The sequence below is a fragment of the Malus domestica genome, chromosome 05 (genome assembly GCF_042453785.1).
Source record: "Malus domestica chromosome 05, GDT2T_hap1".
In the NCBI taxonomy this organism is placed as follows: Eukaryota; Viridiplantae; Streptophyta; class Magnoliopsida; order Rosales; family Rosaceae; genus Malus; species Malus domestica.
Genome location: NC_091665.1, coordinates 27,120,355 through 27,221,310, shown reverse-complemented (window position 1 = coordinate 27,221,310; position 100,956 = coordinate 27,120,355). Strand labels below are relative to the sequence as shown.

The 100,956-nt window shown below is 38.9% G+C and overlaps 5 protein-coding genes, 4 long non-coding RNA genes and 1 other non-coding gene across 16 annotated transcripts; 3 read left to right on the top strand and 7 right to left on the bottom strand.

Moving 5' to 3' along the window:
• Nucleotides 1–856: 856 nt before the first annotated feature.
• LOC139195721 (uncharacterized) lies at nucleotides 857–3,417 on the bottom strand. Its single transcript, XM_070821052.1, has 8 exons — nucleotides 3,306–3,417; nucleotides 3,098–3,222; nucleotides 2,947–3,028; nucleotides 2,731–2,863; nucleotides 2,398–2,555; nucleotides 1,418–1,867; nucleotides 1,075–1,227; nucleotides 857–984 (listed from the first exon to the last, which is right to left on the bottom strand). Exons 4-8 carry the CDS (start codon nucleotides 2,812–2,814, stop codon nucleotides 954–956), a joined length of 876 nt encoding a protein of 291 aa, XP_070677153.1. The 5' UTR covers nucleotides 2,815–2,863; nucleotides 2,947–3,028; nucleotides 3,098–3,222; nucleotides 3,306–3,417; the 3' UTR covers nucleotides 857–953.
• A 258-nt stretch (nucleotides 3,418–3,675) lies between these two features.
• On the bottom strand, nucleotides 3,676–7,239 carry LOC139196179 (uncharacterized). Its single transcript, XM_070821847.1, has 4 exons — nucleotides 7,032–7,239; nucleotides 5,804–5,856; nucleotides 4,500–4,647; nucleotides 3,676–3,785 (listed from the first exon to the last, which is right to left on the bottom strand). Exons 1-3 carry the CDS (start codon nucleotides 7,237–7,239, stop codon nucleotides 4,543–4,545), a joined length of 366 nt encoding a protein of 121 aa, XP_070677948.1. The 3' UTR covers nucleotides 3,676–3,785; nucleotides 4,500–4,542.
• A 1,333-nt stretch (nucleotides 7,240–8,572) lies between these two features.
• On the bottom strand, nucleotides 8,573–11,328 carry LOC139195938 (uncharacterized). Its single transcript, XR_011581019.1, has 4 exons — nucleotides 10,995–11,328; nucleotides 9,705–10,023; nucleotides 9,369–9,440; nucleotides 8,573–8,929 (listed from the first exon to the last, which is right to left on the bottom strand). It is a non-coding gene; the product is annotated as an uncharacterized lncRNA (long non-coding RNA).
• A 1,785-nt stretch (nucleotides 11,329–13,113) lies between these two features.
• On the bottom strand, nucleotides 13,114–14,410 carry LOC139195937 (uncharacterized). The gene is made up of 4 exons (XR_011581018.1): nucleotides 14,229–14,410; nucleotides 14,030–14,132; nucleotides 13,734–13,820; nucleotides 13,114–13,192 (listed from the first exon to the last, which is right to left on the bottom strand). It is a non-coding gene; the product is annotated as an uncharacterized lncRNA (long non-coding RNA).
• Nucleotides 14,411–14,756: 346 nt separating this feature from the next.
• On the bottom strand, nucleotides 14,757–35,916 carry LOC139195725 (uncharacterized). Of its 2 annotated transcripts, XR_011580574.1 has the most exons (7): nucleotides 35,783–35,916; nucleotides 33,071–33,132; nucleotides 31,518–31,567; nucleotides 28,606–28,699; nucleotides 25,930–25,975; nucleotides 21,481–21,538; nucleotides 14,757–14,832 (listed from the first exon to the last, which is right to left on the bottom strand). It is a non-coding gene; the product is annotated as an uncharacterized lncRNA (long non-coding RNA). The 2 variants fall into 2 exon arrangements; XR_011580573.1 differs by lacking the exons at nucleotides 14,757–14,832; nucleotides 21,481–21,538 and adding an exon at nucleotides 24,298–24,761.
• Nucleotides 16,575–16,692, top strand: LOC139196646 (5S ribosomal RNA). Its single transcript, XR_011581744.1, has one exon. It is a non-coding gene; the product is annotated as a 5S ribosomal RNA (ribosomal RNA).
• A 24,457-nt stretch (nucleotides 35,917–60,373) lies between the features above and the next one.
• LOC139195727 (uncharacterized) lies at nucleotides 60,374–72,150 on the top strand. 2 transcript variants are annotated; one of them, XR_011580578.1, is made up of 3 exons: nucleotides 60,374–60,506; nucleotides 71,499–71,544; nucleotides 72,034–72,150. It is a non-coding gene; the product is annotated as an uncharacterized lncRNA (long non-coding RNA). The 2 variants fall into 2 exon arrangements; XR_011580577.1 differs by lacking the exon at nucleotides 72,034–72,150 and having other exon boundaries at nucleotides 71,499–71,725.
• A 16,478-nt stretch (nucleotides 72,151–88,628) lies between these two features.
• LOC114819823 (replication protein A 70 kDa DNA-binding subunit B-like) lies at nucleotides 88,629–91,863 on the top strand. The gene is made up of 10 exons (XM_070821050.1): nucleotides 88,629–88,708; nucleotides 89,090–89,363; nucleotides 89,467–89,566; nucleotides 89,664–89,788; nucleotides 89,861–89,942; nucleotides 90,028–90,160; nucleotides 90,516–90,673; nucleotides 90,796–91,248; nucleotides 91,357–91,509; nucleotides 91,587–91,863. The coding sequence occupies exons 2-10, from the start codon at nucleotides 89,111–89,113 to the stop codon at nucleotides 91,615–91,617; spliced, it is 1,488 nt and encodes a 495-aa protein (XP_070677151.1). The 5' UTR covers nucleotides 88,629–88,708; nucleotides 89,090–89,110; the 3' UTR covers nucleotides 91,618–91,863.
• Nucleotides 91,864–94,375: 2,512 nt separating this feature from the next.
• On the bottom strand, nucleotides 94,376–97,406 carry LOC103420728 (histone deacetylase 19-like). Of its 5 annotated transcripts, none has more exons than XM_070821059.1 (6): nucleotides 97,091–97,372; nucleotides 96,011–96,212; nucleotides 95,738–95,807; nucleotides 95,599–95,656; nucleotides 94,736–94,813; nucleotides 94,376–94,641 (listed from the first exon to the last, which is right to left on the bottom strand). In XM_070821059.1, the coding sequence occupies exons 2-6, from the start codon at nucleotides 96,117–96,119 to the stop codon at nucleotides 94,555–94,557; spliced, it is 402 nt and encodes a 133-aa protein (XP_070677160.1). In that variant the 5' UTR covers nucleotides 96,120–96,212; nucleotides 97,091–97,372; the 3' UTR covers nucleotides 94,376–94,554. The 5 variants fall into 5 exon arrangements, with proteins under 5 accessions (XP_070677160.1, XP_070677162.1, XP_070677161.1 ...); XM_070821061.1 differs by having other exon boundaries at nucleotides 94,736–94,807; XM_070821060.1 differs by having other exon boundaries at nucleotides 97,103–97,222.
• A 1,860-nt stretch (nucleotides 97,407–99,266) lies between these two features.
• On the bottom strand, nucleotides 99,267–100,706 carry LOC139196178 (histone deacetylase 19-like). Its single transcript, XM_070821846.1, has 4 exons — nucleotides 100,688–100,706; nucleotides 100,429–100,617; nucleotides 99,962–100,119; nucleotides 99,267–99,302 (listed from the first exon to the last, which is right to left on the bottom strand). The coding sequence occupies exons 1-4, from the start codon at nucleotides 100,704–100,706 to the stop codon at nucleotides 99,267–99,269; spliced, it is 402 nt and encodes a 133-aa protein (XP_070677947.1).
• Between the last annotated feature and the right edge of the window lie 250 nt (nucleotides 100,707–100,956).

Genomic DNA, 100,956 nt, shown 5'->3' with positions numbered 1-100,956 from the left:
AAAGCAGTGAAAAGGAATCACTGCAGAAGCAGGAAATGGAGGGATGCCCCTTCTGAGATCAGCGAATGGTAGCAAATGGGTTTTTCCACCGCTTTCCTCGCCTTTTCACCGCTTTCCTTTCAGCGATGACCAACACGTGTACACGCGGGGCAGAAAAAAAATGGCAATTGCAAGCAAAACGAAAGGCGGAGAATGAAACGGCAGAGAAGGCCAGCGATGAAGAACACGTGGCCAGCGAGGGCAAAATCGCCATTTTGCTGTGCAAAAGAGTAGAAAAAAAAGGGGAAAGACCAATTTAAGGGGCATTTTCGTCCACACCGTCCATGAACAGTGAACGCTGGTTTGGGTTTTAGTATAGGAATAACTAGTAAAAATGCCCGCGCGTTGCTGCGGGAGTTGAATGCACGAATCTTAAGTACACGGATTAGACACATGCAACTTGAAAAAAAAAATTAACAAAATCACGAACAAATAAAAAGGATAGATGAGTGAAAGGTGAAAAAGTAGGTTGTTTTTGTTTTGGTAGCTTATCTTTCAAGCATATATGTTCAAAGCAACAAAGATGTAGTGTGCTTGTTTCCATAAGTTAGAGAAGGAAGATGCAGTCCACATATTTTGCCTCTACAATTTTGGTGAGAAAATACATGCTCTGCAATCTAGGCACTTGTTTAAGTAGTTACAAAAAAGAAACTCAAATGTTCAAAGGAATAAAGATGCAGCATGCCTATTTCCATTAGTTACAAAAGGAAGATGCAGTCCACACATATTTTGCCCCTATAGTTAAGGTGACAAAATACATACCCTGCAGCCTAGGCACCTGTTTAAGCAGTTACAAAAAACCCAAAAAAATGTTATGTTGTTGTTTCCATAACTAAGTTTTCAGCTGCACATGTTTTAAAGGCAAAAAACTGTGGAGCAACTTTGTAGCAATTCATAAAGAAGACTGTAGTCATTCATTTTTTCAGTGGGCGAACATCTTCAGTACTATAAGAAAAAACATGAATCATAGTTTAGTAAACATTGATATAACAGATGTTATGCAGGTGTGCATGTGAAAAATAAATTGTAATTTACCTATCCTTGGTTTTTTTGGCTTGATACTTTGTTTTGAGTGCAACTATCGGTTCTTTATCGGCAGGCTCAATCTTAGGGACAACCAGTTTGTGGAATTCTCTGGCAATTCTAGCAGAATTGGTTGTCTCTGTTTGCCCGGTGCGAGTTTTTTTGCTGTGAATGAAGGTACAATTTATAAGGTCAGAGAGAATTGTGATAAGTATGCAAAAAAATGTTAAATACTGGAGCAAAAAGATTGGCTAACGGTTTTTTATCAACAGCATAACACATATGTACACCCAAAATAAGCAAGCATATTTATGAAGATTTATACATAAGATGATAACTGAGAGGAAAACTTAACCTGTCTGGTTTGTCTGCTTGATCAATGAACAATGCCCTCTTTGAAGTTTTGGGAGATGCAACCGATTGGGGATAGCGATCTGATTGCAGGGAAGGCATCACTGGGGCGGGAGTTGCTTCACTTATAATTTGTTTTCCTGTAGTGGCAGGAGGCGTTTGCGGGTCAATTGAGGCAGTCGCTGGGTTTAAGGGCAGCTGATCTTGAAGCAATCCATAAATGATAAAGTCCGTCTTCTGAAAATCACTGTTTTGGTTGCCAAAAGATAGCAAAAATCTTTTTGTCTCTCCCACCAATTTTTTTAGAGGCGGTGGCACTATAAAGGGATCGTCATATCCATCTTCTATTACCATAGTGTGGCAAGAAACATGAAGTATCTTTTCAGCATGCCTTCCTAACATGAGGAAGTTGTGTTGATTTGTGCTATCTTCCACTATAATATTGATTTTAAACCTAAGGAAGAGTTAAATATTTTCATGTTAGACAGTTATCACTACCATTCTTGAAGTAAAATAGCACAGGAACCATACGTTTGCGTATTAGAAAAGTAGCCACAATGAGCACATCATTGCAGTTAAGATGCAACTTTCTCATTCATTTATCAACAATCTAATACCTTTCTGACTAATTACCCTATCTAACCAATTAGTTATGATCCAAATACAAAGACGTTTTGTTTACGAAAACAACTTTGAACGAAAGTCCATGAGCTTCCAAAACTTTGGTCAACAAAAGACACTTCCATTCATATGTATATTAGAGGCAAAAAAAGCCAGCTTTTTAACACATGGATACCAATCTCTTTATTAAGTGCAAAGACATATGTAAAGGAAGCTTTGTCATGCATTAAATCTTCTTGTTGTGAAAAAGATGATAACCATAAACACATCATCAATCGTAAATTTTATAATTGCAAGAAATTTAAAAATGACTAAGCAGCTTAATACAACAGTTATATGTAAAAGAGGTGTAAAAAAGATTACCATGGTTCAGGTAACCTGTTTAATAAACCATGTTCATTGCACTGAAATGATCCGGAAGTTTTTTTGACAGCTTTATGGCAGAATGGGCACGACTTGTACCACCAACCTCTAGTCAAATCAAATCCAACAACAGTCGCTTTGCATGCAAAACTTGCATTCTGTTATGGAATCACACAATTTTAAATAATGAAATACATTTACTCATCGTCTTGTAAACATGAAATATAAATGAATAAAGTAGAAAGCAAGAGATAGCCAAGTAAGAAAGAAGTGCTAAAATTTATTATTAAAAAGATGTGATTTTTCTTAATAAGTAGGTGATGAGAGACTAACTTTGTGTAAAGCAGGATCAAGTAGAAGGAGCTCATCAATTGTTTTGGACTCAAAATTACGACCAACAGCACGGTCTGCATACATTACAGCTGAGGTGCGCAAGATTTGAACAGGTGATCTCAGATCCTTAAACCTGTGTCATGTATGTTTAGGTTGAAAAAGACAAATTGAAGAAATATAAACAAGAAAGTTATTAAAGGAAGGTTGTCAATTTACTTTTGTTTGTATTGGGTGAGCTGCGGAATCTCTGGATTGAAAATACAAACAGTTGATCCAGTGCTTCCAAGAACAGGGTTTCCTATATATAAAACATAAGAATGAACAATTGAAGGTTTAAGCAACTAAATAAAGGATGTTGAGGTACAACCTTGGTATTCTTTGACTTTGAGGCTTGTTACAGCAACGAAGATAGGTGGTGGAAGAGATTTTATTCCACTATCCTCAAAAGTTGTTGCAGCTTCTCCCCATAAGGTGATCCTAATCGTTTCGCCCCTGTAAGTTAAAAAAATGTTATGTTTTATGTCATGTAAAGGAAGTTTTATGTGCGTAATTTGAACTTAACACATAGGAATGACCTGATATCTTGCAAGTTAAGATTCTTCTTCTTCGCAATTCTTGACTTTTGGACAGTCACGTCTTCAATCGGCTGCACAGCTGTTAAATAACCAAACACATCTGCGAACAATATTTAGCGGTGAAAATTATTGCACACCAAAGGCAATGAATAAATTATAATGATGATTTTAGATGTTAGTGCAACACGCAAAACCAAATTTGTTACCTGTAAGCTCAACATCGTTGTTGATTCTCTTATGAAGTTGATCAAGGTCAATCAAATTGAACCATTGCTTTGGGATCTCCTGGTTTGTTTTGTCAATTGGAACGAATGTGGTTCTCCTATTTAATTCAAGCGCTGCAGGATGAGGGACAACTTTGCTCGATGTCCTGTTGTGAACAACACGAACTTTAGTGATCTCGTATGCATCGCCGAGTCTCAGAAGGTCCAAAAAAAATTGAATGTCTCGAGCATTCACAGTTGCATGAACTGCATCCCCCTGTTAGAAGGAGAAAATTAAAATAATATAGATTATTAAATGTGCGGGAGAACATTTAACACATGCGGTTTAAGAAGCTAAAAAACAGTGAAGATAGCATAATTCTTGCCACAGAGGCAGCATTTAAGATAAAATACACCATAACAGTAAAGATTACTTTATGAATCGAAATGATAGCAATTGAAGCAAACTTATAAATAAAGTTTGAATTATATTTTTGTGGGTAAAAAAAAAGAAACAAAACAAATTAAGAAAAAGAAGAATTGATGGACTCTACTTAGTTTTGTTTACATATGTAAAAAAAAAATTTTGAGCAGAATTAAATATAATCTCTATAGTGAAATGCAAAGAGAGCAAAAGTGTCAACAACAGAGTCTAAAATTTGTTTTTCTAAGAACAAAATTTATTGTATCACATGGCATTATATGGAGAAGATGGAATTTTGATTTCTTTTGGATTTGCATGAATGCAGTGGCCCGGTTTAAAAATTGATATCAAGGCCCATGATTGAATCCAATAGAACAATTAACCACACAAACATTAATCATGTGGAAGTGATGTATAATTCGGCAACAAATTGCATAGAGCAATTAGTTCCCAAACTTTAGAGAATGTTTGACCACAAAATTTGTTGTACCAAGAACACAACATGCACACTTAGATACATAAAAACGTAAGCATCTTACGATAACGAAAAAGATGAAAAATTCTCACCTGTTTATCAACAAACACATAATCAAGACTCTGTGGCTGAGGATCATCTTCGATGGTTTTTGTGATCCACATCCTGCAAACCCTGATTTGGAGCTTGTTTGCTGGCTGGTATGGTCTTAGAGAATGAAGCGACATTATCTCCATGAATCTAAATAGAAAAAAATTGAGAAGCAATTAAATTGAAAACTTAATAAGCTGATTTATCAAAGTAACGGCGGAGTTATGTTTAGAAAAATAAACAAAATGACAAAATAAAAATGCAAATTTATATCTTCATGTAAATGTTTTAGAACATCTTTATGACCTATGTTTTTTGTATAACCGTAAGGCATGTCGGAATCATGAGTAATATATGGGGAAGATAATTTTTTTCAACTTTTCTTTAGTTAATCCGTCCCTTTTTTTTTAATTATAAATGGTTTTCAGTTTTAAATATTTTCTTACATATGCTTCAGTCCTTGAAAGGTGGCTTCTTGCTTGTTTAATACTAAAAAACAAAATTATACAAAACACATTGAATCTAAACCTTGACTGTGTCTTTAATGGACATCTAACTACCAAATTGAGCTAAGAGGATGCAAAAAATGGCGATCTTATTCTTACCCATGAAAGTTCTCCCACTACTTTTCTTACCTATCAATTCAGTTATGTTCACAACTCTAAGTTCAGTTGGTACAATACCCCTGCTCCTCCGGTTATAAAAATAACCTTATAAACAATATTAAGCAACACTATTTAAGAATCTAAAAACAGCCCAAACTAACTACACAGACAGGACATACACTCAAACATGGAGACATGCAACACAAAATCTGTAATTAGATACCAATCAGAAAATGGCAAAACAAAATTCCTAATCTAACTATCCCTGTACTAACAGCCCATCCAAGCAAATACAATTGTAATGGGGTTTAGAACAAATATACCAATCATCGAATTCGAATGGTGTTTGGAACAAATACAACAACCATTCAATTGGAACGGGTTTGGTACAAATAAATGCTCAATTATCTCAAGCTTTCATAAATAGAAACATACAGACATATGCACAAAATAGAAAGAAGCCAAGTTCCATTCTAAGCTCAAACGACCAAATGGATGCTTAGTTATCTCAACCTTGACATAAACGGTCAGATACATGTATGCAAACTAAATAGAAAGAAACTTAGTTCCAACATAAGCTCAAACGACAAAAATTGAATTATATATTTAAATTCCAAACATGAAAGCTTCACAAATATAAATAAAAAAAGGTAGATAGCTTATTAGGCTTTGAATAAAAGCGATGGCGTATAATTGTATACCTCAAAACGGTATAGAACCAACTTCTTCCTCCAACGATCCAAATTTATGAAATCTGCAAACAAAGTAAATCCGTTAGCAACTCAGATACTTTCAAATTTAAAGACCAAATGTAATGAAATTTTAGCCAAATGACCAAAAAGACACACCAAAAAAAAAAAAAAAAATTTACAAATATTTTGAATCCAATAGAACTAATTTGGTTCAACGAAGAATACCAAAGGTTAAGGCCTAAGTGAAATGTTGAGTAAACTTCAAGAGGCCTCAGCCAACGCTATAATGAACTGGAAATTGATAGGAAGATTAACTTTTATTATGTTTCTTTCCTCATGTAAAGGAAACAGGATCACTAAGTCAAGCTCTTTATCTTCTTCCACTACTCTTAACGTCTTCATATAAGTAGGAGAATAGTAGCAAATGGATATGAGTTAACATGGTAAGCATGTCAACAACTTTCATTCATGTTAGTATAAGTCTTACAGAGTTATAATAATTCAGTCATGAGGTTCGAATCATTAGCATTTCAATTATAAGGAATCATAATATCAATTTTAAGATAGTATTAACTGTTTAGAAAATTAGAAGCAGCTGATGGCATAGCATAGCGGCTTCAAGTATGATAAAGTTGGACATAATCTCGGCAAAGAAATATTGCTTAGTAGAAATAAATAGAGTAGATAATTTCTCTGTGCTGAATTCCCAAGTGCTATTAAACCCTCAATGATCAGAAGAGAGCAAATGGTGAAAAAGAAACTGAATAACAAAAAACAATGATGCATTTGAACACATAGAGAAGAAACTTGTTCCAAAATCATACTACCTAGCAACATAGGAGCAAAACAATAAATAATACAGGCTTCTAACACCCTTATCACACAAATACAGAAGCAACAAAACATGGAGAAACAACCTAGCAACAGAGGGATATTCAAAGGATGTAGAGCAGAAAAGGAACCTCAATTTGACTTGCTGAGAAGGAAACAGCAGCAAAGCATGAAGAAAACAGAAATGAGAACAGTACAACACCCTAAGTTTAAAAGACACAAACCTGACTCTAACAATGTACGAAACAGTTCACTGAACAGACCTATGTTCCTAACACCTAAGTTCTAACTAAGCAGGCTATAAACATCCATTGCAATTTTATTGAAACAAAAAAAATGTCAATCACAGTTTTAACAAAGTAAATGGGAACAAACAACAAACAATGATTTCTCAACAGTGTTTTACCTGTTGAATCAGAGTAGAAAACTGAAAACCCTCTCCTCTCCCATACTTTCCTCAGACCTCCTCTGCTCACCAACCGCGTGGGGTAACCCGTTAAGCCCAAAAAACGCATAGCATGCTCTCTGCCCCCTTTTTGGCGCTGAGATCCCCACTCCTCCCTCTCCCTCTCTCTCTCGCTCTGTCTCTCTCTCTCTCTTTCAATCGTAGGCATGGTCTCCCATCCCCGAAAAGCACACTAAATGACAGGAAACCTAAACCCACCCCAATCCGTCTCAAATAAACAGGACAAAATTGCCCTTCTAACCCAAACCCAATATGTTGAGCCGAAATAGGAGTAGAGGAGGAGCCGGTTTTCGAAGAAGTCAATCTTCAATGTTAAGGAGGTCAACATCAGATATGCTATTGTTCTTCTTCTGATTTTTGTGGGTGACATTGCTTTCTCTAGTATTGTTTGTTTTATTTGTATTTTTTTAGTTATATTTAATTTATATTCATATTGGGAGGTATTTTTAAGGTTTAATAGAATAGATGAGTGGATAAGGTTTCTCAACTTTTAAATTGTTTTGTTATCAACGTGCAGCACCCGTGCTCACAAAGTCCTAAACTAATCTTATTAAATTAAGTAGTTGGCAGACCACTTACAAAATAATGGACTCAAGGAATAAAAAAAGAAACTGGTCCATTTCCCATCGTCCTAACCCGTCTCCCCCTAATTGTAGGAGAATTAAAATTTATTTGCTTGTGCTTTGCTGACAGCAGATTTGCTGTCCCCAAAAGTATGTCTCAATTGTGTCTCCTTGTTAATATGTTTGACACATATCTTTTAACTTAACTTAAAAGTTAATTTTGTTAATTTTATTTATTTAACATTTGAATTTAAAGGACATGTGTCAATATAATAGCAATGAGACACAAATGAGGCACATTTTTTGGGACAGCAAATCTGAAGCCGTGCTTTGCTTGCACTTACTGAGATAGTGTAAAGGAAGCCCTTCAAAAATTGAACACAACGGGAAAAATTTATTTGTTGCAGTTTAATACCATCAGATTCCAACAAAATCATATTATTTCAACGACTCTCAATTTTAACACCGTCATGTGGATTTGGCGAACTAATTTTGTACAAAAATAATATTTTGAGGATTCATAAGAATGAAAGATTGAAAGAAGAGTGCAGTGTTGAAATAAAAGCAACTGCAAAGGAAATTAACAGTTTGCATCATTGAATTGAACTAAAAACATAGTAATGCCATTAAATCTCTCCTCTTAGAATTACATCATTGTATATATGGTTTGCTGTAAATAGTAGAATTCAACTAAATACTTTCAATAAGAACAATTGAAGGCATCTAAATGGTAATGTTGTTAATTACCAGTCAATTTCTATTAACTAAAAACAGTATGCAGATCAACATTAAATAAAAAGCAATTTTTTTGGAAGCTAATGTTTCAAGCATAAATGTTCAAAGCAACAAAGATGCAGTATGCTTGTTTCCATAAGCTATAGAAGAAAGTTGCAGTCCACACATATTTTGCACTTGCAGTTACAATGACAAAATACATGCCCTGCAGTTTAGGCACCTGTTTAAGTAGTTACAAAAACAGAAACCCAAATGTTCAAAGGACTAAAGATGCAGGATGCCTGTTTCTGTTAGTTACAAAAGGAAGATGTAGTTATTACATATTTTCCCCTATAGTTAAGGTGACAAAATACACACCCTACAACCTAGGTACCTGTTTAGGCAGTTAGAAAAAACTCAAAAAAAGGTTCTGTTGTTGTTTCAACAACTAAGTTTTCAGCTGTACATGTTTTAAAGGCAAAATAGAGCAGAGCAACTTTGTGGCAATTTATAACGGAGACTCTAGCCATTCATTTTTTCGGTGGGCGAACATCTTTAGCCCTATAATAAAAAACATGAATCATAGTTTAGTAAACATTTGTATAACAGATGTCACAAACCATAAAATACATATAAAAAATCACAGAAATTAGAGAACCCTAAAAAAATTGAGGTCTAATTTACTTTTTCACAGAGAAGAAAATCTAAATAAGGATGTCCCCTTGATTAAGCTCTGAACAAAAAAAGGTGTATGATTATTTATCTTCAAATGCCAAAGAACCAAGTTTTTACTCCAACGATCCAAAATTCTGAAACATAGTAAATCCATTATCAATTCTCAAACATGCTAAATTCAGAGAGAAGGTAAATAACCGTAATCCAATAATCTAAGAACGTGTCAATTTAACAACCATAGTCCAGTAATCTGAAAGAACCACTATCCCTCCCCAACCCCAACACACACATCATTTTAACATCACAACAAAGCAAAAATACTTACCCTTGAAGGCTCCGAGCCTCACAAAAATGTATGAAGTTCACACATACATTTTTAGGTCTCGATGCACCTATCCTGGAAAGCAACGAAAATGGAAATGCATTAATACAAATGGCAATATCGATTTATGAGATTTTAGTGTTCTGTTTACCCTTGCAACTGAAATCCAAAAATTCTATATAAAAGAGCAAGAAGATTAAGCAGAAAAAAAATCATATTTTCAACAATCAAAACCTAATACCCATTTAATCATACACGAACGAAAAATCTAAACACAGTGACAAATTAACGAACTAAAAACCTACAAAAAAACCAAAAAAAAAAAAAAAGGAAACTGACCTTAAAACAAAGAACAATACACCCTTGATGGTGCGCACCTAAAGAACGAAAGACAGAGATCATAAAGAGAGAAAGAGAGAGAGAGAGAGAGAGAGAGAGAGAAGAGAAAGATGATATGTCTCCATATGGTATTCTGGAGCCAAAACAAAAGCTGCAGACGAAAATAACCTGGAAGGAATCAATTTAAGATAAACATTTAACAACAGAAATCAAGAAATCAATTTAAGATTACTAACCTAGGTAGGTCAGCTGCTGTCAAGTTAAAGAGACCCAAGAAGCTCATTTGAATGAAAGGATTTTGCTTGCTGCACACATAGACCTGTAAATTTGAGCAAACCCAACGTCAATCAGACCATAGGCCAAAAATTACAACAAACAAAAAACTGAGCACAAATTCAAAAATCAGAAGTTAGAGAGAAATTTGTGACCCTAATTTATGAAACTGCTGAGATCTAAGATGTAGAGAGAGGGGAACATATCCCAAACGATCCCATATTTTGGAACCGCTTTAAACCAACCTATCATGAAATTATAGTCACTTGAGAAATCTTCAAATCAGAACGGAACAGGCAGCAAGGGGAAGAATTTGCAAATCCCTGAAATCCCACCCTTTTTCGCTCTGTTTCTCTCTCTCTATGTCTCTTTCTATCTCTATCTCACAGGCAGCATGGCCTCATGTCTGCCCTACAATCCCCTCACCATCAATCCCAATGTTTGGCAGACCTCCCTCTCCCTTTTTGTCCTTGACATTCCACACCCTCATCCCCTTCTCTGTTTGTAACTAATCCAGCACCATTCCACAAACCCAGCCCAAGCCTTACCCCCACTCCGGCCCCTTCACTTTTTTGAAACCAAGTCTCAAACCCTAGAACTTTGTCTGCTTGCAAGCCGCATGCCTTCCTCTCACCAAATCCATCTCTCTCTCTCTCCCTCCCTCTTTGAACATAGTTTGAGTTACTTTTACTGTATTTAACCCCTTATCTTAAAATCAGATAATAAACATTTTTCATCATCGTCACAATCATTTTGGGGAACAAATTTTAAGAAATATAAGAATCACCCTATTTAGTTCACTTCTTCATAAGGGATAATCTTATATAAAAGAACTCGAAACATATTCAAGGTAGAGCAAGCTAAGGATTTAGAAGATAAAGACCCTTTTTTTTTGCAATATCTAATTTAAGCATTAGTCTATGCTGTATGAATACAGTTTATAACATTACCAAACAAAGGAGTTGAAGTGGAGAATGAAACACATACAGACCAATTAACAGAATAAGAATCATTTACCCTTCCCTACACCATGTAAGGTGCTTATGGGTTGCGAAAGAGCGGAAAATGTGATTCAATGCCAAACAAATACACTATACTCCCAACCATCCAAATCATGAAACCATCATCACCAAATTCTTGAATGTGATCTATGCAACTTCCCAAGCTTTCTGCTCAACACAAAGAAACTACAAAATGTATTGGCATATGAAGTGGGATCCCAAAATATAGTTTGAGAACTATATTTGGAATCCTGAGATCATGCACCAACAGAGTCACATATTACCGAATGCTTTAATCGAAACACAAAATAACCACCAAACATCAAAATTCCAAAAACCTAAAACACAAAGCAAACAATTACAGTAAAATTAATATTCAGCAAAATCAAATGAACAAACAATGTATACAAATTCCTTTTCCTATTTCTTGCACATTCTAAATTTGTTGGAACCATATAAAATATATATTTTTTTTTTACAAAATTTATTAAGCATTTAATTAGCATAAGAACATTCACAATTATAGTGGTTCTCTATGGTGCAATTATAAATTACAGTGGAAATGTAAACTTGCAATTCAAGTCTATGCACCTGGTTGGATTTAAAATGTTTACATATTAATCGTCAGCAATCTAACCATTAACTTTAAAAAACTTTCCTCAAAATCCAATCTTGGGCATGCATTAAATCCAATCTAAAACTTTAATTTGTTTATTTGTGCCAAATGTTAATGGGGAAGCAAGATGATGACTTTATTGTTCAAAACCAAAAAAAAAAAATAAGAGAGAGAAAACAAAATAACAAATCTAATGGTTGTAGTGAAAACGCTGGGAATGTAAATAAACATGCAGGGAAAAAAATTGAAGATCCAAAGTAGGTGCATTGGGAAACACTTACTCCAATTAGACACAAAAAGTGATGGTGATGAGAAGAGAGAGAAAAGGCAGTCGCTTTGACTTTTCTGGTTTTTAAAGGAAGCAGCTTTCTTCGATTACCAAAAAAAGGAAGCTTCTTTTCGCGTGGCTGTGATTTCCTGAGTGTATGTGACTGGGTATATGGTACTTCCAATTTTTGTGTCAGTTATGGTAACCGAGCGAGCTGGACATGGTGGCGTGGGACTGAATTCGAAAAGGTGAGAAAAATTAAAAACACAAAAAGGTGTTCATTTTGTCACATTCTGATTACTAAAAATTCAATAAAGTACATTCATTAGTATGGTACCTTAACTATTTAATTCCATCCCATTAAACTAAAAAAAACAATTACAAAAAATAAGGGAAAACTATTTGGAAACCTTGTGTAGAGAGACCTGAGAGAAAGTGACTACTACTCTCATTTCACTCTCTACTTGATCTCTAAAGTTCATTTACCATGTAATTGATGTTAAATTTCAAATTTTGTGGTAGCAATTAGCAAAGCTAATGGAAGAATCAAAATGAAACAAAAAGCATCATGAAAGAAATCAAGATGAAGAATGAAATTTTGGCAACTCACCATTTTCTTCTTTTATATAAAAGATACATCCTATTTGTAGTGAAAACAGGTCCGAGCAACCCCAGTTATCCTGAAGAAGTATTTTGTCTTACTTTAAAAACATAATTTGTGAAATTATCTCTATTAGCTGAGAACAACAACAAATCTTCATGCATAGCTTGTAGAGAAAGACACCGGGTTTACAAAAGAACATGTAAGCATAAAATAAACGAAGCAGGGAAAACAAAAAATACAATTGAATACACTGTCAAAAGAAGATGAATAAATGAAATTTACAAAACAAAGAAATGATGAGAACTAAAGTACCCATTTCATAATCTAATTGCTTTTTTGATTGGTTGCCATTTTTAGTTCTTCAATTTAGAGAGAAACCATAATTCAGCACATGAATAAAGTGAAAACATAGAGATACATGGGATAAGTTCACAGCCAGCTATTCATGTGTAATGCATTCACTTCTGAACCCCAAACACAACGAAACAAAAATTCGCACTCATGAACTATTGCTCCCCTATGTAATAAGAATTAAAAGCATCTCAAAAAAAAATGGCAAACTATAAGAGCACTACAAAAGTAAAATTGCAAGAAATCTAATACTTGGAGGGCAAGTACTAATTACACGAAAATGAACGATTGAACTACCTTGCGTGGAATTGTGGCTTGGTTTTTTCCCATGCTTATAGGAAGCTTTGCACTGAGCTCTTATAGCCCAAATTTTCTCTGAAGGGAAAAAACACAATTTTGAAATAAGATTTTCATATTATACCTTAAAGAGAAGAATTAGAAAATGAATAAGAGAACAATGAGTAGTTTTCATCATATATTATTAGAGTATGTGGTGTTCTGGTCCAATGGTCTTACAGCCATATTTACTTTATAACTCTTTCTTTTAGTTTAAAAAACATCTTGGATCTCAAATTAATATGAATACGGATTCATAATTTATAACTAAAGATTTTACTGCTCCTGATAAGATGAACAAAACACCATTTATTCTATGCATTGCATTACAATCACAATGGAACATATCATTAGACATCCCCACACAAAAAGTTTTTATTGCTACTTTCATATTTGATTATCCTTTTCCTGAAGGATGAGGGAGCTATTTTTTTTTTTATTCCAATAAAGTTATAGGGTTGCAAGGATATTATCAATTTAATTGATTGTATTTGTTTGGTGGAACTTTTACATCTATATTTCAAGTTTTCAATTTTAGCATTGGGAGAGTCATTCATAAAATGTTCGACAGTGAGATTACCTCCATGGATTATGGTCATAATGGACAGCTCATTTTCTGCGGTGATGGGACTATATTTTTCAGTCATTCACCATTCAAGAAGAGGATCTGCCATATGAGGATCACTGTCGTCCAATTAATATAAAAAATTGAGACAAAAACGATAAATTTACATAACAGGCTTTCATTTTCTCAACCAAGCAAAAGAAAATACCTATCTGTTAAACACTCGAATCAAAGAAATCAAAACCCATCCAGAACGAAAGAAATCAAAATCACACACAGATATGAAAGACAACTCAAATTTGAAGTCTTACTTTCCGGGTAGCTTGGCGGCTGACATGAGTCTTCTTAATAGTTTTATCCATCCATGGATCCATTTGGTATGCCCGTCACTTCTGGGTCGTACAATTTTAATATCTGCAAAAAGAATTTCAAGAATCACTTTTTAGAATTGAAAAGCCAAAAGTGCTACAAACTCCAAATTACTGAGAACCAAAGTGGAGTAACACTTACAGGTTGCGAGAGGAGATGACGACGTTGTCGGATTTCAGGGCGAACAGGATTATGGAAATTGCATCTCAGATCGGGCTTTCAAATTTCAAAGGAGCTCCGCTCATGGTGGACCCAATCAACTCTCTTTCTGTCCCCCTAATCGTGCACCTGCCCTCACCTCTCTCTGCACCCAATCCCCTCCCCTATCTCTCCTAAATGATGCCCCCACAACATCCCATTAGTGAAGAACCAAATCCAAAAGTAAATTGCACTTACCTATTATGCTAGGATTTAAATAAAAGTCTCCAAATAGAAAGACAAAGAATATAATACAACAGATAGCTCACCAAAAAGTTGCAGCCCTTTCACAATGGTGATACATTTTCACTTATTACACTTGGCTTTTTCAATTGTAATTTCTTGCCTTTCCTGCAGAAAAAAACACAACAGAACAGATTTCAATAACCACTCATACCTATTCCTGGAACTAAAAGTTTCAATTATTTATCTATATATAAATATTCATTATGATCACATATTGATCACCGACCTGCAAACTCTGATTTGGAGCTTGTTTGCTGGCTAGTATGGTCTTAGAAAATGAAGCGGCATCATCTCCATCAATCTAAATACAAAAAAAAAAATTGAAAACTTAATAAGCTAATTTATCAAAGTAACGGCGGAGTCATGTTTAGAAAAATAAATGAAAGGACAAAATAACAATGCAAACTTATACCTTGATGCAAATGTTTCAAAACATCTTTATAAACTATGTTTTTTGTATAACCGTAGGGCATGTCGGAATCATTAGTAATAACAATTTTTAGACCTTTTTTTGCGGTGACTCTAGACACCGCAACATATAGTTGCCCATGAGAAAAAACAGGCTGCGATAGATACAAACCGACAATTTTCAAGGATTGTCCTTGGCTTTTGTTGATTGTCATCGCATAACAAATTTTGAGAGGGAATTGTCGCCTTCGCAAGATAAAGGGAAATTTGTGCTGGGATGATTCAGTAATTATCCTGGGGATAAAAACTCTTTCACCGATGTTGCTTCCTGTAATGATTTTTGCTTGTATAATTCTGTCGTTTAATTGGATCACAACCAACCGTGTTCCGTTACACAACCCAACACTTTGGTTTAAATTCCTGATCAACATCACTGGGGTGCCAACTTTCAAAACCAACTTGTGATGCGGCAAACCAGGCAAATCAAGTTGGTTTAGAAATTCTGTTGGATAAAGCACATCTAAATTTTCTAAATTTTCTGTTGAAGAAGACACTGAATCAAAACTGAGATAGGTACGACTTTCACCGGGCACCATACCCAACAGAAAATCATTTATTCCAGCAACTGTATCATTACGTGGTGCCACAATAGCTCTCTCTTTCAAATATGACACATCTTGAAAATTTGTCATGAAATCAGTATACACAGCTGAAACCATGGCTTTGATGGGATCTTCATCAAAACGAATAAGGAATTGTTCGGGTATTTGAACCCAATAGCTTTCTTCATCAGTTGAAGATAAAGACCCGACAACAGTACCATTGCCAATGTCTAATATCCACCTTGCAAAATCAGCGAGTTCTTGTTTTTCCCTTTCGTCCAAACCTGTCTTCGAAAGTCTCATATTTTGCTTTAAAAAGAATACAGTTAAATAGGGCCAAAGATATGAACTTGTCAATGAAGCTTCAACAATGTCAGCGACGCTTCCATTTGGAACAACAGGAAGAATTTGCCTAAAATCACCTCCAAAAAGAATCGGCTTACCCCCAAATGGCAAATGGTCAAAACCTGGTTTTGACCCTTTAAGAACATCACGAAGAGATCTATCAAGAGTTTCAAAACATCGTTTATGATTCATGGGGGCTTCGTCCCAAAGAATAAGAACAGCTTCAATGATTAGTTTTGCAAGATGAGTCCCTTTTTTTATTTCACAAACCGAACAATCTGTGACGTTGATAGGAATTTTAAATCTAGAGTGAGTCGTTCTTCCACCAGGAAGCAAGAGGGAAGCAATTCCAGATGAAGCCACTGCCAAAACAATCTGATTTTGGGATCTTATTTTAGCAATAATGGTTGTCCACAAAAAAGTTTTGCCTGTGCCACCATGACCATGCACAAAAAATAGGCCAAATCTATTGTTCTGAATGGTTTCCATGACATTGTCATAAACATATTGTTGCTCCCTATTTAACTGGCTGATTAAGAGCGAGTGCTCATGCTTCATCTTGTCGACATCGTAATCTAACTCTTTTCTCAAACTCCTATTTGCAAGTCTATCCATCATCAAATTGTTTGGTTGCGGTAGGTGATGCTTCGACAAAGAACTATTTGCAGCAACAAACAGTTTTTCTAACTCGTACATCATACCAACTCACATGCACCGGATCCCATCAGAACTCCGAAGTTAAGCGAGTTTGGGCGAGAGTAGTACTAGGATGGGTGACCTCCTGGGAAGTCCTCGTGTTGCATCCCCCCCACAATACCACCCCTGGATGGAGGAAGAGTACTTCCAGAGAAGATGCCACATCTACCTATGAGACAGATAAGGCAAGTCAAGACGACACCACACTCCGATACTTAGAAGTTTCGTGATTACGAGATCATTCTCCCACAATATTTCCTAATGTCATTTGTACTAAATCATTCACTTGTACTCACTAAATGAGAGCTTGAACCTATGTACTTGTGTAAACCCTTCACAATTAATGAGAACTCTTCTATTCCGTGGACGTAGCCAATCTGGGTGAACCACGTACATCTTGTGTTTGCTTTCCTATCTCTATCCATTTATATACTTATCCACACTAATGACCGGAGCAATCTAGCGAAGATCACAAAAAGCGACCGTTTTCGCTACCTAGGATCTATCTTGCAAGAGAACGGAGAATTAGATGGAGATCTCAACCATAGAATACGAGCTGGATGGATGAAGTGTAAGAGTGCATCCGGCATGTTGTGTGACCGTCGTAGGCCACTGAAGCTCAAGGGAAAATTTTATAGGACGGCAATAAGGCCAGCGATGTTGTATGGCACAGAATGTTGGGCGTGAAACATCAACACGTACACAAAATGGGTGTAGCGAAGATGAGGATGCTTCGTGGGATGTGTGGGCACACGAGAAAGGATTAGATTGGGAATGAGGATATCCGAGGTAAAGTAGGAGTAGCCGAAATTGTAGGAAAGATGAGAGAAAATCGGCTCCGGTGATTTGGACATGTGCAAAGAAGGCCGACTGACGCTCCGGTTCGAAGATGTGACTACGGGATAGAGGTTCAGGGCCGAAGGGGTAGAGGAAGACCTAGGAAAACTTTGGAAGAGACTCTAAGAAAAGACTTAGAGTACTTGGATCTAACGGAGGACATGACACAAAACCGAGCGCAATGGCGTTCTAGGATTCATATAGCCGACCCCACTTAGTGGGAAAAGGCTTTGTTGTTGTTGTTGTTGTTGTTGTACAAAAGTAAATTTCTAACTTCATCTTGGTATTTAGAGACATCTTGCAAGCCAAAAGCATTCATCATGTTTTTCATAATGTCATCACACATCGTCTTCCAATGTGTTTCAAACAAAGCTGATGGATCAGCAACACCACAAAAGAGAACCAACGTGACAAACAATTGCCTAAGTTGAGAGGATGATGCAGTGAGAACGGCTTCTAACATAGCGTTATTCCATTCCCTATCATCACCTAATAAACCAAGAGAGGTGCATGCAGCTTGAAATGTGGGTTGAAGAACGCCATTCACGGTCCTCAGATGTTCAAATCCAAAGCTGCCTTTTTGGTAATTTAGCAACAATCTCAAGTAATATAATTCACCGGCAGCAGGGTGAACATATGCAACCCTACCTAAAGATCTACCTTTTTTTCTACGGGACCACTGTTTCTCATCATTTTTCCATACATACTTCGTAGGAAATTCAACGTAAGATAACTCACGTGCATCAGGGTCTTGAAGATTGGTTTGAAACCATTGTGTTAACATTGTGCTTTCAAGATTAGGGTGGTTAACAACATGGTTGAGATCATCGGTGTCTCTGAAAACAACATTTTGGTCAGATGGAAGGTGCACAGACAACCTCTCAACCGATGGTTCTCTAAAATGAATGTGAAACTGTAACAATCTCCAAACTGCTTCGTAAGGGCATAAGTATCTACAATTTAGATAAGCCACAATCTCATCAAACTCCTCATCCTCAAAAACAGCTCTAGCCCGATCAACACCTTTAGTTATGTACTTAAAAAGATATTTAATGAGCATTGATTGACAACATGATTCAACATTTATATGTGCTTGATACTTCAATAATAGCTCACGGTTGTAAGGGACAACAAATGCATTATCAAGCTTGATTCCATTTTTTTGAACAAATAGATTTTCTATATCTCGACGTTTATACTTAACGAAACCGTCGTCAGAAAAAATGGTTTCACTTGTGAAAGATTTAGGAAATTTTTTTGAACACTTGTTTTCTTTCATGCAAGGCGAAAATTTATTCGCAGCACCACATGGACCATGCATCATGTACTGTGAAACTGCATCATACCCAGCCTTGTCACATCTTTGATCAGGAATCTCAGCCGAAATTATAGAATCAACATCATAAGGAGAATGACACTTATAATGTTTTTTGACCCAAAGTAAGATATGACAATGAGGAAGACCTCTTTTTTGGAACTCCACTGTGTAAAGCACTGTTAATCAAAATAGAATGCAGATACATCAAAATTATAGACTCTTTAGATTTGCAGCGAAAAGATAAAAAGAAATAAAGGCAAAAATTTGGGCAAGAATAATATACTGACCAGATTCGACCTCGCCAAAAGGTTTTCCTGATTTGAGGTAATTAATCATATGGTCAAGTTTTGCCTTAAAAATTCTAGAAATTAGATCTGGTCTGTCTTCAGCTTTACAACCAGGTTTATCACGTAGATCTTCAATAATTTTAGGCCATTTAGCATTACAGGTGAAAGTGATAAATAAATCAGGATTTCCAAATTGGCGACATATAGCCATGGCATCCTGATAATTATTTATCATATATCTAACACTGCCTGTAAACGAAGTTGGCAGAATAACCCTCTTGCCAATAGTAGAACGAGCTGCATTCCCTGCTTTAAGTGCTTCATGAATTCCTTTAAGACCTTCTATTCTCAAAGAATCTTGATTTGCTCTAATGAAATCTAACCTGTCTTCTTCAAGTGTCGCATATGCATCAACCAAGTATTGTTGAAACAATCTCCCGCCTTTTAACAGGGTGTCAGTATGGCCTGGTCTATCCTGAATTTGATAACCAAAAAATGCTCTCATGGATACCCCGCTACCATCCTTTGGTTTTTTCCCCCTAAAATTGGGATTCCAAGGGAGACCTTTCCTATAACCATCTTCACTGTAAGGGAAAAGAAAAGGATATTGAAGTGCCATGTACTTAGGATGTAACTTTGTGATTCTCTGTAGGCCATCAGTTTTATGCTCCACAACAATATCTCTTTCGGTGTGAAATTGGCCGATGTCCCCAACTATCAACCCACCTATCCCGTCACTTGCCGGTAAATTGTACTGCACATCACGGTTGGTCTGTGCACCATACAAACGCAGCCTTAAATTACTTGTGGACCCTTCATTAATCCTATCCCTGGCAAGCCTAAAAAGCTTCACAACTTCATTACACTCATCCAGCATTTTGATAAGGCCACCAACAATCTGTTGATCAAGTTTTTCAGACGGTTCTGATCCGTTGAAACAATTGATACGATTATTGACTTCATTTTGAGTGTCATAAATGTATAGCTGTGCAAATTTAGGATCACCGCCTTCTGGAGGCAACAGAGAACCCATCAAATGATGTACCTGACCGTTAATCTTAAAAACATATGGACCCCGACCCTTGTTGATAGACGAATCAACTTTGGCTCCCATTGAAGTTAATGCCATTATTGAATTATATGATCTAATATTTGTTTTAAACTTCAAAAAGGCTTGAGAATTCATGGGGTTTAATAAATGTTCCAAATAAGCAGGAGTGGGTTTAGCGCGTGCAAAGTGTACTTTGTGGCTCATGCAACACGCAGTAAATTGTGGGGTTGAAACAGACGAAGTATGCTTAGCATGCTTCTTTGTCTGCTCTGCAGGCCAAAACAAAGCATTGCAGTATTGACATTCGCAATCTCTTAATCCAAAATCAACATATTCATGATTAATTCCTATAGAAAACAAAGATTAATAGAAGCTGATCAATGAAGAAATGTTAAATTTTCAAAGCAGCAAGAGAATGCAAAGAAAGCCACATTGGAAGATTGCATACTCTTTCTTTTTTTCTGATAGATAGTGCAGAATGAACACTTTGAGTATCTTGCCCAATGATGAGCAAATTCGTAACAGAATGAACACTTTGAGTATCTCTGGCTAATAGATAGTGCAGAGTAGCATGATCAGCAAGACAAACAGGTATAGAAATCAGATGAGAACTCGTCCCAGCTTCCAAAAGTGAGGCAGAAACATCATTGGTAGGAATATTTTGCTCAAAAATTGATGCAACTGTGTGGGAAGGGTTGCTTCCATTGTTTAAAAATAGCAAAGAGCTTGAAGCATTGTTGTATTCATCGTTATAAATGGTGGGAACATCTTGCAACACCAAACTATTCAGATCAACGACTGCAACAGATGCAGGCAAATCGGCATGCTGAGTTCCAGTGGCATTGCTAGCTACCCCTATTCTTCCAGACATAAATCTACATAGACGGGAAAAACCACACGGCAGTGGTTTATTCTCTAATTAAAGCAATGTCACGATGAAGTAACTATGTTAACCACATGAAATGAGGTGCGAATCACAACCCATTAAAGCATGAGGTTTTCAAAACCCTGACCATGTTGTTCTGCAGCTGTTTCTTTAGAGAAAGATGTTTCATAGTGCAAAATGAAAAAGGATGAGGTGCAAATCACAACCCATTAAAGCATGAGGTGCGAATCATAACAGTAACAACATAACCCTAGTCTTTTTACAAAAAAAACAAAGAATAGAGAAAGTTGATATGCAGCTGTTTCTTTAGAGAAAGATGTTTCATAGTGCAATATGAAAAAGGAACAAATAAAACGAATTCCAACAGCAAAAAAAGTGCGCTAAAGGTAAATAGCAAAAGATGAAATAACAACGTTATCATGATGCAAAAAAGACATGCATCGACAATCAAGTGTGCAAACCGAGAAAAGAGTGGATTAAAAAAAAGGCAATGGTTCTTTAAAGGTCCAAAAATCTAACCGTTGTAGAAGCGGAAGTACAGCTGCTGCAAATGGTAATGAAGAACAATGTAGGACCCCTATGATCAAAACAAAACCAAGAGAAGGAGGAAGACAATATATAAACACATGTATAATTGGAGGGAAATAAAAAAGCGAACAAACATTAAACAAAAAAAGGCAAGTCACAACTCTACACCATTAGTTCTGCAGGACATGCATGCGTAAATTTGAAAGAAAGAAACAAATTATTTAGGCTGGATTCACTATAGACCAGTAAACGGTGCGAGATCATAAGTACACAGTTAACAATGTAACCCGTTTATTTAAAACAACAAATCATTTTTACCAATCAAAAATGGAGTTGGGCTTTGCGCACATAATCAACAACAAACATAGAAAGTAGTTCTAATCCATTATGTAGGACATGCACCAAAGGTTTTTTGAGTAGAAAAAAAGATGTATTGCCTGAAACAGAGATGACCAGGGTGAAACATTCAAATTTTTTTCCTTCGTTAACAAATGAAATGCACCGAGATAAACGAATCATGTAGAATCAAACCCGATCAAGCAATAAGAAAGCATACAACACAAAAAATTAACAACAATCCAAAACAGTTTTGGTTCATCCAACAAAAGGCTTAAGAGTATTAAACATATCATTGCAACAATTAGAAAGTCGGAAATTGAAAGTTTGCATTTGCTATGCCTGATCCCGTAGATGTTGGAAAAAATGTTCACTAAATATATTCAGGAAAAGATAGAAACCAATGATGCAATTCCATCGCTTGGGATAGCATACATCAGGCTGGAGTCTAAGCCTGAAACTAATACTTATACATCGCACATCATCTATAAGATTGTCAAGTTCCATTTCAATTTTCATCATTATAAAAATAAATATTTATCATGCTTATTATATTATTCATTTCTTAACTAAAAAAAGATTAATTTTCCAAAATAACAAAAATACAAAGGAATCATGTAAAGTTATATGCTTAGCAACAATAATGCCATTAAGGAGGTGTTGCACCAAAAATATTTTAAACACACAAAAATTTCACGGAACGATTATATACTCCCACGACGAATGAGTTAGAGTGAGATCAGGCAAAACATCATCGTTGTATATATGTGTTAGAAATTCTTTAAATTTTTAGCTTGCCATTTTTTTTTTCATCAAAGGTAGATATGTCCCATAAGCTCAATCATAGGTAGACAAAATCTAATTAGTTACACGATGCAGTTTTTATATACTTATACGAAGACAAATGGACCGAGCATGTGTAAACAAATTGTTACTGAAAGAATTAAGTAAACCTAACCAACAACCACTATGTAAACTGTATAAGTGACATATGACTTTGTTTCGGTTTAATAGAAGCACCAGAGTAGGTTTTTATATGCAATATGAGAAAGAATTCATTACAGCACAAAAACTCTTGGATTAAAGAAAAGCCAAAAAAAGTCAGAGGCACACAATCGATGGTCTTCATCATCGTGGGGTAAAACTCTAGCTAAAGAACTTGGCGCATCTACTTGGGAGATACTAAAGGCAGCAGAAGATACAGCTCCAGAATGGTGAATAAATGCTGTCAGAGAAGATGCTACATCTACCTAGGGAAAAGCAAAGAATCTATGACATTTGCCCAAGGGGCAAATAAGGGAAGTGAAGATCATACGCTATCTTAGGGGAAAACTCCAGCTAAAGAAACATCCACATCCACATCCACTTGTGGGAGAGATAAGACAGCAGAAGATATTGCTCCTGCTTGGCGGAAATACAGACAAAACATGGAGAGAATTTTCTCAGTTTATAACTAAAGAGACGTAACACCACATGAGGACTCTAACAACACTTGAAAGTGCATCCCAAGTGCGAACGCTGTTAGCCATCTCTATCTGACCGGCAATTCTTGCGAGGCACAATGTTGCTGCTGCAATCATGCCTCACTTTTTCTCTGCTACTCTACTTAGCTTCCTAACCTCTGTTTGCCGGCATTGTGTTCACAGCACAGAAACAGTGAGGAGACAATCGTTACGGTTTTCCAAAGGCATGGATACAACCATGAAACCATTAGCATTAATTTCACCACCTACCCAAACTTCACCCATTCTTGAACCCACCCTCTGCAAACTGCACTCAACCCTTTTATTTTAAATTTTTGGATTTCTTGCATGATATCCATGTCTTCGATATTCTAATAGTAATATACCAATAAAAAATAACAATGTAAAACCCATACGCACCTCTTCTTCCCCGATCAAAAAATCAACCTAAAAACCACATTAACCACCACAATTTTTTAGAATTCAGTTATGGTCGAAAACAAATAACTTGCACAACATAATCATCCATACAAATAGAATTTTTAGGGAGTGAGGAACCAACCAAAATTTTCAGAGTTAAAAAAGAGAAGAGAATCTTACAAAAACCGACCAAAGGTGCAATTCAAAAACAAATTTGCTAAATTTTAGCAATCTTGCACATACATTGGCTTTGTTCAGCATTAGACCAAATAAGCAAAGAAATGATTCATTCATGAGAACAGGAAACGCATAAAACTGTAAGCAGAGAAACATAATCCCAGGACGATGAGGTTATTGGTAGCAAAAAAATATTCTTAAATGAGACAAAGTTGTATCAAAAATGTGCAAAATAGAGTATTAACAACACTTCATATTTAAGATGATAAAAGGGTCACGAAAATACATTAAATTGGGAGACAAAAGTGTACCAAAAAGTTGAAAAAAAAAGAGTAACAACAACACTTTATGCTTACAATGGTTAAGGGGTTAATTGTTTACATTATTGCCCTTATCGCCAAACAAAAAAAGTTTACACTACCCTTATCTTATCCATGACCCATATCGTCTCTAGACATTTAAAACCCAGAAGGTTGTTGCAGCAGAGGCAAGCAAGAACAACAAAACTCCAACCTCTTTGCAACAACCAAACTTGAACATCCCACGAAAAAACCCCAAAAATCGTTGCAAAACATTATCATCCAATGGAACTTTTTCTTTCGGCGGATTACCATGATTTGCAGGTCGATACATAGTATGGACCACCAACTTGTTTCGGTTCGGACCTTTACCATAAACACGCAAACCCATCCTTGTTTTTTCTATTTTTACTGCTCTCTTTGTACCAGGTCCAGGGGAGTATCAAAATATCTCACGAATGTCCCTCGATTTTTTTCATCACTTCGTGCCTTAACCAGTTCCCTTAAGTTTTTGACCAAAACTCCTCCTAGAATCTGTTGTTCTCTTCGATCAATCTCATTCATCATTTTATTTACCCTGAATCAGAAATTAAATACAGCGTTAATATTGATGTTTTTTTTTAAAATACATTTTAGTTTCTAGGTTTAAGAATAACACTGTCATAAATCTTTAAAACTCAAATTAATAAAGTAAATGCATAAGAGCTTGCAAAAGTTAGAAAATTATTAAAGAAAACACAATCAAAAAACATTTTGACAGTGTTGTAAATCAAATTTTGAAGTCAAAGCCGATAAAGAAACTACGTAACCTAATTATTCATGAGTTAATGCATCTTGCGACTTGAATGTAAATACCCACGAATTTTTCTGAACATCTAACATGTATTCATGAGTTGTTAAAAGGCAACTCATTTTCTAAGACATGGGTTTTTTTTATTAAAAAAAAAATCTGATTTGTTGAGAAAGTGCAGTTATGAACAGCATATGTTAAAGTAATTCGGGAATGATGAAATAGTTAACTATCGAAAAAACGCAATTAAAACACCAACCAACCAATAACAGAATCACAGAGATAAAATGTCTAGCAACGTTTGATAAAAAAAGCTACAATGCTGGCCTAAACCAGAATAAGAGAGTTAGCAAGGCACCTTCAACCCTAACAGAATCACACAAACAAAATTAAAAGAAAAAAAAAAAAAAACCAACCGTCCAACCATTGGACAATAAGATTCCAAACCAACCACATAAACAGAACAAAAACAACATGGAGACATGAACACAAAACTTGGAATTAGATCCCAATCACAAAATGCCAAAACAAAATTCGTAATCTAACTATCCCTATACCTACAGCCCATCCAAGCAAATACAATTGTAATGGGGTTTAGAACAAATAAACCAATCATCCAATCTGAATGTCGTTTGGAACTAATACACCCACTACTCAGTTTTCTCAAGCTTTACATAAATAGACAAATACAGATACGTTCACAAAATAGAAAGAAGCCCAATTCCATTCTAAGCTCAAACCACCAAATAAATGCTTAGTTACTCAACCTTCGCATAAATGGATAGATAACAGATACGCACATAAAAAAGAAAGAAACTCAGTTCCAATATAAGCTAAAATGAACAAAAATTAATCATATATTTAAAATCCAAGCATGAAAGCTTCACAAATATAAATAAAAAAAGGTAGATAACTAATTAGGCTTTGAAAAAAATGATGGCACATAATTATATACCTCAAAACATCAAGAAACCAACTTCTTCCTCCAGCGGTCCAAATTTCTGAAATATGCAAAAAGTAAATCCATTAGCAACCCTAAGACTTTCAAATTTAAAGACAAAAGCTAATGAAATTTTAGCTAAATGACCAAAGACACTAAAAAAACAAAACAAAAAAAATTTAGGAATATTTTGAATCCGAAAATTGTCAATCCCATAAAAAAGTTGCATCTTTTTCACTGTATTTTTCTAGACTTTAATCACAGAGAATCAACGAAAGCGAGGGAAATTATGTTGATGTTTTATGTAATGGCCAAATAGTGAATAAGGTTCCTCAGATTTTGTCAAGTTCTTCAAATTAGCACATATCCAAATTCGAATTGAATAAACCACACGTCCAAATCAATTCAATAAACCACTCATTAAAACTTCTAGAAACTCAAGTTATCGCTACTTGGTTAAGAAGACAGATATATATCAACATGAAACCAAAAAAAAGGCAAGAATTTGCCAAAATTTGTAAATCAAACACAGATGTATCAACTTATTGTCCTCTGTTAGTCCGTTATCACCTCACATGTCACACTTTTTGAGATTGGATCAATTTGATCACAACCAAACCACCAGTATTAAATTTAACTAACTGACGATCAAATGATTTAAACATTGTGTATTACAAATTCAAATCAATGGTGGTAATAAATAAGATAATTTCAGCTACCATTTGCGATTAAAAACGAACAATGCTTACTCCCAAGGAATATCTAACAATTTGGGTCTACTTTTGAATTTCGTCCTCATTAAACTGCTTACTTACCTGGTTTTAGATGTCTTTACTTATGAATCTATTTTTTTTAGAATGAAGTTAGAAAATGTTCTAGCACCAGAGACTATTAGAAGTTGGAAAGATATGTCGATGCAGTCGTTTGAGAACAGTTTGGGAAACTTTGGGTAGAAAATACGCTCGCAAGGAAAACCGACAATGGGTGAGTATCACTCTCAAAGCTGGTTTATGTTTAAATTAGTGAATTATCATAATCTTTACTGGTCGGTTTTCACTTTTGGCCTACTTTAGTGTGTAAATGCTAAATGTATCACTCATTTTGCTTGATCCTGGGCAACACTTACACCCTTACTCCATTGTCACCTTTCTGATTTTTGAAGAACGAAGACTTAACTTTGTTCTAAACTTTTCCTAAATCAACGTAATTATGTCTTAAAGATTTAGACCTGATGACATAGCAGTGTTTGTGGCAATTCTATTTCTCTTTCGTCTTAATTACAGAAGCAGTACAATTTTTGGGGAAAAGAAGTTTTCATGATGATGAAAGAAATACACTCACCATCTTTTAGATTCGGGGATTGTACATTTTAAATTGAATTGAATAAAGTTGAATATATTATCTGAAAGACTCAATTTTTAGAAGTTCTAATCATGTCCTATTTATTCTTAGTGTCGTTGTGAAAATCTTCTAATGCATAGTTTAAGGAGGTGCAGGAATCCATTTTGTTCTGCTGGAACACTCAGGTAACAGTGTAATAACAGGCGAGATTGGACGTGCAAAGAAAAAGACCAATAGGATCATCTGCTACGGGACTTGAATGCACGAATCTTAACCACATGAATTAAACACATGCAACATGAAAAAAAATTCAACACAATCATGAACGAAAAAAAAAAATATATGAGTGAACGGTGTCGGTAAGATAAGTAGTTCCGCTTTTACATATATTCAACCAAGCTGATTACAAAAGATATAACTGGAAAAACATGCTATGTTTCCCTAACAAACAGGAGCAACATGAATTTAACATTTAAATTGGCCTTAAAGTTAAGATGGCAAAATATATGTTCTGCGGACTAGCCTAGATCCCACCCAAAACCCCCCAAAAAAATGTTAAACTTCTTCATCCAACGGAACTTGTTCTTTTGGCGAATTACTACGATTTTCAGGTGAATGGATAGTGTGAACCACCAATTTGTTTCGGTTTGCACCTTTACCATAAACACGCAAACCCATCCTTGTTTTTTCTATTTTCACTGCTTTCTTTGTACTGGGTCCTGGGGCAGTTTCTCTATATATCTGTTTTGTTCCTCGAATCTTTTCATTGTTTCGAGCCTCAATCAGTTTCTTTAAATTTTTAACCAAAACTCCTCCTAAAATTTGTTGTTCGCTTCGATCAATCTCTTTCACCATTTTATCTACCCTGAATCACAAATTAAATATAGCGTTAATATTTATAATTTTTAGAAAAATATGTTTAGCTTGTAGGTCTTTAGAATAACACAGTTAAAAATTTCAAAATTTTAAATATGGAAGTTGTGATTTTTTTTTTTGGAAATATGTCTAGTTTGTTGAGAGATTGCAGTTGTTAACATTACTTATTAAAGCACTTCAGGGAGGATGAGATATTGACTACCAGAAAAACCTAACGCAAACATCGACCAACCAAAGTAATTGCAGTTGTTAACAAAATTGCATAGACAAAATTTAAACCAAAAAAAAGAAAGAACTATCGGACCTCTGGACAATCAGAGGTCTCAAAGATAACCACGAATGAGAAACAAAGCACAGAACAAACATATAATATAAGCCGAAAAAAAAAACCAAACAGTCATTTTAAAAATTACAAAATCACATTGTTTGAAATGGAAAGCATGGGGAAACAACGTATTCGAGTTCAGGACATACCAAAGGCTTGATTGAAATGTAATGGCTCAGAACCCCTTCATTAAAGGCAGCAGCAAGAGTAGATTATGATTCCACGATGCGAGCCCGATCTAAACTACAAAAAAGCAATGAGACTGTGATTAAGAATTCGAAGTGCAAACAAACAGATACAATAAGAGTAACTTAAATCGTTATGGTATAACGGACTCGATATGTGAAAGTGCACCAAATAAAGTGTGAGTCTCAAAACATTAAACATAAAAACTATAACACCCCCATCTCTCTGCAAATCTTACAAACAAAATCCTAATCTTGAAACCGTTTCTCCCGGACACCCCATACCATAGAAAATGCACCCTATGCCCCAAACATAATGCTTAGTGGCCAGATAGCAATCTGTGCAGGTTGATCAAGATGTCACTAATTAGTTTTTGCCAACAGATGGTTAACCATTTTGCCATTTTTTTTTTGCAGAAAGTGGAGCATATTTAACTTTAAAAGACGATCTCTATTTTGTCTAGACAGATTGCATCACCAATGCTTTACCACACATTCACAAAAATGAGCAGTGCTGATTGACAAATGGACAAACCTGAATGGTACTAACCGAAGCACAACAATCCTCCAAAGGAAAACAAACAATGAAATGACTTCGAGAAAAATATGTATCATTTATTCAATGAAACACTCTAAGTTGGAAAAGAGTAAAATTAAATTGAAAAACAATAATCTAACAGAGAAAAGAAAACGAAGAACTGAAATCATTGACAATTCCAAGCAATATAGCAGCTATTATCAAGATCCAAAACAAATTCTGGAAAGTATGGGGACCAACGACTATTAGAAGTTGGAAATACATGCCAATGCAGCTGTTTGAGAACACAGTTTGGGAAACTTTGGATAGGAAATATGCTCGAAAGAAAAACCAACAATGGGTGAGTATGACTCTCAAAGCTAGTTCACGTTTAAATTACTGAATCACCATAATCGTTGTTGGTTGGTTTACTCTCATGGTCTACTTTTTATTCAAGTTCTTGTAAAGAAAATTGGTCTTTTAACATGCTCTTTTCTAAATTTTAAAAAGGATCATAATTCTGTAAATAAATTCAATTCCCAAATTGAAATTGCAGTATAAGCAAACCATAGTTGATCACATGGTTTTTTTATCATAGCCATAATTAGACTAATGTAATTTATACTTAGAGACAAATGTGTTTTTTCAGATCGTATTTTCTGTCAAAAGTTATAGAAATATGAAAACGATCATCAAAAATTTCAAAACTGGCATTAACCAAAATTAAAAGGAAATAAACATCATGAGTGCTTGCAAGATGAGAGAAGGGAAACAAAAAAGGAAATGGTGCATTTGAACAAAATGATGATAATATAAAATCTTAGGTTTGAAAATGTCTGGATAATCAGAGGATCACAAAGAGAAGAAAAAAAGAGAAACAAAGCCAAAAGCAAATGAATAACATAAGTCGATCAAACTTAACATCAAATAAAAAGTTCATAAAGTCGCATTGTCTGAAATGGAAAGCACCGGAAAAGAAAATTACATTTGTTAAAACAGTGGACTTATAAAGCAGGTTTATTTTTGCTTCAGGTTAATAGAGCGGTAACTGCAGAACTCGAAGTTAACATGCACTGTGAGGCTTGTGCAAAGCAACTCAAGAAAAAGATATTCAAATTAAACCCTTTTACCAATGCAGAATGTGAAACACTTCTGCAGATTTGTTTTGGTTTTGGTGTAGTACAGCACTGCAAGTTCAAGTTTGTTTTAAAAAACTGCTGAGAATTTTTTCCATGATATTTTATATTTCCCCTTCGTTGTTTGTAGTAATGCTTAATTTTGTCATAACTCCACCCTGAACCTAAAACGCAATGTGGTTCCATGAGACAAAGCATGTAATAGCATCAGAAACTTACCAGTTAACCATATAATAATCTAATGCGATCCTAAGATGATGTAGTCATGGATAAAGCATGTAATAGTATCAGAAACTTACCAGTTGCTTCTAAGTTTTGGTCTCCCATTGTATAGGAAGATAAATTTGGCTGCTTTCTTTTCTAAGCATGGTATTTTATAAGTGTCATTTGATTGAGGGAGATGCATATGATTTTATTTAAATCTAATCAATGGAGATGCTTCCTATAAATTTGCTTTCTACATGGCTTTAATCACCTGAAGCCGATAAAAATGTTTAATAGAGATAAAAGCATGTATTTATTGTGCTATAAATAGCCTGTAGTTTGTCATTTGGGAGAGTTTTTTTTTTTTGGAAAATGTTTGATAAAGAAAATAACCTTACAAACAATATTAAGCAGCACTATTTAAGAATCTAAAAACAATCCAAACTAACTACACAGACAGGACAGACAGCAAAACATGGAGAATTGCAACACAAAACCTGTAATTAGATCTCAATCACAAAATGGCAAAACAAAATCCCTAATCTAACTATCCCTATACTAATAGCCCAGCCAAGCAAATACAATTCTAATGGGGTTTAGAACAAATAAACCAATCATCCAATTTGAATGGCGTTTGGAACAAATACACCAACCATTCAATTGGAACGGGGTTTGTTACAAATACATGCTAAGTTGTCTCAAGCTTTGCATAAATAGAGAGATACAGACACGTGCACAAAATAAAAAGAAGCCTAGTTCCATTCTAAGGTAAAATGACCAAATGGATGATTAGTTATCTCAACCCTAACATAAATGGACAAATATTGATACGCACACTAAATAGAAAAAAACTCAGTTCCAATATAAGTTCAAACAACAAAATTGTTCATCACATTGCATCATATAATCAAACATCCCTCCATACTTAAAAGCTTGCAGTGCCAATTATTTCATTTGACTGAAAATTACATGGGTGAATAAGAGCTACGGTTTAGAAGTAAAAAGTTGAAATTGTTTACCTTGAGTACAGAGAGCTTCCTACAACCAATTGTCAAGACTTGTGTTTGATCTACATACATGTCAAGAAAAAAATTAAAAATTTATCAGACAAATACATAAGGAAGCAAGAATTGCAAAAACAATCCATCAACAAAGGAGCAAAACAATAAGTAAAAAAGCCTTCAAACACCCTTCTCACGCAAATACAGAAGCAATAAAGCATGGAGAAACAATCTACCAATAAAGGGATATTCAAAGGATGTAAAGCAGAACATATCATTGTAGATGCCCCAATTACTGAAGGGATTCAATTATTTTCTGAATTCACAGAACATATCATTTTTGCTTATTTTCATTTATTTATTTTTGCTATGCAGGTAATTTGGTTCTACCCACTGTACGTATTCAGCATAATCCTGAGCATCATCTGGTACTCACAAAATTACCCCTTTATGCTTCATTGTTTTACCTGTACATTATTTACTTGATTCGGTTTTAACTACCATAGGTTAGGTACACATCTTTATCTTGCAATGCAGGATGTTAAAAGTTCTGGACGTCACTCTGATCCTTTAGTTGTTGTATCACGATTGGAGTGACAATAGTTTTTAATATACAGTAATTTTTTTAAAGTTCTGCATGTTTTGATGTGTCTACTTTCCGATGCCTTATTCCTTTTCCATCTCTACCACGTGATTATCCAAATCTACAATTTTATTTTAACTGAACGTACAATGACATTGTTAAGTACGGATTTTCTACAATAGGGAGGGAGATCTGCGCCAACCACATTGGATCCGGCCAGACAAAATGTACTCGTGCTCCATAAACTACAGAATCAACATGTCCCAAAGCATGCCATGGTCTATTGAAAAATGTACAACCGTTGTCAGTCAACTATGGAGTCACAAATTAACACTGCTAGAGAGGACTATTAGAATTCCATATATATATATATATATATAAGAACCCAAACTAAAGTTAACATGAATCTTAAAACCCAACATGTTGGGGATAATTTAATACGGTGGAATCATTAAAGCTAGTAGTTAGTCTTCATTCAAGTCTTGATTTTTCACTTTCCAGTAAATTTCTTACTTGGCAATGCAAGACGCATTTGGTTCAAGGGCAGCAGATAGACTTACATGATGCGAGATGTTGTAAGCTAAATAACAGTGAAGGGAAAATGTGTTCTTTTCTTGGATAAGACTCTTAGACCAGAAAAGCTCAACCTAAGTGGTTTCATTCTTCCCACCTGCAAACACTCTGCTCAAATTTCACAGAAATCAGGTACCCCTAATTTTATTCTTTCACGTTTTCATCTTCTATTTAATCACTTGTTTTCACATGAAGATTTCATTTGATTCTTTGATAAGAAACTAAAACTCCACTGAATGAGTTCTAGTTTTACTCGAAGGGCTAGAATTACATGCACACGCATACACAAAAATGAAACAAAAATATAAGGGTCATAAGATAGAGACCTGAACTATGTACAGTATAACCAAATTTAAAAGTTCTTGCAGCAATTTACCAAAAGGAAAAAGAAAATCCAAATTATCATATCACATACGTATTACACGAAGCGCGTCCAACAATTACACCATGAGCTCCTGCCCTTCTTGCTGCATTGACCTAAAATTAAAGGGGGAAACAATATGAAATAAAGGTCAATGGGAATCAATATAAAGGTTTTGCATTAGCTAAATCATATTAGAAACAGTAGCAAAGCATGAAGAAACACAGAAATGAGCACAGTGCAACCTCAATTTGACTTGTTGAGAAGAAAACAGCAGCAAAGCAAGAATAAACACAGAAATTAGCACATCAACTACATCTCTTTTCAAACCTAAAGGAAAACAATTCAATAAGTCCAAAGCTATGAGCATTCCTCTGACTCCTGTTTGTGGTGAGCTTAACACACACTGATGAATCAGTAACATCTTCCTTCAGCACCTATATCTGCCTTCACTGCCAAACCTATTCAATTTGATCTATTCTATGACAAACATCCTCTATAAATTGCATGATTGGATCATAAGAGCAGAAGCTATTACTCATTCACATTTACATGTTAACCCGTCTTAACCACTAAGATTACATATATTCAAACATATAATTGCATATCCAACACAAATTTAGGAATACAATCAAAGAACGTGAACACCAAACTTTGTACGTGGTTTGACTACTTGCCTGCACCTATGTCAACACTCAAAGTTCACTCTAAAGCACAATACTAAATCAGACTAAAGTTTTACCGTGCTAAAGCTGCAAACAGGGGACCTTGGAAATTAATATTGTTGTGGCATGTGAATTCCCAAGTGGTATTAAACCATCAACCATCATAAGATAGCTAATGATGAAAAAGAAACTGAAGAACAAAAAACAATGATGCATTTGAACACAGAGAAGAACCTTGTTTCAAAATTATACTACCTAGCAACAGAAGAGCAAAACAATAAATGAAACAGCCTTCTAACACTCTTATCATAAATAGAGAAGCAACAAAACATGGAGAAACAACCCAGCAACAGAGGGATATTCAAAGGATGAAAAGCAGAAAAGGAACCTGAATTCGACTTGTTGAGAAGGAAACAGCAGCAAAGCACGAAGAAAACATAAATGAGCATAGTGCAACACCTAAGTTTAAAAGACACAAACCTAACTCTAACAGTGTACAAAACAGTGCACTAAACAGACCTATCCTCCTAACACCCAACTAAACATGCTATAAACATCCATTACAATTTTATTGAAACAAAAAAATGTCAAACACAGTTTTAACAAAGCAAATGAGAAACAAACAATGAACAATAATTTCTGAACAGTGTTTTACCTGTTGAATCAGAGGACAAAACCGAAAACCCTCTCCTCTCCCATACCTCCCTCAGACATCCTCTGCTCACCAACCCCGTGGGGTAACCCGTTAACCCCAAAAAACACACAACATGCTCTCTGCCCTATCTCTCCTCTGTCCATCCGTCCCTCAAAAAGTGGGAAAAAATCTCTAAACATCACTCCCACTCATGAAATCGAGGATCTGCAGCAATGGTGCTGAGATCCCCACTCCTTCCTCTCCCTCTCTCTCTCGCTCCGTCTGTCTCTATCCATCTCTCAGAGGAAGCATGGCCTGCCATCCCCGAAACCTGCACTGAATGACAGCAAACCCAAACCCACCCCAATCCGTCTCAAATGCACAGGACAAAATTACCCTCCTAACTTTTAATAACTACATTCCAACCCAGCCCCAAATCCCACGGTTTTGTTGTAAATAAAGCAAAATCGAGGGGGGAGGAATTGACATCAAAAGACAAAATCACCCTCTGAATTTTTGAGAATTACCCCCCAACCCAGCCACATTCGGCTGGCATTGTTGTAAATAAAGCAAAATCAAAACAAACGTGAATAGTAGATGCCCTCCCCCTACTTTAGAATAGATAATTTATGGATGTTCGTATGTCAATTGGCCAGCAAAAGATTACTCCCAATCACAAATTAAATTTTATATCTACAAAATATCTATGGCATATGTAAGTTTTTACATCAAAATACAAACACATCATGCAACAAATGAACATCCAGCAGCAAAGCATCTCGTAGAAAAATATGCTTTATTAAGCCTGTTATGTTCAGCAATTCAAGCTAATGAGAAAGTGCATTCATATAATTAATATTTAACATAATATGCCCCTGGTTATCATTTTATACGGAAATTCCTTCAGCAAAACAAGTATACAGCTTCAAGAACCTATTTGTCGATATGATCCTGACCCAAGAACATTTCCCCTGTATGCGACAATCCTAACTACTCCATGGTCATCTTATGCTGCAGGTTTTCAGTACTGCACAATTCTAATGTAATAAATAATCCTCGATCAATCCTTGGGTCATATAACACATTTCTAAAGTCTGCTTACCACCTCAGGTCGAACGGATACACCAGAAGGTATATTAATGACCTGATAACATAACTCTCTCAACCTCACTAACAGTAGTATAAATTCTTCATCTACTTATTTTCTACCATTTGAACATCAATTCCGCATTTATAGTAACACGAAATAAAAATCTCAGCTTACATAAGAGAATTAAGACATCCCGAGCTCACATTTGCCACTTTAACTACAATTACACTAAAAATTCAAAATCAATCTGATTCGGAACACAAATATAATCATCAATTATACATAAAAACACAAGCATATACATATATACACAAGCATACACACACACACACACATATATACATATATATATAGAGAGAGAGAGAGAGAGAGAGTACCTGCGCAAGGACCTGTTTGGGTGACCAGAGCCCTGGAAGAAAGCGACGGCTTCATTGCCACTAATTTGGCCATCGCAGTCAAAATCGGCCCGTCGTAAATACGCATCGAAGAGATCCACATTCGCCGATTGGTTCTACGGCGATGCCATCGCGACCGTCGGATTGCGATTCGCGGAAGATCAGACCACGAAATCAATCGAGAGCGCCGCGTGCTCAGGCTGCAGTACGCGTAAGGAGCGCCAGGAAGAATCAGAAAACCACGAATTCGGAGGACCATGTGATGGGCCCTTACCATTATTCACTGTCTCCAAGTTGTTCCCTCTGAATTGTAATTGCATTACTTCTTATGGTGACTCAGCACCAAACCTTTTGTCTGTAGTGGATAGTGGATATATATTTCTCTTTTGTAATCCTTGAGGGGATATGAAATGAATTAACCTTTTAAACTTTTCCTGCATTTCCCTTTTCTCTGAACCTTTTCTTCTCTGTGCGGCTGGAAACCTAACAATTGGTATCCAGAGCCTCGTTTGCTTCTATGGGCAAAAACAAAGCCTCGGTGACAGTGGCAGATGTCACGGAGGCGGAAGAACTCCAGGAAATTCAGCGACAACAAATATTCAACCAGCTCCATGAATTTAGTGAAACAATGACCATGATAAATCTCCGCCAAGACGATCTACAACACCATATAACTGATCTGCAACAGGCTCTCGCAGATTTGTCGGTGGGTCGAGCTCGGCAAGAACAATTTCAACAGACAGTGATCGAAGTGCTTCGTTCACTCAAAACCCAACCCACAAACCAGAACGTTTCTCAGATCCCTATCGGTTCCATACCGGTTTCTCTTGGGTCTACCCCATTTTCCACCGTTCATACAACCCTTCCCCAAATCACATGGGGAAATTCCCCTTCCTACCCCATTTCTACCACCTACCCATCCACATCCCATGTTGAACCTGGACCCTCCTCTTTCTCCTACGCCACACCAAACGTACCCCCATTTTCCCATTCCCTTACCCGTGCCCCCACCAACCGATATCTTCCTCCATTTACTGGCGGATCCGCCTTACAACCACTGGAACCCCATCTCCATCCTTCCCACCTTTACACACCCCCTTCCCCCACCTTCCATGGACCGAAACATTTGAAAATTGAGCTTCCTCGCTTCTTTGGGGATGATCCATATGGTTGGATTGCAATGGCTGATGAGTTTCTCGATTATCATGAGATAGAGGACCGCCGCCGTGCCACAGTCGCTGGTTTACACCTCGATGGGGATGCTGCCCATTGGCTGAGGTGGTTCAAAATGCGTTTTCCCCTGTCTTCATGGGCGACTTTCACCACTCAGTTGCTGCAACGTTTTGGGCCTACAGATTCTTTGAATTTTCACATGGCCCTTTCTCATATATCCCAAACTGGATCGGTTGAACAGTATGTGGGTCATTTTATCAGACTTTCATGTCGAACTCCGGATTGGTCCGATGCTCAGCTTTTAGGAGCATTTTTAGGGGGTCTCAAAGAGGAACTACAAGATGATGTGGTGGCCCAAGGGCCGTCGTCTCTCGCCCGTGCGATTGAGCTAGCTCGCATTTACGAGACCAAACAGGGCCGGCGGTCTCAACCCACACCTGCCCCAACCCCCACTAAGCCTGTACTTCGCCTTACTCAGACGGAACTGCGGGCACGTCGCGAACAGGGTCTTTGCTTTAATTGTGATGATTAATATAGATCGGGTCATCGTTGTCGCCAATCACATATTCTTCTGCTTCTTGCTGAGGATGAAGTTCTCGATCCGTCGCCGGTGTTCGATGAACCTGTTGCCCCCGCTCCGGATTTGGTTGAACAACCTGAGCACCCTATTGCTCTCCATGTTATTTCTGCCTCTAAGCGCTCTCGTGGCAGAGCTATGCGACTGGAAGGGTTCATACTAAATACCCCGGTTCACGTCTTTATTGATTCGGGAGCTGACCAAAGTTTCCTCAACCCACAAGTAGCAGCCCGTTTGGGTTTGGCCATTGATTCCTCGCACAGTGAGCCTGTCATGGTCGCAACGGGGCGCTATTTTCGTACCAAAGGCTTGGCTTCCAATGTTCCAGTGTGGTTACAAGGTTATGCATTCAGGAACAATTTTCACCTCCTTGCCGTCACGGGTTGTGACATGGTGCTTGGCCTCGACTGGTTAGAGACGTTGGGCTTTGTTGGATGGAACTTTCTTCTCAAGATCATGGAATTCTCAGTTGATGGAACAAATTATCGATTGGTGGGCACTTCCATTATTCCTTCCACATTGTCAGCAGTATCTTGGCAGGGGAACTCTTCTCTTGATGCTTCGGTCAATGTGCTTCATCAGCTCTCTAGTCTCAGTTCCTCCATCTCTATGGCAACCCCTGCACCAGCTATTATTCAAGCCCTACTGTTTCAGTATGATGACCTTTTCCTTCCGCCGACCACCCTACCACCCCATCGGGCTATTGATCATCGTATCCGTTTGCTTCCAGGCACAGGTCCTGTCAATGTGAAGCCTTACCGTTATGGTCATGCCCAGAAAGCGAAACTCGAACGGCAAGTTGCCGAAATGTTATCGGTCGATATCATACAACCTAGTCTCAGTCCCTTCTCGTCGCCGGCACTGTTAGTTGCAAAAGAGGCGGACTCTTGGCGCTTTTGTGTCGACTATCGGGCCTTGAATTCCGTCACCATTAAAGACCGTTTCCCAGTTCCCATTATTGATGAATTATTAGCCGAATTACACGGTGCTATCATATTTTCTAAATTAGACTTGCGTTCGGGCTATCATCAGATACGAATGCACGAGGCCGACATTCCCAAAACTGCCTTCCGGACACACGAAGGCCACTATGAGTTCATTGTCATGCCTTTCGGCCTTACCAATGCGCCCGCCACCTTTCAAGCTTTGATGAATTCTATATTCAAGCCACTGTTGCGTAAATCTGTCGTCGTCTTTTTCGACGATATTTTGGTGTTTAGTGCTTCGACGGAACAACATGTGACTGATTTAACGACGGTGTTTCAGGTTTTACGCCACCATCAGTTGAAATTGAGGTCTTCCAAATGTCTTTTTGGCCAATGTTCGATTGCATATTTGGGGCACATCATCTCAGCAGATGGAGTGTCAGTGGACTCTGCTAAAATCTCGGCCATTGCTGATTGGCCGCCTCCCTCCACCATTCGTGCCCTTCGGGGGTTTTTGGGACTCGCAGGCTATTACCGCAAGTTTGTTCGTAATTTTGGGATTATTGCTCGACCTCTTACTGACTTACTCTGTAAAGACAACTTTCAATGGTCCCCTGCAACCAACAACGCCTTTTCTGCCCTCAAAATGGCGATGTCGACCACACCAGTTTTGGCTCTTCCGGATTTCACCAAACCATTTACTATTGAGTGTGATGCTTCCAATCACGGTATTGGTGCGGTGTTATCACAGGACCACCACCCTATTGAGTTTCTTAGCAAGCCATTGGCACCCAAACATCAGGCACTCTCGGTGTATGATAAAGAAATGCTGGCAGTGGTGTTTGCAGTTCAAAAATGGCGGCCCTATCCGATTGGCCACCCATTCAAGATCCTTACGGACCACCAGACTCTAAAATACTTTCTTGATCAGAGAATCACTACTCCGGCTCAACAAAAATGGTTGCTTAAGTTGCTTGGGTATAACTATACTCTGGAATATAGACCCGGCACTTTGAATGCCGCAGCCGATGCTCTATCCCGCCGTTCAGAGATGCTTGCCTTAATGGGTCTTTCTCAGCCCCTTTTCGATTGTATTGCAGAAATTCAAGCGGCTTACGAGTCGGACTCTCACACTTCTGCACTTCTCACGGCTTTAAGAGAAGCTCCTGCAAGTCGGGCTCCTTTCACACTCCAAGGAGATCTCCTTTACTACAAAACTGGTATTTTTGTTCCGGCGTCCTCTGCATGGCGGACTCGTCTTCTCCATGAATTTCATGCCTCACCCGCAGCTGGCCATTCTGGGTTCTTACGTACTTATAAACGTTTGACCAACAATTTCAATTGGCCAGGCCTGAAAAATGAGGTGAAAACTTTTGTGGCAGCTTGTGACACTTGCCAAAGGATCAACTATGAGTCCATGAAACCCCCGGGACCATTGCAGCCCCTTCCCATTCCCACCCAAGTCTGGTCAGACATTGCGATGGATTTTATTGAGGGCTTTCCATCCATTCATGGCCGCAATGCCATTTTGGTCATAGTGGATCGCCTTTCCAAATATGGGCATTTTATTGCTATTAAACACCCATATTCTGCCCCCAAGATTGCCGAGATCTTTATTCAGGAGGTTTTTCGTCTTCATGGCATGCCGGCCTCCATCGTTAGTGATCGTGATCCCATTTTTATCAATGAGTTTTGGACTGCCTTCTTTAAGCACCAAAACACCACTATCTGCAAGAGTTCCGCCTATCACCCACAGACGGACGGACAAACGGAAGTATTGAACCGCACACTTGAGCATTACTTGCGCTGTTTTGTAATGAACAAACCGCGAGACTGGATTCAATGGTTGCCTTGGGCCAAATGGTGGTACAATACCACATTCCAATCAGCCATCCAACTGACCCCTTTTTAGGCACTTTATGGGTACCCACCTCCTACAGTCTCGACCTATCTTCCTGGGGCTTCTCCGGTTCATCTCGTTGACATAACTCTTCGTGATCGTGATGCCTTGCTCAAGTATTTACGTGAGAACTTGCAGCTGGCACAACACCGAATGCGCCAACACGCCTACAAACACTGCTCTGAGAGGACATTTACAATTGGCGACTGGGTTTTTCTCAAACTCCAACCATATCGGCAGACTTCAGTGTCCAAAACCCACTGTCCGAAGTTAGCTCCTCGCTACTATGGCCCCTTCCAGGTCCGTGCTCGGGTTGGCAAGGTTGCTTATACACTGGATCTTCCATCACTGTCACGCATTCATCCTACCTTTCATGTGTCCTTGCTCAAACCCAAAATTGGTGACCATCAGGTAGCTTCTCCTACCTTGCCTCCACTCTCTTCTGATGGTGTCTTCCTTTGGTCCCCTGAAAAAATCCTTCAACGTGGAATGTTCAAGCATGAAAATCGCGCGGTCACTCGTTGGTTAATCAAATGGGACGATCTTCCAGAGCATGATGCCACATGGGAGGATGCTGATTCTATCTTGGATCGGTTCCCTGAATTTGTCGCCTGAGGACAGGCTCTTTGTAAGGGGGGTACCGTGATGGGCCCTTACCATTATTCACTGCCTCCAAGTTGTTCCCTCTGAATTGTAATTGCATTACTTCTTATGGTGACTCAGCACCAAACCTTTTGTCTGTAGTGGATAGTGGATATATATTTCCCTTTTGTAATCCTTGGGGGGATATGAAATGAATTAACCTTTTAAACTTTTCCTGCATTTCCCTTTTCTCTAAACCTTTTCTTCTCTGTGCGGCTGGAAACCTAACACCATGATTTGGTTGCCCTTCTTCTCCGATTCGGAGGAAAATCAGAAGACGACGGAGACACTGAACGATGCCAATAGTTTGGGGTACAAAAACGATGATTTTTCGTTTTGATTTTTTGTGACAAAAATGGTGCTGTATTTGTGTTATATTTCAAAATTGCCACTGGTCCTAATGAGTCCGGCCCATTAGGTACTACCACAACAAATACAATTTAGAAACCAGAGTTGGTTTGCAAGTTTATGTTTTCGATTTGTCAACTTAATGCGAGATTGAGAAGGAAGCTACAATTTCGAAATCAGAGTCATTTGTTTGTCAGGATATTTGGTATGTTATATTGTGAGGCTGTAAATCGCAAATATACATTTAGATATTGTTCTGTAAATTCGTTTAAAGAAGAAACCTAATTGATAATCTATACACACTCATATAGATTAACTACTCTTATCATGGCCAACAAGCGGCTCATGTCCACGACGGTGTTGTGTTCACGTTTTGTCGGTTTCACGTCCTATTTTTCTTTAAAGAGACGATTAATGATTAGCATTCTAAATATGATTATAAACCCTTCAAATAACTTCATTAGTTGGTACAATTAAGGCATTTTGATTGATCCCTTTTGTGATCACCTCATTTTCGTTATTTAATTAGTCCCTGAAACTTCTTGCATTACATGATGTGCATGGAAAGGTCTATTAAATAAAATATTGGGGATCTTTGAAGTCGTACTATGTTTTAGATCAAAATCAAATAACCGACCTAATAATTGATGTAATTAGTAAACATTGACACATAACGTAATGCATTCTTTATTGGAGCTACAACCTTGTCTAGTTTCCGTTTTTTGTAAGTGTATATGTTAGTTTGGCGTATGTCGTCGGCCACTCTGAATTGAAGTGTGCAACTCCTTTGTGGGAGCTTCTTTTGTTCTCAGTTGTAGCAAATGTCTCAATCACCGAGACAAACTTCTCGAATTTTATCAAGTACATGTTGATTTATGTGCTCCTAACTATTTTTTTAGCATGAATAGTTGCATCTTCTTATTTGCAAATGTTAAGAATAGTTGCTCATATGTGCATAAACTATAGGTTATGAATACAGACATATCTTGGATTCTAATTGATATTTCGTGTTACAATATAAATAATAAAGTTGAATAATTTTCAGTATACCAAAAATACGATCTGATACACTACATGCCATTTTCCAATCATGGACTATATTTAATAAGTTACTATTAAAAGATAACTCTTGATTTGGCTCAACTGGTGTAGCAGCTAAGGGAAGGCCTGGGCTGCATATGGCGCTTCCCCAACGCCCACTTCCACCGCCATTAATGTTCCCTGGCCTCTCCACCTCCTTCGTCTTCATCACCGTCAGGAAAAACCCTCCTCCTATTCTCTCCCACATCAAACACCCAAACCAGAACAATCAGCACCAAAAACAACAAAATGATGACGATGACAAAGCAGAAGAACAAGAAGAAGGGGAAGATGAAAACAGAGAACAAGGCCGTGGCCGAGGGAACTGGACGTAGTGCTGTTGTTGAGCTTGGTGGGTCTGCTCACCGGAATCGGTGTCGTCCTCTTTAACTACTCTGTATGTTTGATTTTTATCCATTACTCAATTGTCCATTTTTTCTTTTCTTGCTTGCTTGTTTGCAAAGTTTTGAGCTTTTATTTGAAATTTTACACAAATTGTAAATGTTAATGAGATTAAGATGTGTGTTGTCCATCTGTTTGGCTTGAGTCCTGCAACATGTGAGGGGCGCGTGAGGTTATGAAAAACTGTACCACATCAGAAAGTTAAGGAACCTTCCATTAACTTATAAGGAGTCGGGTTACTCCCCCATTTCCAATTTGGGTCGGAACCTCAGGTTCCGTCACTCATTACCCATTGTTTCTTTGCTTTATTTTTTGCTTGCTTATTCATGAAGTTTTGAGCTTTTTCTGAGATTTTGACATGAATGGGAAGGTTCATGAGATACGTGATGTGTTCTGGGGTGAGATGTTGCAACGGGGAGCTTCGTGGCTGAGAAAGGAGTACATAGGAGATACGTAGAAGCAGGTGATTCTGGTTCCAGCTTCTGGGGGTTTGTGTAGAAGTCTAATATCTTGCAGTAATCAAGAGATTTAGGGAGAGAGAGAATTTGTAGAGAGAGAATGAATATGAGAAGAATGATTCTCATTAACTTCCACAATGCACTATACAAAAGGATATAGACCTATAAATAACTATCTATTGCCTAGTCACCAATTTTACATAACAGTCTTATCTACTAATTACTTAACCACTATGGTAAGCACTAATCTGGTGCCTTGAGTGCACTGTGATATGGTGATCCTCTATTACCTTTAACAGTTTGATTGTTGCCATAATAAACTTGTTTCGAGATGCTCTTAAGTATGGTTGTTTGGCCCAGGCAGCATTCGGCCCAGGCAGCATTCGGCCCAGAGATTTTATGATGCGGTGGCTTGGCCCAGGAAGCATTCGGCCCATAGGTCGCATGTTCAAGGTCCGACCAAGTCCTACTAGGAGATGGGAATTCCAAGTAAGGATAGAGTGGATGAATCTTTAGGACAATGGAGAGTCAGAATCCTGATGCAAGAAGGAGTCTCGACAGAAGAAGGATATAATGAATACAGCCGGATGGAAGGATGAATACAAAGTCCTAACCAAAGGAGGATTGGCCGATGGCCAAGATAAGTTCAGATTCGGAGGAAGCAGTTCTAGTCCGAGTGGGGTTTGGATTCGGTTGGTGCCCTATAAATACAAGGCTCGGAGAATCGTTCAAGCCCCTTCAACTGAACACACAAATCTGCCCTGTGCGACCTATCGCTCTACGCGAAACCTCTCAACAATCTTGAGAACTCTCTTTTCCTCTCCCCTTACCCGTCGATGCACCTTCAGTCTGGAAGACAGCACTGTGAAAGCAACCAGTAAACATCTTCAGTCTGGAAGACAACACTGTTGCCGTAGAATCAGCCGACTGCAAAGCACCTTCAGTCTGGAAGATAGCACTGCGTTAAGGTCGACTGATTAACTATCCAAGTCTCGGTCGAGAAGGATTTTCGAATCCTTATTGGCAGAGGTCATCTCATTAGCCTTTCCGGCGAAGTGAGGTGTTACAGAACTATTGGGCTCGGCGCATTGAACGCCGAGTTGTTTGATGGTCGGATATTCACAAGTAGGTTTCAGAGTTCGGCATTCTGACGGCCGAACAACCTTCACTATCAAGACTTACATTTGTTTTGAGTATCTGTGCCCCTATTCTTTGGTGTCGATTCGGCGTGAGTTTACCTTTACAAATACAATCACCGTGACCGAACCCGGTGCTGACGATCCATGAACTTCGCAGAACTAGCAGCCTTGTCTTCAGGGTCTAGAACCCGAAGACCGAGAATTGTTCCTTCCTCGGCTGAAGTCGCAAGATCAGGAAGTCAGCAACGTGCTCGACGCAACATCAACAAATTTTACTCACCGGCTGCAGTCGAGTTGGCATGCCCCGCACATAACTGAATGACGTAGTTAGCTCATTAATTACTCGGCATGCGTGCCACGTAGGCTTAGTAGTTTTTAAGGTCAACATTTTGGCGCGCCCAGTGGGACCCAGTGTTGAAACTACGAAGTTCATGCCCGTTGAACCACGATCAGTAAAAAAGAAAACAGCCATGGGAAAATCAACTGCTAACCCTTCAGCCCAGAGCATAAGGACAGAAGGTTCGTCGCAAGCATGAATTACTGCTGCCTTGACGCTCGAAACACCGAGTGCGACACGCCAGGAAAAAGAGCTTCGCCTCGGCGGCCTATTGCTTGACGTAGGGACCCTTGTCAAAATGGCCAATGGAGTTTTGGTCGAAGGAACGGTGGAGGATTGTGACGAAGACGGTGGTGATTCCTCTGACCCACCGACCAGGTCATTCTTTCGACGAAGACTTGAAGATCAGGCCCGATAATTCGAGCAATGGTTCACTCAGCAGACAGACGTATTGACATAAATACAAGATCAACGGAATATATTAGCTGATATCCGAGACGCTTTACTAAACAAAGGTCATGATAATAGCTCCACTGATCGTCACGAACAGTTTCCGCCGAGGAATAACCCTTTACCGATAATACATCTAGAGCCAGTAATCACTCGACCTAGAATGATTGATTTAGAAAGGAAGGGAGCATCGAGCAGTAAATCTGACCGATCCAGACTAGAAACGTCTGTTGACATGGTCGAGGTCTAAAGAATGATCGACTCGACTTTAAAAAAGGGGCTGAAGTTCCCGAAATTCTTTCATCCATATCCGGCTTACGTGAAGACGATTGAATACCTTAAAGGCTTCAAGATCCCAGATTTTAGCCTTTTCACGGTAGAGTCATCCTTGACCTCGTTGGAGCATGTTGCTCGGTTCACCGCGCAATGCGGAGATGTTAACAGTGATTTTTACAAGTTAGGACTATTCAATTTCTCGTTAACAGGCCCGGCATTTGCATGGTACATCAATCTTCCGCCGAATTCCATCCAAACTTGGGAAGAGCTGGTTGAAAAGTTCCACGAGCAATTCTATCGGCCAGGGATGGAGGTGTTAGTTTCTTCGTTTGCCAGAATGGGTCAGACGGCCGACGAGTCACCAATGGATTACCTCATGCGGTTCAAGTCGGCTAGAAATTGGTGCCGAGTACCGGTCCCTGAGGTTGAGTTCGTCAGACTTGCCCTGAACGGGCTAGACGTAGAGTACAAGAAGAAATTCTTGGAGGCAAACTTCAGAGATATGTACAAATTAGCTCAACATGTCGAGCAATATGATTACTTGCTCCGAGAGGAGAAAGTCTCGAAGTCACCATCCCGGGGGACTATCTACAAAAACCCCACGATCAGTTATGCCTCGGCCGAAGCCGAGGAACATGCCAGCATAGACGCGGCCGAGATAGTGATCGATAAACCATATATATGCAAGGCGTTGACCCATGCTAATCCTAAAGATGTCAAGCCTCGTCCGGCTGCTACTGGCCAATGCCATCTTCGACCAGCTGCTACTGGCCAAGATCATCAAACTCCGACCTGGGCATAACATCCCTAAGGCCGAAGAACTAAAAGGAAAAGTATATTACAAATACCATGACTCAAGCAAACACATGACTAACAATTACGTCGTGTTTCGAGATGCCATCCAGAGCTGCATTAACAACGAGAAGCTGAAGTTTCCAGAAAAGAATATGGGTGTCAATATAGATCCGTTTCCTACAGCAATAGTGAGTATGGTAAATGCTCGTTTCCTTAGGGACAAATGAAAGGGAAAGGCCAAATTCACTCTAGCACGGTTCATCATGAAAAAGAATTCTCGGCCACGATTAAAAATTGATTTATTCTCGAACGACCCATCCCAAGACACAATTCGACCAGCCAAAAAGTTGTCCAACTCCAGTAGCGAGGAGACTGATGAGCTGATAGTCCTATGCAGTCGATGCAAGGCCGACATCGTTTTGACTCAAATAGAGAAACCACATCGAGAAGCACCACCACAAAAGCCCACGGCAGATCAACACCATACGGTTTTCAATAGACTTGGTCCTCAGGTACATGATGCTAGGCTGACTTCAATAAGACGACGTTTGGATTTCGGTGAGCCTTTCTATGATGAAGACTACTACGAACTTAATTCTAGGGGTTCAAGATCGCCGGCAACACAACATACCTTCAAACCTCCTGAACCATGCGATTAGCGTTGGTATACCTACCATTCCCCTAAGGGTGTGTATATTGCATTGTCCAAATCACATAAGCGTTGGCGCCAAAGAATAGATTGCATGGAAAGCCGACGGGCAGCTGAGGAGACCCTGGGCCCCAAGTGGCAGCCGAAGGAAAAAACCATCAGTGATGATGAACGACATCCTTCGACGATTATGATCGAACTCCAAGGGGAAAAGGTGGTCAAGTGAGATATCGAAACCACAATTGAAGAGTCTGAAAAGCGAATTAAACTTCTTCTTCGGCCTGGAGAAATAAAGGCTCACCTTGAGTACTTCAGGAAAGAGGCTGAAAATAAACTTCCACCATTATCTATGCAAGAACCACTGATCAGGGTTAGACGAAATTTACATCCGTTGTTCCTCGGAGAGGCTTTAGTGTACATGTGCAAGTTTCACAAGAAGCATTCGGCCAATGACTTGTATGGTTTCCCGAAGCATTGTCAGGATACTATTGATCTCGTCCTTACTTGTCCAGATGCTGAATGGATCATCCAACCAAACTCTGACCTTAGTCTAAAGGCTAGATTCCAGCATATACGCGAGGCTCGCATCCTCGATTTCGACGTCGACCCACATACTGACATCGTTGCCACCGAACTCCCATTCTCCCTCGATGATCTCCAATATTTGTGGCATCATTTCGAAGTCTTTTTGGCTGTTTCCTTATTCGGTCTCACGGTTGATGAGGCAGAACGTGTTACCAGGTTGGACGCGTATCTTGACTCCAGGAATGCTCGTATCGCGTATCAAGAACAAATTCAAGGCTCGACATATACGTTTGTACCCCCTGAAGTTGATATACAGAGCGAGAACGCTATGAAGTTATCCCAGGAACAAACTCCAGCGGTAATAGAAACAGAAAATGAAGATACCATCTGCACCAATCTGACTGAGGAGGGTCCGGAGAAAAGAAGTCTAGAAGAAGATCCGGAAGAGATTCGTGACCCAATGGGACCTTCGGTTCTCGACAACATGGAAATCAGCATGGTTCATGTTTTATCCACCGATTTTCAGCCAGGTCCATGAATTACCTAGACGGCGACGTAGTGGTCGAAGGGTCCACACAAGTCGATTTTGTGACTGTTGAAGATGTCGAGTCGACGACAAAGGAGGATCACTTTAAGGCTGTCATCGTCGAGTTATTCCCTCGTTCGTCTTCCACCAACCTTCATCATTTAAAACCACTATACATTACGGTCCACATCGAGGGATACCCGGTCTCTAAGATTTTTGTTGACTGCAGAGCCACGGTCAATATCATGCCCGTGGCTATCATGAAGGCACTACGGCGCTCTGCCGACGAACTAATCCCTTCAGGCATCACCATGAGTAGTTTCGTAGGTGATCTGAGACCAAAGGGGTGCTGCCGTTAGAAGTGAATATCGCAGGCCGCAATCATATGACCGTTTTCTTCATAGTCGACTTCAAGACCGAATACAATGCATTGCTCGGTCGGGATTGGATCCATCAGACAAGCTGTGTCCCGTTGTCATTGTACCAGGTTCTCATTTTTTAGGATAGGCAAATTGGTTGTGGTTCACCCGGCCGATAACCAACCCTTCGAAGCTAACATGATTCAAGCACGCTATTACGACCACCATGTCGGCTACATCACCTTGCAAAACTTTAATGAGAAGGGACGGTCGACCCAAATTTCAGTTCAGAAAGTCATCGAGATCAGCACCCAGATTGTCCACCAGGATTCGGCGCACCTCGGGTTGGCTGATCTTATAGCCGATCCAGATGTTTGAGGCACGCCCAGCCGAACATCGAGCCATGGTTTCATCTACCATGGAACGACTGCTGGCTCATTGGTACTCTATTTCCAAACAACTAAATCCAGGTGTCAATCTCATAGAATTTCTCACCGAATGAGATAATGGCCCTGTCCTCTCCCTTGACAAAGTTTAGGTTGCCCCGGCTGAGCTTGAAAACAATCGACCGCAAGTCAAAGATCCCCTAGAAGAAATAAATGTTGGGACGACCGATGACCCTCAACCATTATTTATCAGTGCTTTGTTACCTAAACCTACCAAAACTGAGATCTGTAAATTACTTGGCGAATTTAAAATTGCTTTGCTTGGAGTTACCACGAGATGCTCGGGCTTGATCGAACCCTGGTCGAGCATGAGTTACATCAAGACTGGTTATAAGCCCTTTCGTTAACCCCTTCGATGTTTCTCAAGCGAAGTACAGCTCGACATAAAAAATGAACTGGTTTGACTTCTAGACGCCGGGTTTATACGAACAGCTCGATACGTGCCAATATTAAAGAAAAATGGCGCTCTTTGTATCTGCATCGACTTCCGTAATCTGAATTTGGCCACACCGAAAGATGAATATCCGATGCTGATATCAGATCTATTAATTGACGCCGCAGATATTCATGCCATTCTATCTTTCATGGACGGCCAAGTCGGTTATAACCAGATCTTTATTGCCGAAGCCGATGTTCATAAAACTACTTTTCGTTGCCCGGGGCACTCGGGACGTACGAATGGGTAGTCATGCCCTTCGGCCTTAAAAACGCTGACGTCGCGTACCAATGTGCTATGAACGTCATCTTTGACGATTTAATCGGCACAATTATCGAGGTCTATATCGACAACATTGTCGTCAAATCCAAGAGCTGCCGAACTTATCTAGATGATTTTCGGCAAGCTTTCTTCGCATGCGTCGGCACAACCTCAAAATGAACCCAGCCAAGTGCGCCTTTGGTGTATCAGCAGGTAATTTCTTGGGTTTCCTGGTACATCACCGTGGCATTGAGGTGGATGAAAACAAGGCTCGTGCAATCATCGATGCTCCGCCTCCGACAACTAAGAAGCAACTGCAATCCTTGCTCGGAAAGATTAATTTCCTCCGCCGCTTCATTGCCAATTCGGCGGGTAAAATGAGGGCATTCTCTACGTTGCTAAAGCTAAAGGATTCAGATAAGTTTGAATGGTGAAAAGAGCACGAAGACGTCTTCACACAGATCAAGGTTTCCCTCATCATGCCACCTGTACTTGTACCCCCCTAACGGGGCAAGCCCATCAAGTTGTACATTTCGACGGCCGAAGAATCTATTGGTTGTCTTCTAACTCAAGACAATGATGCCGGACGTAAGCAAGCCATTTTTTTTCTCATCTGAAATCTAACCCAGCCTGAGATCAATTATTCACATGTCGAAAAGCTCTGCTTGACTTTTTTTTTCGCTGCATCCAAACTTCGCCATTACATGCTTCCGTCAATCACTCAAGTCATCGCACAGATGGACGTAATTCGGTACATGCTTACCAGATCAATGGTCAAAGGCCGAATAGGAAAATGGACAATGGCACTGTCCGAGTTCAGTTTGCAATATGTGCCACAAAAAGCCGTTAAAGGGCAGGCGCTAGCCGATTTCTTAGCCCAACATCCTTCACCTTATGGTTTGGAGGGAAATGATGTTGAAATTGGCATAGTAATAATGCATGATAATTACTAGACAATGTACTTTAATGGCTCAAGTACGTCAACCTCGGCTGGTGTGGGAATATTCATTCAGTCTCCAGAACATGATCGCTGGTACTTCTCTCTTAGACTCGACTTCGAATGCATGAACAACAAGGCTGAGTACGAAGCCCTTGTCATCGGCCTCGGTGTCCTTCATGATTTAGGAGCAACCCATGCCCTCGTCCTCGGTGACTCTGAACTTGTGATTAATCATCTCAATGGCTCCTTTCGGTGCATGAGTTATACTTTGGCACCCTATCACATGGTTGCCAGCTATTTGGCCGAGTCTTTCGATAACATCACATTCGAACACATCTCACGCATTCAAAATACTGATGCAGACGAACTCGCCCATATAGCCTCTGGAGCACAACTCTTGGGGGCAAGATAGGCCGAGAAATACCTGTGTTACAACAGTTATACCCGGCCTTGATTAATCAACAAGTTCTTAGACGCGAAAGCGTAATCCGTAGTCGAGTCATATCTTTACCGTCGTTGTTAGAATGGGATGCCCCTGTAGACGTTTGTGCTATCGAAACAATACCAGACGACTAGAGAATACCCATTATGCGATATATCGACAACCCCAGTGGCAAACACGACCGCAAGACGAGGGTTCATGCTACGAACTAAGTCGTGTACCACAATCAATTGTACCGGAAAGCGGAGGATGGTTTGCTACTATTATGCCTTGGTCCGCATGAAGCTACTCAAACAATCGCGGAAGTTCACGAAGGAATATGCGGAGCCCATCAGTCTAGCCGAAAGATGCGATGGTTACTTTGCCGACATGGCTATTTTTGGCCGAGTATTCTGAAAGATTGTATCGAGTTCACACGGAGATGTGTGCAGTGCCAAATTCATGGTTCCATACAGAGGGTCCCGGCCGAAACGCTACATTCGGTTACTAAGCCGTGGCCATTTAGAGGATGGGCTATGGACGTGATCAGCAAAATTACGCCATCCTCTGGGGTAGCAAAGCATGAGTGGATACTTGTCGCAACGGACTACTTTACTAAATAGGTCGAAGTAAGGTCATATGCCGAATTGACGTCTAAAGAAGTATGTGATTTTGTGGAGGAAAACGTAGTAACCAGGTTCGGCGTGCCGGAAACAATCATAACGGACAACGAAACAGTTTTCACGGCTGACAAGTTCAAGGAGTATGCGGCGAGTCTGAAAATTCAGCTTGAACAGTCCATGCCGTACTACCCATAGGCGAATGGGCAAGCCGAAGCAAGTAATAAAGTTTTGATCAGTATTCTTGAAAAGATGGTGAGGGAAAAGCCTGGCATGTGGCACCTAAAGCTAAACGAGGCGCTATGGGCCTATATAACGTCACCCCGATCAGCCAAAGGGACGACTCCATACGCGTTGACTTACGGACACGACGTAATGTTACCAGTCGAGTTGAACATCAATTCATTACGAGTAATTAAGCAGAGTAGTGTGTTCAGTGCCGAGTATGTTCAGGCTATGCGGCAAGAGTTGGAAGATTTAGAAGAAGCTCGGCTTGATGCTTGTAATTTGTTAGTGGCACAAAAGAAAATCGCCGAACGAGTTTATAACCAGCGAGTCAGACATAAAACGTTCTGCGAATGAGAGTTGGTTTGGCAGACTGTGCTACTTGTAGGGATTAAAGTCCCAAGGTTTGGCAAATGGTCGCCGAATTAGGAAGGGCCTTTCGTGGTCCATAAAGTTCTCGGCAAAGAGGCATACCATCTCAAAGATCGCACCAATTTGGTTCACAAATTGCCGATTAATGGAAAATTTTTAAAAAAGTATTATCCAGTCATGTGGGAAATGCGAGAATAATAGTTTATTAATGTTCTCCAAATATACAAGTCAAGGCCGATTGACCGATTTACAAAAATATACAAGTCAAGGCCGATTAGCCGATTTACAAAATGAAGCCCTGAGGAGTAGAGGGAAGAAAAGCTTCAAGGACAGCCTTCAATTGCAGCCACCTTACTTCACCCATCGTGATCTTGGCTTGCCAGTTTCTCTTATCCATTTTCAGCTGCTCGACCCGTTTTATGCTAGCTGCATACTCGACTAAGTCAGGCTTGTTTAACTCGAAGTTGTTGGCAAACTCAGAAGCCACAGCCGACCGGCGACGTTGGAGCTCAGTAATTTGACGGTCAAGGTTAGCGAACTGATCCCTCATCGTCTTTAACGCTTCAACCTTTAGACGAAGCGTTTCTTGAGCAGCTATAGCATTCTTTAAGTCGTTTTCGGCCCGAAGAGCTCACTCGAAAACACTGAAATATTCTCGAGTCCGCTCTAGGACGGAGGACACCCGAGTGATGACGTTGTTATCCAGACGACCATTAGCCGTGAGGTCGTTCAAGCACTCCCCCACGGACTCGAGGCCGTGGCGCTCAAGAATTTGAGGGGCTGAGAGAGATAAGAGCTCCTACAGTTTCACGAGAGCATTTGAATCGACCGAGCCTGTTGCTGTGGCAGAAGGGTCGGCCGTCTCTGAAGTGCTAGCGAAGAGAGCGTCGAACTCCACTTCCAGATGAGGTTGCATTAGAAAGAAGATCGTGTTAGTTGAATTGGACCAGAAAAGTAGTAAAAACAAAAATTTAGAAAAAAAAAAAACTAAGTTTTGCTCTAGGACCTGCCACCTCGGCCATGTCCCCTAGTTTGTTGCTCGAACCTAGAGAACTTAGAGGCCGAGCCCAATGTCTAAGGCTGCTCCTTAATTCACGCGGCCGATGAAGGTTATCTATGTTCGATGGCCACTGAGGTGGCCAAGAGATGTAAATGATGCTCTTCGACGCGTAGAATTTTAGGTGAAATGAAAAAGCAGGCACCTGACATTTAATATTTTTCTCGTTTAGAACGCTTGAGATAGAAGAGTAACTATAGGAAAACGTTAAAGAATACTTACATAAGCCGAAGTGGCTTCTTGTGGGGGGATGTCGAGGTCCTCATCCTGCGAATGGATTGGTGTCTCTACCGTCACTTCAGGTTTTACGTGAGGTCCTTTCCCACGATCGACTGCAGGAGGTTCGGCTTGGTCGGCCGCCTCGACCACGGGTGTTAGAGGTTCAACCTGGTCAATCACCTCGACCGCGATCGGAGGACGGCTTAAGGGTTTGGAGGGCCAAAAACGATGCGTTAATAGGATCTCCTTATCTTGGTCATCCTGGGGCAAAAGATTGTTAGCTCAAGCTTGGTAACAAGTGGATTGTTGGCAATGTAACATACCTCTTCTAGGACGATCGTCAGCTGTTTTGGATTGTGAAGGGGGTCTTCCCTAGCCGGAAGAGAGACTTCCTCTAAGATTGGAGCAGGAATCGGCCCCGGAGCTATCTGTTCGTTGTCCGACAGAACAACAGCCGGTTCGACCACGACCTTGGAAATAGTTCAGGTCGGTGTTGCTTGATTGGTTAGGGTTGGTCGCTATTTCGTTGAGGCCTGAACGAGAATCGGAGGGGAAGCACTGGGAGCGGTTTCTCCTGTGGTGTGGCTAGAGATAACGTGAATCTCCCGCTCCCCTTTCTTCGCCGCCTTTTGACGTTTTTTGCAGGACGGGGGGTTTCGCTCGGTGTCTTGGTTTCTTGACGAGGCTGTTTGGTCGGCAGGGTTTATCTAGTCCTGGAGGAGGAGCCCAGTTTCTTCCTGGCCATAACCGCGGCAATCGCTTCTGCCCGTGCCCAGCCACCTGAGGAAGTAAGGACCGAGATAACAAGAGCAAAGTTAAGGGTTGTGTAAGTAGTACTAAAGGAAAAAAATAGAGTGAGCCAAATACCTGGTTTATTCTCTTTGGGGTGGGCGGCAAAGGTCTTCTTAGGTCGCTCGTTGAAGATGTTGTTAATAAGATTGTCGACTGGAGCGCTAAAGAAATCCTAGGTATATGCTCCCCACCATTCACCAAAGGTGTCGATGCTAAGAGATTCAGGAATGGTTGGTCGAAGGTGGAATGTTGTGCACCGATCCTGGAATTCTTTCTCGGTATTACGGCACTCATTCTTGGAAGAACCGAAGAGACGCCCTCGACCTAAGAGGGAGCGGGAGGTGAGTAGAAGCACCGGGCAGCCTTGGAGGTAACTGAGCTGTTGGGCGGTGAAGTGGGGGTGGTAGACTTCCCAACTCGCTCGACGGGCGTCATAGCCCATAGGAAGGTCGCGTGTCAGAATGAACGACCCCTAATGTTGACGGAGATCGACATCTTCATCATTATCCCATGGTAATGTCGGGAGCCGGATGGAAGAAGGGAATTCTTGGCGACGGCATATCAGGAACTCGTCGTCAGAAAGGTTGTCGAGACTGAAGAAGTATTTGAAAATGTCTTCGGCTCGGTGAGGAGGCGCTGGTCGGGAGGCTAGTTGGAGACCAAGTACTTCGGCAGACTGGAAGGGAAGAGTCTCCAGCCGAATAGTGGAAAAGTAAACCTGCAACCAGAGTTGGAAGACCTAGAGGGGTCTGTTCTGGTGCGAGTCGATTTTGTTAATGGTCGTCTTGGCCAGGTAGCGTAGAAGGTTTGCCAGGATAGCTGGGTTGAGTGCTAGGGTGTGACCACTGGCCAAGGCTTCGGCCACTGGCATGTTCTCGACGAGGCATTTGTTTGATTTGGTACAACAAATGAACTTGTTATACCAATAGAAAATGAAGGCTTCATGTTCTCTTTTCAGAAGCCTTGCATCTCCTCGGCTGGTGAAGTGGAGAATCAGAGTGTTGTAATTGAAGAAATTCTTGTGCAGCTTTTGAACTTCTTCTTTTGAAGGCTCTCGGCCTTCCTGTTTTAGTGTCTCAACGGCCCGAGCTTCGAACAGGGCCTTAAGGTCGAGTGACTAAGACACCCGAAAAAAACGGCGTCGATCGGGACACCAGAGGGGGAAGTCACGAGAATGGCCAAGATGTCAAGGGTGGCGGGGCCGACGGGGCCAAGAGGAATGACCATGGTATTGGTGGCTGAGCACCAGATAGGTAGGGCAGCCATTAATAGCTCTTTGTCCATGATGATCTCCATGGTCGAAAGTCGAATGGCATCATAGATGCCGAGGGCCTTCCATTCTTGGCTGAACGTCGTTTTCATCTGTTGGACCCAGGCCGCCCAGGATGCAGTTGTCAAGGGCCAGGCTCCTTGAGGCCTCGACAAGTTCCATTTCGCCCAGTCAAACCCTTGCCGCAAGGGTGCTAGGCAGTGGTCTTTGAGGAGGTTGGTGATAGATGGTGGCACTGTGCCTTTGAAAAGCGGCCCCGAGATTTGATAAGGGGTGTTCATGTCGTTCTCGAAGCGGACGGTTTTGATGGTGTTCCCGTCGATGAGGTCCTTGCACTTGTCGCACTCTTTGGAGAGTTTAGTGATGAAGGAGGCCATGGAGGATGGTTGAAGAAGGTTTTCTGGGTTCTAGAGCTTTTGGGTTTTCTGGGTTTTGAAAAGGCAATAGCTTCAGGAGTTCAGAGAGAGTGGGGAGCGAATGAAGGAGGCCCATGTATTTATAGACGTTTTGGGCGGAAAGCCAGGCGTTGGGTTTTCAAAATTTGAATCGACCGGGAAAGTGGGTAATCATTACGGATATTTAGAGAATCTAGGAAGAGTAACCGAGCTTTTTACGAATCAGGAAAGCATGATTGCGTGTGGCGGCGAAGGTGGTTGGGAATGACATTTCGGCTATCGCGTGTTCTCAAGGGACATGATTAAAGGCTGCTAGGTTAACCGGGGATCGACACGTGGCAAGACGGTTAAGGAGATTTGGACTATGGTATGGTCTTATAAATGCAAGTGCAATATTTTGTCCGAGGCAATTTAATGATTAGGCAAGAGTCGTTTCGCTTCTTCAAGGTCGAGGCTCGACCACTTGTTACGAGTCGACGACCTCAGAAGCGAGTGGGCAATGTTTGGGCCCAAAATATTGGTTTGGGCCGAGTAAGGGACTCGTCTTGGCCCGAGAGATTTTATGATGCGGTGGCTCGGCCCAGGAAGCATTCGGCCCATAGGTCGCGTGTTCAAGGTTCGGCCACGTCCTACTAGGAGATGGGAATTCCAGGTAAGGATAGAGTGGATGAATCCTATGGACAATGGGGAGTCAGAATCCTGATGCAAGAAGGAGTCTCGACGGAAGAAGGATAAAATGAATACAGTCGGATGGAATGATGAATACAAAGTCCTAACCAAAGGAGGATTGGCCGATGGCCAAGATAAGTTCAGAATCGAAGGAAGGAGTTCTAGTCCGAGTGGGGTTTGGATTCGGTTGGTGCCCTATAAATACAAGGCTCGAAGAATCGTTCAAGCCCCTTCAACTGAACACACAAATCTACCATGCGCAACCTATCGCTCTACGCGAAATCTCTTGAGAACTCTTTTTTCCTCTCCCCTTTGCCGCCGACACACCTTCAGTTTGGAAGACAGCACTGTGAAAGCAACCGGTAAAGATCTTCAATCTGGAAGACAGCATTGTTGCCGTAGAATCAGCCGACCGCGAAGCACCTTCAGTCTAGAAGATAGCACTGCGTCAAGGCCGACTGATTAACTATCCAAGTCTCGGTCGAGAAGGATTTTCGAATCCTTATTGGCAGAGGTCATCTCATTAGCCTTTTTGGCGAAGTGAGGTGTTACAGAACTATTGGGCTCGACGCATTAAACGCCGAGTTATTTGATGATCGGATATTCACAAGTAGGTTTCAGAGTTCGACATTCTGACGGCCGAACAACCTTCACTATCAAGACTTACATTTGTTTTGAGTATCTGTGCCCCTATTCTCTGGTGTCGATTCAGCGTGAGTTTACCCTTACAAATACAATCACCGTGACTGAACCCAGCGCCGACGATCTGTGAACTTCGCAGAACTAGCAGCCTTGTCTTCAGGCTCTAGAACCTGAAGGCCGAGAATTGTTCCTTCCTCGGCTGCAGTCGCAAGATCAGGAAGTCAGCAACGCGCTCGACGCAACATCAGCAAATTTTACTCACCGGCCGAGCTCAGCCGTCAAGTTGGCATGCCCCGCACATAACTGAATGACGTAGTTAGCTCATTAGTTACTCGGCCTGCGCGCCACGTAGGCTTAATAGTTTTTAGGGTTAACAATGGTTCACAAGATAACAAAGGCAATGAGCAAGGAGGAGAAAAAGGAGAGAATTTATTAGTGAAAATGGGAATGCCTATTTCGGTTTTTGATGGTTTCAAGGCAGCATCGTGTCCTTTTGTCAAGGCAATTGCTGCTTGTGTCACACTTGGGACTGGGAACTCGTTAGGCCCCCAGGTCCTAGCGTTGAGATTGGAACTTCTATAGCCAAGGGTATTGGTGTTGTGTTTGATAAAAGTTCACAGAGAAGGCTCTCTCATGTGGCTGCTGGAATTGCTTCTGGTTGGTATTCAGTTTTGTGTATATCTATGCTGCCATTATCAATACATGTATGCCCTCATTGTAATTGTTGTTCTGTTTTGACAGGGTTTAATGCTGCTGTTTCCGGTTGTTTCTTTCGCGTAGAGTCCATCACCACCTAATTCCTCATCCATTTCACTTGTGAATACCACTTCTATGGTCATACTTAGTGCGGTGATAGCTTATGTAGTTTCAGAAGCTGGTCTTTGTTCTGAACCAGCCTTTAAGTTCCCATACTATGACTTCCGCTCACCTACTGGTACACTATCAATTATCTGTTGATTCTTCAAAATGATATATATATAAACTTATGTGCCGAGTGAACAAAAAATGGTCCTTTTATTTTAAATAATTTCCGCAATTGACTATGGCATCAGTACGTAATCTCGGGGTATTTACTTGCTCATGGTAATGTGATTTGCCTTTACTGAATATGGTTTCTGAATTTTCCCATTATTTGGGTAGTTGATTTACATTGCATATTCCAAATGGGTAATTTCATATATGATTTACATTGCATATCCCATTATTTGGGTAGTTTATTCGCTCTACTGGGATGAATTTTTCAGGCATACCTTTAGTATATCTTTTGCTAATAATGAGACGTATTCGTATCATTTTCAGAGCTTCCGCTATATCTTTTGCTGGGTGTCCTATGTGGCTTGGTTTCATTAACCTTATCAAAGTGCACATCATACATGTTGGTATTTGTTGACAATCTTCACAAGACCGTTGGCTTGGCTATTGGGCTGATGGCATTGGCATACCCTGAAATTCTTTGTCGGGGTTTCGAGAATGTTGACATTTTGCTGGAATCTCAACCACTTGAGAAAGGCCTCTGAGCTGATCAGTTTCTTCAGTTGGTAGTGGTCAAGATAGGTGCAACCTCATTGTGTCGAGCCTCTGGATTAGGTAGAAGATAGTTTACCTTCAAAATTGAAATATCTGGCAATGTTCAACTAGTATGCTTGATATAATGTTTTTTTTCTTCCTATTTTTGATAATTTCTGAAAACAAAAGTCACATTTGAATGTTATTATCCAGAAACCTATAGCCATTACCTTCAGGGGCAAATACCTTTCTTTTTAGAAGTAGAATGTGTTTCCTGCAATTGTATTATCTATTCTAAAATTGAGGAGTGAATTAACTGTAGCTTGCCTACAGTCACAGGTTTGCCATCCAATTTCACCTTATTTACAGAAGAACCCATCACATTCGGCCTGGTGTTAGGGCTGAGTTGTTTTGGGCCGCACATCAAGCTTTCGCTGGGCTTTGTCATTTGCTGGTGTGAGGCCGGCCCTTTGGGGTTCTAAATGACGACACTGCCCATCTGGGCTCACCATCAGGATTAAAGTTAAAGGGGTAGAGTTGTCATTTCGTTCTTAGGGTTTCACAGGTATTGGGGTTAGGTTTTCCCACTTCCCATCATTTCCTTCTTCTTTCTTCGGGCTAGCCGTGACGCACAAAGAAATAAGGAGCCCTGACAGAGAGGGATAGATAGAGACAGATAGAGAGAGAGAGAGGGAGAGGGAGAGGGAGAGGGAGAGGGGAGCGGTAAGGGCGGGATGGCTGCCCATCTGTGCTTCAATCCATGCCGTCACAGAGAGATGGAGACAGATCGAGAGAGAGAAAGAGAGATAGAGAGAGATATATATAGAGAGAGCGAGAGGGGAGAGGTGGGGGTTCGGATCACTGCTCATTCTCTGTTGCATCGTCAGAGAGGTGGGGGTTCGGATCACTGCTCATTCTCTGTTGCATCGTCAGATAAGTGTTGTTTCAAATTTAATTTTGTACCAAATTTTACTTTTTTTAATTGTTTCTTGCATTTATGGTTACCTGCATGTGGTGATTGAAAGGTCAAAAAAAATTTGCAAATCTTTTTTCCATATTTGGTTAGGTTAGGCTTCTGTATTTTTTTAATCCGTTTGGGGATTTTCTGGGTCTCTATATATGGTTGCTTTTGGGTTTTGCATCTCATTCTCGGTTTCTCTCTGTCAGATAATATTTCCAACGTTCGTTCCTTACCTTTTTTTTACGTTTTCTAATTTTTCATCTCAGCTTTTGCCATTCGTGTTTGATTACAATATTTATGGCTGTAATAAACCCTTTGAGTGTATTGTTAGCTTCTGTTTAGACTATTGTTAGTTGTTGTTAAGTTGCTGCCATTTTTTGGTAATTAGTATTCAAATGTTTTTTTTTTTTTTGAAAGAAGTTTGTGTTCTGTGATTTGAATTGGAACAAAATCAGTAAACACAGCAGATTGATTTACAATCTGTGATTTTCTTAAAAAATGCCATATTTAGGTTGAGCTATGTTTTAAATTATTTGTATTTTTGCCTCTGTGACTGTGTATGTAGATGTCTGTGTGTATGTGCAAATATTTTTGAGCGTATCGTTGGCTTCTGTTTTAGACTATTATTAGTTGTTGTTAGGTTGCTGCCATTCTTTAATAATTAGTGTAAAATTTTGTTTTTTTTTTAAAGAAGTTTTTCTTCTGTGATTTGAATTGGTAATTAGTGTGTAAAACCCTTTGACTAATTTTAATGCGATATTTTTATTTCGATTGTTTAAGAACAAGAAAACTAACTTTTCTTCTCTTTTTTATGGATTGCAGGAAACGTACTGCCAACTCGGGATTTTGCATGGTTGCTTTTGGGTTTTGCATCTCATTCTCGGTTTCTCTCTGTCAAATAATTTTTCCAGCGTTCGTTCCTTACCTTTTTTTTACGTTTTCTAATTTTTCATCTTAGCTTTTGCCATTCGTGTTTGATTACAATATTTATGGCTGTAATAAACCCTTTGAGTGTATTGTTAGCTTCTGTTTAGACTGTTGTTAGTTGTTGTTAATGAAGGATTTATTTTGAAAAACATGTTCATTTGAATAACATCTATAGCATGAAATTAACAAATTAAAGGCGGAATCATGCTTGTATGCATTCAAAAACAAAACATTACCCATGAAATTCAAAGCCTAGTAGATTGGTGAACCAATAATCAACTCAAAACAAAGTGAGTTGAAATTAATACCTTTGTAGATTCCTCTTTGCATAAGCAAAGGCTAATCACCCAAAGAGATAGGGCCTTCATTCCTTGCTTCTTAGATCCATGGATTTGGATGGAAGAATAGGTTCTCTAAGTTCCCAAAATTGAGAACCTCTAAGTCTCTTCACCAAGGTTTGATTGTAGAAGAAAATGAGTGACCTTGGAGTAGTAGGATTGCTAGATGTACCCTCCAAGGTGTTAGCTTCTTTAGAGAGAAAATGGAGAGACAATTCTCACCCATTTTCACCCAAAATAAACCCTTAATCACATTAATGAATATTTGGCTATAAAGTCATTTATATAGTCACTTCTTTAAGTAACCTAAATAACCAAAACCCTAATTCATTCCTCATGGCCGGCCTACCTTGGGAATTTTGGGCTTTTGGGCCTTTGTGAATCTTTATTCATTAAGTTGTCATACAACTTAAGTCAATGGGCTTGACGTTCGAAGCCCATTGGGCCTTAAGGTCCAAAACTATCCCGAGGTCTTTAACGAACTTATTCGTTTGATTAATTAACATATTAATTAATCCTTGCCATAAATTAAATGATTAAACCATTTAATCATTCTTACTCATTTCCGTTTAATCTCCAATCTCTACCTTTTACGGTGTGCGATCCATTAGGTTCCTTTTAGCGAGGCAGTGGGCGATTAAAACAATTTTACATCGATTGTGAATTGAAACAATTTTCAATTCTCCCTTTAGTGGTTATACACGTATAGGGCTTCCACAAACCATGGTTGACGCCTAGCAGCATGTCATGGTTACCCAAGCTAATCAGAAGAGGTTAGAGAACCTATTCAGTTCGGGATTACAAATGCAATACGGTCCTTCTCTAATCTAATACTCTTGACCACATTGTTTGGTATGATAGTTTATTTATTCATGTCTACTATCCAATGTGATTCATTTGCTTATATGATTTCCTTGAATGTGATTTGGAACGCATTCCCCAATCTCATTCATACTCTGGCCAGAGATTCCAAATCATATCATAGAGTATTCTCCCTCAACTGTTTGAAGGTTAGAGATCCCTTGTTGCGCATTTACTTGTCTCCATAGCTAAGTGGCTTAACCCCAACGATGCCGTGACACCCCTAGGGGGTGAATTAGACATAATCAAAGATTAAGGATTTAACCACAAGACAACTGTGATGCCTCAGGTCAAAGGACTACTTTGCATTATCCCAACCATGAGTTCTCATGTGACATGGAATATAAGAACTCTTCGTTGATCACGTTCAGTGAACTCATTCTCTTATTGAGCACCTACGTACTTGTCTTGATGTCACACACACCAATGACTCGAGACTAGTCACTCTCCCTGAGAGAAGACACAGTACGTACTGATCTTAACGGACTGTCAATGCCCAATTGGTAATCCTATGATCAGGAACATTTAGAATGTGTCTACGAAAGAATGGTCTCATTAATCTAACTTCATTAGATTGCATTCTCCCAATCACATATTCCTTGGACTTTATCGTTTAAGCATATAACATTTATACGAGACGGCTCAAACAATAATCTTTGCCCTTTATATGTTAAACTAGATTAGTTTAACATTTGAAATGTCCGTAAAGTATCATCATATGATTGGTTTTAGGGCACATTTCCAACAATCTCCCACTTGCACTAGAGCCAATCAGCATTGGTCATCAGTGATGATACCTCTTCTGTCGTCATTTCATAAATGGCTGAGTAGTAGGCCTAGACAATGGATATCTATATGTGTTATCCACAGAAGCAACCTTGAGAATAACGACGTCACCATTATACATGATTCTCAATCATGTGGTTCAGTCTCTCATTTGTGTTCGGATCTTGATGAGACCTTGATTCCCAGGCTTGAGCTATCGCCCCATTAGTGTCATACACTTTCTGGTTGGAACCGAATAGAGAGTTCATAAATGAACTTTCTCATCCAAACAACATTGTTGTAAACTTCTATATGGCAATATATCTTGCATTCATAATGGAACACACTAAAGTCATTACTTTAATGTTTCCATCCAAATATCTCTTTAGTCATAATAAAGAGATATTTGTTTATCTCTTCATTCATAATGAAGAAACATCCAATGATGAATTAGATTCATAATCTAATACATTTACGCTTCGATTACGTTACTCTAATTCTTCCTCATTCTTTGAGGAATCTATCCTTAAGTATTTCTTAAATACTTAAGGACTCACTTGACAGTTGCCACGGTTCTGATCCTGGGCTTGCACTGATATCGTCTTGTACCGTTCTAGGTACAACTCATATCAATGTTTTTCATACAATATGAAATACATAAATCACCTTTCTGCTTATGCATAAAGGATTCAATTTACGCATTATTTTTATGGGAGTCAAAGGGTACGTTCCCTTTGAGAAGGGCAACTTGCTAGTCTCACTAGAATCGTCCTTCTTATTGAAGTTTATCATCATATGAGAAACTTCCTAGCATCCATTGTCTATTATTAGGGATTGATATAATCCAATTATATCATGAAATATATCATTATAGATTTCCATCCCATGTATATAGACTATATCTCCCATATACATTCTATCTTCATATAATGTATTAAAGTCATAACTTTAACGAAGAAGTATTCTTTTCATTTCCAAAATTAATATATCATATATACTTAAATTTTAGGAACATGATTAACTCCCACTAATCTTTTGTAAAACTCGTAAACAAAAGATTCATTTACATCTTGATGAGAAATCAAACGATTTGATCCTTTTTCCTCATAAAATGCAAATAGCTCCCACTAGCTTGCTAAGATCCATGATGGATGGATCTCTACAACTTACATGTCTTGTGATTCATAGTTTTAGACATATATTATCAAGACTATCTCAATAATGTCCAAACATTGAATCACCATTTAGTTGTAGCTAGCAATCTTCGAATTAATTGAAACTAAGACTATCTCAAAGATGGTTTCTTCAAAGTCAACCATTTTCTTTGATTGTAGTCACCTTAAGCTACCAATTAGCTATGAAGGTTTCATTATTTCGAGTCAAATGGTACTTTACCATTTCCTTGAGTATATATCGTATATGCACTCAGTGTATAAGGATTTTCATTCTTATCGACTACCTTGGAGCTTGTGGTATAGGAACTAGGTTGTTATATTTGTTGATTACTATCTTGTCTCTCAAAGAACCCATTCTTTGAGTTCTATCTCTCGTTCATTTGCTTTTAGGCAAATCACATTGTAGAATTACAATGAACTACCCAACAAAACAACATTTGTTAGTTGGTTTATAGAAGCGATACCAAAAGTTATTTTAAGGATATCCTACAAGATTGTTATCAAACAAATATTGCTTATTAGCACACAACCCCAAATCTTTAACATGCTTAAGATTTGTCTTTCTTTTCCAACTACATCTTATGGAGTCATGAAAATATTGGAAGATCTTCTAATTGACAATCATATTGTTTTAGAAGTATATATCCTATATATGGGTAATAGATAACATCTAACGAACTAAATCTTATTCGAGTTCGTTCTTCTCCTAATGGAGAAATACATTATCTTATGATGCTATTTTCCTTGATATCTTTCAAGGAAACTCATCTAAAGTGTTACCTTTCCTTGGATCAAATCTAAGGAGGTAAATACTTTAGATATCTTACTCATCTATTTACATTTCTTGAATTCTTTGAAACCTTTTGCAAAGTATTCGGACTTGTGTTTATTCAAAATAAACTATAGTCCAACCGAGAGTGATCTTCGGTGAATGTCATATAACATGAGTAGTATTATGTTGTGGACAAGTGCCACTAACATCTAAGTGAATTAACCTCAACAACTTTGTGATTCTTTCTTCTTTCCAAAAGAATAAAGATTCGAACATTTCGCCTCTATACAATTTTAACAAGAAGGTATTGGATCCGGATCTAACGATCCAAAAACATCCTTGTTTCACCAACTCGTAACTTATGTTTTTAGAGGTATCACAATTTAGTTGGGATTAGTCACTACCTTGCAACCTTTTGGGTTTTAAGCATCATTATATTCTAAACAGTTAACACTACCATATCATCTCTACTATAGAGACAATCAATTAGATTACTATAATCCAATTTCTTTGGTAGTTCATATGAGGAAGTAAGTACTATCTGCTTTCGCAGAGATCTATATCTTATTCACGTTCCGTATGTGAAGCACCTTTTCTTCTCTCATATATCTTCTACTTCTTATTAGTCACACTTTTACAACGATTTGTAAAACATAGTTACTAATACGGAATCATACATTCAAGTAGAAGAACCAACTGTTTTGAACTATTCAAGAACAATTTACAACACCTTCGAAAGGTGTGTTCTTGACACTTGCAAGACATTTCTTGCAAATACCCCTTCCAATGTCCATCCTTTCATAAAGAAAGTTTGTTCCCTTGGAGTTATTTATCTTCTTTATTTGACTTTCACCTTTGACTACATTAGTCATGGTCCCTAAACTCCCACTATCTCTCTTGAAACATTTTTCAATTGTGTTATACACATCAAACAATTTTGGAGAGCATGTGGTTTATTGTTCACTACATAGTTTACAATAAACTTAGTGAACGATTAGGATAGGGAAACAAAGGTGAAGTCCTTGCCTAGTTTCCGTCTCGTTAAGTGGTTTATCACTTCAACATTCAATGATTCAAAATCATCATAAGTCCATGTTAATGGACTATTTTTGTCAACCAACCATTATGTTCTAAACATAATTACAAACCTTCAAGAGTTGTACAAGGCAACTCTCATTTCTTCATACAACAATTTGCAAGTGAAGAATTATGGCACATAAAGTGTCCATGCCTTTGTGCTTTCTTCTCAAGTTCTTTGTTCATTTAACAAAGAAACAAGCACTAAGGTTTGCATTGACTAAGGGTTGTTCAAAGCAACTCCTATTTCTTCATACAACAATTTGTAATTGAAGAATTATGACATTAAAAGTGTTGTCCTCTTTATGATAGACCTTTTCTAACATATTCTTCTAATGATACATTATCAATAGGAAGATTGTGAGGATGAGACTACTTAGGTACATATGCAATCCTTTTTAAGACATTCTTTGGGATTGTGGTACCAAGTCCGGAAACTAAAACATTCGGTTTTATTTGTCAAGTGTTGGATAGCGTATGCAAATATATTGGTAAACAAATACATAACGAATATAAATTGATTGATTTTAAGCCATTTGATTCGGGTCTTTAAATCAAATAGCATCACCCACTATTTTTGGCAAATTCCATATCCCTCATTGGAATTCGAGAGTTTTGGATGAAACTCTTAGTAGGTTATGGGAGGCTCACTATTACCAAGCCCACCTCAGAAGAACTCCATATTGGCTAGCAACAATAATAATGAGAGAGTACGCTTACTCATTTGCAACCTATGCAAGTACCCATCTCGTTTGGCCTCTAGAGAATGATGCCTCAGAAGAACTCCATATTGGCACCATTGCACTTAGTTAAGTCATTCCCACCATGCTAGTTCAAGTAGGGGTTCAAGAATGGCCTCAGAAGAACTCCATATTGGCCACACTCGTTGCCTACCTTTCACTTCATCATATGTTTATAGGCTTCTCCTGAATGTAAGCACATACTTTGCAACCCCAGAACTGGACGAATACATTGTACGAGTCACAAACGATTGAAGCCCACCACGGTGGAAGGCCACGAAAGAGTGTTCAAAGCACTCTCACGCTTATCAACTTAATATTGGTTTGGTTGAGGGTTTTAGGTCTCATCACATATCAATATACATTTTAATCTCTATTAAAACAATTTTGGTCCTATTACAACTATTGGTCCATATGATTGTTTTAGTTGTACATAATACTCCCACTATGCTTTTAAAACGGTTTTTAAAGCAAGAGTAGTATATGTTACTACTAACATAAGGTTTGCATTCATTTGATGGACTATATAGTTGCCTTAGGGCCTTAGGATGACTATGAACCTTTGTTTAGATTCAACACGAGCCTTGTGTTGAATCTCGGTCTAGGGATGGAGATTGATTTTAGTTACGCGTTTAATCACATTAAGGCGTGTTGTCTTAGGGGCGTTGGACCCAATTACTTCATTTTCATGCATATCATATAAAGCAAGAAAGAAATACTTCAAAGTAAAGGATGAGCTTATGCTCATTACAACATTTGCATAAAACAAATTACCTTAAAGTAAAGAAGGACTTATGCCCTTTTACAACATTTGATCAAATCAAATTACAACCAAAATCTAATCTACACATTCCCATGGTTCAAACAAATTTGAAACGCCTTTCACATAGCTCAATTATATTAGGCTTAGGTTCATAATCATCCTTTAATTAATTAACGCTTTAACTAATTAATTGAATGCAACATTTTCATTTGGTTTTTGTATCCATAAAATTGATTTAAGTGGAGCTAAACAAAATGAAAATCCAATTCTCATTTAAAGAGACAAAACAATTTTGTTCTCATCCTATTTGGGCCATCATGCAATAACCACAACTTTTTGGGCCATATTGCGAAAACATAAACTTTTGGGGTCACTTTGTAAAAACACAAAAGTCACTACTTCATGTAAATACAACTAGAACCCAAAATTTAAATAAATTCAAAAACTTCATTAAAGGAGCAAAACAATTTGTCCTTTAGCGTTTTTAGGCCTTAACGTCAAAACGTAAACTTTCGGGTCAAAGTACAAATACACAAAAGTATCAAAACTTTATGTAATTGCATAAAAGCCCCAAAAATACCCTATTTTATTAGGGTGGCCGGTTTTTAGGGATAAAAATGAGTGGTGGGTGTTTTGATTTATTAGTTTTGTCAAAAACAATCAAGTAGTGCTTTCACCTTTCATAAAATTAATATATGTTTTGATGATTGATGTTTCCATCATCATTTATTCAAATATTTAACACTTTAAATACTTTCATAAAATTAATATATGTTTTGATGATTGATGTTTCCATCATCATTTATTCAAATATTTAACACTTTAAATACTTTCATAAAATTAATATATGTTTTGATGATTGATGTTTCCATCATCATTTATTCAAATATTTAACACTTTAAATACATGATAAATCATTTGAAAAACATATAACATAAACTTTATGAAATATTCAAAACTTTGAATCAAAACACAAAACCTTTTTGTTCTTGGCAAGAACATCAAGAACAATGAAGAACATCCATGAAAACCCATAAGAGCTCCATGAATGTTTTCAAGCCATAAAACTCAAATTTTCATCATTCAAAATGAGGCTAACATCCTAGGGTACTTAGGGGTTCCAAAAGTCATCTTAAAACCATTTTAACAAGACAAACATGAACCCAAAAAATCACCCTTTGGATTTGGCCGAAAATTCCCAAAATCATGGCACCAAATTTTAGCTCCAATATTCATCCTCATATGAACTACATCTACAACATTTGAGATGGCAAATTTTCAAACAAAATTTACATTCAAAGAAGCAAGAATAAAGCTTGTAACAATTACAACTTTTAAATCATAAACTTATGAACTACAAAACCCAAAAGGATTCACCAACTACTAGACCTAGGCTCTGATACCACTTGAAGGATTTATTTTGAAAAACATGTTCATTTGAATAACATCTATAGCATGCAATTAACAAATTAAAGGCGGAATCATGCTTGTATGCATTCAAAAACAAAACATTACCCATGAAATTCAAAGCCTAGTAGATTGGTGAACCAATAATCAACTCAAAACAAAGTGAGTTGAAATTAATACCTTTGTAGATTCCTCTTTGCATAAGCAAAGGCTAATCACCCAAAGAGATAGGGCCTTCATTCCTTGCTTCTTAGATCCATGGATTTGGATGGAAGAATAGGTTCTCTAAGTTCCCAAAATTGAGAACCTCTAAGTCTCTTCACCAAGGTTTGATTGTAGAAGAAAATGAGTGACCTTGGAGTAGTAGGATTGCTAGATGTACCCTCCAAGGTGTTAGCTTCTTTAGAGAGAAAATGGAGAGACAATTCTCACCCATTTTCACCCAAAATAAACCCTTAATCACATTAATGAATATTTGGCTATAAAGTCATTTATATAGTCACTTCTTTAAGTAACCTAAATAACCAAAACCCTAATTCATTCCTCATGGCCGGCCTACCTTGGGAATTTTGGGCTTTTGGGCCTTTGTGAATCTTTATTCATTAAGTTGTCATACAACTTAAGTCAATGGGCTTGACGTTCGAAGCCCATTGGGCCTTAAGGTCCAAAACTATCCCGAGGTCTTTAACGAACTTATTCGTTTGATTAATTAACATATTAATTAATCCTTGCCATAAATTAAATGATTAAACCATTTAATCATTCTTACTCATTTCCGTTTAATCTCCAATCTCTACCTTTTACGGTGTGCGATCCATTAGGTTCCTTTTAGCGAGGCAGTGGGCGATTAAAACAATTTTACATCGATTGTGAATTGAAACAATTTTCAATTCTCCCTTTAGTGGTTATACACGTATAGGGCTTCCACAAACCATGGTTGACGCCTAGCAGCATGTCATGGTTACCCAAGCTAATCAGAAGAGGTTAGAGAACCTATTCAGTTCGGGATTACAAATGCAATACGGTCCTTCTCTAATCTAATACTCTTGACCACATTGTTTGGTATGATAGTTTATTTATTCATGTCTACTATCCAATGTGATTCATTTGCTTATATGATTTCCTTGAATGTGATTTGGAACGCATTCCCCAATCTCATTCATACTCTGGCCAGAGATTCCAAATCATATCATAGAGTATTCTCCCTCAACTGTTTGAAGGTTAGAGATCCCTTGTTGCGCATTTACTTGTCTCCATAGCTAAGTGGCTTAACCCCAACGATGCCGTGACACCCCTAGGGGGTGAATTAGACATAATCAAAGATTAAGGATTTAACCACAAGACAACTGTGATGCCTCAGGTCAAAGGACTACTTTGCATTATCCCAACCATGAGTTCTCATGTGACATGGAATATAAGAACTCTTCGTTGATCACGTTCAGTGAACTCATTCTCTTATTGAGCACCTACGTACTTGTCTTGATGTCACACACACCAATGACTCGAGACTAGTCACTCTCCCTGAGAGAAGACACAGTACGTACTGATCTTAACGGACTGTCAATGCCCAATTGGTAATCCTATGATCAGGAACATTTAGAATGTGTCTACGAAAGAATGGTCTCATTAATCTAACTTCATTAGATTGCATTCTCCCAATCACATATTCCTTGGACTTTATCGTTTAAGCATATAACATTTATACGAGACGGCTCAAACAATAATCTTTGCCCTTTATATGTTAAACTAGATTAGTTTAACATTTGAAATGTCCGTAAAGTATCATCATATGATTGGTTTTAGGGCACATTTCCAACAGTTAAGTTGCTGCCATTTTTTGGTAATTAGTGTTAAAATGTTTTTTTTTTTTAAAGAAGTTTTTATTCTGTGATTTGAATTGGAACAAAATCAGTAAACACAACAGGTTGATTTACAATCTGTGATTTTTTTTAAAAATGCCATATTTAGGTTGAGCTCTGTTTTAAATTATTTGTATTTTTGCCTCTGTGACTGTGTATGTACATGTCTGTGTGTATGTGCAAATATTTTTGAGCGTATCGTTAGCTTCTGTTTTAGACTGTTATTAGTTGTTTTTAGGTTGCTGCCATTCTTTAATAATTAGTGTAAAATTTTGTTTTTTTTTAAAGAAGTTTTTTTGCTGTGATTTGAATTGGTAATTAGTGTGTAAAACGATGGGAAGTTTAACTGTTTGCGGATTAATCTTGGTTTCATTTTCCGTATGTGTTTATTTTTGGCCAATGAATTTTAGAGTGTTGTTATTTGTTGTTAAGTTGCTGCCATTTTTTGGTGATTGGCATTAAAAACCTTTATTTTTTGAAGAGGTTTTTTTTTTTGGGTGATTTTAATTGGAACCCTTTAACTACACATGTTTTTAGAGTGTGCACATCTATATGTATGTGTGTGTACATGTAAAAAACTCTGTAACTCACTACACATTTTTATAACTGTGAAACACTCCCATTTGCTGAAAAGTGCAGTTTATATGTGTACATGTGTATAAATGTATGTGCAAGTATATGTGTCAGTGTATACCTAAGTATATGTCTAGATATATGTATAGGCGCCTATATAACTATATGTATATCTGTGTACATGTGTATATGTATGTATGGGCACCTGTATAACTATATTTATATCTATGTACATGTATAAGTACCTGTACAACTATATGTATATACGTATGTATGCATGCATGCATCTGTGTGTATGTCTGTATGTACATGTATATGTATGTATGCATGCATGCATCTGTGTGTGTATGTACATGTATATGTATGTATGCATGATGTGTGTGTATGTACATGTATATGTATGTGTACATGCATCTGTATGCGTCTGTCTGTGTATGTACATGTATATGTATGCATGCATGCATCTGTATGCGTGTGTGTGTATATACATGTAGATGTGTGTATATGTAAGGTTTAGGGTTTAGATAATTTGTGTGTGGAGTGTGGTCTTTAATGTTTGGGGAAAATTTCTAAGTTGGTTACTATTTCTAAGTTGGTTACTATTACAGGATTAGTGGTGATGGATTTGCTATGTTTGTGAATTTCAGAAATTTGGATACTCGAAGGAAACACTTGGGCCTTTAGCTTTTTGAGGTATATTCATTAATGGCGGTTTTCTAACTATAGAATAGCATTCATTTCCAATATTTTTGGTATTTTGCCATGGTTGTAATTCACATTTAAAGGTGTAAAAACAGGTGTGTTGTATATATATATATGGAGTTGGAATATATGTCGACTGTTACAAGCAAATATAGTGTTGACTTATAAACAATTTTCCCATCCTCATTTACATGTTCAATGTAGACTTAATTATGCTAATCAGCCTCTGTTGCAAAAACGAATCTCCTTTGTGGCTAAGTGAAAACATGCAGATCATCTTATTTTATTAATTTCAGCATAAATTAACACTTGCATTTGATCAGTGTGAGTAAGTATGTAATGTATGGAAAAAAAAACAGTTTAGTTTCATTACGATTTATTCAAAAAGATTTATAAATATTTGCCTTCGCGTATTGTTTACTTATAAAAAAAAAATTGAATTATTTGGTTCATTAACATTATATTTAATTTGTGATTCAGAGAAAATAAAATGGTGAAAGAGATCGATCGAAAAGAACAACAAATTTTAGGAGGGGTTTTGGTAAAAGATTTAAGAAGCTTGGTAATAGCTCGAAAAGAAGAACAGCTTCGAGGGACAAAATTGTTTTATTCAGAGACTGGTCCAGGACCCAGCACATCAAGAGCACGAAAAATAGAAAAAACAAGAATGGGTTTACGTGTCTATGGAAAAGGTGTCAATCGAAACAAATTAGTGGTTCACACTATGTATTCACCTAGAAATCGTAGTAATCCACCGAAAGAAAATGGGCAGAGGAGCTTTTTTGGGTTGTACAATTGGATTTGCAAGTTTGATCGCCCAAAGAAGATTGGGATGCTCCTTCTCTGGTTCATCTCCACTGTAGTGGTTTTTTGGATTTTAAAAAATATGTAGGGATCATCTAGATTTTAAATTTTAAAAAAGGTTTTGTAAACCTTTTTGGTTGCTTGGTAACCATAATGATGTAAACGATGAAGTGGTTTTTTGAATTTTAAATATGTAGGGATGGGTGGAATTTTGAATTTTATAAAAAAGGTTGCGTAAACTTTTTTGTTGGCTTAGAAGCATAATGATGTAAACAATGATCACCCTTATCGATTTAATAATTAAGTGTTGTTGCTACTCATTTTCACACCTTTGTGGCTTTGATTAATTCATTTTTGCCTTTGACAAAAAAAAATATATATCATTTCTACCTTAATGCAATTTTTCCCTGATTTTGTGATTTGACAAAATTGATGTTCATATTCCATTTACTAAATCACAAAAATAATCACATTATTCAGTGGTGATTCATGTTTTGCTTCTGCTTTGATTTACTTTGATTTTTTTGTTATTTATTTTTATTAGCTGGTTAATCCATTGTTTAGCTAGGATTGTTCTTCTTATTTTTTATTCCATTGTGTTGTGTATGTGCTTACATTTTTAGCCTTTTTTGGTTGGTTATTTTTTTATTATCCAGGTTTTCGCAATTAATTGCTTACGCTTGCCAGTGATTCCTTTTGCAACTGAAACTGGTTAGCTTTCTCGATTTTTACATATGAATTGGTTTTAAAATTAAACATTAATCTCATTTACTTTCTTTATTTTATTTTAGAGGATTAAAAAAAGTAGTTAGTTTTGGTAAATGTGGATGAATGTTTTAGGTCTTACCATAGTTTACATGTGGTTTCTTTGATTTTGTTATTTATGCCTAAAAACTTGAGAATGTTTGACAAGACCGCTAATATTAAGTGGTTTTTATTGCTGGTGTTGACCTAATTTAATTAGATGATTTAATTAGGATTTTGTTTTTGTGGTTATATTTTGGATGTATTTGTGTTTTTAATAGTGCATTCTTTACGTGTGGCGATTTGATTTGTAAGTAAGGCTTAGTCATTCGCATGTTCTTTTTGTTTTTATTTGCGTAGTATTATGCCTAGAAAAGTCCGAATATCTGGGAGGGCAGCTAAAATTCAACACGCCAACTTAGGCGTTTTCAATGGCGATGTTTATTCGGATGATGTGATTTTGCAAGTGTAGACATCGAAATTTCGTAAATAAATGCTGACCAATAAATCAAAGTGTCAACGCTCATGTATTACATAAATTTTACACGTAGCGCATGACTCAACGAAAATTGAAATGAGTTGGAAAAGTCATCAAATAGGACACATGTCAACACCTGGCAGAAACGACTTATTTCATCTGGGATATTATATTCAAAATTAGGCATTGGAAAATTCTATAAATACAAGCCCATTTCATTCATTTAAGAGGAGGAATTCATATTACACCTTGAAGCTCTGAAGCTCTGAAACTCCGAAGCTCTCAAGCATCCAGGTTCCCGAAGAATCAAGAAAGCTCTCTTCGTTCTTCGTTCTTCGTCCATCGCTCTTTCAAGATCAAGCCCCGACGGCCCTTGAAGAAAGCACCATCGTTCATCATCCGTTCATCCAAGATCAAGCCCCAACGGCCCTTTGGATCAACAACCATCCACCTTCAAGATCAGGCCCCGACGGCCCTTGAAGAAAGTGTTCTTCGTTCATCGTTCTTCCAAGATCAAGCCCCAACAGCCCTTGAAGAACTTCCACCAATTCAAGATCAAGCCTCGACGGCCCTTGAGGAAAGCACCATCGTTCATCATCTGTTCATCCAAGATCAAGCCCCAACGGCCCTTTGGATCAACAACGTCGACAAATCCACACACATCCAACCGTTCTTCAAGATTAAGCCCAAAAGCCCTTGAAGATCCGTTCATCACTGTTCTTCAAGATCAAGCCCAAAAGCCCTTGAAGATCCGTTCATCACTGTTCTTCAAGGTCAAGTCCCAACGGCTCCTTGAAGATCCGCTCAAATCCACCTTCAAAGATCAAGCCCACGGCCCTTTGAAGAAACTTCCAACAATTCATCCAAGATCAAGCATCAACGGCCCTTGGATCAACAAAACATCCACGAATCAACACCTTACGGAGATTGAATCAGAGGATCAAAATAGAGAGAGATTGTAACCCAAAATCATCAAAATACAAATATTTGTTTGTGCGCGTCGTTTCTTGTCTCTTTCGTTTCAGGAATTTTCCGTGTTCACAAATTGGCACGCCCGGTGGGACAATCTCTGCCTCTCATCTCTTTCTCCGTTCAAGAAATTCAAGCACACTTCCAAAATTAATGGCATCAAGGAAGGCTCAAACTGTTCCCGCAACCGGTGCAAAGAACAAAAGCGTCCTCGTCGCAACTGGTGTCACTTTGGGCATCACGACTCGAAGCATGGCAAGGGCTACTTCTGCCGCCTCTTTCACCTCTGCATCAACTCTGCCAAGGGAACAAAAACACCCAAGGCACGAGCCTTTGATCACCTTAGCCTCACTAAGGGCACCAAGGGGGGAAAGCCCAAGGAAATACTCTGAATCCATGCTCTCCGATGCCGATTCAAGCGACAATTCAGCCATGCAAGTCATGACCATTGGAGCAACTTCAATCGATGAACAGCTGGCTCAAATGAATGAAGCAATCGCAAGGCTAACCCGAACTGTGGAAGAAAAAGACTTGCAAATCGCTGCACTTGTCAGCCGACTGGAGCCACAGGACGGCGATAACCCTAACCCAGAAGAGGAGCCTCCGGTGGAGAATATCGATATGAAGCCGGAGCCAGAACAAGCAGCGGCACTCATGGGATCTCTTTCTATCCAGCAGCTGCAAAAGATGATCACCAACACCATCAAGACACAGTACGAAGGGAGCTCAAATACCTCCGGGTTGTACTCAAAGCCGTATTCAAAGAAGATTGACGCCTTAAGGATGCCGAGGGGTTATCAACCGCCAAAGTTCATGCAATTCGATGGAAAGGGAAACCCGAAACAGCACGTTGCCCACTTTGTTGAAACTTGCAACAACGCAGGAACCGAATGGGACTACCTTGCCAAGCAGTTTGTGCGCTCGCTGAAAGGGAACGCCTTTGAGTGGTACACGGACCTAGAGCCTGAGTCCATCAACAGCTGGGAGCAATTGGAGCGGGAATTCCTCAACCGCTTCTATAGTACCCGCCGCATTGTGAGCATGCTAGAGCTAACGAGCACAAAGCAGTGGAAGGACGAGCCAGTCATTGACTACATCAACAGATGGCGCACTCTAAGCCTCGACTGTAAAGACAGGCTCTCGGAAACCTCTTCAATCGAGATGTGCATCCAAGGCATGCAATGGGGTTTGCAATACATCCTTCAAGGCATTAAACCGCGGACCTTCGAGGAATTGGCCACTCGCGCCCATGACATGGAGTTGAGCATCGCCCATCATGGGAAGAAAGAACCGATCGCCGACTACAGGAACGACAAAGCTCTTGGGACAAAGGTGGAAAAGGCTGCATGGAAACCCACCAATGAAGCGATGACGGTTAACACATCTCCCGTCAAAATATCCACACGAGGCAAGGCGATTCAAACCGAAGCTTTTCGTGATCAAGAGACGCGTAGACGCACTTTGAAGGAGCTTGAGGAGAAGACTTATCCATTCCCCGACTCTGATGTGGTTGCCATGTTAGAAGACCTGTTGGACAAGAAGGTGATCAGTTTGCCTGAGTGCAGACGGCCGGAAGAGATGAATCGTACCGACAGTCCAAGATACTGTAAATTCCACCGCTTCATCAGTCATCCGACAGAAAAATGTTTCGTGTTGAAAGATCTCATCATGAAGCTGGCTCAGAAAGGAATCATCGAGCTAGATCTTGACGATGTGGTGAAGTCAAACTATACCACCTTCACTTCTGGCTCTTCCGACTCAAAGTTTTCACCTCAACCGCTGGGGGCATCCTCCAAGACAAGCAAAGTTGAAGGATTGACTCAAGTCACTCCTAAGAAATTGCACAAGAAACATACGTCTCCTCCACAAGTCCGCCAATCGGAAAGGGGGCAAAGCAGCTCTTGTCAACCTTCAAAGCAACGTGAACGTGTTGAAGATGATGAAATTTCGACATATAGATCGTCCATCCCCATCACGATGCGTGATTTCTTACCCGAAGACTTTTTCAATCACTCGGTCAAGGCTCCTTGCTATGAAGATTGTGAGGAACGCCTCTCCAAAATTGCTTGACAAATTCAACAAAGCTCCTTGTCCGCACGAGCCTAAACTGTAGGACACAAGGCTCCTCGCCTGTAAGAGCCTAAACTGCAAGACACACGGCTCCTCGCCTGCACGAGCTGAAACTGCAACACGGCACAAAGCTCCTTGTCCGCACGAGCCTAAACTGTAGGACACGAGGCTCCTCGCCTGCACGAGCTGAAACTGCAACACGGCACCAAATGCTCCTTGTCTGCACGAGTTGAAACTGCAAACGACACCAAATGCTCCTTGTCTGCACGAGTTGAAACTGCAAACGACACCAACACTCCTTGCCTGCATGAGCTGAAACTGCAAACGGCACGAAAAAAAAGAAAATACCAAAAAAAAAAAAATATATATATATATATATATATGTATGTATTTGAACTACGTTACGACTTGATCTCTTCTTTGGAGGGGTACGTAGGCAGCTCGAATATTCAAAATTTGAGTTCAGTCACATCAAAATAAAGAATAAGAAATTTTATTAAAGTTTGATGTTATTACAATATTATTTTGTCCAAAAAAAAAAATACTACTGCTTAAAAGAAAAAAAAAATATATATATATATATATAAAATATATATATATGCCTCAAGCAGATCAAATAACATCTGCAATTCCAGCAGGCCTAAGCCTTCCTCCATTTTCACAGCTGCTTCCCCTTCCCAAATCCACACCATCAAATCCTAACCCGTGGCCCACCTTTTAAAAGTTCAAGGCCCGGCCCAGGAAAATAGCCCATATCAGTCCACACCGCAGGACCAGGTCACTCTCCACACCGGAGTTGGCTCGTCCCGAGTCACCGACATGGTTCTAGATGCGACTCCCGGCCATCTTCACCATCACCTGTTGCTGCTGAGTGCTCAGATCGGCGCCATTAAATTGTTGGGTGCGATGCCCACGTCCACCAGGCTATCATCCTCTCCAGATCTCCCCAAGTCACCATCTCCTCCATTAAAACTGTTCATCTGCTCGCGAATTCTCTCGCTGCATCACAAAGCTCTTCCTCTCTCTCCACGGCTAATGTAACTCCGCCCAAGCTCTCCTTTAAATCCACCATCTCCGCCAACCCTCTGCAGAGCCCTCTCTCTTTAGGGTCCGCGCCGCCCCTTCGACCCCTCCAATGGGGCCGCAATCCGTCGAGCTTCCATTGTCTGGTTCCGAAACGATTTACGAGTCCACAAAAACGAATGCCTCAACTCGGCCAATAACGAGTCCGTATCGGTCTTGCCCGTCTACTGCTTCGATCCGAAGGACTACGAAAAATCCTCTTCTGGGTTCGATAAGACAGGCTCGTACCAGGCGTCGTTCTTGGTCGAATCGGTGGCGGACCTCCGGAAGAATCTCCAGGCGAGAGGGTCCGATCTGGTGGTCAGAATCGGGAAGCTCGAGACGGTTTTGGTGGAGCTGGCGAAGGCGATCGGCGCTGACGCCATTTATGCGCACAGAGAGGTTTCGCGCAACGAGGTTAAGGAGGAAGAGAAGGAACAATGCAGTCCTGTTTCTGTATTGGACCCTCCGTTCCAAGACGACGACGAGGGACGTGACGGTGAGGATGATGACGACGAAGACGGTTGTGATTTGAAGTGCAGCTATGCCAATGTACAGAGAACAAAGCATCACCTTCTGCAGACAACTCCATTTCTTTCGCAAATGTCTTCAACAGCAACCCAACTCCCCGACCATCCATGCTCGTCATCATCGTCCTCTAGCTTCCAACTTCATCACCATACTCGTGACCTTCTCTGAGCAATAGGATCCTCGAAAGTTATTGCTTGTGCTGCTATCCTGTCTTCGTCCAACCCAGGCGCCCTACCTGAATTCCAAGCCTCTGGTCCTGGCTGACTCACAAGAAACCGGCGAACTCGCCAAAGCCCAACGCCGTATTCTCTCTCCTCCTCAAGTCGCCGACTTCAACTGAAACTCAAGCCGAGCTTGTGCAAGTGGTGCGAGTAATAGCGGCAGCAGCTGCTGCAACATAAGCGTGAAGTGCAGGTGCAGGCGCCTGATGCCGTCGGGGTTGGCTTTCTTCTTGGGGTGCTTTGTGTTGCTCGAATCAGTTGCCACGGCTTACGTCTGTGTCGACCCGCGACTTTTCCTTCGCACTGATGATCTGAAGAATGACGCCAGCTCTACTCCTCTCGAAGCAGCAGCAAGACGACAGCGCATCGTTCGTGAAGAAAGTCCAGACCCGAACCCGTTCTGGGCACGGATCCTGCCTCTGACGCAGATCAACCAACGTTCCGATGCGTGTCAACCTTTACACAACCACCACAAAAAAAAAATATAGTACTGCAGAATATGCAAAATCAGAACATGAATTTGGTTTTGTCCACCGACGCGAAGCCACGGCTAAAGTGGACTCCAGAAGCTTCATCAGCGGTTCGTCGAGGCTGTCAACCAGCTCGGAGGGGCAGACAAGGCCACACCAAAGAGTTTGATGAGGATGATGGGAATTCATGGACTCACTTTGTACCACCTAAAGAGCCACCGCCAACCCGACTAACTCCTCATTTTCCAAAGCCTCGGCAGCCTCAGGTTCGACAGCAGCAGCGGCAGATCAAACCTCCGTCACTCACCCATCGACCTCGGACCGACGGGAAGAGGGGGTTCATCGAGGGCACCACCTCCAGGCTCAACTCCAGCTCTCCCAAGTCCTCACCGTCTTCAAGCAACAAGGACGACAGTAGCAGCAGTTCGGCTTCTTCCCCAACGAGCAGCTCCAAGCTCCTCAGCCCTCGCCTTCCTGCTTCTTCCTCCTCCAAGCTGCTCATCTCATTCTGCCCATCTGTCAAGCATCGGCATCAGCAACTTCTTCTAGCACCAGGACCTCCATCGCTGTCATTGCCCCTCAATGGAAGCTCGGGCAGCCCCTCCTCCTTCGTCATCTCTCGAGCTCGGACTGGGTTTTCACCCACAAACCCAGGCTTGCATAGCACCGTATATAAAGAAAAAAAAAAAAAAAAAAAAAATTTATATATATCATGGTGCGGTGTGAGTCTGAGGGTCATCATTTCATTAGTGATGGTGGGTGTAAGCACCACGAAAGGAAAAGAAAGAAAAGGGAAAAGCAAAGGTGGTGCTTCAGGTACCATGTGCAAAGAAAATCAAAAAAAAAAAAAAAAACTATATATATATATATAAAGAAGTAAGTGGATCCTTGGTGGCTAGCACCATGCAAAAAAAAAGGGGGAAAAGGTTTTGGAATGATGAATCAGTCCAGGTAAAAAAATTAATATGTATGCATGTGTGTGTGCATAATATATATGTTTACAGCAAAAAAAAAAAAAAAAAAAAAAAAAAAAAAAAAAAAAAAAAAAAAAAGACAAACAAACAAATGCATCGAGAGAAATAAAGTCCGTTTTTATTTATTTTTTCTGAAAATTTTACATAAATTTGCATTATACATACTTAAAAAAAAAAAAAAAAAAAATCAAATTAAATTTACAAGAGGGTATCTTCAAGGACGATCAGGTGCCGCCTCACCACTCGGCAGAGCTCCAGAAATGAGAGGCACCGGAGGTTGACTGTTTGAAGCCACACCACTCGGCGAAACTCCAGGAAGAAGAGGAGCCAAAGGTTGATCATTTGGAGCTTCATTACGCGGTACAGCCCCAGAAGACGAAGGCAAATGCTGCTGGAACAAACCCACAAACCGCTGATGATCGAGTAAAATCTGACCATCAGATTCCTGCATCTGGTCAATCTTCCTCTTCATGTTTGTCGCATAGCTGTGTGCGAGCTTATGCAACTGTTTATTCTCCTGCTTGAGCCCTCTAATCTCCTGTTTGAGACTCATCACTTCTGCCGCCAACGATTCAACTTGACGGGTTCGAGCAAATAGGCGTTGGGCCATATTAGACACAGAACCTGCACACTGCACACTGAGAGCCAGAGAATCCTTAACAGCCAACTCATCAGACCGTTTGGAAAGTAGTCTGTTATCTCTGGGAGTGACAAGGTTTCGGGCCACCACCGCAGCGGTCATATCATTCTTCACCACCGAATCCCCAACGGTAAGAGGACCAGTAGGGGATATGAAGGATGGGCGCCATATGTTGTCTGGAGAAGGCGGGACTGCCTCTTCACCAAGATTCAAGTCAAAACGACGGTCGGAGGGTCCAGACATTTTCAAAGTATTGAAGAAAGAAGAGATCGGACAAATCAAGATCTTAGAAGTGCAAGAAGGGAGTTTTCACAAGCGAAAATTCAAGTGTGCTTTGAAACGATCAGCGTGCCTCTATAAAAATCAGCACTCGATGGGATTTCAGAGATCGAAGAGGCGAGCTCAGAATTCGAAGAGGCAAGCTCAGAAATCGGAGAAGCATCTTGCTTTTCCAGACGCGTCATCACCCATTACACGCAAACTCAGCTTTGCGGAAATCACGGGTAATTTGTCGAAGCGCCAATCCCAGATATCGAAGAGGCGCCAGTCTTTTTCAGCCGCGTCATCACCTGTCATATGCACACTCAACTTTGCGCAAATCACGGGCAATTTGTCGAAGATTTTCGGTGAAGGAGAAAGCACGTGAAGCCATGCTGATCAATCACGCATTGGTTACTGACACGAGTGAAAGAGCAGTACCTCTACAGGTATTAAGGAACTCCCTATAACTGTCCACCTTCACCCTTCATAGCAAGGGAGACATACAGAACCTTTCTTCATCTCCGAGAATGCCTTCCCAACGAAGCCTCTCGAGTCACTCAGTGTTCCTTATTCCTTGGGGTACCTCAGCAAACAAATGACACCAAAGCAAAAGTATCTCATATCACCCGGGTAGAAAGCAAGAGTATCTCATATCATGTGTTCTCCCTGTCCTTTTCTTTGTCCTTGTTCCTACCTACAAAGACAAGGATAAAGAAAACAATATGCCGGAACTTCCACTCAAACTCGGGTAAGGAACCGACTGCTTGGAACCCTTCCCTGATTGCCTACCTAGCACTGCTCTCGAGTACTCGTTTCCTACTGCTGCTGTACTTCCAAAGAGGCTACCACATCTGCCTGAAGAATAGATAAGGCAAGTGAAAATGATACCTTGCAGCATGTGGAGACAAGGTGCAGAAGGAACAAGCAGAGAAGAATGCGGTTTGCACAGTCAACTCAGCAGAAGGAGTCCGAACTGAGGAACTCGAGAAGCTGCCATATCTGCCTGAAGAAACAAGCAGAGAAGAATGCAGCATGCACAGCCAACTCGGCAGAAAGAGTCTGAGATGAAGAACTCGTTTTGACCCTCAAATTCTTGGGTCGACTTACTAGGCGTTGTGGGCTGCACGTGCCGATTCACCACCCTTGAATCGAATCCTTAAAGATCAAGTCACCAACTGGAAGAAGAGTTCATCAATCTTGAAGATCATACCGTTGACCAAACCGCTCAGGTGTGAATTAGAAAGATTGAACAAAGAAACAGGTTGTCACCTTTACCTCGTGCCTGCTTGTCATGTGTTCGAGTCAACCTTCAAGAATCAAGCCTCAACGGCCCTTGAAGAAGCTTTCAGCCAAATTCGAAATCAATCATCGACGGCCCTGGAAGAAATCACAAGTCTGATTCAAGATCAAGTGTCTACCACCCTTGAATCAAAACCTAGTTCAAGATCAAAGCTGTGGAAAGTCAACAAGCGCAACAAAATACGTGCCGATTCATCCACTACCAAAGCCAAAAATCATTTACCACATGAAGCTCCTTGTGGCCCAATTTCAACCTTCAAGATCGAGCCTCGACGATCCTTGAAGAAATTTCAAACAAAAGTTCAAGAACAAGCCTCAACGGCCCTTGAAGAAATCTCAAGCCCAATTCAAGATCAAGCCTCAACGGCCCTTGAAGAAATCTCCAGCCCAATTCAAGATCAAGCCTCGACGGCCCTTGGATCGACATCTACAGTAAGGGACTTCAAAACGCATCTCCTACACGTGACAAGCACATGTATACGACGTGCCTTGAAGTGGGGGCATTTGTAGACATCGAAATTTCGTAAATAAATGCTGACCAATAAATCAAAGTGTCAACGCTCATGTATTACATAAATTTTACACGTAGCGCATGACTCAACGAAAATTGAAATGAGTTGGAAAAGTCATCAAATAGGACACATGTCAACACCTGGCAGAAACGACTTATTTCATCTGGGATATTATATTCAAAATTAGGCATTGGAAAATTCTATAAATACAAGCCCATTTCATTCATTTAAGAGGAGGAATTCATATTACACCTTGAAGCTCTGAAGCTCTGAAACTCCGAAGCTCTCAAGCATCCAGGTTCCCGAAGAATCAAGAAAGCTCTCTTCGTTCTTCGTTCTTCGTCCATCGCTCTTTCAAGATCAAGCCCCGACGGCCCTTGAAGAAAGCACCATCGTTCATCATCCGTTCATCCAAGATCAAGCCCCAACGGCCCTTTGGATCAACAACCATCCACCTTCAAGATCAGGCCCCGACGGCCCTTGAAGAAAGTGTTCTTCGTTCATCGTTCTTCCAAGATCAAGCCCCAACAGCCCTTGAAGAACTTCCACCAATTCAAGATCAAGCCTCGACGGCCCTTGAGGAAAGCACCATCGTTCATCATCTGTTCATCCAAGATCAAGCCCCAACGGCCCTTTGGATCAACAACGTCGACAAATCCACACACATCCAACCGTTCTTCAAGATTAAGCCCAAAAGCCCTTGAAGATCCGTTCATCACTGTTCTTCAAGATCAAGCCCAAAAGCCCTTGAAGATCCGTTCATCACTGTTCTTCAAGGTCAAGTCCCAACGGCTCCTTGAAGATCCGCTCAAATCCACCTTCAAAGATCAAGCCCACGGCCCTTTGAAGAAACTTCCAACAATTCATCCAAGATCAAGCATCAACGGCCCTTGGATCAACAAAACATCCACGAATCAACACCTTACGGAGATTGAATCAGAGGATCAAAATAGAGAGAGATTGTAACCCAAAATCATCAAAATACAAATATTTGTTTGTGCGCGTCGTTTCTTGTCTCTTTCGTTTCAGGAATTTTCCGTGTTCACAGCAAGATGTCCCAACTTCTTATGATCAAGAATATAACAAAGTTTCACACTCTTTACTGTTTCATAACAATACAACCAATCATGTCCAACCCAATACATCTGTTTTGAAACAAAATGCATTCATTGCCAATGGATTCAACTCATCTTCGTCCGCTGCTAGCACTTCACATGAAATTACCATCCCTGTTTTCCTTGCCAATGATGCCACTTTGCGTGGTATATTGATCTCTGATACTCAAGACGATCATCCTGTTAGAAGCTCACATGTGATTGGCCAGGCCGCTTATCAAAAAAAAAGAAAACGTATGCGCTCTCTGACAATATAGTCCTCTTTGCATTGTTTTTAAACTTATTTTAGAAGTTAACTTTGGTTCGCTACTTTGGGGATGATTGTGTCATCTTTCTTTTCATAGGTGTTGATCCAGACTATGTTGATTTTGGCCCTAGAAATTCTCAATGTCAATATTGTGGCGCTTTGTTTTGGTCTACTGAGCGGTTAAAAACAAACGTTTCTTCTATTAGAAGGCCACAGTTCACTGCATGCTGTATGAGTCAAAAAGTTAAATTCCCACCTGTTAAGCCCACTCCTGCTTATTTGGAACATCTGCTAAATTCAACAAATTCTCAAGAAAGTTCGCATTTCAAAACAAATGTTAGGTTGTATAATTCAATGATGGCATTCACTTCAATGGGGGCTAAAGTTGATGCATCGATAAACAAGGGTCAAGGTCCTTACGTTTTTAAGATTAATGGTCAAGTGCATCATTTAATGGGTTCTTTGTTGCCTCCTGAAGGTGAGAGCCCTAAGTTTGCACAGCTCTACATTTATGACACTCAAAATGAAATCAACAATCGTATGAGTTGTTTTCCTCATTCAGAAGAATCTTCGAAGGTTGACGAACAAATTGTTAGTGGGCTCATTAAGATGTTAGATGAGTGTAATGAGTTGGTTCAGTTATTTAGAGTCGCAAGGGATAGGATTAATGAACAGTCAACAAGTTCTCTGCGCTTGCGTTTACACGGCACACCAAGCAACCATGATGCGCAATATAATCTGCCAACATGTGATGGGATAGGAGGGTTAATAGTTGGGGATATCGGTCAGTTTCATACCGAAAGAGATATTATTGTTGAACACAGGGCAACTGGCCTACAAAGGATAACAAAGTTGCATCCAAAGTATATGGCCCTTCAATATCCTCTTCTTTTCCCATATGGTGAAGATGGATACAGTAAAGGTCTCCCTTGGAATCCAGATTTCAAAGGGAAAAAACCCAAGACTGGCGGAGTGTCTATGAGAGCATTTGTGGGTTACCAAATTCAGGATAGACCAGGACAGGATAGCACCCTGTTAAAGGGTGGCAGATTATTTCAACAATATTTAGTAGATGCATATGCCACACTTGAAGAAGATAGACTTGATTTCATTAGGGCAAATCAAAATTCCTTGAGAACTGAGCATCTTAAGGGAATTCATGAGGCGTTGAGAAAAGGAAATGCAAGTGGTTCCGACATTGGTAAGAGGATTATCTTGCCAACTTCATTTACTGGCAGTGCTAGATACATGATAAATAATTATCAGGATGCTATGGCTATATGCCGTCACTTAGGAAATCCTGATTTATTTATCACATTTACATGCAATGCTAAGTGGCCTGAAATTATCGAAGATCTACGTGAAAGACTTGGTTGTAGGGTTGAAGACAGACCAGACATTGTATCCAGAATTTTCAAAGCAAAACTTGACCATATGGTTAAGTATATAAAATCAGGAAAACCTTTTGGCAAAGTTGAATCTGGTTAGTTATTGTCTTTTCTCAGTTCTCAAGATTATTTGTTTCTTTTCTCTTATAAGCATATACATCAGGCGTTCTGTTTTGATTTTTTTTTTATCTTATATTTCTCAAAACAGTGATTTACACAGTCGAATTTCAAAAAAGAGGTCTCCCACATTGCCACATCTTGGTTTGGGTCAGTAAAGAGTATAAGTGTCATTCTCCTTCTGATGTGGATTCAATCATTTCGGCTGAAATTCCTAACCCAGAATTTGACAAAGATGGGTATGATGTTGTTGCGCTGTACATGATTCATGGTCCATGCGGTCTTGCAAATGAAAAATCCCCTTGCATGAAAGAAAAAAAATGTTTAAAGAGATTCCCAAAACATTTTTCAAATGAAACTACTTTTGAATCTGATGGTTTTGTGAAATACAAGCGTAGAGAAATGGAAAATTGTTTTGTTGTAAAAAATGGAGTGAAGCTTAATAATGCGTTTGTTGTTCCTTACAATCGTGAATTGTTATTAAAGTATCAAGCACATATAAATGTTGAATCGTGTTGTCAATCAATGCTTATTAAATATCTTTTCAAGTATATAACCAAGGGTGTTGATAGGGCCAGAGCTGTTTTTGAGGATCAAGAGTTTGATGAAATTGTGGCTTATCTAAATTGCAGATATTTATGCCCTTATGAAGCAGTTTGGAGATTGTTACAATTTCATATTCACTTTAGAGAACCAGCTGTTCAAAGATTGTGTGTCCATCTTCCTTCTGACCAAAATGTTGTCTTTCAAGAGGATGATAATTTAAACTATGTTGTTAATCAACCTAATCTTGAAAGCACAATGTTAACAAAATGGTTTGAAATGAATGCTCAAGATCCTGATGCATGCCAGTTATCTTATGTTGAATTTCCTTCGAAATATGTTTGGAATAGTGAAAATAAAGAGTGGACTCGAAGGAAAAGTGGTAGATGTCTAGGTAGAGTTGCGTATGTTCACCCTGCTGCTGGTGAATTATACTATTTGAGATTATTGCTTAATTATCAAAAAGGTGGCTTTTGTTTTGATGATTTAAGAACAATTAAAGGTGTTCTTCAACCCACATTTCAAGCTGCATGCAACTCACTAGGTCTGTTAGGAGATGATAAGGAGTGGAACAACGCAATGTTAGAAGCGATGGTTACTGCATCATCGTATCAATTGCGACAATTGTTTGTTACATTAGTTTTGTTTTGTGATGTTGCTGATCCAACAACTTTGTTTGAGACACATTGGAAAATGATATGTGATGACATCTTGACAAAGATGGTTAATGCTTTTGGCTTGCAGGATATGTCTAAGTATGAGGATGAACTTAGAAATTCTCTTTTGTATGAGTTAGAAAAGTTGTTTGTAGTTTCAAATAGTTCTCTGTCTAAACATCACCTCCCAGTTCCAAACAAAGATTTGATGGATAGACTTAAGAATAGAAGTTTAAGAGAGGAGTTAAACTATGACTCTGAATCACTTAAAGAACAACATTCAATATTGATGGCACAGTTGAATCAAGAGCAAAAAATAGTTTATGATAGTGTTATAGAGGTTGTTGATGGCAACAAGCCTGGTCTATTTTTTGTTCATGGACATGGTGGAACTGGTAAGACTTTTTTGTGGACCACTATCATAGCTAAGATTAGATCAGAGAACCGTATTGTTTTGGCGGTTGCTTCGTCTGGAATTGCCTCCCTTTTGCTTCCTGGTGGAAGAACTGCACACTCTCGATTTAAAATCCCTATCAGCATTACGGATTGTTCAATTTGTGAAATAAAAAAAGGAACTCATCTAGCACAATTAATTAGTAATGCAGCTCTTATTGTTTGGGATGAAGCACCAATGAATCATAAACAATGTTTTGAAACTTTAGACAGATCTCTTCGTGATGTTCTTAAAGGGTCTAAACCAGGTTTTGATAATTTGCCATTTGGAGGAAAGCCAATTCTCTTTGGAGGTGATTTTAGACAAATTTTGCCTGTTGTTCCAAATGGAACTAAAGCTGACATTGTTGAAGCTTCATTGACAAGTTCTTATCTTTGGCCTTATCTAACTGTTTTTTTTTTTCTCAAAGAAAACATGAGGCTTTCAAAAACTGGTTTGAATGAGCAGGAAAAACAGGAGTTAGCTGATTTTGCAAATTGGATATTACAAATTGGAAACGGTAATGTTGCTAATTCTATATTGTCAACTGATGAAGAAAGTTCTTGGGTTGAAATTTCAAAAGACTTTCTTATTAATTTTGATGATGATCCTATCGAAAATATGGTTTCAGCGGTGTACACAGATTTTAAAACAAATTTTCATGATGTATCATATTTGAAAGAAAGAGCCATTGTCACACCGCGAAACAACACGGTAACTGAGATAAATGATTTTATGTTGACTATGGTGCCTGGCGAAGCTCGCACGTACCTCAGTTTTGATTCTGTGTCTTCTTCGACAGAAAATGTTGAAAATCTTGATATACTTTATCCGCTAGAATTTTTGAACCAACTTGACTTACCTGGTTTGCCGCACCACAAGCTAGCATTGAAAGTTGGTATGCCAGTAATGTTGCTTAGGAATTTAAATCAAAGTTGTGGATTGTGTAACGGGACAAGGTTGGTGGTGATGCAGTTAACTGATAGAATTGTGGAAGCAAAGATCATAACGGGTAGCAAAATTGGTGACAAAGTTTACATTCCAAGAATCATTACGGAGTCATCAGAAAATAAATATCCGTTTACTTTGCGGCGAAGACAATTTCCTCTTAGAATTTGTTATGCAATGACAATTAATAAGAGTCAAGGACAATCTTTGAAGATTGTTGGGTTATTTCTATCTCAAACAGTTTTTTCTCATGGACAGCTCTACGTTGCATTGTCTAGGGTCACCTCAAAACAAGGTCTTAAAATTGTGATTGCTCATGATAGTGATATGCCTTATGGATACACAAAAAACATTGTTTATAAAGATGTTTTGAATTGTTTACATGAAGGTGTGTTGATTTGTGTTTGTCCATTCATTTTTTTCTTTCTCTTTTTGTCTATTTTTCAAAATTCTAATGTATTCTTTGTTTCATGTGTGTTGCACGATTTTGAGGATTTTATTTGCTTCTAAATTTACTTTATATAGATTGATGGAGCATATGCCAGTTCGTCTTTTGTTACCATACAAGCCAACAAGAAAACTACAAATTAGGATATGCAGAATTTGGGTGACAAAAAATATTGGAGCTGATCGTCAACCTGCAAGTTTGGATTGTGTCTTTGTTGACAAAGAGGTTACATCTTTACACATTTTTCTCATTGTTATATAGACACAGTTTTATATTTGTCGAAATGCATCTATCATACTTTCAGTATTAATTCGATTTTTCCTTCTCATTGATTAACATTCCATCTTTTTTGTGTTCAATTGTGGTTTGCAGAAATTTCTGAAGTAAAATATTCATTAAATGTTTTGTGAAATAGGCATTTTTCAATAGCGTAGTTGTGCTGTTGGTTTTTTGATGATGTGCTTAATGTTTATTTTGGATTGAATTTCAACTTCTACATAGATTTATGATTAGTAAACTCTCATGGCAGTTTGGAAATGATAATTTGTTCACGAGCTTATTTACTACTTTAATGATTAATTTAATTTTGTTTTTCCTCTCTAAAAGGGACATGCAATTCAGGCGACCATGAAACCCTGGGACATCCAATTCTTTTTGGACCGTCTAAAAGTTGGGTTCGTGTACGAGATAGATAAATTTCGTCTTATCAATAACAGAAAGTCAAACAAAATTGTCCCTCATTATGCCATGGTTGAGTTGAACAAAAACACTACCATAGTCCCAGTTGAGAAACCAAATCAACTGATCCCGATGCATTGGTTTAATTTAATTGAATTTGATGAGCTTCACAAGAAAGTCGATAGAGATGTAAACCTTACAGGTAAAGCGTCTAATTTTGACTATTGCCACTACTCTAAAATTATTATTCTTAGTTTTTAACTTAATTTAGCTTAAACTGGTTCTTATAACTATATCATACATAGATGTTTTTGGTTGTTTGATGGCTTTACAACCGATTGAGGAAATCACTGTGCAAAATATTAGAGTTGAGAAAAAGCGAGACCTCAAACTTCAAAATACTAGGTGAACCATACTACTCATACACTGTTATTGCATATTTATACAAATATAGTCATATAAAAATTACATAGAAAGTTCTGACTTTATTTTATAATTGTAGAGGTGAACAAGTTACAGTAACACTATGGGCAGAAACTGCAACAAGTTTTCAAGACGATGCATTGCAGTCACTTTCGTCGCCTCTCTTCATTGTTTTGACTTCACTCAAAGTGAAGAAATACAAAGGTTATACCTTAACAAAATCTATATGTGATCACTTTACTTTTGTATTGATAATTGTTATCTTTCTATTTATAGGAAAACCTGTTTTGGGGAGCACAGGCTCAACAGTTTGTATTTTCAATCCTGATATCCCACAACTTTCAGAATATAAACAACAGTAGGTGAACAAATCTTATTTAATGTTTTTTTTTTGTTTATGTTTTTACCATCTATATTCTTGAACCAAAAAATGTGAAAATCAGGTTTGAACACCTCAAAACACCCATTGAAATTCTACAAACTTCTGCTGAAAAGTATGGAAAGGGTGCTGTTATAGCTGATTCTGAACAGAAGACAATTGAACAACTGCTTCTTCTTGATCCGGCATTAAACAAGGTCAATCCATTATCACTAAATCGTCTCATGTTTTGTCGATTTTATTTTACAACTGCTTTCCAATTGATTGTTTGTTGTCATTTGGAAATGACAAATTGTTTCTTAATCTATACTGTGTTGTGCATACAAAGTGTCGTGTTGTTTGTTTCTTTGTTCATTTATAAGCTTTTGTGCAAAAAATTATACAACTTATCTTTCATGATTCAATGTACATTCTCCAAAATGTTACCTCATGTCCAAAATATGAATTCTGTTTTATAATTTGGGTGGAAATGCATATACTAAGGTACAAGTGTCATGTTTGGGAGTTTATTCTTAAATGTTTTTTGTATTTGAAAATTTAATATCATATCAGAATACAAGTTTCGTATGCCAAGCAACAATTGTCGATTACGATTTGACCAAAGGATGGTGGTACAAGTCGTGCCCGTATTGCCACAAAAGTGTCAAGAATACATATGGAACTTTCCAGTGCTTTGAACATGGGTCACTCGAAAAAATGCCTGAGCCATGGTAATTTATTAATTTATTTTTTCTACACTCTTTATATCTCTTTGCAATGAACATGATTTTTATTCCAAGATTTTTTTTTAAATTGCTAAACTTACATCATTATATCTTTGTCATTTATTTAGGTTTAAGATGAATTTTATTGTGGATGATGCCACAAATCAATTCAACTTCTTAGTGATCGGAAGGACTGCTGAAAAACTTTTGGGTATCTCTTGCCACTCTTTGGTCATAGAAGAAGGCTACGATGACTCTTCTGTGTTACCACCGCACCTTCAAAAATTGGTTGGCAGCACAAAAAAGTTCCAAGTCCGTTTTGGTAATCAAAACAATGAGTTTGGCAACACCGACTTTGTTGTTCATGGAATAATTGAGGAAGAAGCATTAGTTCACCCAAAACTTAGTTCGATTGTACCACGTACACCTGCTACCAACACCGGGAAACAAGTTATTGATGCAGCAACCCCTATCCCTATTACTACCCTGGAATCCCAAATCCGACAAATCAAATCAGTTGCGACAAACAAGAATGTAAAGAGGACACTATTTGTTGAAAATGAAACTTCAAAAACTCACAGGTTAAGTTTCCCCTTCACATAATGTTGGTATTCCATTAAATAAAAACATCATGCATGCACTTTATAACGTTCATTTCCATCCTTTTTAAATTTAAGATGTTTTCACAGCAAACATGATGAGGGGAGCCAACCACTGTCTACTAATTCAACCAGAATCTCGGCAGAAATCTCTAACTTGGTTGTCCCAAAAGTTGAACCTGCAGACAAAACGCCGATCAGTACATTAAGAAGTAGATCACAAGCAAAGAAAATCAAGGACAGGTATAATGAGTTATTGCTTACAATAATATATGCCAACTTGAACAATTATTGAATTTTTGTTCTTATTTGCTGCTCAGTGTTGGAGATGTTCATTCGCAAAAGAAATGAGCTATAGAAGACTTTATCATGGACTGCTGCAAAGGATCGAACATATGTATTTTTTGGCTATTCCACTGTTATAAATATATACTTTTTGGGCATTCCACTACTAAAGTTGTCTTATTATTTTATGCAACTGTTGGAACAATAGAAAGCCTTGCAGAACATGTATTTTGTTATGTTGCATGCAGAAACAAAATATGTGTAAACTGCATGGTATTTCAGTCTTTGATGCAAAGACACTATATTTTATCATTTGCAACTTTTGTCATTATAAACTTTCCTTCAAGTAATTTCGATTGTATATTGTCTCTCGATGTCAACTTAATAGAGTAGCAATGTAAATTGAATGGCTTATTTTATGTATCAATTCACCTATCTTTTACTTTTTCTTTTATGAATATTATACATGGTTTGAATACCCGCAGCAAAGCGCGGGCATTCCTCCTAGTTAGTTCTAAAGTGTCGAATGGTCTTTTGACAATTGACATGGAGTGTACATAATATCATGGGTAAAAGACTGTTTACTACCCTCATGTTTCATGGTTTTCAATATTTAGTACATCAAGTTTTTTTCGTCTCAGAGTCATACCTAAAGTGTAAATGGGACAGTCTCATACATCCGTTAGTCAAACTATTAAATCTGTCGTTAATTGTGACGTGGCGCCCATGTGGACAATGACTGGGCACCACGTGTCAGTCACGGTTTTTTTTTTCTTTTTCTTCTTCCTCCGACTGCAACTTTTTTTTTTCTTCCTCCTCCTTCTTCCTTCCTCCTTCTTCCTTCCCCTTCTTCTCCTTCTTCCTTCTCCTTCCTTCTCTTTCTCCTTCTCCTTCTCCTTCTCCTTCTTCTTCTTCTTCTTCCTCCGAATCTGGGGAAGGTTTTTTTTTTTTCTTTCTCCTTCCTTCTTCTTCTTCTTCTTCTTCTTCTTCTTCTTCTTCTTCTTCTTCCTCCTCCGAATCTGCCCAGATTCGGCTTTTTTTTTTCCTTGTTTTTTCTTCTTTCTTCTTCTTCCTCCTCCGCTTGCAACTTTTTTTTTTCTTCTTCTTTCTTCTTCTTCCTCCTTCTTCCTCCTTCTTCTTCCTTCTTCTTCTCCTTCTTCCTTCCCCTTCTTCTCCCTCTTCCTTCGTCTTCATCTTCCTTGAAAAAAAAAAAAAAAAAACCTTCATCTTCCCCAGATTCGGAGGAAGAAGAAGGAAGAAGAAGGAAGAAGAAGGAAGAAGGAGAAGAAGGGGAGGGAAGAAGGAGGAAGGAAGAAGGAGAAGAAGAGGAAGAAGAAGGAAGAAGAGGAAGGAGAATGAAGAAGGAGGAAGAAGAAGAAGAAAAAAAACTTCCTTAGATTCGGAGGAAGAAGAAGGAGAAGGAGAAGAAAGAAGAAGGAAAAATGAGAAGAAGGGGAAGGAAAAGGAGGAAGGAAAAAGGAGGAGGAAGAAAAAGAAATGTTGCAGTCGGAGGAAGAAGAAGAAGAAGAAGAAAAAAGAAAAAAAAAAAACGTGGCTGACACGTGGCGCCCAGTCATTGTCCACATGGGCACCACGTCACAATTAACGGCAGATTTAACAATTTGACTAACGGATGTATGAGACTGTCCCAAAATTTACACTTTAGGTATGATTCTAAGATGAAAAAAACTTGATGTACTAAATGTTGAAAACCATGAAACATGAGGGTAGTAAACAGTCTTTTACCCTAATATCATTCTCCATGGTAAACTTGAAAAGTCCGAACTTTTCTCGGTGAATATATTATTTCTCTTTCTGGTATTTGTCTGCTAAATTCTGATGGTATCCCAAAATCTGGATGGAGTTGACAATCGGAGAGATTCCATTTTCAGGTTGGAATGGGTGCTAGTCTTGCAGGAGTCTGTTGCATTTTGAATTGACACAAGATTATCGTATTGTGCTGCCGCTACTTGGAGCTGTGGGGTTATCTTCGTGGATTACATCTTGACAGACGAGGAGAAAAGTTACCGGGAAGACTAAGAAACTCAAACAGGGAAACACTAGTAGAGCATTCAACAACCTGAAGTGCTTTCCCCTACTGCAAATGGGATATCTTCAAGTGGTGCTTCAGCTGAAAGGACGTCTAATGCAAGTGACCTGTGTGAAATTGAAATTTCACTCTGTATAGATGGTTCTGATACTGATACTGATACTGAACACTCAGCAAGTCTTCCAGTCAACGCTCGATTGCTGAAAAGGGCTCAGACTTGGTTCTGCCGGAACAACTACAAATCTAAATACAACTGATGGACACAGGAACATATACAAAGTTAGTGGAAGAGAAACCGTCAAATTGGGGTTTTCCTTTTACCATTTTGCCTTGTAATATAGTTACTGGTTTTACTGCCATACCATATAGGTTATCGTTTGTTAATGAAAAATGAAAAATCTTTTGAGTAAAGAAATGAGTTAAGCAGATTATAAACATAATTTCTAACATCCAAACTTTTCAAAAACATCGGTCACCTACGCCCAATCATTCAGGATAACACAGGTTTGAGTCTAGTAATAAATGCTTCCTATATGAACATCATACAACATCCTAAATTTCTAATCCCATCTACCCAAATGAAAGAGGAAAATTGGATTTTGGAGCACCAAAATCAGGGGCAGTGGACTACCGATTGAACTTACGATTCCTGAAATAAGCACGGTTTTAGGGTTCCGACCAAAGAATTCGGTTTTGGGATACAACAGTGTAATGACAGTTCCATGCCTTCCTATTTAACTTTTAATAGTTCAAAACCGTGAAGAAAAAAACATGTACAAGAGGCCAAATTTGGGTACTTATCCATGATAGTTTAAACAAGCGTTGAATTCTTACAAATACAAGAAATGCTACTGCTCAAATAAATTACCAACTTCACAAATCGATGCACAGTTAAGTTTGAATGACTTTGCTTGTGATCAAGTCACCCTAAATAAATTTGATTGTGAATACGTTTATATCTGGTCCGCAGGCTTATTCATAGTGTCTTGTTCAACTTTCACAGTTGGTTCATCCACTGATCCAGATCCCATATCCAAAGCCTGCAAATATCAATGTCACAGAGAAAACTATTAGTGGGAGGGTTTTCTTATGAAAGAGGAACCTGATTCTAATGGACTTATGTGTTAATTTCACTTTTGCGCCTGTTGTTATCTCATCTACTGCTGGATCATAGCCTGAGCTTCCAGCGTTCTCCGAGGTCTGTTTCTGGATCTCCAGTGTGCCACAACAACCAGAATTAGATAATGTTGAGGCAAATAAACATAACAAATAGGTTATCATCCATGTTTATGTAAATTTTAAAATGCGACACAGCAAAGGAAATGAGCACATCGTAAGAAAGTAATGCTACGTGCAGGATATAAACATATAATCATAAACAGCAGTAGATACCATAGCTGGAAACATTATATTCTCATAAGCAAGAAAGGGAACATTACTAATCACCAATGTAGGCTTCAAATAACAATAAACAAGAGACAGGATAACAGAGGGGAGCAACGGAACACTATGAAGAGACAAGCTTCCTCTTTATATATGATTTGGATGGTTTGAATAGATTCTAGTCAAATCCAGGTTTTAGTAAGTTTACGGTTGGAGCCGTCAAGAATGGTGCATATTGAGTTGGTTCATTGCATCATCTAAACGAATGAAACAGTAAACTCCAGAGGGACTATTTAACTTGTGTACATAGGAGATTTTGTTTTTCCTGTAACTTTCATCTTTTAGCCTTTCGTCAATATGCTTCTGTTTTTTTTGCCATGAACAAACAATATAACCACTTGTCCATTATCAGACAATGAGCACGGTTTTACTATACATGAAATTAAATGCAGCAGTGTTTAAGAATATAGCCGACCCCACTTAGTGGGAAAAGGCTTTGTTGTTGTTGTAGTGTTTAATAGACAAATGAACTGGCAGCCAAATACAGTGAATTATAGTCTAAATGATTCCACACCCAAAAAAAAGTTGAGCTCGAGAGATGATTTGTGACTTACCAGATCTTTAACTTCAGGTTCAACTATCTCTTTCTTTACTCTGCTTGGCAAAGGCTTACTGTATAAACCATAAATCAGTAAATTGCAAAGACGAAAGTGCTAGATAATGAGAGCAAATTAGGAGAATAAATTGAAGTACCATTCATCATCAACCTCCATATCAGAATCTGGATCCCACCTCTCGTATGGGTCATCCTGTTCCTCATTCTCTTGAAAGAATTTCACAAAGAATAATATTAAAACATTGAATACAAGCCCATATAACAACGTTAAACATTGAGTACAAATAACAACTGAAATTAGATAGATTTGAACTAGCAAGCAACATTCTTTATATCATAAACATAGACACTAATTAAAACTTGATTTACAAGTTTCAAAAAATAAAAGTGATTTGTTTATGGATGAATACCAGAAGCAGGTCTCCAGGCTACATTGCCAGCATTGGAGTAATTATTTGGTGCCAGCATTGGAGTAATTATTTGCAGGTTGAAAACTATTGGATAAATCAAACATAACATTGCTTGGTAGCACTGCTGGAAGAGGGCGTCCCTCCCTAAACCGCTCCATCAAAGATAATGTGGCATGATGGGTAGTCATTCTATCAATCTAGACTGCACATTTAGACATGACTCAATTTAATAGTATATATTTATGGATGTTTGTATGTCAATTGGCCAGCAAAAGATTACTCCCAATTACAAATAAAATTTTATATCTACAAAATATCTATGGCATATGTAAGTTTTTATGTCAAAATACGAACACATCATGCAAAGCATGAACATCCAGCAGCAAAGCATCTCGCAGAAAAATATGCTTGATTGAGCCTGTTACGTTCAGCAATTCAAGCTAATGAGAAAGTGCATTCATATAATCAATATTTAACATAATATGCCCCTGGTTATCATTTTATACGGAAATTCCTTCAGCAAAACAAGTATACAGCTTCAATAACCTATTTGTCGATATGATCATGACCCAAGAACATTTCCCCTGTATGCGATAATCCTAACTATTCCATAGTCATCTTATGCTGCAGGTTTTCACTACTACACAATTATAATGTAATAAACAATCCTTCCTTGGGTCATATAACACATTTCTAAAGTCTGCTTACCACTTCAGGTCGAACAGATACACCAGAAGGTGTATTAATGACCGGATAACATCTCTCTCTCAACCCACTAACTGTAGTATAAATTCTTCATCTACTTATTTTCTACCATTTGAACATCAATTCCGCATTTATGCTAACACGGAATAAAAATCTCAGCTTAGATAAGAGAATTAAGACATCCCGAGCTCACATTTACCACTTCAACTACAATTAGACTAAAAATTCAAAATCAATCTGATTCGGAACACATTTCCACCAGCATCAAATCCCGATCAACCACTACAATTACACAAATATAATCATACACACACATCCAATTATACATATATACACAAGCATATACATACATACATATATATATATATAGAGTACCTGCGCAAGGACCTGTTTGGGGAGACTAGAGACCTGGAAGAAAGCGACGGCTTCATTGCCACTAATCCGGTCATCGCGGTCCAAATCGGCCCGTCGGAAAAACGCATCGAAGAGATCCACATGCGCCGATTGGTTCTGCGTCGACGCCATCGCCACCGTCGGATTGCGATTCGCGGAAGATCAGACCATGGAATCAATCGAGAACGCCTCGCGCTCAGGCTACCGTACGCGTGAGGAGCGCCGGAAGAATCAGAAAACCACGAATTCGGAGGACCAGGATTTGGTTACCTTTCTTCTCCGATTCGGAGGAAAATCAGAAGACGACGGAGACACTGAGAGATGCCGATAGTTTGAGTTAGAAAAACGATTGTCGTTAATCGATTTTTTGCGACAAAAATGGTACTGTATTTGTTGTGATATTTCAAAATTGCCACTGGTCCTCATGAGTCCGGCCCATTAGGTACTATCACAACAAATACAATTTAGAAATCAAAGTTGGTTATCAAGTATGTTTTCGATTTGTCTAACTTGTACAAAGTGGGGAAACAAAAACGTGCACATATAGAAATGTATAACATTGTCAGATGGTAAATCGCAGCTATATATTTAGGCATCGTTCTGTAAATCCGTCTAAGGATGAAATCTAATTGATAATCTATACACACCCATATCGATTAACTACTCTTATTATGGCCAACAAGTAGCTCATGTCCATGACGGTGTTGTGTTCGCATTTCGTCTGGTTCACGTCCTCTTCTTCTTTAACGAGACAATCAATGATTAGTGTTCTAAAATATGATTATAAACCCTTTAAATAACTTCATTAGTTGGTACAATTAAGGCATTTTGATTTATCTCTTTTGCGATTACCTCATTTTTGCTATTTGATTAGTCCTTGAAACTTGTTGTATTGCATGATGTGCATGGAAAGATCTATTAATTAAAACATTAGGGATCTTTGAAGTTGTCCTAAGTTTCGGATCAAAACCATAGAATTGGCCAAAACCACAGAACCGGCCCTAATAATTGATGTAATAAGTAAACATGACACATAATGTAATACATTCTTAATTCGAGATACAACCTTGTCTAGTTTCCATTTTTTTGTAACTGCATATGTTGGTTTGGCGTATGTCATTGGCCACTCTGCATTGAAGTGTGCATCTCCATTGTGGGAGCTTCTTTTGTTCCCAATTGTAGCAAATGTCTCAATCACCGAGACGAATTTCTCGAATTTTATCAAGTACAAGTCAATTTATATGCTCCTAACTATTTTTAGTATGAATTGCTGAAAAGGGCTCGGAGTTGGTTCTGCCTGAACAACTCACCAAATCTAAATACAATTGATGGACATGGGAACATGTACAGAGTTATTGGAAGAGAGACCGTCAAAATTGGTGGTTTCCTTTTTCCATTTTGCCTTGTAATTTAGAGTTACTGGTTTTACTACATCACCGTACAGGTTATCGTTTGTTACATTACTCCTTTTGTTAATGAAAAATTAAAAGTCTTACGAGTACAAGAAATGCTAAGATACATGAAATGCTGCTGCTCAAATAAATTACCAACTTCACAAATCGATGGACAGTTAAGTTTGAATTACTCTGCTTGTGATCAAGTCACCCTAATCCAGCAGCAGATACCAGAGCTGGAAACAGTAGATTCTCATAAGAAAGAAAGGGAACATTACTAATCACCAATGTAGGCTTCTCGTAACATTATACAAGAAACATGATAACAGAGAGGAGCAACAAAACACTATGAAGAGACAAGCTTCCTCTTTATATATGATTTCGATGGTTTGAAATTGATTCTAGTCAAATCCAGGTTTTAGTAAGTTTACGGTTGGAGCCATCAAGAATGGTGCATATTGAATTGGTTCATTGCGTCACTAAACGAATAAAACAGTACACTCCAGAGGACTATTTAACTTGTGTACATTTGAATTAGTTCAAATGATTCCACGCCCAAAAAAAGAGTTCCAGAGATGATTTGTGACATACCAGATCTTTAACTTCAGGTTCAACGATCTATTTCTTCACTCTGCTTGGTAAAGGCTTATTGTATAAACCATATATCAGTATATTGCAAAGGCGAAAGTGCTAGATAATGAGAGCAAATTAGGAGCATAAATTGAAGTACGTTCATCATCGACCTCCATATCAGAATATGGATCTCACCTCTCGTCTGGATCATCCTGCTCTTCATTCTCCTGAAAGAATTTCACAAAGAATAATATTAAAACATTGGATACAAGCCAATATAACAACCTTAAACATTGAGTACATAACAATTGAAATTAGATAGATTTGAACTAGCAAGCTACATTCTTTATACAAAGATTAAAAAAAAACCAGAGTGGAGCTTTGCCGCTATTTAAATACACAACTTTTCCTTTTGGATCATCACTATACTTGTTAAAAAGTTTATGAGACTTCCATCAAGTATTTACCAGTTATGCAACAAGAACTATCATATTACAGGGAGGAAGTGGAAAACATAGGAATGTCAAAATGTAAGCTTGATAGCAAATATATGGAAGGAAAAGATAGAAATTTGGGGTCTCTGCTCAGGAACAATGTGGCTTTGGAGTAAATGAGGGAACCAGTTAGCTCGTTATGTTATAAGAGATCTTGAGAACAACAAGTTCTCTATTACAAGTTACTAATTTATACATTAGCCAGAAGAAAAGCTCATGCACTTTAGCTGTATCACGTCAAATCATAACAATGAAAAGTAACTTGCCATGATAAGTCTTAACAAATTAATGCAGAAGAAATAATTTCAGTCGGATGATTATTATGTTTTGATGAATATAGAAGAAGGAAAAACGAATTAGCTCTGAGGAAATGATTGGTTGCAGAAACATACCTCCGGAAGCTCAGTATCAGGAGGTCTTTCTTGAAATTGGACACTGGGTGCATGCTGAAGCCTAGAGGGGTTTTCAAGAAGCTTTGACCGTATTTCTTCTAATAACACGTGAAAATTCTTATTTTCCATATTACTCGGGGCAACATGAAGAGTATAATCTGTATTACAAACAACATATCAAAAACAAAAGAATTCCATAAAGACTCAAGACTAAACAAAAATTAGATGCACCAAATACAGATGCTGTGAAACTACGCATGTCACATTTAAAAAATGTATTGAAGAGTAGTCATCTACCAGGCACTAAAGTCATAATATGCAATCACAAAACATTGACATGCTATCTGGCAAGAGATTATAACTGGTGGTAAAAACCATGTGCTATATGTGCACAATCATATCACAGGTGAAATACTTTGGAAACGTTAAAGGGTAAAACAGAATATGAGAAGTATACCTCGTAGCACCAACAACGAGCAACATTGCGAATGGTATAGCCCAGCCTGTCCCCAGATCAGGAATCAGCACCACACTGGAGAACCACAGCCTCAGCTTTAAAATTTCCATAACCTTCCCAATGATGGGCTTGAACAAGTAATGGTAGCTCTCATCATCAATCCCGTCATCCAATGGAACATTAAGTGAGTAATACTTCCCTTTCCCGTAACCAATATCACGAATGTCCCCCGTGCCAGGGAAATTCTCGAAATTTTAGGGATGTCATACCAAACGGATCCCGAACCATTTGTACGGGATTCAATATTTCCCTTTAATGGTTCGGTAATCCTGAACCAAACCGGCACTATGTATTTATTTATTTTTTCATTGATATCATTCCAACCCTGAACTTTGTGTAGCAATTCACTTGAATTAAGAATTTGAATGGTTAATCTTAATTATGCGCGGAATTAATCCTAGGCTTGGGTATCCTATTAGATGAATCGGGTCAGATACCCAAAGTTCTGGCAACGATGGAAGAAATTTATTCTCCTTTT

Bases quoted from the DNA above. Each gene is read 5' to 3' on its own strand.
- LOC139195721 (XM_070821052.1), bottom strand. From the start codon at position 2,814: ATGTATGCAGACCGTGCTGTTGGTCGTAATTTTGAGTCCAAAACAATT. The intron at 2,556-2,730 runs GTTAGTCTCTCA...ATTCCATAACAG, and splicing joins TTGATCCTGCTTTACACAAA to AATGCAAGTTTTGCATGCAA. The intron at 985-1,074 runs GTAAATTACAAT...TTTTTCTTATAG, and splicing joins GCCAAAAAAACCAAGGATAG to TACTGAAGATGTTCGCCCAC.
- LOC114819823 (XM_070821050.1), top strand. From the start codon at position 89,111: ATGAAACCCTGGGACATCCAATTCTTTTTGGACCGTCTAAAAGTTGGG. The intron at 89,567-89,663 runs GTGAACCATACT...TTATAATTGTAG, and splicing joins CTCAAACTTCAAAATACTAG to AGGTGAACAAGTTACAGTAA. The intron at 90,674-90,795 runs GTAATTTATTAA...TCATTTATTTAG, and splicing joins GAAAAAATGCCTGAGCCATG to GTTTAAGATGAATTTTATTG.
- LOC139196179 (XM_070821847.1), bottom strand. From the start codon at position 7,239: ATGCCTACGATTGAAAGAGAGAGAGAGAGACAGAGCGAGAGAGAGAGG. The intron at 5,857-7,031 runs GTAAAACACTGT...CTTTGTTTGCAG, and splicing joins TTTCTACTCTGATTCAACAG to ATTTCATAAATTTGGATCGT. The intron at 4,648-5,803 runs GTATACAATTAT...TTTTCTATTTAG, and splicing joins TGGTTCTATACCGTTTTGAG to ATTCATGGAGATAATGTCGC.
- LOC139196178 (XM_070821846.1), bottom strand. The intron at 100,120-100,428 runs GTGCTACGAGGT...TTTGTAATACAG, and splicing joins CGCAATGTTGCTCGTTGTTG to ATTATACTCTTCATGTTGCC. The intron at 99,303-99,961 runs GTATGTTTCTGC...AAATTCTTTCAG, and splicing joins CTGATACTGAGCTTCCGGAG to GAGAATGAAGAGCAGGATGA.
- LOC103420728 (XM_070821057.1), bottom strand. From the start codon at position 97,240: ATGGCGTCGACGCAGAACCAATCGGCGCATGTGGATCTCTTCGATGCG. The intron at 95,806-97,090 runs GTACTCTATATA...TTCTTTCAAGAG, and splicing joins CCAAACAGGTCCTTGCGCAG to AATGAGGAACAGGATGACCC. The intron at 94,642-94,735 runs GTGAAATTAACA...TGATATTTGCAG, and splicing joins AGATAACAACAGGCGCAAAA to GCTTTGGATATGGGATCTGG.